The 144,179-nt window shown below is 40.7% G+C and overlaps 1 protein-coding gene across 6 annotated transcripts; it reads right to left on the bottom strand.

Annotated features, from left to right (window-relative positions):
* Window positions 1-9,650: 9,650 nt before the first annotated feature.
* Window positions 9,651-119,816, bottom strand: esrrga (estrogen-related receptor gamma a). Of its 6 annotated transcripts, none has more exons than XM_061765870.1 (9): window positions 119,439-119,816; window positions 110,019-110,177; window positions 85,165-85,589; window positions 73,968-74,084; window positions 57,653-57,763; window positions 53,761-53,922; window positions 20,583-20,689; window positions 20,325-20,487; window positions 9,651-15,164 (listed from the first exon to the last, which is right to left on the bottom strand). In XM_061765870.1, the coding sequence occupies exons 1-9, from the start codon at window positions 119,492-119,494 to the stop codon at window positions 14,920-14,922; spliced, it is 1,545 nt and encodes a 514-aa protein (XP_061621854.1). In that variant the 5' UTR covers window positions 119,495-119,816; the 3' UTR covers window positions 9,651-14,919. The 6 variants fall into 6 exon arrangements, with proteins under 6 accessions (XP_061621854.1, XP_061621852.1, XP_061621853.1 ...); XM_061765868.1 differs by having other exon boundaries at window positions 53,761-53,943; XM_061765869.1 differs by having other exon boundaries at window positions 73,956-74,084.
* Window positions 119,817-144,179: the final 24,363 nt, after the last annotated feature.

A 144,179-nucleotide genomic window follows, 5' to 3' on the forward strand; every position in this document is an offset into this window, starting at 1 on the left:
TGTGATAAGGTGAGCAGTACTTCATGTGCATGAGACAGGGCCGCCCCCTCACGAGAGGTTAATTTAGATTCTTCAATTCAGTTAAATTTAATTATTGATCTTTGGGTATTTTGATGAAAACATGTCACAGAAATGTTATTAAGACACACTGGAACGGTTTTAATTTGTGAAAATATCATAAATAGGATGACTACACCACCCTTCACACGTACCGTAATTTCTTGTGTATAATGCGCATTTCCCCCCCCCCCCCCCCAAAAAAAAATCACTGGTGCGCATTATTAACTCTAATATATGCGGCCATCTAGAGGTTATGAAAAAGCGGTACACATTCATTTCAATATTCCACCACCACCTAGAGGTTATGATAAAGGTGTACACTTTCATTTTAATATGCCAGCACCACCTAGAGGTTATGAAAAAGGTGTAGCCTACACTTTAATTTCAATATGATAGTGGTACGTATGACTGCATAATATGTACAGTTGTGCTCATAAGTTTACATACCCTGGCAGAATTTGCGAAATATTGTTTTTTTTAAATACGCCTGATGACTGAACAACAACCATCATTAATTTCTATATGGTTATGTTTTGTTTGATGATAATGCTTTTCTGAAATGTTTGACAGTTTACGTTGAATCCTATTAAAATAAAACTAAATGTGTTTCGCGTGGCCCTTCATGTTTTCTTTAAAGAATTGTACCCATCTTACAAAGTCTCCCCGGGTAATGTAACATATGAGCACAATTTGGTTTTCTCATTTACTAAATAAAGGTAGGGCTGTGAATTTCAAAAGAAGAGCAAGTAAATAAAAATAAAGTATTACGTGTTCAAATGAAGTGCTTAACTTCAGAATAATTATTTGAAAAAAATAACAAAATACAGAGAATACTTAATGTTTTGATCATATGGGTAGAAGCAAAATCATGCATTGTAGAAATGCATTATAAATAGGTAGAAGGGTTTTCCAGAATTTTGAGGTCCACTTTGGGGGTGCGTATTATACATGGGTGCGCATTATACACAAGAAATTACAGTAAGTTCAAAGTAATGAACAAGGACTGGGCGATATTGCCTGATCAAAATAAATCTGTGCAATACCTGAATGTAAAGAATCGTACAAATACCACATCATAAAATGGTAATTCTCCTAAATGTGAACAACTGTCTGCTCTGCAAATGTCAATTGATAATGGTGTGCTTTCTTTTCTTACCTCAACGCTGCCAATTCTGAGATGCCGAACCGATTTTCATTGTTCCTGAGAAAATAAAGTTCGACAATTCTATTCTATTGTATTCTATTGTATTCTACTGTGCGGCATGGTGGGCGACTGGTTAGAGCGTCTGCCTCACAGTTCTGAGGAACGGGGTTCAATGTTCTCTAAATATTGATTTTTTCACCCCCCCCCCTTTCTGTTGCTTTAGTATTCAGCTAACCGTGTTTCCTCACTGTTGCTTTAGTATGCAGGCTATTCCATTTGTTCTCCATGTTGACAGATAATACACTACATTCAAAGTCTGAAAAAACAAGCTTGATTTGTCTCATACAAACATGACGAGAGTAAAAACATTCAATCAGAAATACTAAATGCAATTGTGCACAGTTTGTAGGCTGATGTAAATGTTTGCTAACGTCTATTCAACATCTAGCATCTACAAACCCAATTCTAATGAAGTTGGGATGTTGTGTTAAACAGATTTGCAAATCATCCATCCATCCATTTTCTGAGCCGCTGGTTAGAGCGTCTGCCTCACAGTTCTGAAGACCAGGGTTCGATCCCCGGCCCCGCCTGTGTGGAGTTTGCATGTTCTCCCCGTGCCTGCGTGGGTTTTCTGCGGGCACTCCGGTTTCCTCCCACATCCCAAAAACATGCATGGTAGGTTAATTGACAACTTTAAATTGCCCGTAGGTGTGAATGTGAGTGCAAATGGTTGTTTGTATGTGCCCTGCGATTGGCTGGCAAGCAGTTCAGGGTGTATCCTGCCTCCTGCCCGATGATAGCTGGGATAGGCTCCAGCAGGCCCGCGACCCTAGTGAGGAGAAGCGTCTCAGAAAATGGATGGATGGATCTATTCTATTCTATTCTAATCTATTCTATTCGATGTGAAAGTAACTCATGGAAACTGGTATGAATGTTTGTTGCAATACTGTCCAGCTTCTTCTGTCCTTAAACCCTTCAGACCTTACATAATACCATTTATCCTTTCCTCTATTCTACTTCCCCCTCACCATGACCTCAGTCCCTCACTATTTTCTTAAAGTGCACCAGTTTCTTGTCCCTGCTTTATGCATCATTTTCTTGACATAAATGAATATATTCTAATCCATGTTTATCATTTATACACCTCAACTCTAAATGAAATGCGCCAGAAACTAGATATAAAAACAATTTGGCTTTTCCTGGGCTTTCAATACCCTCAAGTCACACTGTCCATATTGTGTGTGCAAACCGGTGTGCCCCTTATTGGGGCTGGGGCCAGTGGCACCCTCAGGGCTGTGCTGTCCAATCCCCTCCATGCTGTGTGTCTATAGGATTGAATTAACCTCCTGCCTCTCTTGATGACGCACATGCACGTAATCATCCCTTCTCTCACATATGTGCAGACACACACACACACACACACACGCACACACACACGCAAACGCACACACACACAAACGCACATACACACTTCATTATGCCAGTTACCTTTCCCCTGTCAAGACTGGTATTTTAGAGCCAATTTTACACCTAGAACCCCAATTCCAATGAAGTTGGGACGTTGTGTTAAACAAAAATAAAAACAGAATACAATGATTTGCAAATCATATTCAACCTATATTTAATTGAATACACTAAAAAAGACAAGATATTTAATGTTCAAACTGATAAACTTTATTGTTTATAGTAAATAATCATTAACTGACAATTTTATGGCTGCAACACGTTCCAAAAAAGCTGGGACAGGTGTCAAAAAAGACTAAGAAAGTTGAGGAATACTCATCCCACAAGTGAACAGGCTAATTGGGAACAGGTGGGTGCCGTAAAGGGAGCTTCCCTGAATTGCTCAGTCATTCACAAGCAAAGATGGGGCGAGGTTCACCTCTTTGTGAACAAGTGCATGAGAAAATAGTCGAACAGTTTAAGGACAATGTTCCTCAACGTACAATTGCAAGGAATTTAGGGATTTCATCATCTACGGTCCATAATATCATCAAAAGGTTCAGAGAATCTGGATAAATCACTGCTTATAAGCGGCAAGGCCGAAAACCAACATTGTATGGCCGTGACCTTCGATCCCTCACTGCATCAAAAACCGACATCAATGTGTAAAGGATATCACCACATGGGCTCAGGAACACTTCGGAAAACCAATGTCAGTAAATACAGCTCGGTGCTACTTCCGTAAGTGCAATTTGAAACTCTACTGTGCAAAGCAAATGCCATTTATCAACAACACCCAGAAATGCCACCGGCTTCTTTGGGCCAGAGCTCATCTAAGATGGAGTGATGCAAAGTGTAAAAGTGTTCTGTGGTCCTATCAGTCCACAAATTGTTTTTGGAAATTGTGGATGTCGTGTCCTCTGGGCCAAAGAGGAAATGATCCATCCGGACTGCTATGGACGCAAAGTTCAAAAGCCAGTATCTATGATGGTATGGGGCTGTGTTAGTCCCAATGGCATGGGTAACTTACACATCTGTGAAGGCACCATTGATGCTGAAAGATACATACAGGTTTTGGAGAAACATACGCTGCCAGCCAAGCAAAGTTTTTTTCATGGACGCCCCTGCTTATTTCAGCAATACAATGCCAAACCACATTCTGCACGTTACAACAGCATGGCTTCGTAGTAAAAGAGTGCGGGTACTAGACTGGAATGCCTGCAGTCCAGACCTGTCTCCCATTGAAAACGTGTGGCGCATTATGAAGCGTAAAATACGACAACGGAGACCCCGGACTGTTGAACAGCTGAAGCTGTACATCAAGCAAGAATGGGAAAGAATTCCACCGACAAAGCTTCAACAATTAGTGTCTTCAGTTCCCAAACGTTTATTGAATGTTGTTAAAAAAGGTAATGTAACACAGTGGTAAACATGACCCTGTCCCAGCTTTTTTGGAACGTGTTGCAACCATAAAATTCTAAGTTAATGATTATTTCCTAAAAACAATCAAGTTTATTATTTTGAATATTAAATATCTTGTCTTTGTAGTGTCCATCCATCCATTTTCTGAGCCGCTTCTCCTCACAAGGGTCACGGGAGTGCTGGAGCCTATCCCAGCTATCATCGGGCAGGAGGCGGGGTACACCCTGAACTGGTTGCCAGCCAATCGCATGGCACAAATAAACAAACAACCATTCACACTCACAGTCACACCTACAGGCAATTTAGAGTTTTCAATCAACCTACCACGCATGTTTTTGGGCTGTGGCAGGAAACCAGAGTGCCCGGAGAAAACCCACGCAGGCACGGGGTGAACATGCAAACTCCACACAGGCGGGGCCGGGGATCGAACCTTGGTCTTCAGAACTGTGAGGCAGACGCTCTAACCAGCGGCTCAGAAAATGGATTTACATCAGCCTACAAACTGTGCACAATTGCATTTAGTATTTCTGATTGAATGTTTTTACTCTCGTCATGTTTGTATGAGACAAATCAAGCTTGTTTTTTCAGACTTTGAATGTAGTGTATTATCTGTCAACATGGAGAACAAATGGAATAGCCTGCATACTAAAGCAACAGTGAGGAAACACGGTTAGCTGAATACTAAAGCAACAGAAAGGGGGGGGGGGGGGTGTGAAAAAATCAATATTTAGAATTTTTTTGTGGCAGCATGGCACCCTATTGTGGCTAGCTTGTCTGCTTTACAATTTGGAGGTATTGTCGGTTTTCTCTGGGTACTCCGGGTTCTCCCAAATTCCAAAAACATGCATGGTAGGTTTACTGAAGTATAAATTGTACATAAGCGTGAGTGTGAGTGTAAATGGTTGTTTGTCTATAAGTGCCCACAGCTCACAGCTCATCTGTGACCCTCATCAAGACAAGCCATAGAAAATGGATGGGTGACTTGATTATTGATTTCTTTTTCTCATGGGATCCTCAATATTGCTGTATCGCCTCAGACTCTATTTTTTCATAGACGGCAGAGCGCAAAACTGGTGTATCTTGATTTTCGTGCAAGCGCAGGGCTTGCTGCACGTGTTTGCCAATTTGGCAGACCTGTCTAAATGTCCTAAATTTCCTTGATCAGCAATGATGAAGCTGAATGATCCATGAAAGATTTTTTTTTTTTACATGAGTGTCTCTTTCAATGTTCTGAACTCCTGTTTCCATGCCAGAGTCATATTTAACAGAATAATTAAAAGTTTCAGTAGCTCAACTTCTACTAGCTTCGACTAGCATCACATTGTTTTTCTTTAAACAGCAAACTGACGTGCGAGGATGTGATCCCTGCACTTGAGAAATGTTAGGTGTTGTATAAAAGTACTTAAAAACCTGTTGAAACATAAATGTCTACTGTAACATGCTGAGACATAACACAACATTATGTTTGGTGATGGAATTGTGTTATTAATAACATACATGCCATCTCCAGTAAGCTCTAATTGGTTCACTGAGTAAAAGTGGTCGCTGCATATCAAACACTCTGGCTATCTCTGGGCCGCTAGCGGGGGATTTAAAGTGCCACTAATTCACTGGCCAGTGACACGTCAGCCTATTTATTAAAGTACACTAACTTAATGAATGGCCCATAGAATGGAGAGTTAAAACATTTAGTGTCCTTCGAGAGAGATCGAGCGCAATAGACACACAAGGTGGGTGCGTGGCGGGAGGGAGGGAGGTAAAGAGGGAGGAGAGTGTGAGAATAAATGGCCCATCGTATAGAGTTAAGACGTTAAAAGTGCAAATAGACATCTGACCCTCTTATAGCTCGTAAATGCAGTTCAGATACGCACAGCCACTGATGCCACTTCACACCCCGGGAGATGGAGGGATGGGGAGGCTGGAATGCGGAACAGGATAGGGAATGGTGGAAAATGAAGTGATAGAAAAAGAGAAGGGGGGCTGTCATTGGAAATCCAAGTGGATGGAGGCAGAAGCGAGCAAAGATAATTTATAGCCATGATGAATAGAACAGAAAAGAGTGAACAGGAAGTGTCAAAAATGGCAGATAAAGGAAGGGAGCAAAGAGCACATCAATCATTGAAGGTTTGTGCAAACGTGTGGACATTAATTGCTAGATAGCATGTAAGCTAATTGAGGAAGGGTGTGGCTGACTATACATCATGGGGGCTCTGTAAGTACATTCAAAATAAGAGCACCCAATAGAGCGCAGACCTCCGCCGAGGCCAAATAACACAGAGCCGTGCTGGAAATATGCACGTTAGTTAAGCTGCGGTTGACATTTTAGATGGGAGAAATGTGAATTACAAAGCGGCGCTCAAAGCAATCGAAAGTGAAGACTGGCCATTAGGATCTGTGAGATCTGAACCAATCTGTTATGGGTTTTTTCTTTGGCCCCATGGCACACGCCTCTGAAAAATGTGTGTAGCACTTTTTGAGTTAACATATGAACAAAGGGGTAAATAAATAAATAGAATAAAATGAGTGGTTTTTTTTTTACGATTTTCAAACATTTTAAATTAGACCAAATAAGGCCTTGTCCAATGTACAGTATACTAAGGCATTGCAACTGCAACATTTTAGAAAAAAAAATTATACTTTGGGTTATGAAAAAAAGACCAAAAAACCCATCTCATTATCATCTATCTATGCACACTTACTCCGAACCAATCAGAACACAATTATTGGAAGAAGTGGATTGTAAAGACAAAAATGTTGATTTATCATTTCAATTCATTTTAAATAGAAACACTACCTGTGTGTTCAGATCTACGTATTTGCTTTATTTCTGTGTCCATATGTCTACTGTGCAAATCTTCATTTGTGTGTGTCTGTGTGTGTGTGCGTGCGTGTGTGTCAGGTGGGGATTTGAAAGGCCATTACCACCATCAGGCCATGTCACTCGGCCTGTGAAACCCATGGGAACCACCCTATGGATACAAGGCCCCACGCCCCCCCCCCCTCCACACACACACAAAAAGGTTACACTGGTCTCACTTGTGCAAAGTTACACATTAATACTTCCCAGGACCTCAAACAAAGATGGTTACCTTTAGAGACTCTCTACCAAAACCCAGATTGGTGGAGACACCTTTTATTTTGTTGCGGTTCATGCATACTCCATAAAATGCTAATTTAAAACAAATGTGGCTTGGTTTCTATATAAACAATGAGTGAAGAAAATGAGGACAATTTAGAGTCTTCAATGAACCTAACATGGATGTTTTTGGAATGCGGGACGTGGAACGTGGAGAACATGCATGGCACTTCTTCAACACCCTGCAGCAGCACATACACATTGAATCGGTTGGTGGACAAAGCACTGCGCTTCTTCTAGTTTCCCCAAAATTATACCCAAATAGGCAAATTTGCAAATTTAAAAAAAGCGCAAACATACGAAGCATTTTTAAATACACTGAATTGATGAAAAATTTGAGAAAATCAGTGAGAATTCTCAGAGGCCAGTAGAGCATTGAGCGGATATCAGACAGACAGATAAGAAAGTGAGAGATGCTCGCAGGAGATGCAGATTGAAGGAGAGATGTAGATGAAGCCAGAAGGTGGAGGAGGAGGAGGAGGAGTTAAATCGGCCATTAGCAATGCGGCGTGCGGCGCCCACTCTTACACGCGTTCCACAAGGTTAACGATAAGGGCCCCTCGGCAGCTGAAATGCTCAAGTAGCTTTTATCGTATCATAATAATGAATCAAAGATAAAATAAAATAAATGAACTCCAAAAGGCAAGCAAGTAAAATGAGACATATGCGCACAGGGGTGAGCAGGCAGACACCTACGTGGTGGGGAAAAAAGTGTGACTATAATCTGAGGAGGCTGGAACGGGATAAAAAAAAAAAATAATAAAAAAAAAAGGAATACAATCTTGTTCACGTTGGGTGAAATCTTCTTATGTCATCTGCTTGAAAAATATTTGCCTGCAGGTCAGACCCCCACCCTCAAACCCCCCTGTCAGAAGAAGGTTTCTTAAAAGGCTGCATGGCTCTCTGCTACATTAAATCTTTGGCCTCTGCAACCCATTTACTGCTGCTGGCTATTAGAGGGGGGAACAGGAAGAGAATAAAAAGGGGAGGGGACAACAGACATGGCTGAATGTTATCGTCTGTTTAGTGCTGCACACAGCATGTCTTACATCCCTGAGTGTGTGTGTGTGTGTGTGTGTGTGGTGCCCTTGGCAAGAGGAGGAGATCTAGCTTTTTCCAAATGGACAGTAGTTAGCCACCCACTGGAGCAAGCTGTTCACACTTCCTCTCACCTCTTCCCGCCTTCCCCCAAACTCCATCCCGGTGCTCCGTACGTGAGGGCAAACCAACGTTTACCTCAAACTTCTATCTGAATGCTTGTCTTCCATGCAGCAGGCTACTCTACAAATGCTCAATACTGCTTATCCTGATCAGGGTCCCATAGCCTATCCCGACTGCCTTTATAGGGTGAAAGGCGGACGACACCCTTGATTGGTCACCACTCACACAGCGATAAAAAGGCAATTGACTCTTTTTCTATCTATCTATCTATCTATCTATCTATCTATCTATCTATCTATCTATCTATCTATCTATCTATCTATCTATCTATCTATCTATCTATCACATCATCCACATGTAGGGGTGCATCTTTTGAGACATGGGGGCCAACCATGTACACGGCTCCACTGTGACCACGCATGCTAATTAATTTTTAATTAATGTGACAACATTACGTTGTTTGATGCCGTCTACTCATTGAGCCTCTTACTGTATTGTAACAGCACAGGGCAAGAAATATATTCACAGAATTATGAAAACAAAGAAAAGTATATAGCTAAATAATAATAAATACAAATATGAAACATTTTTGGAGAGGAGATACCAAGGGGGAAACTAATTTAACATTTGAGCGTAGTTGCTGATAAGTTGGTGACTTCGTTGCTCACCAAGTGATTGAGAATCGCACATCTACCGATGCGCTGCAACGGAAAAACTGCAATCTTGTATCAGGTTGTGAGGCTCCACATACAATATACTGTGTTATGTATATATTTTTTGTTCACTGTAAAAACATGGCACAATTGTCAAGTAAGCTGCAGATGAACCCGAAGAAGGTGAAACGGGTGAGAATAAGGGGAGAGTGTGAATATTTTGAGAGAATGTTGACAATGATCACTCTCCACGGTTTGCTTTCTAGCTAAGTGTTACTGTTAAAACAGAATTTGTACTGTATATACTGTATTGTACTGTCGTTCACCGGCGATTCAAATGTTGAATTGCAGCAAAAATATTGGCCAATGCTCAGCCATTCATGGAAACTTGTGGCAGAACTCTGCACATTGCGCTACAGTTCAGTCGCGTCCGCTCGTCGGCCGCGTAGCTTGGTCTGTCGCAGGTCTTTGTGGTATGGATCCATTGTCGATTTTAGAGTTTGTATGTTTCTTTTAATAACTGCAGTAATAAAGTTATGTCAACCTCATAAGTTTCACTTAGCATTTATGTGGTACATGGTAATGGCACTAGAAAAAATGTGGTGTTGTCTAAAAGAAGAAGAGAACAAGATTCAAAACTGGAAGCCTGGTTTTAATCGATATTGCTCTACTGTAATAATCCTGAAAGGCATAGTCTGGAGTAACACGTAATGTTTCAAACAATAGTCGTTTAACTTACAGAATCATAGGTCTCTCTTTTTGCATTGAACAATATATACAGTGTGAAATACATTTACACAAATGGACATTATCATTGGAGCACACTTGTATGATACACATCACAAAAATATACAGGTAGTTTTTTTTTTTCCTTTTTCATTTTCTGATGTGAAGCACATCTAAAATCTACGAACATGTTTTTAATAACAATACAGGGTCTCTCTCCCTTCACCCAGAACTCTTCACAAGGCAAGGGTCTTTTTTTTTTTTTTTTTTCCCCCCTCCAAATGTTTTAATCCAAACTCTCTCTCTCGCCCATGAATGCAGCACAGGTGGCTGCTAGATTTAAATACAACTAAATGACTGTTGAGCTGGGATGGACAATCCTTTGCTGCTTCAGCTACACAAGTCATAGTTGGCTTACATACAATATTTGCAGCTCATGGGTCTTAGTAACAGATGAAAAAAATCCAACATGCTGCTTACGGTGCAAGCAGGTCAAAACAACTCCACTCCTTTTCCCATTGCACCTCATGGAAAATACCACTTTGTCCACATTTATGGGCTCAATACTCAAATAATTCATCACAAGTGCAACTTGTCAAGAATTCAGTCAACAAAATATTGCTTCTAAAAATGAAATGTCAAAACATCCTGCATATTGATGCATTTAACTGTGATGTCTTAAAACTTTGCAATCAACTGAACTGGCCGATGATACAAGTATGTGCCGTTTTAGATTTTTAGATATTGCTGCTTTTAAACAACTGAATCAAGTCAAATCAAGTGCACGTGTTTACTTTGACATGCGACAATTTAACATTAAACTCATTATATTTAAAAGCACCTTTTGTCTTATCGTATAAGAAAAATCAGTAGTGTACTTTTACATTACATGTTGAACTTTATAGACATTAGAGACATAATGTCTCTAACAACAATAATTGAAAGAGTTTAGGCCTTTTTAATTAATAAAAAAATCCGAAAATGATTTCAAGAAAATGGACAAAATGATTGAGCTGTTGTCAAGCTGCGTGGAAGGTACAGCGAGCTTATCAAAAGGTTCTGAAACGTCGCCCCTGTCATTCAGTCTTATTCAAACTTAAACGATATACAGAATATTGGTTGTTCTACAGGAAAGTTACACAAATGACCCTCCCCTTTAAATACTTGTGTTTATCATTTAGATACTAAATAATTCATTAAGTATGTGTAGTCGGGTAGAGATGAGTGCTGCGATTTAACCCTAGAAGAGATCTTTGCCTCAGCGTACTGATCCAGAAGCCAGACCACATGGCCTCTAGTCTCTACTGTGTGCTGGCTAAAGAGGTGGGAAGCACACGGCACAAGGACAGTAGTCGGCACAAGGAAAGCACACAGGCACGCCTCCGAGTGCTTAGCGCAAGAGGGGCGGAGCCAAAAAATAAGGAAGACTTGGGGAATCAAAAGCAAAGTTTTTTCCTCCGTAGAAAAAATGGTGAACATGAAACTTACATCGAGGTTGAGCTACATTTTTCTTGTGTTTTTAAAATCTTTTGTTTCCAATAAAATGTCTTATGTTAGAATTGTAATCTGTCTTTATTTACAATATACAATGCTAACGAAGGCTGAGAAAATAGCCCCTAATGATGTTTCATGATGTTTGCGAGCGATGTTAGAGATGGACTACACTTAACTCCTCAGTTGCCAGCTTCTAGTAGGTTGGATAAACATTTGGCATTCTTATGCAGCTTTACAAATTACATACATCATTATATATATATTATCATTTTTTTGAAATTCCCAACTGTTAAAGCTATGATGAGTGATCAAACCTTGCTGTGGGTTAAGGTTGTATGTGAAGAAAATACAACTTTGCAAATACAAAGTGAATGAAAGTGTTTTTTCATTTTAGTCAGTCAGACTGATTGCACTTAAAACAGGAAGTGGGATAACAAACCAGGCAAAATCAGTGTGTGTGTTTAAGTATGATGATGCGCCAATTTCCATAGCTCAAGTATGCATTTGTAGGCATTTATGCCTCATTTCCATCAGGCGCTACAGTTCTGTCAGTTTCATACAGAAATTCTGCAAAACCACTCTATCAGAAAATCCAGCATCAAGATGCCGTTGCTTTTTATTCAGAACCCAGCGAAAACAGGATATCGCCGCAGTTGTGTGTGATATTAAAAGCATTCTGACGAGACCGGCTGCTTTGAGTAAGAGAAGCATGTGCAGGACTCCCACTAATGAACTACAATTAGCCTAACGGTGAGTGGTATTTATATTAATTTGTCTTGATTTCTTTCTATCCCTGTTCGTCGAAACGTATCTTTACGTGAAACTGCTCCGTGGCACCAAAAAGGTTGGGGACCGTCGTATTGTGCCGAACAAATATCAAAGACGAAACAACTTCAACTAAGATTCCTCACACTATGGTCGACTTCCGAAAATCTTTAGAGGTTCAAACCCTAATACAGAGTAGATATCCCGAAGAAAGGCAGAGAAATCCAGACTTGCCAGTTCCAAACTGAAGTGAAGTGTAGCACATGGTGGAAACATGGCTTTCATGGTCCCTATGCTCGTCTACTTGGCTTTGGAGAAAATGTTGCTTTTGCGAGAAAAACCCCCTAAATGTTGCGCTTGGTCACATGACAAGGTGCAAACATCAGTAGTGTATGTTTTATGTTGCTAAGTTTGACTTCGGCTTGTGTTGATGTTCATCGTGATTCTCCTCCAATGCTACAATTGTATGTCTGCTACATTTGATTAATAACAAAAAGACAACAAAGCTACATATTCTCCCTACACTCCATCCTTGCACCCTCCTTGTGAATGCACTCTTGCTTGGTAGCTCCTAAGATAAACTTTGATTTGTTAATACATGATAAGTTGTTAAATTTATACATACATGATAACCACTGAGAGTGGTCAAGCTGGTACAGGAAAGTGTTGTTTTGGGTTTAAGGAGACAAAGAAAAACAAAGCTGCTGTTATACATCATATACAGGATGACTGTTATTTACAAGTCAAATATTGGTACCTTAGCTACAATTATTTCGAGATAGATGCCAAGAAATTAAAATCAAGCAACACTTCAGTCACCTTCGGTCTTGATAGCGGCCCGTCACGTGCGTGGAACGTCTGCTCTGAGGGCATCTTGTTAAGATGATCTTGTGGAGCTTGTGAAGGAAGCTGAGCAAGGAGGGAAGCACTGAGGTGCCTCTCGGATATCTCAATGGCACATTCAAAGAGTGACGTGTGGGCGAGGTGTTGAGCTGCACAGCGCTGAAAATACGGCAGCCTGACAAACACAAGTGGACAACATGAAGCGTTGTCGGACTTTTGGAGATTTTTGCACAGCATGGTACCAACTCAGCTCGCACGCCTCTACTCGCTATTGATGCTCAATATTCGATTAGTCTACCGATTTTCCCATCAATTAATCGGGTAGAAATTGCTTATGCATTGTTAAACAACAAAATGTGCATGTGAGGTCCAGGCATGATTGTTGTCCACTTGGGTTCACCATCCTCGTGATCCACACTATAATTAATATCTGTGACCTGCGGGGCCTGACCTGGAGTGACGTGCGAGTCAGCGGATGAGCGTGTACAGTGAGCTGATGTGAGCTCAGGTTAGCGACTGTCTGTTAACTGGCTAACTGCTAGCCAGTCTGCGCGTTAAATGCCAGTGTCAATTGTGGTCATAGCAGCTCATATATGAAAATGCTTATTATGTGTTTTCTTTTGTTAGTGTTTGTTAGATCAAGCGATTGAAAAGGCATGGGTGGCTGTGTCGATCCATGACCACTTGTGGGGACATTACAATACACGGTGATATGTTATATTAATTTAGCTAACATCAATAGCTTGTGTTAGCACTAGATGTGCTGTTGTGCTACGTTAGTCTGCACGGCAGTGGACACGTCGCATTAGATCTCTTTTTTTAAGTGTAAAATGATCACAAACTTTTTGGACTCTTTCCTCCTAGCTTACTGCCAAATTATTTCTGCATAGAGTGCTGCGTGGAATCTACAGTAACAATCTGTGTGGAAAAATTATTACTGCAAAGCTTGGAAGCAGAGATTTCGCTTCAACTTTTTTGTAATTGAATTTTTGTTTTATTCAATTCATCCCTAATCTCGACTTTGCTGTCGCACTCCATTTTCTTGCTGCCCTCAGTCTCCACTTGAATACGATTTGTCTCCTTTTTGTTACCTTGTCTCGTTTCGACTGAAGGCTTCAGTGCATGTTTAACGCATCATATAACAAGGCATGGTTTTCATTGCTGAAAGCTTAACTTGAAACGGTAAAAACAGAGCTGAGCCGATACTGTGCAGTGGAAAAATGACATTTTGATAACATTAAACTCCTCAATTGCAGCAAAAGCCTGACAATATCTTCAGCTTCAGAAAGTTTCCAAAAAGTGCCACAAGTAGATGGCTTTTTGGGAAAACCAGGTCCTAAATTTAGTAAATGTTTACAGCAACCAATTCCAACTTCAATTCTTAGACATGTCTGCTCCCTGCTGGAACTTTTGAATCATTAATAGAAGAGAACACCAGTCCAGGGCCTTGGATTAAAGAAAGGAAAAAAAAAAGCTAGAGAATTTGGGGTAATGGCATAAAGTTGCTGGCATCTGCTGAATGGAAGTGCTCCATCTTTAGGCAGGCAAATCTCATCCTCATCATCTTCTTCTTTGTCCATCCAGATGTCAATGTACACATAACGTGATAATAAATGTCTTCAATACTTTAGCTTTTTTCCCCTTTATCTTCTTAAACACTTACAAAATTATATGGTGGGGCAAGGGGGAAAAGTCTCATCGGTCCTTTGAACTTTTTTCTTTTGAACGTGTCCTCATTTGAGCATGTTCTTATTAATAATGTCATCATTAAATGCATATGTGAGTGTCACTGTCAGTGTTTTTGCACACACAATAACAACAGGAGTCAGTGTCTTCTTCTTTCCCCTTTAGAGGGGGCGGGGTCATATCAGTCAGCTCCACCTCGCCTATCAAAAAGGTCAACTGAGCCTTTTCGTTCAAATCTTAGACAGCATAGGTTTAAGGTAAGAGGAGTAGCTTACTTGTTGAGTCATAGTGGCGTACTTAAGGGGCATATTATTGTGTGTGTTTGGGTGCGTGTGTGTGTGTGTATTGGCGTGTAAAAGACGGAGAGTTGTCTCGACTTTCCGCCTTCACACTTTGGCCTCCAGCAGCTCCAGGAACAGTTTGTGCATGGGCACTTTTCCGTCCTGCTTGATGCTGTAGAAGTGCTGCACGGCCTTGGTGGAGGTCTGACGGAGAAGGGGCAGGGTCATGAGAAGCTTGCCCGTCCGCCGGGGGTCCTCCTGGTGCTGGGAAGCCTCGTAGTCCTGCAGGGCCTCGTGGAGCACGTCTTGGAGCTTCTGCACTGCATCCACATCCTCAATGTGCATTGAGTCTGAGGGTGACAAGACAATTATTGTTTTGCTCTATCATCAGACTTCTTTGAACTTGAGCAGATTTATTGGACTCAATATACTACATTGTAAAGTTACACTACCAGGACACACTTTCTCATGCATGAGAAACCATTTCCAAGGTTATGACTGGTAGTGTACATTGCACATGTAATATACTGTACATTCATCCAATTGCTATACTATTTGTTTTTTATTAGTGTCAGGCGTGAGTTAGAGTCCAGACAGGAGGGCCTGAGCTGAGATTCGATTGCAGAACCTCTCGACTGTGAGAACGACATGCTAACAGCTTGTTCACCGTGCTGCCCGGTATATATATTAAATAAAATACAATATTATATCTATCAAGCCATCCATTTTCTGTCCATCTTATCCTCACTAGGATTGTGGGTGAGCTGGCCCAGCTGACTTCAGGCGAGAGGCCGATTACACTCTTAGCTGGTCACCAGGCAGTCGCAGACAATATTACATCAAAAAATATGTACAGTATTTATATGACCAAAAAAAAATGAAACTCTTATGCAGGAATAAAAACATGCAATAAAAAAAACCTCCTGGTCAATGTTTTTAACATGTTTTTATATTAGTGTTGTAATTCAGTGCCTCAGAGGGAAGAGGTGTGAAAGACTTGGCTCAAAATCCTACCAGTAACTCACTCTTACATGCCAGGCTGTGGTTTCATTTGGATTTAAAGCATCCATTGGATATATACAGTGCCATTTTTTAAAATTACTTCATTTTCTTGACACATTATCCAGCATCTTAACCTAAAAAAAAACAGTGTTGGCACTTTAGATTCAGAGCTTGTTCCAGTCTGTGTCTTTAAAGTGTGGAGCAGTGGGTGTGATGAATGAACAGACACACAGACCAGTGGGCGGAGTTAAAAAAGATGGAGTTGTAGGATGATGGAGAGATTCGGGAACACCTAAAGTGCGCAAGTGTGTGTGTTTGCTCGCATGTGCACGCACGCACATGCACATGCACACAATCCCTCTTGTTGGTAGCATGTAGTGTTTAAGCACATGTGGCAGTATGCAGGCTGAGAATGTCCCTCAATAATAATGCTCCATATTGGCCCCTGGGGAGGCCAAGTCTTAATGTGAGCTGGCCTTTAGCTCCCAACCTCTGATCAATGGCTCTGATCAATGGGTACATGCATGTTAAATAATAATCACAAGACAACTAGTGATCCATACACCCACACTACAACACACACCTGAATGCACACGCTTAGTAGGAATGTTGGTAGTTAGTGTGGCTGGGAAAACACCCCAACAGATTAAATTCACCAGGTCAATATATGGGATCCCTATAGTAAAACAAATGTTACAAAGATGAATACAAAGTTGATACTGTCCGAGAGGAACAATATTATTAAGGTCGTAGTGTAAAAGTGCGTGTTGTTTGTCTCAGCCTTTAGTGTACAATACAGTCATGGATGGATAACAGTAAAGAGAGAGACAGCCACAGACGTCATATGTACACAAGGCTGGATCTATAGAGTGTAATGCATGTATCAGTATGCAGGAGCAGAGCACTTGGGTTTTGTCCTATAAGGATCAATACAAAACTCAGTTTGTATCACGTCAAACTGCTTCAGTTTAGAAAAGACTGAGTTGTCCAATCTCATATTTGATTTACTAGATCATATGCTGCTTTATTAGCGTGATACGATAAACAAGATTTACCAAACATATTGTTTCCCTACTTTTTAGTTGAGCATGAAATAAAATTACGAAATTACGAAATCTAAAACACAAACAAATGCAGCTACATTAACTCGATACAGGTTTAATGAATGCTGTGTGTTTAGAGTTTTGCCTTCTAGACATGGCGGCTGCCAATGCTGTGACCTGCAGTACTCACAAGCTCAACAGCACAACGTAATGACCACGAGCTGTTAAACCACAACATGGAACACAATGCAACACATACACACGTCTCCTGTTTCCCAGGGCTAGTTGATGTGCCATTACATGTGGAGCACGTTTGCTAACATTTCTTAAGGCTTGGCTTCATTAATGCGGATGATTAGCATCCCCTGAATTAATTAGTGTCAGTGCCCTTCAAAATGCTAATGCTAGCGTTCTGTTGTCTTGGTGTGCACTTAGAAAGATGGGCGCACGATGGAAAGTTGTCGTCATTCTCAATTTTTATTTTTAACAATGATGGACATCTTTACTGTAATAAAATACAGCACATGATTCCAGAAAATGACATTTACCGTAATTTCTCATGTATAATGCACATTTCCCCCCCCCCCCAAAAATTGTCAAAAGTCAATAGTGTGCATTATACATGAGTATAGTGGCAAATGGAAAAAACTTTTACATTTTATAAATGTATGCTGTCATCAAGTGGTTATCAAAAAGCTGTAGACTTTCATTCCAAAATGCCACAGCCACCTCGAGGTTATGAGAAAGGTGTACACTTTCATTCTAATATGCCACCGCCACCTAGTGGTTATAAAACAGGTGTAGCCTACGCTTTCATTCCAATATGACAGGGGTACGTATGACTGCATATATGTACAGTTGTGCTCATAAGTTTACATACCCTGGCACAATTTGTGAATTTTTTTTAAAAAAATTTAAAATATGACTGATGACTGAACAATAACCATCATTAGTTTCTTTATGGTTATGTTTTGTTTAATGATAATGCTTTTCTGAAATGCTTGACCGTTTAATTTGAATCACATTAAAATTGTTTTGCCTGGTCCTTCATGTTTTCTTTAAAGAATTGTACCCATCTTACAAATTTTGCCTGTGTAATCAAATATATGAGCAAAACTGTGTGTTTTCTAATTTACTAAATAAAAGTAGGGCTGTGAATTTCAAAATAAGAGCAAATAAATTAAAAAAGTATTACATGTTAAAATAAAGTGCTTAACTTCAGAATCATTCTTTAAAAAAAACTAACAAAATACAGATCATACTTCATGTTTTGATCATATGGGTAGAAGCAAAATCATGCATTGTAAGAATGCATTATACATTTTTCCAGAATTTCGAGGTCAAATTTGGGGGTACGTATTATACATGGGTGCACATTATATACAACAAATTATGGTCTTTGTTGAAACTATTCTGACATTGCAGTCATATTTGTGTGTAGTGGCTAATATTTTCTACGTATATTAAAATAATACACCCTGGGAAACACCAAGAGTTGTGTTTTGTAATCATATGTGAAGAGAAGAGCCTGGATACAACAGGTTGAAGCTGCAGTACACACGGTCTTCCGAGCAGCAGTGAAGGCACTTTAAATGGGACTTGTCATCTTAACATACAATTGTTTACAGTTTACATGAGCCAACGACAAACACATTTGTTCTGGTAAATTTCCATTACACTTGCTTCTTTTGTAGGACAACAGTAAATAATATAATGACAACATTTTAAAGTGAGCTTGTATCTGGTTTTGTCACATTTATGTATACAGTTCCAATGGTACCTTGAGATACGGGTTTTTTGACCATGCTTGTAACTCCAAACACTCATTTCTCAAATTATCTTTTTCCCATTGAAATGAATGGAAATGCCATTAATCCGTTCCAGACTCTCCCAAAAAACAACAAAAATGTAATGTCTTTTTCATTAAGGAAAAATGCACTCTATAATATTGTACTTTATAAAACATACAGTAGTGACAATATTAAATAGAATATAAAGCTATTAAACAGTTTTGCTGCATTTATTTTGCTTCAATTCAATGGACTTCGGCCGCTCCTTCTGGTGTACATGCCTTAGCCACCTGGGGGCAGTATAATACATATAAAATAAATACACGAAGAAGACAGTCAAAATAGCTCAGTAAGCTAATAAAAAATAATATTTGCCTCTGAGTATTTTTATATTGATTTTCTAGATGTTGCTGCACCGTTTGTGTTCACATATCCGTCGCTTAAAGGGTAATAACTACCGCAAAATTGATGCTAGTTTTGCTAGCCCATCTACAGTGTTTTGCATTTTGTGTTAGCATAAAGCTAGTGGATTTCTATGAGGAATGTGGCTTGGTGAAATACACAATGTGTAATTCTCTTTGTTATTATGTTCACATTTCAGTTGGCAATGCCAATAAACAGCTTGGCTTCACTTGGTAGCTTTTGAAAATATTTTTTAACAAACTTTTGCTTGTAACTTAAAACACAAATAAATCATCCGAGCTTCAGCTCTTTTCTTGAAAACTTGTAAGTTGGGTCACTTTTTAAGTCTTGGTACAGTTTTATTCTACCTCACTCTTCATCATCACAAACCAATGAGATGTTTCTACACACACATAAATGCAACCACACACACAGCCAACACATTGATTGTCACATAAACCAACCTGGAAATAATGTCAATATTTCTGCATGATAGTATGAACTCTTGACACGTGCCTGAACATTTGCAATGATTCTAATCTCAAATTTCAGTTACATTCTACTCGTATCTTTTTGTGCGTCACAGTGATTAAATTGGGATGTTCAAAAAGTGTGCATGTGAGTGGCAGAGTTGGAGTGTCAGTGCATTGATGGTGTCAGGATTAGAACAAAAGGCCCCTCCCCAGCCCGACATTCAGTGCTCCCTCCATTGCATCTCCCATTTAAACACATTGTATTGACAGTTCCCGCTTGTAATTAAAGAGTACTGAAGAGCTGGCTGCCATCCAAGACAAAGTTCAAAAGACGGGTCATGGGAGGGGAGGGACGAAGTGCGCATGCATGCGCTTGTGTGTGTGTGAGTGTGTGCGTGTGTGTCAGTCAGGTGTCGATGCAGCCGGACACATCAGAGAGGGGCCTTTATCGACAGGCTTTGGGCTCTAATGATTTCACCTTATTTAACAGGCATCTGAAGAGACGACTATGCTAATTATAAAAAGCATGGACACTTTGTACAAGGTGGGCTATAAGTGAGTGTGTACTGTACACAGCGTGTGTGTGAAATGATTTGACTCCTAGGTGTGTGTGAAAGTACGAGTCATGTCTGTTTGGATAGAAAGTATTGAAATGAGCTCTTTGATGGCTGTGTTTAAATGAGTCCCTCAGGAGTGGAGAATCCTGGGATTAACACTTTCTTGACTCCACAAACACAAAGGCATCAAACACACATGCACACAAACACAAACGCACACACGCACACAAGCTTTTAACCTACCTGAGTTAGCCAAAGCGATGGCCTTCAGAGTGACAAATTCCTCCTTGTCCAGCTTCATTGTTTTATACTTCTTGACCAGCTGCAGGATGGCATTGTTCAGGTCGAGGAGTCCGGCCAGTTTTGACTGGTCCTCGTCCATGATATAATCCTCAGCGTACACCAGCTAGTGACAAAAACACAAATCGCCAGGTTGACAACAATCAGAAACCTTTTCCTCAATATTTTAAACAGAGCCAAAATTAATAGAACAATACAAACCTTGTCTTCGAAGGAAAGCGAGCGGTACACAACACGTAGGATCAAGATCTCCATCCATGCGCTCTGCAGTAGACTCATCTGGTCTGCTAGAGACAGTGTGGAGAAACCTGCCAAGGAATAGAATCAATTCAACATTGGCTCATTAAAAGATAATGAGCAGAAACATACAATGAATGATCATCGGTGGGACAATATCTATAGTATATACATTAATGTTGTTACTAAAATGCACGCAGGATTTTTATGTAAAATATAAGTGTGAGGCAGCATCGTGCATTTGTGGCAATTATGTTTGCCTCACAGTTGACAGGTTCTGGGTTTAATTATAGACTTTGCATGTTCTCCCGTGCTTGCATAAATTTTCCCCAGGTACTTTGTCTTCCTCCCACATTTCAAAAACATGTTAGGTTTATTGAAGACTCGAGATTGTCAATTGAAATTCTCGAGAATGGACGGATGTACAGTACCGTGATGCTTTGTAACATGTACAACTAGTATTTACAGTCCAAAAGTACAAATTTAAAGCAATCAAACATTCAATGTGTAATTTCCAGTGATTTAGTTAATGTTGTGTTCCTCTTTTACTATTAGAGAGAAACATTTAGTTTTGTATTCCGTTATTTCATTCAGTTTTTTGTATGCTTAATGTGCAATAAGACCATTTGTTTAAGGTTTCCCTTTCACTACATAGCAATCGTTATTGTATCGTAGATGTTTTTATTACTCCCCAGTACAGTATATCAATTATGGCATCTCTACTGTGATATGAAAATATTGTGGCGTGAGTTCCCACCACTACTAGCGGTGCTGCTTCTGTCTTTTTAACAAGGGGGTGTTCACTTTCAATATTCACTGTATACCTAGTCCAGATGAAAATGTCTTCAGATAAAATTATTAGTATCAGGGCTATATAAATGAAATTGAACTACAATATTGTAGAATGTAGTTTTGTATAAAAGCAACACTTTCTGACATATGATATGCAATTTAAAAGTGAAAGTTGAAGGTACAAATGTTTTGGTGGACAGGATGAAAAAAAATGGCCTCTCCTCACTATCCACTTTCCTCCCTGCATCCATCCGGCTGTCCATAGGATTCCTTTTCCGCCTCTTCTTCCTCCTGCTGTCCTCCCTCCTCCGTCCCTCCCTCCCCTGTGCCCAGGGCTGTACTCTGGGGACAGGTAAGCCTTATCTCCCCCTGACACAACCCGCATGGATCAATGTTGCCCATCGCTGCTACACCACTCCAAAATCATGGTCTCTAATTTCAGCCATCACTTCAAATTTTTTCTTTTCTTCAATGACAACCCATTCAATTTGTAATTGCCTATTCACTATGTTGACATATACGTATTGGGACACCTGGCCATTACACTTACAGGGAGTAAAAATCCAACTATTTTCCAGAGTGGGTGAGCTTATCCCGGCTATCTTTGGGCAAGAGGTGGGGTACACCCTGCACTGGTTGCCAGTCAATCACAGGGCACATATAGACAAACAACCATTCACACTCACATTCACACCTGTGGACAGTTTAGTTGGTCCAATGGAACATTTTACTTCCCTCTCTCTTCCCCTTTAATGGAACACATGCCCACTCGCATTTTCCTCACAGCTGTCCTCTCCTCACACACCTGTCCGTTCACACCTGCGCCCATGTGTGTACACTGCACGTGTGTGTGCGCAAGTCTTCATAAGAGAGGTGGCCCATGTGAGCGCACCTGTCAGACTGCACCACAGCACTCCGCTATGTGTGTGTGTTTTGGATGCACATCCTGCCAGGAGGAGCGCACAGATGAGAAGGAAGATATTTCCTCAACATCTGCTGCCGTGCGCCTCCTCTTGTGACGAGGGAGTGCGTGCCAGTGTATGTGTGTGTGTTTGTGCATGTGTCTATGTCTGTTCAGGGGTTCTTATCTATCAGTGTGTTGATGGGTAATGGCAGGCGTCTCATTATGTCCAGTTTGCAGGCTATTGTTGTTTGAAACGTGTTCCAGTTCATTCCATCAACAGCTACTGACACCGACAGCTCACATACACACACTGTTGCACACACATATACATCCACATAAATGTACCGGAATGCATACACAATGTGATACAGTGATACAGTAAAAGGGGGGTAGTCTCATTGCAAAGAGTAGTGTCTTATACTTATGACATAATCAAATACAACCCCAATTCCAATGAATTTGGGACGTTGTGTTAAACATAAATAAAAACAGAATACAATCATTTTCAAATCACGTTCAACCTATATTTAATTGAATACACTACAAAGACAAGATATTTAATGTTCAAACTGATAAACTTTATTGTTTTTAGAAAAGAATCATTAACTTAGAATTTTATGGCTGCAAGACGTTCCAAAAAAGCTGGGACAGGTGGCAAAAAAGACTAAGAAAGTTGAGGAATGCTCATCAAACACGTGTTTAGAACATCCCACAGGTGAACAGGCTAATTGGGAACAGGTGGGTGCCATGATTGGGAATAAAAGGAGTTTCCCTGAATTGCTCAGTCATTCACAAGCAAAGCTCTTTTTGAGAAAATAGTCCAACAGTTTAAGGACAATGTTCCTCAACGTACAATTGTAAGGAATTTGGGGATTTCATCATCTACGGTCCATAATATCATCAAAAGGTTCAGAGAATCTGGAGAAATCACTGCTTATCACCGGCAAGGCCGAAAACCAACATTGTATGACTGTGACCTTCCATCCCTCAGGTCGCACTGCATCACAAACCGACATCAATGTGTAAAGGATATCACCACATGGGCTCAGGAACACTTCGGAAAACCAATGTCAGTAAATACAGTTCGGCGCTACATCCGTAAGTGCAACTTAAAACTCTACTACGCAAAGAAAAAGCCATTTATCACCAACACCCAGAAACGGCACCGGCTTCTCTGGACCCGAGCTCATCTAAGACGGACTGATGGAAAGTGGAAAAGTGTCCTGTGGTTCGACGAGTCCACATTTCAAATTGTTTTTGGAAATTATGGACATCGTGTCCTCCAGGCCAAAGAGGAAAAGAACCATCCGGACTGTTATGGACGCAAAGTTCAAAAGTCAGCATCTGTGTAACTCACGGGTAACTTACACATCTGTGAAGGCACCATTAATGCTGAAAGGTACATACAGGTTTTGGAGAAACATATGCTGTCATCCAAAGAACGTCTTTTTCATGGACGCCTCTGCTTATTTCAGCAAGAAAATGCCACACCACATTCTGCACATGTTACAACAGAGTGGCTTCATAGTAAAAGAGTGCGGGTACTAGACTGGCCTGCCTGCAGTCCAAACCTGTCTCCCATTGAAAATGTTTGGCGCATTATGAAGCGTAAAATACGACAACGGAGACCCCGGACTGTTGAACAGCTGAAGCTGTACATTAAGCAAGAATGGGAAAGAATTCCACCTACAAAGCTCCAACAATTAGTGTCCTCAGTTCCCAAACGTTTACTGAATGTTGTTAAAAGAAAAGGTGATGTAACACAGTGGTAAAAATGACCCTGTTTTGGAACGTGTTGCGGCCTGAAAATTCTAAGTTAATGATTATTTGCTAAAAACAATAAAGTTTATCAGTTTGAACATTAAATATCTCGTCTTTGTAGTGTAAATATAGGTCGAACATGATTTGAAAATCCTAGTATTCTGTTTTTATTTATGTTTAACACAACGTTCCAACTTCATTGGAATTGGGGTTGTAGTACTATATACAGGTTCATTAGTGCGTCCTTACACAAATGCACAATTTGTGTCTTGAGGGAGTCCTTTTGGACTTCATCACTCATGGTGGATGGAGGAAATGAGTTGTGGCATTGTTAATATTAACACACTCAAACAATGTTCTCAGAGCTACGATACTTTTTCCAAGGTCAACGCGGAGATACAAATACAAGCTTTCCCAGCAACTTTCAATTGTCCCTTTTTTGTAAATATACACTTACATGTAAATCTATATACAGATTATAATAACTATTTGACACTGTTTTCTAATAGCAGAGGGAGAAAAAAATTAAGGGAAACACACATTTTATGTACAGGTTTATGCAGTCGTTAATTTTGTTCAGCAAGCTAACAACTAACTATCATCTTTTTGATGCTAAATTAGTTTTCTTTTCAAGCACGTTATCCCAAATTTAAGCACTAGTCCAACCCTTAAAACCCAATTCCAGCATTTTTTAACAGTTTTAAGTAATATGGAATATCTGTGTTGAAAGCCCAGGATCTGGTGCAAAAGGAAGAGGAAGTTTTATTTATCATAAATCACTTTTTCCCAGTTCTTCAGGGGTCACCATTTTAGATAAGCCTTCTGCAAATCCTTTCGTCTACTTCTTTCTCTTTCCATATGTGTACGACACTCCCTGTCTATTTATCCAGTCCTGAAACTGGCGCTTAGATGGCCTTGCACCACAAAGGCTAGTTTAATTCATGAATTAATAAATGGGGCCAAAACTATAGATTCCAGAGTTACTAAAATACATGACAGGACTTTGTAGCTGTATCTCCCCATATAATCCATAAACAGGACAGTGTGGAACTGAATTCAACGAAGAAGAAAATAAACACAAATGTCTTTAAATCTTCTGTTTGTAATCATCCACAGCCTTTAAAGGTAAATAAACTTTTTGGGAGAGGGCTTAATTTCTTTGGACCAAATAATCCTTGAGAGATGGTTTGAAAACGATCCTTAATAAAGCATACGGCAAACAAACCACACATTGCCGTGCAGCAAGTGGAAACAGGCTATATCTGACAGTACAAAGTACGTACGATCGACTTTGGAGAGCTCAATCTTGTCTCATTTTTACTATTTTTACTTTGCCACAGACCTTGTATACTTTGCCACTTTCAGGCCTTACAAAAACATTCATACTAGGCCTCCTCTCAAATCGACCCCTCCTTCAAATAAACGTTTAGCTTCTCTTTTGCCATTTGTCTGGGATAACTTATGCTTTAATGCCTCATAGTAAAATTGGACTGAAGTCACAAAATATGATTTCTTGCACGACAAAGGGTTAATGGTTTACTTTGTCTGGTGTATATGTTAAATTGATCCCAAACACACACTTACGCCACTATAGAGGGGAAACAGCAATAATTAAAAGCCTCATGATTAATTTATCGAGGCCAAGTGCAGCGTTTCTTCTCAAAGTGCATCAATGATTTTTATCTGGGAGAGGCACTTCCTGCACTTGTTCCTATGCAACAATACACGTGCCGCTGAGAATGTGCGTAACGGGTTGTCTCATCAGCATGTTTTCAATCTGTGCGCAACGCACGCCGTACACAGTGAATGTGTGAGTGTGTGTTGTGGTGTGCAAATGTGAGCCCAACACAAGAGCCTCCCCCCTGCTCCCCCATCCTCTCCTCACTAGCCTGTCTGCGCCATTCAGCCATCCAATGCCTCTTATCTGTCTGATTAATAGGTGGCCAGCTTCAGGACAAATTAATTAACAGATAACGCCATCTCGCACCCCTGCCCCTTCCTTCCTACCCCCCCGCCTCCTTCTCATGAAGCGATCGATACGGCAGAAGAAAAGAAACATCAATGGAAATTTAGTGCTGATGATGGAGAGAAAGAGAGAGAGATATATATATATAGAGAGAGAGAGAACCGTATTGATGGAGAGAGAGCGCCGGATGAGTGAAGGAAGCGAAAGTAAAACTAGGGGGGAGGGAGGCGGGATGAAGAGTGGAGACCCTTTTCTTTCATACCTGTGACTTCACTGGACAAAAGGGGCTTCCTTCTTTGGCTCTAATTCCATTTGGTTTCTGCTCATTGTTGATAAGACATCTCGTGCTGTGTTTGTATACGTGCTTGTAACGTAAAGACACACAATCTGTCTTTTAATTAACCATTTGCAATGATGTCATAGCCCGTTTATATTATATGTTGACTTGGCAACAACATTAGACAGAATTCATATCTGGTTCCATTCCATAATCACTTATTTCGCTGCCGTCGGGTATCTCCAAAACCATCACTTTTCAACAAACAAACAAACAAAACAAAACAAAACAAAAAAAAGACATTTATTGAGCCATTAAAGAGGCGCTAACCAGCTATCTATGTTTTGTTTCGAAATAATGTTTATAATAATGTTTGAAGTTCTGAAAAGATATGCAAAGACAATATAGTGTTGAATTGTTGAGATATACAGTATCCTAAGCATTTTTTCACTGTTGGAATTTTCCTGATTTTGTGGGCGGGGCTAAAACACAGCCCAGTGACATCACAGGGTTGGGGCGAATACTTTTTAGCGCGAGTTCCCTCCCGCACAGTAAGTACAACGTGACATCATTTCGCTTGGCTATGCTGCTCAGTTGTGAGTTAGCTGTGCTTAGCTTCCATAACAAGCCCCATTTACCATTCCGGTGTGCAGTTAGCAAGCTAACAATGGCTACACCCCAAAAATGTGTTTTCGTTGAATGCCTGAATTTACAGAACACCTCGGTGACATTTTTTTAAGCTCCCAAAAAATTAGGAAATAAAAAAGCGATGGATTGATATTTTGAAGACACACAGATGGCGAGCTGAACATCAACACTACCACCAGCCAACTCTGCAGTGCACATTTTACGAATTATAGTTTTGCAAACTTTCACCAGAGACAACATGGCTTTGTGGGTAACTTCATACTAGTGATTGGGGCAATGCCAGGTCACTGATGGTGTAGTGGTAAACCCGCCTGACTTTGGTGCAGCCAGCGTGCGTTCAGTTCCCACTCATGACGGTGTGAATGTGAGTGCGAATGATTGTCTGTGTCTACATGTGACCTGCGACTGACTGGCAACCAGTTCAGGGTGTAGTCCGCCTTTCGCCTGAAGTCAGCTGGGATAGGCTCCAGTGCCCCGCGACCCTATCCAGGATAAGCAGTGTTGAAAATGGATGGATGGATGGATGGATGGGGCAATGCCGACTGTCTAACTACCTGGGCTTCCTCCTACCGTCCCGCTGTCTTGTTCGGTTGTGACATTATGTCGCCAACAACGAGGACTTATTTTTGTGATTATAGCCCCCAATAACCATTCAATTTTGAAGTTGCGCCTCCAAACGTGATTTCACATCATATAAGCTATCACCTCCTCAGTATGTTTGATTCGTTTTGGCACATCCATTCGACACGCCCACAGCGTCTGAGAACTGAGAGGTGGCCCTTATTATTCAAGTTTTGAAACCAGATTTTATATACTTAGCAATTTTTTTAATTCATTCAAATTTGGTAGGCTTGTTAACATTACTCTTCTCTGTGGTGTGTCGAATGTACATGCCATATTTTGGGCTTGTTTCAACCCATTTTCAACAATTTTCATGCTGACCTGCTACTTTGGGCTTCAGGAGCTTTGTAGAAACTATGGCGGACTATCCACCTCTGGAAAAAAAAGTCCATTCCTTGTTTGCCAGCAACTGCGCATAAGACTTGCAAAGAAAAGCAGAGCGAAGGGACGCCAGGCAAGTGAGAGGCTTCGGAAGCAACACGGAATGAGCAAACCATCCTGCTTGACAGGTTTGTTTATTACCTTTTTTTAAAAAAATAGATTATACATTCCCAAAAATAAAACTTCAAACTATACCACTTGCTTGTTATAGTAACACTCGTAGCAACGTAGCAGCTGTGGCTAACGTTGGCTTGTTTACAGCGCTAATGCTAGCTTAGTTTTGCTAGTGCTGCACAATTTTGTTGAAGTTGGATATGCGTGACTATCACAACTTCGCATTTTCATAATCATGCCATTATGAATGGCAAATGTTTGAGAATCACGCTTGTGCATGTAAGTGACGGACTACTAGGATTAGTGAAGTGAGGCTCCGTTCAAATCTTACTTGCATTCCTAACACTGTAAACTCCCCTTTAATGTTGAATCTGTCGATGTTACAATAGTTTACAATGTTGTTTTTTTTTAGGAATAAAACCTCTGCTTTGTTTGTGATTAACAGTTAGGCCTACTAGACAACTGTATTTTAATGTCGGTCATTAAGGTGGTACTTAGAAAGCAAGAACCACTTGGTGTACATCTGCACAATCTAATCAGAGTGTAATAGGAGAATCCAACACACTATTTTTGTTGCCTTTACAAAAGTTATCATGCTCAGTTTTGATTGACACCCTCAGAGAGCTATTAGCTTAACAATATGGTTATTATTGCAAATGTAGCTTGTACAACTGACTGCATCTTATCCTGAGATATCTATATATCTATATACTGTATATCTATTGATCTATCTATATATGTAATATTTTGTTCTCAGAGCTAAATATAGTCCCCAACATATTAGAAACCCCTCTCTTTTTTAAGGTGTGTCAGCTGTGTGGGTAAAAAGTGGGAGTGTGCATGTGTGTATACTGTATGCATGTGTGTGTATGTGTGTGTTTGATGGGGTGACAGAAAGAGGCTGAAGTGCAACCACGCGGACTTAACCTCCACCAATCGCTCTGACAAGCTCTCTCTCTCTCTTTCTTTCTTTCTCCTCTCTTTCCTCTATCAAATACAAACACAAACCGCCCCCCCCCCCCCCCACACACACACAAAGACAAACATACAAACACAAGTAGATTCCCCAGCCAGCCTGCGGCCTGTTTGTCTGCCAAATGAGTCCTGACTGCACGTTTACACTCGAGACCGCACAACAGCCTGGCACACAAACATGTGTATACACACACGTATACACAGACAGGATAGCCCTCTCTCATGCCCCAGTTGCCACACAAATTCACGAACATTTGTTTTCTTGTGGTTTCAGGGCAAATGAGAACCAGTGAGGACTTCGTGTGATGCTTCTAAGTACCTGTGTGTGTGTTCACTTGTGTGCTATGTGTTAATGTGTGCGTTTTTGTGATGTTGTGTGTGCGCATTTGTGCATGGGCATCCAAGAAGGCGATGGTGTGAGCGTGCAGTAATGTGACAGGTGTGAAAACAGCCTGCAATGGTGATCTGGTCCCAGTTATTAACACGCCTTACTGTTACAGAATTTGACACTTGGAGGACATTTGAATGTATTTGTAGAACCCAGAAGAGACTAAAAAATATTTTGTGTCAATCACAATTTATATATTCAAAACGTGAATGCCACAGACCTCCATCAGACCAAACTGGAACTGGACATTTTCTTTATAAATTATATTATTTGCTTTAATAATATAGCTTTAGTTGATTAATGCATTAGAATAGATGCAGCCATTTTTATTTTAAATCTTTTATCTCTTCCAGCGTGGTGTAAAATTAATGTTTTGCTATTAAAAAAAAGTGCAGGTCCTGGTTTCCATGTGAACAAAAATAGGTAACAAATATTAATATGAATATGAAGAGATCCTGCCTTGGAGCAGCTTCCCTGTGTTAACAATGACACTGAGCTCTGTCCTATTAGAGTGCAGCCTCAGGATATAATAACACAAAAGTCCATCACACTGTCTGAACAATTTGGCAGCGGAGATTCACAAACTTATCAGCAGAGTAGAAATGAGGTTCACACATTGTGACACAAATTGAACACAAGCGAACCAAAGGGAATTCACACTAATGCCTATATCAGACTACAGGATTTTAGCCCTGATATTGGCCCGATTAGCTATTGTGGGCTATTTTCCAGATCAGGCCGACATATTTTCTTGGGAACAACAAAACTTTTTGTATTGTGACATATTCCATGACCAAGGATTTGGCCCTATAATAGCCCTACGACGCCAAAATGAAAAGTCTAGCGTGTTTGATTTTTTGGGGGAAATCTTCCATGTAGTGTGACATATCAATGACAACTCTCCGACAGCGCACCTTGACGTTGACCATTAGGATTGGGTATCGTGACCGGCGCATCAGCTCCCGTGCTTGCAGTTGTCAACATACTTGGTTGGTGTTGTCAACTATTCACGCGCACAAACCAATGTTTACCGAAGCTTAAGAGCATGATTTGACAGAACGTCGGCATGTTTGCTTACAAGCGTTAGTGCTAGCACTAGATTGCTAGGCTACATAACATTTTGTTACCTGCTTGCGAGCTGTACCGCATTATAAGTACGTGAAGATACCTCAAGCTCAACCTCATACCCTTCTTGAATTGGAAGACATCCTCTCCCCAGCATGATTTTTTCCTCTTTTTTCCCAACATTACTGGGGCGATCCATTGTTTAACAACAACTTGTTGCCATGGAAATGGTTCTGTCCGGTTGCAGCAAAAGGGGGCACGTTTTCTGGTCACGTCTCCTCGACAGTTTAATTTGAGTTTGAGTTTTTGAAGATAAATCGTATAAGACCAAATTTGTTTTGTAGTCTGATCCAGGCATAAGCACTATAAGGGTAAAGAGGCCAATATAGGAGCAACGTTTCAATAGTTTAATCAAGTGCTACAGCTAGAGTGGTTTAACATAATATCCCGACAATTTAGTAGACATTTGTTAAAAAAAGTAAATAATATTATGCAATAGTAATAATCAATGAGACAATGAGGCACACAGCTGTGATAGCAGCCTGCAGATGAAACATCCCATCAGCATGCTTATAAGGTGTACTCAGATCGAACACAAAGAAAATGTAGAAGGTTTATGGTGCGTTATTGTCATAAATTAGAGCGCTGGAGTGTGGCTGGGTGCGTTTATGGAGGACGCTATGTGAGGACCAGGGATTCTGACCCGACTGGACCTCATCAAAATTACTACTTCACATACATTACTATCCAACCATTCATTTTCTGTTGCGCTTATCCTGTTCAGGGTAACAGGGAGCTGGAGTCTGTCCCGGCTAACTCGTTGAAAGGCACTCTACACCCTGGACTGGTCACAGGGCACATATAGAGACAGATAACCATTCACCTCACATTCACTCTGTCACTGAGTGGAAACTGAAGCTATGCTGCCTCTACTGAAGACAGGTGAATGGACCACTCCACAATCAGTGACTTGGATATATTAAATGTGCAATGTGTTAAAAAAGACTGGTGGAAGTACATCAAGTTGTGACATACATTAACCAATGTATATTTTTAATTGAAAAATTGTTACGTTTTAAGATAAAGTGTATGTTTTAAGTAAGATAGAGTTTCAATGTGGTTCCTCAAGTCCATGCGTTGTGTTCTGCAGGGGACAGCATTTAAGTCCACGAGCCCACTGAGCTCGAGATTGCATTAGGACTTGTGAAGTGCCCAACAGTCAGCAGCACATTGTCACCCTGCATGCATGCGTCTGCATGTGCACAATGTTGCGCTGCTCCATTTCACTCTCTCATGTTACTTGCTGTAGGTGTTTGTGTTTAAATTTGCTTTAGCGGCTTATTGTTGCGTGCTGCGTAAAGAAAGCGAATTTTCCCTTAGTGCTCAGTTATTTTAGGGCGTGTGTGTGTGTTTGTGTGTGTGTGCGCCTCAAACTGTTTGGTACCATACGGCCAGACGCCGGCCCAAATGAACACGGACCCCCTGTGATGACTTTGGCCAAGCCCAAACAAACAAACTACACACACATAAAAACACACACACATGCGCACACACCACTCACCAGCTGACCCAATTATAAAGAGATGCGCAACGAGATGGAAACAAATCTTCCCAGAGAACCAGTTAATTTAGAGGGGTGTAAAGTAACACACACACGCACACGCGGCCCTCAGGTTGTACAATTTGGAATTTGACCCAACAATATGATTTCAAAGTGGCACAAAACTTGATGTTTTCACATGCTAGCTGCATAGAAAGCATTAAATCATTATTCCTGGATGTATTTTGCTTTTTCTTTGGCTTTTTGTGGCTTTTATTTCAAAAGAAGGCGCACCCTCAACAAGGAGAGAAGAATATGAGTAGGGAAAAGTAAGCAAGCAAGTCGACTCACATCTAATGCATTAAGAGTACACAGATTTGCTGTTTTCATGTTTTACATTGGTTAACTTCTTTGTACATTCCTGAGACAGTTGAGAAAGTTGAAAAATAAGATGTGTGAAGTGCACCCGCAATGCAAATCACCTTCGGATCAAGCTTGCTAAGACCGTGTGATATTATTGTTTTCTCCCAGACGAGCCCCCAATTTAGTTATGCCCCAGTCTTGGGTGTGGCGGACGCAACATAAAACGAGGCGACATGGTTTTTTGTGATCAAAAAGTGGTTTATTACCACTCACACACTGGCAAATAGAGCAGAACAATATAACAGTTCACACAAGTAAAATAAAGGGTAAGGGTCAGGGTAAAACCAAGGTCCAAATAACAAACGAAAACATATCTATTGTTCCCCAAAACCACTATCTAAAACCCGAGGAGAAATCAAAATTGATTCACTAAACCTAACTTGCTCAGTGGTTCCGCTCTTCAGTAGTTGGATTTGCCAACAATTTGCAAACATTAGAAGGCCTAACAATTTCATATTCCTTAGGGCAGGGGTGTCACACTTATTTTTCTCGTGGGTGACATCGTAGTTGCGGTTTCTCTCAGAGGGTCGTTATGACGGTGAACTACGGATGGGCGAGTACTGATACGAGGTATGGGGCCGACACCAGCATTATTTCACAGTGTCGGGTACTGCCGATACAAGTAAAAAAAAATTAAAAATCTGACATCGAGTAAGTCCTCCTCACCAGTAGTTGGTGCTACATTGCAGCGCTTTGATACATTGGCAAATCATCATGTGGGGCAGAACGAAAGAAAGGTCTTTGTTCACAATTCTCTCTCAGTGTGGTAATTTATTGAAAAAAGTACTAGCGGGATCGGTATCGGTGAGTACTCAAGAATCAATACTTATAGGTATCAGTCTGAGAAACGTGGTCACTAACATCCCGACTGTGAACCCATATAAATGTAGGATCACCTTGTATTATTACATAAGCGCAACAAATTGATGGATAACTAGTTTTAAAATCAGAAGCCAGTGAAAAAATTGTTTGTTCGACTATTATTCAATTTATTTTAAAAGGCGGATTGGTACCAAAAGAGTTTTTGCAATATCTAAATGTTATTAAAAGTGAAGACAATCTGCAATTTTGGTATTTTAGCAAGAGACATGACGTGGATGCACAGGATTTACTTTTGTGGACCACATAAAATGCTTTGGCGGGCCTAATCTGGCCCTCGGACCATGAGCTTGACACCTGTGCTTAGGGTGCTTAGGGCAGCACCATATTGGAAAAAAAACATTGACGTTTCAAATTTTTTTTTTTAAACCTGCGATGTGAAATAATACAGGATCAGTGATGGAAAGTTCATTTTCTACACAAACTAGTACAAAGTTTAGTCATTCCAAAAATTAACCACCGTAATTTCTCGTGTATAATGAGCTCCCATATATAATACGAACCCGCAAAGTTGGGCTCGAAATTATGGAAAACCCTTCTACCTATGTATAATGCATTTTTACAATACATGATTTTGCTTCTACCCATATGATCAAAACATGAAGTATTATCTGTATTTTCTAAGTTTAAAAAAAATATTTATTCTTAAGTTAAGCACTTTATTTGAACACATAACACCTTCTTTTTTTTTACTTGCTCTTATTTAGAAATTCACAGCCCTACTTTTATTTCGTAAATGATAAAACACAGTTGTGCTCTTATGTTTAATTACCCAGGCAGAATTTGTAAAACGGGTACAATTCTTAAAAGAAAACATGACGGGCTTGGCAAGACACATTTCATTTTATTTTAATAGGATTCAAATTAAACTGTCATCCATTTCAGAAAAGCATTATCATTAAACAAAAAATAACCATAAAGAAATTAATGATGGTTGTTGTTCAGTCATCAGTCGTATTTAAAAAAAAAAACATTTCGCAAATTCTGCCAGGGTATGTAAACTTATGAGCACAACTGTACATATATGCAGTTATACGTACCCCTGTCATATTGGACCGAAAGTGTAGGCTACACCTTTTTCATAAGCTCTAGGTGGCGGTGTCATATTGGAATGAAAGTGTACAGCTTTTCCATAACCTCCAGATGGGGGCATACACATTTTTTTCATTTTCCCCTATACCTATGTATGATGGACACTATTGAATTTTGACTATTTTTTTGGGGAAAAAAATTGCATTATGCACGAGATATTACGGTAATTCAGTTCAGAGCTCATAATTCAAAATTTTGAACTAAGTTCAACCGTCCAAAAAACTAACTCGTTCATAGTTCTTTTTTCCCAGCTTGTTGCTGAAAGTCTATTACCTTTAAAATACTGGCATTTCATTTCCTCCATGTTGCCACTCATTCAGTCCACACTAGTACCCAGCTGCAGCTTTCACCCTACAATCTCAAAAACATGAGGAAAAACGTGTTGCTTGAATGCTGTTTTTGTTTGTTTGTTTTTAAAATGAGAAATTAAATCAAAAACAGGACTTTTTTGCTTAATGTCGAAACAAATACACGCAACAGTATGACAGGAACAATGGTGAAAGGACATTTGAATTCCTCACAGCTCTGGCTGACTATATTAACAAAATAATGTATCAGCAGGTGTATATTCTTTCCCGTGTCCTCATTCATAGTTATCAGACAAGGAGATAAGTATAAAACACTCTGGGGTGCTCCTTGTATTGTTTGAAGCATTATAATTTACCATAACATGGGTGCTAATTTTATTAGCGTCTCCAAACAGGTCACTCTGCTGGTCACTTTTAATATTACAGTTTATTCACTGTATATTACAGTACACCAACATCGCAGCAGACCCTGCGACATGACTATTGTGCACACCTACATCGCAATGACGATGGTCAACAAAATATTGTGCAGCCCTTGTGCTAACATGCTGTCATCTTGAACCCCCCTTCCCAAAAAGTCAGTGGTTAAAAAGAAGAACAGGTGAGGTTCTGGTGACAGTCTACTCTGATGATAAAATTACTTCTGGGTGAACATTGAGAGAAAAGTGACACGACATCAGTCACTTTTATGGCTTAGGAACACATTCATTATGTACATAATCGCCTTCACCACCTCTCACATTGTTGGCTAAAATATCTTTTCTCCATTTCCTTGGCCTCCCAACCCCCTCCAGCATCTCTCCTTGGACCGCACCCCCCCCCTTTCTGTGTGTGTGCGGCCTCAGGGACAGTGGAGCAGTCATAGAGCTGCGCTTGCCTCTAATCAGTGTGAACAGCCAGCTAATTACCAAACCCTCAGCCCTGGCTGACTGTTAATTGCATACATTAGACACCATCAGCAGCACTGGAAGATTAACACTTAAAATCTTCCCATTGCTTTAGTGGATATGAGTGTGTGTGAAACAGAGAAAACCTTTGTGTGTATGTGTGGGTGTCAAGTGCGCTGCCTCTGTGGTTGCGGCTTCTCATATTTAATACTTAATTAGAGCCAAATTGGAGACGCGGCCATACCGAGGTGGCTGTGGGGTGTTGGTGGGCCCGGGTCGCCGCGGAGGGGGCAGTATGGATGGTCGGGGGCGAGCCCGGGGTCTCTGTGGAGACGCCAGATGGAGTGACATTAAGAGCACTGCAGTGGAGCCATTTCAAATAATAAAATATCAATATTTACATTTTAATTACCCACTTCCAGCTCCACAAGGGCTGTTTCAAATAATGTGTATGTGTGTGTGTGTGTGTGTGTGTGTGTAGGCATGTGCCACTTGGGTCTTCTTAACTCAATACAGATTTGTGAGCTCCACCTAACTGACAATCATGCACTCTGCGTGGGAATGAACGGAATAAATACTTTAAAAAAATATTTTATTCTTCTTCCATCTTCCTTTCACTCCTGCTTCCTGTTCTTCCCTTCATGATTCAATGCTGAGGCAGGCAGGAATGACCAATGTGTGTGTGTTAGCTTAGATGCGTTAAGTCTCTGTTGGTCTCACACACACTGACACTGCTGACAGACGGTTTTGCAGGAAAAAGAGAGAACAGAAAATTGGGGGAATATTAGCTTGCCAGAATTCAGGGGACATAGTACAAAATAAATGGATTGTACAAATATTTCAAGTAAATAAAATGATGTGGACTTGCATTTAAACCCAAAATGAATCATACTCAGGCCACATTTTGAGTTACAGTGGATTTTTATGTGCTACTGTATATCTTAGCTGGATATGACACAATGAAGACTGGAAGACCATATTTTTGAAAGAAGACAAAAACATGCTTAAAAGCATTCATATGCTTTCTCAATTCAATTTTCTAAAGTTACACTTGATTAGAATTCTCCAAATTATCATTATGATATCAAGCTACCAGGATCCTTCAAAGTGCTGCAAAATATTATGGTTACACTAAACTGACATAAAAACCAGGGATAGGACCATGGAAATGATAAATATTCAAAAGCAATGTCTCTGAACTGTTTGGCAACACTATATAAAATATCAGATTTTGCAGACTTAGTTTGTAGTATCTTTCGGCTAGCTCTGGCTTGCTCAAAATATTTATTCGTCTCAGGCCGCTCCTGTTTTTCCATCACAAGCTGCGAGCGAGCGTGGAAGCTTGTGGTCGTTTCTAGCACAACGTTTGGGTACAAAGGTGCCGCCTACTACCAAACACCGTGGCTGCAGAGCAGCTGCATGAAGCCAGCAAAAAAGTCGATCATTTTCAACCGATACCGATGAGCTGAACATGATGTGATATGCCCGATTTCCGATCACATGATCGGATCAGGACAACTCAAATTATTCATTAGATATCATAGCATGTTCATAAGGAAACACTATGACAAAGACTGATTGCCTCTCTCTCGGGCCTCAATAGCAGAAATTGTCTGACATCAAATATTGGGTAATAACTATAATCGGAACGGTTGTTTGTTGATACAGTGCAACACAATGCAATTATGGGAAGAATTCCATGAAGAGTCATTCAAACAAGAGATGAGGCTTCCGAGAGGATTTAAGATCAGGCAGGGGTTTTAAAGCGACTCATCTATCCATGTATCAATCTTATCTGTAATGAATTCACATTTCCCAGTTTGTTCAATTAACTGTGTTGTGGCTGTCTATTGATCGCTTGCTGGATTACATGGTCAGAACAATTTCCTGTAATAACGTATTTTCCTGAAGAGGCCAAATCCCACAAGTATCAGAAAAATGTTTGACTGGCCAATTATATATTATTCTGCAGTCTTGATATTTGGTTTAACTCTCATGTTGTTTCAGTTTGTGCTCAGTAATATAGCAAAGAATGGATGAATAGATAGCGAGACGGTTGGATAAACTCCTTGAAAACAGTTACCCAGAACAGTAAAAAATATATATTTATATACAGTATGTACTGTATTTAGAGATGGTTAATTCAACCTTCTACAATCAGTGCAATTTGAGAGTTACTATACATTATACATACATTATATGAGGATGTGTTCACCTCATACATGGCGGTAAATTACATGGAGAATGATATGGAAAATGACATAGAACATTGTTTACGGCAATGCTGCCAAATTCAGAGAGAAATATCTGATTTGGTGGCCTCAATTGGTTTGGGCAGTTTTATGATTGGTTTAATTTGACTTACTCAGTTCCTTAAAAGCAATTTGCACATGTAATTATTGTATGTTGTTTGTTGTAATTATGTTTGACTTCTATAAAAGTGTGTCATTACTCAGTCGAGAAGCCCTGGTCACCCCATTTTGGGTGTGTGAATGAAAATCTTTTGATTGTTAAAATAAATTCCAATGGCTGCCTCTGTACTGGCATGGTGTCCATATTTGATCCTATGAAGTCGTGTTGATTCTATCTTCCTAATACCCTGTAGCTTCCCATAGAGCCACAAGCACACAAACTCCACAGGGATTAATTTAGCATTCACAGATTAGAGATATGATCTCCAACCGTCGTGATGATCATCCTCATCATCATCATTCAGGACAAGCATGGAAGAGGAAATTCTCAACAAGAAAGAATTGAAGACAGACAAAATGAGGGAAGAGATGAAAACCGATACTCATGGAGCTTCTAAGCGCGCCGTAATGTCCTAGCTTGGAGACAAGAACATTAGGACCTCATTCCACATCCTCATCTGGGCATGGAAAAAAATAAAAACGCACCGGCTGAAAATCTTAATTAATTGTCCAATAGTGCTGCAGGGTCATTATGCATTGCAATAAAGAAGCGTGTAATTATGAGATTTAACAGCCATTACCACGGCCAGGAACTCATATGTCATCATCAGCAAGCAAGCCAATGCTTTGCTTCGGCTGAGTGTGTGGCTTGATGGACAGCACACACATACACATGCACATGCACACACACTTATGTATGGATTCTTCATGTTGGCATGTTGTGTTCAGATAAACAAATGGGTCTGCTCCCGAATAGAATAGTATTTACATGAACACAATTGGACAAAGGAGACACCGAAAAGTACACCGACACACACACGCACCCTCGCGCTGGCTGTGTCGCCCTCCGTTTGCGACAGACAATGAGGCACACAGCTGCGATAGCAGCCTGCAGATGAAACATCCCATCAGCATGCTTATAAGGTGTACTCAGATCGAACACAAAGAAAATGTAGAAGGTTTATGGTGCGTTATTGTCATAAATTAGAGCGCTGGAGTGTGGCTGGGTGCGTTTATGGAGGACGCTATGTGAGGACCAGGGATTCTGACCCGACTGGACCTCATCAAATACAGCATGTACTGTATTTGCCAATTTGCCCAAGCTATCTCATAATAATGACTTAGTGTTTTAAAATTACGACTTAGTATCTCATTATAACGAGATAGTATCTTGTGATTATGACTCAGTATTAGGGATGCACGCTAACTATCGAACCGATATTGGGTAAAAATGACATCACAATCATTGGTCCTATAACAAGAAACTTGACAAATAAGACGAGCAGTATCATTCCAGTATCATCTGGCTGCGCACTGGTCACCACTCGCCAGCCTTTTGCATTGGCGCTGTACAGTCATGGATTTTATAACCAAAATTCTTCACCTACGACACCAAAAATAGTCATTATCCACTGTAAATTTGCTAATGATCACCAGCACTTTGAGTTCGTAACTACGACGCTCGCGGCAAGACCCAGTGGCCTACGACGCGGCGGGCTAGCTTAGCATCTCAAGGCGACAGAGGAACAGCGGGGGCGGCTTGGCTGCATGCGGAAGCACGGTTGTCGCGGTGGGCTAGCAGCTAAGGTAACAACAACTATCAGCTAGCATTATTCAAGTTTGAGAAGAAAAAAAACACCAAAAAAAACAAAGTTAATTGAGTTATAAATACTATACTATTAATTGCAGTACAGTTCTACATTGCATTTCATTCACTCTCATTGAATATAAACAGGGATTGGTTTAGTCTTATTACATTACATGTTATATACATATGATATATGACAATACATGATAGTCACTGATGGTGTAGTGGTACACTCGCCTGACTTTGGTGCAGGCAGCGTGGGTTCAGTTCCCACTCAGTGACGGCGTGAATGTGAGTGCGAATGGTTGTCCGTGTCTATATGTGCCCTGTGACTGACTGGCGACCAGTTCAGGGTGTAGTCCGCCTTTCGCCCGAAGTCAGCTGGGATAGGCTCCAGCGTCCCGCGACCCTAACCAGGATAAGCGGTGTTGAAACTGGATGGATGGATAATACATGATGAGATGGTATTACTGTTACTATTATACTATTTTAATTTTAATTATATTTTATATGAATAAAAAGCCATTCTATTATATGACCAGTTTGATATAAAATACAATTATATACAATATACATAAATAGGAGGCTCCAGCTTTCCATCAGTCTGGGGGTCCCCGGCCTGGAAATTGTTGAAGGCCCTTGATATAAACCATTATCGGCTTGAAGAAGCAGTAGGTTATCGGTTATCAGTGGGAAAAAAAACAGTTATCGTGCATCCCTACTTAGTATTTTAAAATTATGTTGATTTATTTTAAATTAGAATTATGTTGATTATTTTACTGATCCTAGTCGCTGTTTGTTACTGGCAGCCAGTATTATTTTTTTTGAAAGTTTTCATATTAATTGGGGCTTAATGGTCGAAATGTAATGTCTCATAATTATGAACCACCAATAACGAAGCTTGTGCTCCGTGTAGATGTTGCGCTCCATGGGAATTAATAAGTGAGCTTTATGAAAGTGTACTTCCTAGTGTACTTATTTGTGTACTTACATGATAAAATGTGAATTGTCCCATTTCTGACATTATTTTTTTCCCCAGGTGGAAACGAGCTTCCATAGAGCATAGATAAATCGATGAAGTTTTGACGATGGAGCCAGATAATGATGTAAGTCGACAATGTTTTTTTTCAAATGTATTATGACAAGCATTCTTCTACATTTACCTTCATTTCTCAATAAAATTGAACAAATTCAGACATATACATGAGGTAAATATCTAAGAAGATGTCCAGTTGGCTAATGCAAATTAGGATTTTTCGGCCTTGGGAGAGGTCTGGGCTTTACCGAGTCCCATTCTACATGGTCGCTGTCCAACTGAAAACCTTGTGTTTCGACTTCATGAAATTTTTTTAAAACCATAAAATGATCAGTGTTATTCTGTTAAAATGTATGTCGATAAACAACCAATGTTTTGAAAAACTATTAACCTTCCTTGGCTGCCAGAATTGTCCCTCTTCAAATTACACCACTGCCGTTCACTTTGTAGTAGTGAAGGCAAAATTAGTCATTAAACTGTGAATTATGCTGACGTAAAGCATATCAATACTGCTTTGATATGCTTTGCGGGAACAATTTCCATTGTTATAGGCTGGGAAGAACCGAACTCTCAGTTCATCGTCAGAAGACCATATCACATACAGAATGTCCTTGTTTGGACTTGGACATTACAGACCAAGTGTGCACCTAAATAACTGCTAAATTTGAGGCTGAAGCTGATTTTTGTGGTCTGCTTTTATGAAAAATTTTGGAAATGAAAATGTGACAAATAGTTGTTATCAGACAGTGGTGATAAACAATAATGGAGACATAAATTGGTCAACTGAAGGATTGCAACTATCAATACCATTAGGGAGACACACCCGCACACACTCGCATACAATTATCCAAACTGTTGCCTATCAGCAGCTGTGTCTCCATAAGGTACATCTTGTGTTTGTACATCTATGATATTTAGATGATTAGCCTGTATGTGTGTGTGTGTGCTGTATGTGTACAAGCCATACGTCCTCCTCAGCTGCTGACAGGAGCCCCCTAATCCTATTTTACCACCTGCTTATCCCCTGATGGAATGGATGATTCCTCCAGACTCTTATTTAAGAACAATGGATGGAAATAGGGGAAAGGACACAGCGAAGAGAAAGAATATGGACAATGAGGAGAACACAAAATGAGGCAGAGGTAAACAATGAGGAGACGTAAACAGATAAAGAAAGAAAAAGAGGGAGGGCAGAACTATTTCATGGCTGTCTGTGAACTTTGAATGACCCGACAGAAATAATGTGATGTCATGACAACCCCTTCCCTTCTTCCACTACATTTGCTGTATGCATGAGCATTACACCTACTGTATATATGAACATTTTATGTGGCCTTTGGTGTGTGTGTGTTTATACATGTGCATGCCGGCAGCAGACAGAATAGGATGAGGATTATTTGAAATGGAGTTTGGCCTGTGCGTAATTATGATCATCTATCTTTATGCCCCTGCTATCATATCATATCATATTACATCACATCTTCTATCCCTCCCTCTGGCACATACACACAAATGCACGCGCACACACTCATACACACACACCAAAACAAATTGAAAGTAGCAAAAGCTGACTGTTTGCAAGTGACAGCTACGATGATGATGATGGGCTCGGTTGCTGATTTATTTGTCACTACTGATCTCGTGTCACATATTATATTGTGAAACTGTAAATGCTGCCCATGTTTGTATGTCTACGTATACAGCTCCACACTAGATGTGTGACGGACATTATTCGATGCAGATTAGCCCACACTGCAGGCTTGGCCACGAAAGGCTGACAGATAAATGGATTTGATTTGCTAATGTAATCAAGATAAAACAGCAATGGGCTGTTGAGTGCAAATCTTCTGTATTGGTTTTTACACACCTACTGACAGTGTTCCTGACTTCTACAAACTAAAACCTCAATTACACTCAGCAATATTAATGGGAACCTAATTTGTCACTCCAACACTGCTACTTAAGGGTGCGCTGAATATGTGGTAACGCATTTTGCGGTAACGCAATTTCGGTAACGGATTTTGATGATGTAATCGTATCTGCCTTAATCTGAAAATGGCTTCAAGCAGGTCTGACCAGTGAGCTGTTTTTTTTTTTTTTTTTAACCAATCTTTTTTTTTTTTTTTTAAATCAATCAATTTAACAATCACTCATCCTCCCTGTTTTGGGTGCTCTGGAAGTACCGAGAGAATGCTAGGTGCTAAGCTTAGGATTTATTTTATAAGCTTTATTAAAAAATAAACACTGAAATATCACACAGCCATAAGTATTCAGACCCTTTGCTCAGTATTTAGTAGAAGCACCCTTTTGAGCTAATACAGCCATGAGTCTTTTTGGGAATGGTGCAAAGTTTTTCACACCTGGATTTGGGGATCATCTGCCATTCCTCCTTGCAAATCCTCTCCAGTTCTGTCAGGTTGGATGGTGAACATTGGTGGGCAGCCATTTTCAGGTCTTTCCAGAGATGCTCAATTGGGTTTAAGTCAGGGCTCTGTCTGGGCCATTCAAAAACAGTCACGGAGTTGTTCTGAAGCCACTCCTTCGGTATTTTAGCTGTGTGCTTCGGGTCATTGTCTTTTTTGAAGGTGAACCTTCGACCCAGTCTGAGGTTCTGAGTACTCTGGAGAAGGTTTTTGTCAAGGATATCCATGTACTTGGCCGTACTCCCTGTCCCTGCAGCTGAAAAACACCCCCACAGCATGATGCTGCCACCACCATGCTTCACTGTTGGGACTGTATTGGATAGGTGATGAGCAGTGCCTGGTTTTCTCCACACATACAACATCTAAGTAAGGCCAAAAAGTTCCATCTTGGTCTCATCAGACCAGAGAATCTTATTTCTCACCATCTTGGAGTCCTTCAGGTGTTTTTTAGCAAACTCCATGTGGGCTTTCATGTGTCTTGCACTGAGGAGAGACTTCCGTCGGGCCACTCTGCCATAAAGCCCCGACTGGTGGAGGGTTGCAGTGATGGTTGACTTTCTAGAACTTTCTCCCATCTCTCAACTGCATCTCTGTAGCTCAGCCACAGTGATCTTTGGGTTCTTTACATCTCTCACCAAGGCTCTTCTCCCCCGATTGCTCAGTTTGGCCGGACGGCCAGCTCTAGGAAGGGTTCTGGTCGTCCCAAAGCTTCCATTTAAGGATTATGGAGGCCACTGTGCTCTTAGGAACTTTAAGTGCAGCAGAATTTTTTTGTAACCTTGGCCAGATCTGTGCCTTGCCACAATTCTGTCTCTGAGCTCTTCAGGCACTTCCTTTGACCTCATGATTATCATTTGCTCTGACATGCACTGTGAGCTGTAAGGTCTTATATATACAAGGGTGTGGCTTCCCTAATCAAGTACAATCAGTATAATCAAACACAGCTGGTCTCCAATGAAGGTGTAGAACCATTTTAAGGATGAGTATATATGAGTGTCACAGCAAAGGGTCTGAATGCTTATGGCTGTGTGATATTTAAATTTTTCTTTTTTAATAAATCAGCAAAAAGTTCAACAATTACAGGGGGTTTCTGTCAATATGGGGTGTACATTAATGAGGAAAAAAAAAAAGAACTAAAATGATTTGAACAATTGGCTGCAATATAACAAAGAATGAAAAATTTAAGGTTGTCTGAAAACTTTCCGTACCCACTGTAATATCAGAAATGCTATTTTTGCACCTTTATGCTATTTGGCACCATAGCATGTTACGTTTCAATCCTGAGTTTTGAGATATGCACAATACATGTTTTCAAAATTACATTCTATCTTTGTTTTTGTTATTGTTTTTTATGTTTTTTTATTCATTTAGATTTGATAAGGGATTATAGAACCTATTAAGAAATACTTAAAATGATATATTTTCACTTGACTTGATGCCGCGATATATACAGTTATCGTAAAGGGATTAAATTTACCTTGACATGAATTTTAGCCCACATCGTCAAGCTCTACTGGTACTGTTCAGGTGACTTTTGTGTGGTTTTCAGCGTTAAAAGGTGCTCTAACATGCTGTGACTCACGTGAATACAGTCATTGTGGCAGCTGGTAGCATGTGTGAAACTAAAAGTCATGTGTGCATATGCGTGTCTGTGTGATGTGTCAGCCCGCGCTGCTGTAGCGGCGTTAAGGTGCGTCACCATCAACGTGTGACCTGATGAAGGTAAGTGTCACTCTGACGTTATCTGTGTATGTGTTTTATGAAAGTTAGTTCCTCCATGAGACACACGGGAGAGGCAGACTGGGCACAATATTTTTTTCAACTTGTCTAAAAGTATGCACACATTTCTGCACATGCAGTGCCATTGTACAGAATTACAACTACAACTTGCACTTTCCAATAATAAATCAAAAAATAATATATCTTTGTAAAGTCCGATTTTGACTCTTGCATGCGATCTAAATCAATTTCACAAGTACTATATACGTACCTAATGTTGCAGGACATCAATACATGTAGAACAACGTATTTAAAAACAGATGAAAACACAAATTAAACATTCAATAAGGAAATACTAAAAAATGCATAATAATAGAAGGAAAAAAACGTTGTTTCTATCCTTTGTGGTCTCATATTGATGACGTGCTTCAATACCTGCAAGCTTGAACCCAATAAAGCTAGCCCCATTTAATCCAAACATAAGATCACGCTAATTTGATTTCACCAATATTTGTTTTCATCGGCATACGAGCATGCATTTGTTTGTATATGGAAGATGGGGATGGGAATAAGATAAAAAGATGGACCACAAAAGGCGCACATGCAAATAGACACGCACACATTTAGAACGGCGGCACTGGTGTCTAAACGTGTTACGCTGCGCAGGGAGGAACAGTGATGGAAATCAAACACGCCCAACAGAGCTATGGGAAAATCAACAGTAAATGGAGATACATTCATGGTGATAAGCAGTGAAGAACACGGCAGAGACTAAATACAATTTGAAATTCAAATTTGATACATTAAAGACAAATTTGGTTGAATATGAAAAACTATCCAGCTTTCATTTTGGTATCCTAGATATTACTGTTTTGTAAAGTGCTCAGTCTAGACTCATTTTCTAGTTAGCTTTCCCCCAACACACAATAACAGCGCACACATACAGTAGTGTACCATACGTGGTATGTGTCAAGGTGAGCATTTGCGTGTGCGAGGAGGCACCGAGCATGCTGTGATTGTCAAGGTGAACTAGTCTTAGCAGACAGAATGGGGCCAAAGCTGCCACAGACTTTATAGTATGTGCATGTTGTGTACACACCTGACGTTTTATTGCAGAGACGTAATGGCACTGAGACGACAGCACCAGACGCTCACAGATGAAATGTGCGTAAGTGCAGCTTGGACCAAAGAGGCAGACATTAACAAAAACATACAAAATAAATAAAGTACCGGATAGTAATTTCATAAAAAAGTGTCGCACGCCAACAGTTTAAAAGGATATATACGGTATGTGCGCTTGTCCATGTTCATTGTTGGTTGTGTCCTTGCCTTTCTTAACTTGGTCGTATAATTTGGATACTCATAAGTAGCACATTACCTTTGAACAGTTTATCGTATTCAAGTTTTAAAATTTAACTAATTTTCTCCACTTATTTTTTTCTGCATTGCTTGTGAACGTAAAGGGAGCCTATGGCTGTTCTTCTCTTCCTCCTAAGGGAAATCTGACCACAACTTTATACAACTTGAGACCACTACAGGCTGCCGGTGGAACAGCAGGTGGCCAACATAAGGACTGTGACAGGATGTTGTCTTATAACTTGCCTTATTTTTACACCTAAAAAGCATGACAACTAGACTCGCCTTCAGCCAGCTGCGTGTTTCACATTTGTACACGCTAAGCTTTAACATCAAGGGTAAGCATTTTATTGAATTTTTGCTTTATTACACAGTGCTTAACTTCTTTTTACACTTGACTGTTTACTTGTTACAACAAAAATGCCTGCACTTTAAAGTTCCTTTGTACTCATAAATTTCACAGTGATCAAATGTATAAATATGGTTTAGTTTTCCACCTTTAACCTATTTACCAATTGAGATGACTGAGCGATTGATGATATCATCAGCATCATCAGACTTCCTGGGGAAGACTGAGGAGCAACATCACTACCACACACATTCACGCAATGAAGTGTCATAATGAGTGTCAGACTTAATTTAGGGGGCTGCTGTGTCACAGTCAAGTGTAGTCAAGGATGAGAATGTCTGTGTGTGTGTGTGTGTGTGTGTGTGTGTGTCTGCTGAGACCCAACATTTGATTTGCTAAAAGGAGCAGGACACTTCTATGAATCAATATTTGCTGAGTGTGTGATTGTGTGTGTGTGTGTGTGTGTGTGTGTGAGAGAGAGAGAGATTGACTGACTGGCTGTGGAGTCACTTGACTGATTGACTGGCTAACCAATAAATCGGTTGCTAGCAAGTGAGGCTAACAGGATGTAACCTTGACATAACGGAAAACCACCTTAATGGGAAGGAGTTCCATACACAAATCCACAGACACGTGGATTTATTGCTGCATGTGGATAGATCCAAAGGGGTTAGAAAATGGGAATGGCTGAGCAGTGAGTTTGGCTTGTTATTAAAAAAGCCACAGCGGCCAGAGGGTGAAAGGTCAGATCAGGGTGGGAGAAGGAGAGAGCGAGGAAGGTCACATGAGAGTTTGAAGGGTTAGCTACTTAGCCATCAGGTCGGCATGGGATGGTGTTAAAGGCTCTTTGGGGCAATCGGTGATAATGTATGTGACCCCCCACTTTTCATTCACCCCTTTACGTCTCTCCATTCAATCATACACGCATTCATACAGTATGAACGTCTACTTCAATTTGCAATTCCCTTTTCTCCCTTTTCCATCTACCTCTTTTAAGTGGCATATTGTGTATGAGCACAGCAGTGTAAGAAAATACACTCAACGCATATCTTGTACAGCAGTATTATGGTGGGAAATGATGCAAATCTGTTTTATAACTAAAAAGGCACAATGAAAAAACTGAAAAAGTACATTGAAATGTGAAAAAAAGATTCAAATTGTGGGCCGTTACACATGATTTTTTTTTTATTTGTCATTTGCAGCCCTGCGGTGGACCAGTCCAGGTTGTACCCCACCTCTCGCCCAAAAGTTATGAGGTGGGCTGAATGTGACATGGCCGAACACACTGGACAATAGCTACAATCGGCAACTCATACCTACACACCTTGCAATTGACCCTTGCACGCATATCGACCGACTGCAATGGAAAAACTGCGACCCCCTGGTGTTCTTATTGGGAAACCATGTTTTGAGGCGCCACATATTACCATTTTCGTGTACCAAAAAAATACATGTTGCAATTGTCAAGGAAGAAGTGCATTTCTCTATACAAAGAAAGAATATTGGGGAGAAGAAAGGAGTGCGTGTGGATATTTCAGAAGCTGTTGAAAATACCACAAATGTGCATTGCTCAATCCAAAATGAATTGCTGTTTTTAAACAATGAAGAAAACTGATGACTGAAGTTCAGAGCTGTGGAGGCTCGGGACATGGAATCCAGGAGATGATAGGACGACATACCAAATGTATTGAGGATGGTAAAATACTTCTCCAGCCAGTGGAACTTATTCTACACCAACCTCCCCTCAAACTAAGGCTAAAATTGCTTGCAAATCCAGCGGCCACATACTAACATCCACTAAGCCGCCATTGCGTCAACAAAAGATAACCTTGGAGATATGAATACTGGATTGATCAAACTACGCACGATCGACAAACTTCGCAATGATCAATAATCGGTTAAGATGAAAGGAAAGATAGTAGAGGGAAGCGAGAGACTCACTTTAAAGTTTAGAGTTCTCAAATCTTCGTGCCGGCCGATTAAAAGAATGAACCCCCTCTGCTTTCCCTTCAACGGTTTTTACAGCTCAATCAAAATGAATCACGGCCGACGCACTAAAGTCCACTTATCCAGAGTCTCAAAATTGAAATGGAATGAAAGAAAGTATCAGGAGATAGTGATGCAGGGAAATGGGGGCGGGTATAATTTCTTTTTTGAAATAAAGAAAAAAAAAAGCACTTACGTTGAAGGCCTCAGGTTTTAGTAAAACACTGCGCTAGAGCGTCTTCATTTATTCGTTTCCTTGCTCCTTCGTCAAGTCAAGTGCTCGCCTTGCCTGCCTGTCTTGGCCTTTTGTGTGGCCATGTCTAGATAAGAGCTACCAGCATGACTGGCTGCTCGTCATTTAGCTATTATGTAGAGGACGAGAGACAGTGGATGAAAAGACCAATTCTCCAGGCAGACAAATGGCCTTTTCTTTTCATTCACACCCTTATTGGCTCCTGTTTAAATATTTGCCGGGCCTTCTCTCTCACCTGACTGCTCCTCATTCCTCCTCCATTCACACGCACACTTGACTGTGACATGCGGCCTAATACGTAACTGCAGTCGTCTCCTGGAGAGCTATTAAAATGAGATCTTCTCTGCACTAATCCATATTATTGGACACCACAGGACTTTCACGCCCTGGGAATAATAACGCTGATGATATTTCCTCAAGTAGTGGCTTCTGTTCTAATTAATCAGCGCTGCCCACATGAATAAACGCCACACCTCAGATACTGTAGATGCTTCGTTTTTTTTCTTCTTCTCAATGAAAAATAACAGGTGGTTTCACAAGCTGGATGTAATTTCCTTTACTATACCACCATGTAGGCGGCACGGTGAACGACTGGTTAGAGCGTCTGCCTCACAGTTCTGAGGACCGGGGTTCAATCCCCGGCCCCGCCAGTGTGGAGTTTGCATGTTCTCCCTGTGCCTGCGTGGGTTTTCTCCGGGCACTCCGGTTTCTTCCCACATCCCCCAAAACATGCATGAATTGGAGACTCTAAATTGCTCGTAGGTGTGAATGCGAGTGCAAATGGTTGTTTGTATGTGCCCTGCGATTGGCTGGCAACCAGTTCACGGTGTACCCCGCCTCCTGCCCGAAGATAGCTGGGATAGGCTCCAGCACTCCCGCGACCCTTGTGAGGATAAGCGGCTCAGAAAATAAATGAATGGATGGATGGATGGATGTCTGGATACCACCATGTATGCGTCTTCACCATGACACACATTACCTGCAAAGCACACATGGCATCTGTAAAGCTGAAGTTATCTTCTACAGCACTTGTAAACTGGAGCGTATCCCATTTGACTTTGGACTGGTCGCCAGCCAATCGTGGGGCACATATAGGCAAACAGCCATTTGCACTTACATTTACACAAACGGTTAATTAGAGCAAGGGTGTCCAAACTACGGCCCAGGGGCATAAACAAACATATTTGTGGCATATTTGTGGCATAAACTAAAAATAACATTTGATATGGCCCACAACTCATTTTTATTTTTGTTTAAATTTTTTAAGGGTAGAGGGGCAACATGAAAATGTGTGTGCGATGGCCCTGATAACTATTGTACTACTGCTACTAAAACAGTTTTATATAAAGGAGATATGCAAAGACACAAATAAACTATTGACAACTAAATAGTAACACGTTTCTCTTCATAACGCCCTTGTGAATACAGAAAATTAAGTGTTAGAAGCATAAAAGGGGATGCTCCACTGGATGCTCCGATTTGTGAACATGTCACATTGAAGATCCTTAAGTACCTGATTTCAAATTTGTTATCTTACTACAGTTTGCTCTTGTTTTGGTTCTGAAATCAGCTGCTGCTCAGTGCTGGGTTGGCTCTACTCTAGTGGATAGATGGCAGCGGGCTATCCCATTATCCTTGAAAATCCGAAACGATTTGCCTGTCACCTTTAACAGAAAGCTGTCACCTAGAAGTTTCTGATAATATATAATTGTTTGATGGACCAGTTTTAGAGTATTTAATAAATTAAAGTAGAAGAATGTCAAAATAGCCTTGTGTCCTCTGATTTTTCTGTATATGGCCCACGGAGGAAAAAATTCGGACACGCCTGTTTTCGAGTCTTAAATAACCCTAACATGCATGTTTTTGGAATGTGGGGGTAGTATATGGAGAAAACCTAAGCCGCCACGGGGAAAACATACAAACTCCACAGAGGAGGCCCGAGGATTCAATCCCGGGAACCTCAGAGCTGTGAGGCAGATGTGCTAACCACTAGAGCACCGTGATGCCAAGCGGAAGTTATGCACTTACAGTACCTTTGTGGCTGTCGTGTTTCCTTCTGCACCAAAACAAAACAGCTATCCATTATTAACAAAACAGGCTTACTCAAATATAGCTAACCTACCTATATTCCCTTGTTATTGTCTTAACAAAATCCAGACTTTCAATCTTGACGTGACACAAAGCCACACGGGTCTGCGGCTTGAGGGAGAGACCGAGTTTTATGACACTTCTCCCACATTGAAGTGTCCAAGAGAGTTAACAGATTTGCTCTCAAGCTATTTTCAACACTTTTAATTGGTTGCAAATGCGTGGGGACAGAGCAACAGTATGGTTTTGTGAAAAACCAGGAATTGACCATATTTGGACATACAGGGTTTCTGCCCGACAGTATGTAACACATTTCTTTTTTCATTATCATTATTGTTTAATTGTATTAAAGATGCTCGTCTCTTCTAAATGCCTTACGATAAAACATGCCTGCCAATTTCTGAAGTGGAGTAAATAAACATTCCCAACAACTAAATGAGGAAATACAGTATGTCCTCAATAGCTGTGAGCGTTTGTCTACTAATATGATACAACCTGGCTGCATATGCGTGTATGTAAATCCTCAACGACGATTGCAGTTTTTTTTCCCCCCATTTTTATTTCCCATTACGTTTCTCTCCTCACTCTCTCATGCACTTGCGTGTCCTTTAATATTCTTTGTGGGATATCAAGAGACACACACTAGCTGAAACCTCATTTTCCTCCTCTAATGACATATCAAATGTTTGCATATAGGCCATATCAGTATGGAAATGTGCGCAGGCATACAAGCCAAGCCTTGGAATAAAAGAAGCAATCAAAGGGATGTGTGCGTGCATGCGTGCGTGCGTGCGTGTTGTCACCAGGTTGGACAAGCCTGTGTGTCAAACATGACTTGCGGCGCACATAAACACACACGCACGTGTGTACACACACGGCCCGGCCTTGTTATCCGGGGGCCTGTCTTGCAGGCAGCCTCTCTAACGCTGAGTGATGTTTAAATTAGTTTACAATTTAGCCTCCTCGCTATCTGCAGACGGCTCTTAACTCAGTGTGCGCGTGTGTCGTGTTGTTGTGTGCGGGCCTTTGTGCATGTGTGAGCGTAACAAATTGTTGCCAGTACGGCAGACATCTAATGACTTCAAATTAGCTGCCTGGCGCTCGCCTTGACACGTTGTTACCACTGTTCCCAGCCTCTGTGTGTGTGTCACTGTGTGTGTGTGTGTGTGTGTGTAAGCAGCGCAGCGCAACCATATCATGAAGCATAAATTGGCTTCACCTCTCCTCACTCTGCCTGTGTCTTTTTTCTCTTTGTCTCTCTCCATCAATTTGATTAAAAAAATTACTGTAGCATAGCAAGAAAAGATGTGCGCGCATGTGTGTATGTGCGTGCGTGTTCACAAGAAAACCTGACACGAACACACACATATATACACACACGCAAATGAAAAGAATACAGTAGCATTTATTCTATTGAAAAGAAAAGAATAGACCTGTTAACCCTCTTATCTTACGTGAAAGAGGATAACAAATTTTGAAGTCCGGCATTTCACTCTGACAATCTTTTCCACTCAACACTAGATCACTTTAAAAGCATGTGTGTGCGTGTGTGAGTATTAGATCAGTGTTCAGTGTTGTACACAGAGCTGTGGATTGCCTTTCTCGCTCGTCTAATCACGCCATCTTCTCTCCACCGCTGAGCAATCGTTGCTCTGCACGCGCGCACACACACGCACACTCGAGCCTGTGGATAACCAGGTTAACTCAGCTTCATCTCATAAAAGGAAAGGCTGAAGCAAAAAGGCAAAGGTGGATGCCAACAGGACATGAATTGGTGGGAAAAGAATGAAAATCTTATGCTTTGAAATGAAAAAAAAAACCCCAAAAAAACCAACAACTTTAAAATGGGCTAAACCTGGCATGTGGATCAATGAGCTGCACGTCTGCTCACTGTCTGCACATAAATCAATACAGACCCATCTCTGTCTCCCTTCCTCTATTCATTTTTTTTCAATTTTCACATTTATTGATAAAAACAATGCACATCATTCCAAGAGCGTAGTAGGGAAGGCCATTGACTGTATATCATTGATTTAGATAGTTTAGCATTTATTCTGATCTGTGATCTGTGCAGTATGCTGTTTGAACAGTCATTTGATTCTTTCCTTTTTCTATTCTAACTACAATCAGACTAACAATAGAACTCATCTGTGTTAATTTGAGACACAGATCTTCCATCCTTACTGCTGTCACAAAACAACATTATCATTGTCATTATCTCTCTTTTCCTACTGCTAGTCACTGCCCCCCCCCCATATTTGCACAGATATACGCATATGCATTTATACAGTACATGACATAGAATACATCATATCCTCAAAAATATCAATATCAGCATTAACTTCTTCCTCCAGGTGTAAAATTATTTTGAAATACATTATTACAATTGTTGCCACATTAAAGCATCCTCTGAACCTGCATTAAATCATGGATGAAACTAAACTTTATGAAAGACCACCTCTCGCCCCAAAGTTGCAGGAAAGATGGAGTCTACCAACCTACCTACCTACCTACCTACCTACGTACCCACCCATCCATCTTTATTACCTTTGTGAAGGCAGACTTCTGGATCACATTAAAACATTTACATTTAACATTTTTGTGGGTGTACCTAATGAAGTGGCTGTACAGCTTCACACGCTCAAGGTGATTTGATTCATTGGTTGAAAACACAATCATTTCCTTGCATGTGTATGTATGTTGTGAGAGAATTTGGTTGGCCATTTGGAGGTGTCAAGAGTTCAAACTGTCTGGGTGTGGAGATTAGGATGAAAGGTCACGTCGTAAGTATAAGCACATCAGCATGCATGTTTAAGTGTAAATAGTAAGCATTAGCAATGTGTGTGTGTGTGTGTGTGTGTGTGTGTGTGCTGTATCGCATCATGCACGGAAGGTTATCAGGCTTCCCCTACCCGGGATGTGCTTGGCCCAGCCGATGTTGACCACCAGCTCTCTGTCGGCCAGGTCGCAGAGCGTAGTCAGGGCCTTGATGTCGCTGTCTGGTACTGTCGGGTCGGGCATGGCGTAGATCTTCTCTGGCTCGGCCACCAGTAGGTGAGAGACGATTTTGTTATCTGCAAGGCAGCCAAAGGCAACTGACATGACCACCAGACGAGGAGAAGAGACACAGAGACAGAGAGAGAGTGAATATATTTGTTTTTTGTTTTTTTGCACCAGAGCAAGCTGTTTCATACCAGTGTGGGCTAACAAATCATCAATACAAGAAAAAGTCACATATAAAGTATTCAAAGGCATGACATGATCATTGGACATTGAACATTTACAATACTGCATCAAACACAAAATTCCACATGCAAATCACAATGTGTAATGATAGAGCCTATGATTGCAAGAGCATCTGATTAGCCATGAAATGTTCAAGCAAAACACTCATTATTTGCTCAAGTCATTTTTATAGACAGTGTAAAATAGACTAATGAGTTGCAATGATGTGAATTGAATGGAGAACATATGTAATATAAAGAACAAAGGCAGAAGAAGAAAATATGAGAACACTCTTGTTTTATATCCTGTGAAAAGATGATTTAGTTTATTCTAGTACATTTTAGAGCAGTGGTGGGCCAATGTTTGTGATCAAGGGCACAGTAGATGAGGTCAAATGTGTGTATGTCAAATAGTTTATTTTACAAATAGTGTATGTTATTTTATTATCTACAATAAATGTATTAATAAATTATTTAATAAGATAAATGAATACAAATGAATCATTTTAGGACAAAAATGCAAAATGGATGCAACAAATAGTACGGGACTCTTGAGAATGCAAATGTTTGGAGTGCCGGATCAAAGAATAAGTTGCCCACTGCTGTTTTAGGCTGGAGATGGACAAAAAAAAAAACAAAAGAAAACAAAAAACAAAACAGGTTTCTTTAAAACCCTGGGAATCCTCAACATAAACTGATTAATTATTAATTTCATACTTCACAATTATTTAATGCAAATTCCATGAGTAATCCATTGTTTTGATTTTCTAGTCTGGGTGTGAACGGTATTATTGCCTGCTTTTTCATTTGCACCACTCAAAAGTAGAATTTCATTTATTTTTGCTCTACCACTATTTGCGCGATGACAATAGAGTTTTAATCCATGTTATCAATCACCACATAAAAAGGGCATCATTATTTCAGCGATGCTCCAAATGTGTTGTCTCTCGTTTCCCACCTCAAAGAAGCCCATCAATACACATGTGAGGAGGGGATAATAGTAAAAGCTAAACAGCTCAGCCGGTAATAGTGACATGTGGTGATGAGATCTCTATGTCCCATTAGCAACACACTGATATCCTGCTCCCAAATTAATCCACTGACTAATAAAGCACGGGAATAACAACAGAGGAGAGAAGAGCTAAGAGGAGTTAAAACAAATATGCTGTATAAGATGATGAGTGTTACAAACGGTTTATAAATATCATTTCATATACACACAGTTGTTCTTGTATCGAGCTCGGGCTGGAAAGGTAGATACACGCACACATAGACACATCCACTCACACAGCTGCATCTGTAGCTAAATCTTATTTAATGTGTCCCTAATTAGAATCAATGGAAGTCCATTTCCAAACCCTGAGCTATTGTCCTATTCGTGTGCAATCAATGAGGACGCTGTGGCTTTGGCTACAAGTAGCTAGGCCACAGAGATTATATATACGGTATACTAGAGCTTGAGTTATACAGGGGAAGTATTTTATTGTGTGGGAGAGAAAATTAAAGACGTATAGCATTTCTTGTTTTGTTTTTTTACAGTATACTTATGGGGTTATCACTGTGTATGCAACTTTTATTAAAAAAAAAAAAATAAATTAAAAAAACAATTCAGAAAAGTCCAAAGAAAAAAAAATACTACAAATGCATGGTGATACATGATGACAATGTATCCTTCTGCATGTCATTTAATTGTTTATGCGTTTCTTTTTAAGGTGGGTCATTAATCTGACTCGGGAAATTTAGGAGTACAGTGACGCCTCGACTTAAGAGTGACTCGATTTATGTTTTTTTTTAGATACGTGCTGTTGATCGGCCAGTTTTTCGTCTCGAGTTGCAAGCGCTAAATGGTGGCAGGGAAGTTCATAAAAAGCAGCAGGTAGTGAACAATTCTTCAAAAAAGAGGCCAAGTGGTTGCTTCAAGCTTTTTATTGCCGTTCCTGGTTGTAGTTAAAAGATAAAGCAAATATAATTAAATGTTGTGTATTAAATCAAACCACATAACACCATAGATGGGCTAATTATGCATCGATGTTGCAGTAGTTATAACCCTTTAGACAATGGATATTTGAACACAAATGGTGCAGCAACACATGCAAACATAAAATACAACAATACTCACAGGCATATTTTATTTATCCTTTGCTAAAAATGACTAATACTGCACCTTACTGAGTGTACTGAGTGTACGCCTTACTGTCTGCATTACTGTATTTCTCTGTATTATATAGCCCCCTGGTGGCCAAGGCGTGCACACCAGAAGGAGCACAAAATCAATGGGCCTTGAAGCATAGAATCATGGTACACCAATTAAATTCTTTACATTCTATGTAATTATGTTATTACGAGCTGTTTTTACTGTCGAGTGCTATTTTTTCTTACAGGCATGGTCACGGAATGAATTAAACTCGAAAGACAAGACACGACTATAAAGAATATTGTTTTCATATCAAACTTTGCCTCCGTGCTCGTCCAAGGTGTTGCGACAAAAACTCAAAAGCTTGAAGTTTTCGACTCCCCAGCTAGTCAAGGTAACTCAATCTTGGAAAGGATCTGAGGACTCCGCTGGGAAGAGAGTTCATTTAAGTACAAGCTCTAGAATTCATTAATAATAGCCCAGAAAAGTCAATCTAATTAATATTAATCAGCGTGTCAATAGCAGTTAGTATTTGTTGTGGGAAGTTGGTCGTTGGTTTAGTGGAAGCTCTCTCAAACAGTGTGTGCGTGTGTTTGTGCAAACAATAATGTGGCCACAATTGCATTATCCCGTCATTCCAATGATTAGTGGTGCAGAAATTGTCCTAAACTGTCATGCAGCCATTCAGCATATTGGACTAAATCAGAATATGCTCCAGCTTTAAGAAAAATGGGCTTTAGGGAGAAAGCTGCTAAACACAGCTCAATCTGCACTGCATGTGTGTGTGTGTGTGTGTGTGTGTGTGTGTGTGTGCGTGTGTGTGTGTGACCAGACGGTTAGCTAGAGAGCTAACTCTAGTTTGATGTGGTTGCCAGATTGTATTTAATCCGGATTAAAGTTCTGGCTGGTCCCTCCCTACCTAACGTGCCTCCTCCTCCTCCTCTTCTCGATCTGTGAGAAAGCCCACCATTTAGGTTCACCTCCCATCCTTCACTCTCACTCCCTCTTGCTGTTGTTCATTTTCCAATCATCAGGTTTTGGCCAGGAGTGGACTTGACAGTAAAAAAAACAGCAAATCCGGCCAGAGCTAAATGAATATCTTTAGAATAAAATATGACACGTATAAAATGTTATGACCCTAAACTGGTAGCAGTAGAAAGAGGGAAATAAACTAAGTCCCAAACAGATGGGCTTCTCACCACCCTGCGCCCATTAGTGTGTGTGTGTGTGTGTTTGTGTACGCGAGTGTGTAGCTTTGTTTTTAACGGTCCAACTGTTGTCTGCATGAACACGGCATGTACACAATCATGCAATATTAGTGAAGAAATAGTTGACTCCTGCAGGTGTGAAGCTTCCTGCCCTTGAGAGGCAACCCTCAACGAGTCCCTGCGAGTTTGTGTGTGTGTGTGTGTGTGTGTGTGTGTGTGTGTGCGCGTGTGCTCTTACATGGCTTCTTGGCGGGCAGAGCCAGCTGAGGGTTCAGGTAAGGACTGTTGTCTGCATCTATCCGGCGTTTATACTTCTGTCTTCCACCGCGAACCCTGTCCAAACGAACACCTGAAAACAACGCAGACATAATAACGTGTGTGTCAATCACACCCCTATCCCAATGTTAAACATTAAACAGTCAGTGAGCACAAGTAAAAAAGTTCAATTCATTCATTCAGATCATGTTTAAGTGTGACTTAATGCGAAGCCTGTGTATGGTTCTAGATTAAATATGTTTTCACAAGTGGCAGAATGGTGGGGTACTAGTTAGCACATCTTCCTCACAGTTCTGAGATCCAGGGTTCAGATCTCAGCGCTGGCCTTCCTGTGTGGAGTTTGCATGTTCTTGCTGGTGCCTCCCACACTCCAAAAATATGCTCGGCAGGTTCAGTAAAGACTAAATTGTCCATAAGTTTAAGTGTGAATGTTTTTTTTTTAATCTACAGTATATGTGCCAACTCAGTGGAGATAAACCTATAATAACCATATATAATTAACTAAAAGACAATCTGTCGAGAGCAGTCCTCCGCCAAGGAGGAACTGTCAACATAAGGGAAGAAAACTTGGCGGTAAGGAGGCTTCCATTGATGCCGTAATGACCAAAATTCATCGATCCACTTTCGAATGTTAGAAGAAAATACAGTATATACAACCCAAATTCCAATGAAGTTGGGACGTTGTGTTAAACAGAATACAATGATTTGTAAATCTATATTTAATTGAATACACTACAAATACAAGCTATTTCATGTTCAAAGTGATAAAATGTCTTGTTTTTCGCAAATAATCATTAACTTAGAATTTTATGGCTGCAACACGTTCCAAAAAAGCTGGGACAGGTGGCAAAAAAGACTGAGATAGTTGAGGAATGCTCATCAAACACCTGTTTGGAACATTCCACAGGTGAAAAGGCTAATTGGGAACAGGTGGGTGCCATGATTGGGTATAAAAGGAGCTTCCCTGAATTGCTCAGTCATTCACAAGCAAAGATGGGGCGAGGTTCACCTCTTTGTGAACAAGTGCGTGAGAAAATAGTCAAACAGTTTAAGGACAATGTTCCTCAACGTACAATTGCAAGGAATTTAGGGATTTCACCATCTACGGTCCATAATATCATCAAAAGGTTCAGAGAATCTGGAGAAATCACTGCATGTCAGCGGCAAGGCCGAAAACCAACATTGAATGCTCGTGACCTTCGATCCCCTCAGGCGGCACTGCATCAAAAACCGACATCAATGTGTAAAGGATATCACCACATGGGCTCAGGAACACTTCAGAAAACCAATGTCAGTAAATACAGTTCGGTGCTACATCCGTAAGTGCAACTTAAAACTCTACTATGAAAAGCAAAAGCCATTTATCACCAACACCCAGAAACGGCGCCCGAGCTCATCTTAGATGGACTGATGCAAAGTGGAAAAGTGTCCTGTGGTTCGACGAGTCCACATTTCAAATTGTTTTTGGAAATTATGGACATCGTGTCCTCCAGGCCAAAGAGGAAAAGAACCATCCGGACTGTTATGGACGCAAAGTTCAAAAGTCAGCATCTGTGTAACTCACGGGTAACTTACACATCTGTGAAGGCACCATTAATGCTGAAAGGTACATACAGGTTTTGGAGAAACATATGCTGTTCTGTGGTCCGACGAGTCCACATTTCAAATTGTTTTGGGAAATTGTGGATGTCGTGTCCACAAAAAGAACCATCCGGACTGTTATGGACACAAAGTTCAAAAGCCATCATCTGTGATGGTATGGGGCTGTGTTAGTGCCAATGGCATGGGTAGCTTACACGTCTGTGAAGGCACCATTAATGCTGAAAGGTACATACAGGTTTTGGAGAAACATATGCTGCCATCCAAGCAACGTCTTTTTCATGGACGCCCCTGCTTATTTCAGCAAGACAATGCCAAACCACATTCTGCACGTGTTACAACAGCGTGGCTTCGTAGTAAAAGAGTGTGGGTACTAGACTGGCCTGCCTGCAGTCCAGACCTGTCTCCCATTGAAAATGTGTGGCGCATTATGAAGCGTAAAATACGACAACGGTGACCCCGGACTGTTGAACAGCTGAAGCTGTAAATAAAGCAAGAATGGGAAAGAATTCCACCTACAAAGCTCCAACAATTAGTGTCCTCAGTTCCCAAACGTTTATTGAATGTTAAAAGAAAAGGTGATGTAACACAGTGGTAAACATGACCCTGTCCCAGCTTTTTTGCAACGTGTTGCAGCTTAAAAATTCTAAATTAATGATTATTTGCTAAAAACAATAAAGTTTATCAGTTTGAACATTAGATATCTTGTCTTTGTAGTGTATTCAATTAAATATAGGTTGAATATGATTTTCAAATCATTGTATTCTGTTTAACACAACGTCCCAACTTCATTGGAATTGGGGTTGTATCTCAAAGCCAGATTTTAACCAAAATGAAAAAGGTTCTTTCTTGGCCCATTATCAGTGTTTTGTGGGAATTGGTTTTGCAATATTCGCATGATATGATACCTGTATCTTACTTTTGTACCACATTACAGTCAATTAAAAACAGATCATGTACCTCTGATGCCTAAAAGACAACAAAACACGACATAAAGCAAGGATGGATTGTAATGGAAAGAGTGCACGTCATTCAGTTTCCAAGTGTAAAAACAAACAGCAACAGTTGAAGTTTTCATATGGTGATTGTAGTTTTTTGATGGAAAGTAAGTAAGTAAGTAAGTAATACAACAAATTCTCTCCTACTACATTGGATGGTGTGATCTGCTCTTAAAATTACATACTGTATATACACATACAGAAATCAATGTGAAACAAAATGAACTCAACACATCTTTGCTAAATGGCCTCACTTGCTCACTACTTCTGTTTCTCAGGCCAATTGCTATCTCGGCCTTTCTCCCTCTGTCACCTTAATTAATTGACACAAAGGAGCCCTAATTTAATTAGGCTTGTCTCTCAGGGTACTGGATGTTACCGTGGTTACCACTTAAAGATGACTAAGGAAGACATAGGTGTCATGTGCCCTGGAGTAAAAGAGGACTCCATTTATGATAATATGATGGGATTAAAAACAATATTTTTGCAAGCACTATTTAGGAATGTAGTCTATGAGGTTTTTCTTTGACTGAAACACCTAAGCCTTTTGCTCTGTGATGTAAAACACTGGATACCTGTAGTCATTATTACAGTGGTGCCTTGAGATACGAGGTACCCGACTTACATCTTTTTCTTAAAACAAGCCATCATTCGGTCGATTTTTTTACTTTGACTTGCAAGCAAAAATTTGAGATATGAATGTTGTATGGCAGTGTATAACAGTGAGCTCAACTCAGCTTCAAAATAAGTAGCAGTTTGGCAGATAGTGAACAATTCTTCTAAAAACAGGCTTCAAGCTGTTGATTGTCACTCCGAATTGACTACTCTCAAACTAAACATAAACCAAAGAGAATACACCCTGTGTATTAAAAACAACCACTGCTTCAAGTCCGCTTGTCTTAATGCTAACAAACAATGCAAAACGCCATAGATGGGCTTTCAAATAGCATCAGCGTCAGAATGTAAAAACCCTCTAAGCGACGGGTATTTGAATACAAGCGGAGGAGCAACATGCCGAGACAGAAAATATTCTTTATCCTCTGTGAAGAACAACTAATATTACTGTGGCTTCCTGAGGACCTGAGACAGCTCCATGCGTATTTGTATATATGTATTATACTGCCCCCAGGTGGCCAAGGTACACACACCAGAATGAGCAGCACAATGTCCATTAAATTGAAGCAAAAAAGTAGCGAAAACGTTTACAATTAATTACGTCATAATTGTATGTTTTTATAAAATAACGTATTGTAGAAGGCGGCACGGTGGGGACTGGTTAGCATATCCGCCTCACAGTTCTGAGGACCCGGGTTCAAATCTGGCCTCGCCTGTGTGGAGTTTGCATATTCTCCCCGTGCCTGTGTGGGTTTTCTCTGGGTCCTCCGGTTTCCTCCCACATCCCAAAAACATGCATGGTAGGTTGATTGAGGACTCTAAGGAATGGTTGTTTGTTTATATGTGCCCTGCGATTGGGTGGCGACCAGTTCTGGGTGTACCCTGCCTATCGCCGAAAGATAGCTGGGATAGGCTTCGGCACGCCCGCAACCCTAGTGAGGATAAGCGGTATGGAAAATGAATGAGTGCTACAGCATTTTTCTTATTAAAAACACATTAGAAAAATTTTTGCTCGGTATTTTGGAAGGCTGGAACAGATGAATGGCATTTCCATTTCAATCCATCCATCCATTTTCTGAGCCGCTTCTCCTCACTAGGGTCGCGGGCGTGCTGGAGCCTATCCCAGCTGTCATCGGGCAGGAGGCGGGGTACACCCTGAACTGGTTGCCAGCCAATCGCAGGGCACATAGAAACAAACAACCACTCGCACTCACAGTCATGCCTACGGGCAATTTAGAGTCACCAATTAATGCATGTTTTTGGGATGTGGGAGGAAACCGGAGTGCCCGGAGAAAACCCACGCAGGCACGGGGAGAACATGCAAACTCCACACAGGCGGGGACGGGGATTGAACCCTGCACCTCAGAACTGTGAGGCTGACGCTCTAACCAGTCGGCCACCGTGCCGCCACATTTCCATTTCAATGGTGAAAAATGAAAGATGAGTGCTTGGAGTTAGTAGCATGGTCATGGAACAAATTAAATTTGTATCTCAAGGCACTACTGTATTTGCTCATGTTATTGTTAAGACAAATATAAACACTGTAGCTCTGTTTTCTGGTGTGTTTGTGTCGTGTGTCTGTTTCTAAGACACAATTTTGGAAAGCCAAAGCATCACAGATTTCGGTCTACCGGGATAACAAAACAAGATGTAACCATATTAAAAAAGACACACACGCATTTGTTTAATTAAGACAGTACTTTATGTGTGCGTGTGTTTGTAAAAAAAAAAGTAAGGAGGCGGTACGAAGAGAAAAGGCATTTTAAGGATAATCCTGTGACGATTACTTTCTTAGCTTAACAAGCAAAACTAATCTGTGTAAAAGCTGCATTTGCTAGCTTGCAAACACACCGCCACATACACGCACACACGGAATGTGAATTAGTGGTTTGGTGGCACAAAAGAGGGAGAACAAGAGATAGAGAAATTAGAAAGGTCTAATGAGCCAACACCTTAATATTAAATAGAATTAGGAGTGCAAGACGTACAGTAAATACAATAAAAAAGCTCACTCAAAATGTTTATTGTGAATTACTTTTTGTACAAAATCCTGCTAAATTGTTGTAATGCATCACAAAACTAACCCAAGAATTAAACCCTTAAAACTGACCTTGCAGTGCATCAGCGTTACAGTACTGTTATGTTTGTCAGTCTGTGTGAGTGGGTGTGTGAGAGAGAGAGGGAGAGAGAGAAAGAGAGGAGAGAGATAGAGATAGAGAGAGAGAGAGAGCGAGAGAGAGAGAGAGCGATAGAGAGAGAGCGCTAGGTAGACAGAAGGTCTGACAGTCAAGCTGCAGTGGGGGAGCAGTGTCAGCAAACGGTCAAGAAACTCTTAACAGCAGGAGGTAAAAAAACACTTCTCCATCAGATGTACATGCGCTAAGTGTCTACAGTGACCCGTAACACACGACCTGCCACAGCCTGCTCAGCCCTGCATGGTCTCATCTTGGAATAATGCTTCGTTGATGCTCGCAAAGTCTCAAAGAATTAAGACACTTTCTCCCAGACTAACTGTGATATGCAGAAACGCTTTCCCTTGCAACTTAAAAGAGCCAACAGTCACTTCATAAAGCGCCCTCTCTAACTACCTCATCTATTTTCCACCAAATTAACTCTCCTTCGGTGCTGATTAATGATCAAATCTAAATGAATCAAATTAAAAATTGAAAATTATATTTCCAAAGCCTACAAAAAAGAGACAGGAAGAGTGGAAGTGCTTTAGCTCATCCTAACAAATGGGCCTTCAAATCACAAAGAACGGGCTAGGGAAGGCGAGGGCAAAGAAAATGTAAGCTAAAAGATGTAACGACGGAGGGTAAAAAGGCACAAGGGAGAGCACAATAAATGAGTTTATGGGAGAGAAATGGAAATCAAATGTTGATAAAAGCTGATAAAGAAGAACACAGAGAAGATTGTGATGGAAGAAATGAAAAAGAGAGTTTAGCAGAGGAGAGAAAAACACAGTTTGGGGGAGGGTTATAATGGATGGTTCAGTAAAAGGGAGTAAGAATTTTAAAAGATGGAGAAAGAAAGTGGCCACGTTAGTGCTAATAAATGAAATAGGTGGAGAATAATGAGAGAGAATGGAGACTTGATATAAGAAGACAGGACAAGTCCTCAGATGGACAAAGCACAGTCGACAGTGTCTACTTCCCAGATATCAGAAGTACGGCTTCAACGACTACAGATGTTTTGTCGTCCACTATAATGTGTCAAAGTCGATTAATCAAGGACACCATGGATATTTTTTCATCCTTGTGCCATGGATCGGTTTCATGTAAAGACATATTTTGATGGACTGGCATAGAAACAAATAAAAACAAATATGCTGAATGTAGTAAGTAAGTATGTTGTAACGGGTGGGAACTGCACGCATGTTTTTCCTTTCAACAGGCCGACCAGTCTCATCTTGTGTTGCAAGGCAGAACATTGTAGCCCTTCTCCAAAAAGTTAAGCTGTTGTTTGTTTCACAATTGTCTGTCCTCAAGTTGTGTTTCTGTTCACAAGTGTCGCAATGTTGGTGAGTGTTGTTATATGAATAAAGTCCTCGTTATCACACACTATTATTGGACGTAACATTTTGGCGATGAAAATAGGGCTTCACTTCGGTATGAATCTTATTCTACTCCCATCGGCTAGGGGTGATCAGAATCGCCGAAGCTAACGAGGCTTGCGGCTATTCTCGTCCATCACTAGCTTATTTGCGTACTCTCTGACCCGTGCAGACGTATGAAGACGTATGTCGCCTTGTTGGCCGGACATTTCGTATCTCCACAGAGCGTTACAATCTTGTGACGGCGGCAGATGCGCAAGTCAAAACCTTTCTGTAAATTGGCTGACTGGAAGGCAAGATTCTAAAAACACGTGACGAGCGATTAGGAGACTTCAAGCTCAATGCGGAATAGTAAAGTCGCCAAGTAGACTAATCGGTTCAACGCCTAAGAAGAAGCAACATGGCTTTAAAAACAAACTTTATAATTTGAAACTTTTTGTGAAGGCTGATGTGCCACTAAAAAAAATGCTGAACTGAAGACGAGAAGAAGACGGCACGGTGGATTGATTTCAATGGGCTGATGATGTAAGAAGAGTAGTGTTGGGATTGGAGTTGGGGTGAGGGCAAATCTCACGGATTGAGGGGTGACAAAAGCTCAATGAGGATGTGCTGACAGAGTCAGAGAGAGAAGAAGTAGTCAGGGTGAGAGAGGACCTTAGCTAATGCCGTAACAGAAAAAAGAAAGCTTTTGACTTTGTTAAAAAGAAAAAAAAATATCTGCTCACACTGCAACCGAGTGTTATGGAAAAAAAATACTTCTGCTGAGGACATTCAAGAGTACAGCATTTGCATGTTCTTTATTACTGCTGTAGTTTGACTCAAGGTAAAGGAAGGCTTGAATTAAAAGATAAAAATAAAGAACGGATATTGAAATATTGAGGTTATGGCAGGGAGAGGAGTGTGTGTGTAAGTGCCATGCAGTGACTTTTTCATTTATTTATCTTTTCCTAAAGATCAGAACAAACATGACCAGCCGCCCGTGCCTGCGGCGGCGGGCAGGTGGCTGTGGTCACTCTTGGGTGAAAATGTGTGTGTGCGTGTGTCAAAAGATGGCCATGTGTGTGAGTTCAGTGTCAGGTCCCTTAAAAGAAACATTTCCCTTTTCCCCATTCGATGTTTCTCCCTTTCTAGGACCCACTTGGTGCAGTACGGTGACTTAACATTTTACTATTAAAAGCAAGATTTAAGATTAATAACATCTATTGTGGAACCTCTAAAGTTAAACCTGCATTAATGACATGATTAAATAGAATGTGAAGAATTAAAAAAAATGTTGCCCCATTTTTTGCTTCGATTTAATGGACATTGGGCTTCTCTGTCTGGTGTGTGCGCCTTGGTCACCTGGGGGCAGTATAATACAGAGACATATGAAGAACTGTTTTACAATGGACTCAGTAATCTGATGTAATATTCGTCATTTTTCACAGAAGAATAAAGACGATAAGCCTGTCAGTGTTGCTATTTGGCCTCTCTACGAGTGTTGCTCCACCATTTGGGCTCACATACTCGTTGCTTGAAGGGTTATAACTCACCAACACCTATTCTAGCTTCGTTAGACCGTCTATGGCATTTTGCATTGTTTGTCAGCATTATGCTAAACAGACTTAATTAAGGATTTTCTTTTTGTGGTTGTTTTAAATACACATGTAATTATTTTTGTTTTATGTTTAATTTGAAAGTAAACTCACTCTGAGGGTCGCAATAAACAGCTTGAAGCCTCTTTTTTGGAAGAATTGTTCACTATCTGCCAAACTGCTGTTTGTTGTGAACTGAGTTGAGTTCACTGCCACCATCCATCCATCCATCCATTTTCTGAGCCGCTTCTCCTCACTAGGGTCGCTGACGTGCTGGAGCCTATCCCAGCTATCATCGGGCAGGAGGCGGGGTACACCCTGAACTGGTTGCCAGCCAATCGCAGGGCACATACAAACAAACAACCATTTGCACTCGCATTCACACCTACGGGCAATTTAGAGTCTCCAATTCATGCATGTTTTTGGGGATGTGGGAGGAAACCGGAGTGCCCGGAGAAAACCCACGCAGGCACGGGGAGAACATGCAAACTCCACACAGGCGGGGCCGGGGATTGGAACCCGGTCCTCAGAACTGTGAGGCTGACGCTCTAACCAGTCGGCCACCGTGCCGCCTCACTGCCACCATACTGCGCATATTTCAAAACTTTGTTCAAAAGTCAAAGCAAAAAATCATCCGAATGACGGCTCGTATCTTGAAAAACTCGGGTAAGTTGGGTGACTTGTATCTCAAGGCAGCACTGTATTAGACGTCCTTAGTGTAGTTCAATTTTAGAGGTTCTACTAATGTGCAGTATCTCCTTTTGAAATATCCTTCTTCTTCCACTATCAATATAGAATGGCGATCATTTACAAAATATCTAGAGAACATAGTCTTGCATAGAGAGGATGTTATTTCTCCACCCTGCCATCCCATCCACTCAGTGAAGTGTCTGCTTGTGGTTTCACCCTGCAAGCTCCCTCCAAAATAAAATCAAATGTATGTGGGGACAGAGTGGACCATTTAGTCTGAGCTCTCGTCACAGCGTTATCACTCCTTTCTGGATGGGCTGCAACCAGATACCGCACATACGCAACATACACGTACACACGCATACACACCTACACACACACTTAGTGAGGGGAGACACTACAGGCCAGATTTAGCTACATGATTCCCATGAGGAAGCGCCAGACGCCACTGGTTGTCTGGCGCTTCTCTCCTCCTCAATTTCCTCATCTCCTCTTGTGTCTATCAACATCACTCTGCTCTACTTTTCCCTTCATTCTTTACACTCTTCTATTCTCCTTCAATCATTTCCCCCAAATAAACTGGTCTGTTAATTAAATCATTGAGGAAAGTTTTTTTCATTTTTTATTTTTAAACATTTATTGGAAACAATGAATATGTAAAAAAAAATGTTGTACTAATATTATTTTCAAAACACATTTAAATTATATTGTAAACTTCTTTATAATGGGAGTATACTGTGAATCAAGCATTTGATATATTGTCCATTTTTATTTATTGTGACTGTATTTTTCTGATGGTCATATAATCAGCTTTAATAAAAACAGTGATTGATACCAAACTATTATCCTTTCATTTTTGCAAAAAGACCTAACCCTAGAAAAACAACAATGTGATAATGACGCCTATTAGAAGAGAATAACTGTTATTTACTCAATTTGTGCCTTCCTCCTTTAACGATTTTAGAGTTCTCTTCTCTAATGGTGGTAGCCAGCTATGACATTTTCAAAGTCCCCAAGGTTGGTAATTTTGGGATGTTTGCATTATGGACAAATATTACGCAATTTCATGAACAAAATTAAAACAGCTTGTTAAACATTAGGCCTCACATCAGCACTGCCGTACAGCATTGTGTCAAACTCAAGGCCCAGGGGCCAGATCCAGTCCGTCACATCATTTAATGTGGCCTGCGAAAGCAAATCATGCATGTCACATGATCTGTACCAAAATTTCAAATTGTCATGTGTAATAAATAACGTTGAGATATTGCAAGCATTATTTTCTTACCAAACTCCTATTTACAGTAACTTGAACAATGAACAAACCTCCATCCTTGACTTTTGATGGTCAATACAAGTTATTCATCAATTTGTTGTGTCCACTATATGTATGCAATGATATGATGATGTGATTAAACATTCATATGGTTGCACGGCCATAACGGCGCTCTGAGGGATACTGTAACAGCAATGTGGCCTGTGACAAAATTTTTTTGACAGCTCTGCGGCATACAGGATCGACAAATATAGTGACGCTAAACTTTAGGGCCTAAAGGACCAAATGAGGCTCAATACGGAACATCACACGCTGCTTTGGTTTAGTTCAGGACACTGAGACTGTGTCTCTGTGACTTGTGGAAGGATTCAGGATCGAATTGGAGAGTTATGACACACACGACCAGCCGCATATGGACAACAAACACACACACACGCACGCAAATATGCACACGCACGCATACACAGAAAGAGTCACAGACTGTGGCATTCCAACCAATCTCCCTCATTAGGTCTTGGGGAGCATGGCCAAAGTTGGCACAAGCTGCAGTGTGTGTGTGTGTGTGTGTGTGTGTGTATGAGGCCACATGCCATGGTTTATATGAGCGGCGCGTGGTCTTGTGTCCCTGCTAGTGGACCATCTGAATCCAGCTGGTCGTTTACGACTTGATAGAGATGGAGGCTTTGGTCCCGGCCCGGACATGTTGGGTCTCTTTAAAGCAGGACGCGTGTGACGTGCCGTCATCAAAGCGCCACTGTTGTCAATGGGAGCATATGCACGGTACACATGCACCCAGCGGTACTGCCAAAAGCTTTCATGTTCAATTGTCTGATGTGCGTTTTGTATTCACATCACGACACTTTATTTCTGATGTGTGATGCCAGTCCTTTTTTGGGGGCCAAATGCGCATAAAGTGCATTTAAAAGGGAGCAAATCAAACCGCTAACACAGACTCCCCAGATGATCATTTAGCCCTCGTCTGCTTCATCATTTTCAGCCAATCTTTTACCTGCAATTATACCCCCCACTCTCGCAACATGCAAATGCTTCTCTCTAAGCCCCGCCCCTGCGACCTTTCGGGCTTCAGCTGACGCATCATTATGACCTCATTAAAAATGGACAGACAGTTATTGCCAGAGGGGAAGTTCTCATAATAAAGTCAGGCATTTTTTAATTGCCTCGCTCCAGAAATTAGCTGCTACATATTGGTGGGTGGGCGTCCCCATGTTCCTTCACTCACTGCCTTCGCATGTTGTTTACTCCTCTTCCTCGTCCACTCCTTGTAGGGCTGAACGTGTTTGGAATTTGAATGATATTGCTGTTTAAGAGCTTAAACACTCAGGTCACTGATGGTGTACTGGGTCACTCGCCTGACTTCTGTGAAGGCAGCGTGGGTTCAGTTCTCACTGAGTGAAGGTGTGAATGTAAGTATGAATGGTTGTCTGTCACTATATGCGCTCTGCTTATTAACTGGTAACCAGTTCAGAGTGTAGTCTTTTGTCCAAAGTCAGCTGGGATAGGCTCCAGCTCACCTATGACCCTAATGAGGATAAGCGGCATAGAAAATGGATGGCTGGATGGATCTCAAACACTAAGGGTTGATATATATAGAGAACACGATATTGATACGGTAGCTCATGGTAATGTGGTACAATTGCGCATTAAAGGGAGGTTTGCACAGTTTTTTTTTTAAGAAACCACTGCACCTGATGAAAAATAACAGAGACAGAAGGCATGACCGACAAAGTCTAAATCATTTGTCGTGCACTCGTGGGCACACTCATAGTTTTCCAGTGACACACCCCTGCAGCCTTACGCTGGCCAAGTAGCTTGGGCTTGAGCAGCTTCGCTGAAATTATTTTAGAATGTCCACCTCTTGGCGGGTGAGGGTGGGGGGGGAAATGCCCATCCCTTGTTTGCTAAAAAATGGGCATAAGACGAGATCACTGAAGCAGAACGAAGGGGTGCGGCTTTGGTCAGAGACTCTAAGGGTGGGCGGGGTTAAGTGAAATGCGGCTACATTCAAATCTGCTTGCCAGCAGCTTGTTATATCTAACCAACCAATGAAAACAGGTTTTAATGTTACATTTTTAACACACCTCTACTTGCTAAAAGTCATCAGACTACGATTGCAGAAATATTATGAAATATTTTACATGTACTTATAGTTGATTTTGAATCACAATTTTAATTTTTTCATTTGTATATACTTTATGGGCAAGAAGACTTTTTACAAGTTATGTGTCATGGATAGTTTTCTTTCAATATATTGATTATTGCGTAATCACTGGTATGTGATATCGTTAGCTAAATATTGCGACTGCATTACAAATTACTAATTACAATTCCCATCCCTCTTAAACACACACAGTTAGGGTACACAGCAGTTTGCAGTAGTCTCTTGCAGAGAACAAAAACCTAAAGAAAATACTGCATAGGATCTTTGATAGAATAAAGCAAAGATGACGGACCATGCTTGCTTCCTTTAAATTACTATTCATCTCCTCTTATTCTGCTTTAGTTGGGGAAATATAAAAAAACTTAAATGAACCATGTTGCTATGTAGAATGGGACCCGTGTATTAAATTCACACCTAACAATACAAATGGGATGGCTGCGGTCTGTCAGATTGATATATACTGTATATATGTATGCCTACTTGTGTGTGTACGTGTGTGTGTGAATGATGTTATGTGCAGCCACTAAAGGCAGCTGTTTGTTTTCCTCTTTATGAACACATGCAAACACTATACAATGAAAGCATTTAATAATGAATTGTAAACCTCTCGAGATGAGTTTGTCACATCTCCTCAGACAAATAATATGCGTTGTGGCCCAAGTGAACACTTAGGCAAGTAAAAGCTGCCAATAATACACAAGCTTATATTGTACACGTGTATTGGTCCACTGCATGTGCATAAAAGCAGACTTACGGGACACAACTGGAAATGAAACATGGCTTCTGCCAATGTCAGACTGACTGGGAGAACAAACGGCAGCAGCTTGTTGGGAGGGAATAAAGTCTGGAGGAACTAAAGAAGAGATGAGTTGGCATTTATAGGGGAGGGAAAGGTTTCGTTGCACTCCTAGGGAAAAAAAATACAGTATCCTTTGCTTATTTACAACACCATCTACAAGTTGTTTGCTAAGGTTTTGTACTCATGAGTGCAGTATGTCATGCCAAAGAGACAATACAAAAAGCTGAATCGGAAAATTATCAGAGAGGTACTCATTTAACATTATTATGGTTGTAGTGTGCAGTGTACTGCATCTTACTGAAAGGTATGTTTAATATTTAGTTGCCTTATTTTGCTAAATTAAAGGGTCAAGGTATTAGAAAAAGCAGCCTTCAGTATGATCCAGTGGAGCTCTACACCACTGCAAACTACAGCACAATTACAATAAATGAACACATGAAGAGTTCAAATATAATACAAAAGCAGAAATCTAAATTTTTGGGGGAATTCAGTAAAATGTTTATTTGTATTATTTTTTTTTATTCCTGGTTTCTATTTGGGGTATTAAGCAATTAAGGGGGTATTAAGCAATTAAGAGGGTTTAAAAAAAGGAACTTTTTTTGAAAAGGTCTTCCGAAGAGATCTTCATCATTTAATCACAAAACCAGACAAAGTCCAAGAAAATAATTTAATTTCAAAAACAGAATTTAAAATTTTTTTAAATGTAAAACTAAAATTACACTAAAATTGAAATTAAATAAAAGTGGTATGCTTTTTGAATAAAAATAACAGGCGAGTGTACTCAAACAACAAACTCTTGAACTAAGCCTTAACCTGAATTTAAATGAACCCTTAACTTGAACCCTTCAAAGGGAGAGGAAAGTCACATCAATTGCACATTGTCAGTTATCTTCTTCGTTGGAGGTACCAAAATCTCAAATTATCATCGGTACTAAATAACAATGTTGAAACATTTGTAAGCATTTTTTTGTTACCAAAACCCTTTTCACAGTTCTTGAACAATAGTTGAACTATCATCCTTCACTTCTGATTTAGAAACTAGTTATCCATCAATTTGTTGTGTACATACAGTACAACAATATGATGAGTCAACATCGTAACGGCCATCTGACGGAAACCATAACTACAATATGGTCTGCAATAAAAATGAGTTTGACACCCCTGCTTAAGATCCTTGCGACCAACATCGGCGAAGGCTTTTTCGTAGAATCTACAGACCTGATCACTAACACCAATCTCAACGAATGATCACATTTTCTTTGACTTTATAGCACAATTGAAGCTATATCAGCAGCGAGTTAATAAGAAGCAATGGGCGCAGCCATGCTTGAGAAGCTCTTGTATCAGGTGTCGCTATATTTTGCAGGTGTATTGTACCTAATGAAGTGTCCAGCGAGTGTACATCACCCCACTGGGATGGAGGGGAGCCCAAATGCAGAGGTGAGTGGATGGATGAAGTGGTAGCACAAGCCTGAGTGGGTGAAGAGGAGGGCGGCAAAAAGACAAGAATGGATGGCGAGGAGGCTGCCGTGCATCGGCCTGAGCCACATTCCCTGACCATGGCCGGGAAAAGGGAGGGCGGGGGGCGTCGTCCCGGTCTCCCATCAATTACAACCTTGACCCTCCTTCTCCCTCTGCTTTCTCTCACACACACTTTCGCCTTCATTTGCCCACCTTGCCCCCCCCCCCCCCCCCCCCCCCCCCCCCACCTTGCCTCTCATCCTCCCCCGGCCCCCTCTCCTCATCGCCTATAAATCAATCTCTTCTCCAAAGCCTGCATCCCGCCCTCCCTCCTCGGCCGTTATTCCTGTTTCTTAGACTTTCTCTATCGGCCGTCTTCTCCCTCCTTGCGTGGCAGAAAGTGTGGTGGGAGTGGAAAGGTCAGAGGTGGGAAGACCAAAGGGAGAGAAAGAGGTAGCGGTACCAAGGGAGTGTGAAAAAGAGAAATGAGTGTATTTAATCAAAGTGGTGAGAGGGCAGTCATATCAGTTGTTCTTTTTCAGCACTGCTGGAGCAACTAATGTTACCTCATTTAGACATAACAAAGGCATGTATATGTTTGTACTTGTATATGTGTGTGTAGAAAGTGAGTGTAATGCATATAGAAAGACAGTCTGTGCAACAAGTGAATGAAAGTAATGAAGCAGGAAATAAAGCGTTACATATAAAATTCTTCATAATTAGTAAATATTTGCAGCATATTCTCACAAGAATTTAGTAAAAATTGTACAAATTGTTATGCAATTTGTTTTTAGTACATTTTTTGGGTAGGGTTCATTCTTTTGTTCTATAACTACTGAGTTTGATGAAAATAGTAAAACCCTAAACACTTAAATAGAACACTTGAACACATCAGGATTTAATCTTTAAAAAGTAAAATATGGTCCTAAAGCATTGTACAAGAATCCAGAACTCAAAATCATTTCATTTTCCCTCACTTCTCAGCCTATACACGACAGTGGTTTAAAGTAATTTTTTATATTTTCTGTGCCTTTCTTTGTGTGCATACAGTATACCTTTTCACAACAGGACATCTGTAATAATGACAACACATTTTTTTAGTGCAGAAAGTGGTACTCACCAAAGATGTTTTTTTGCACATTTAATCATTTTTAAGTTTTACAATAACAGTCACTGGATAGGTTTTCTTTTTTTCAAACTTAAGTTACGATTGAGTACACTAAAATGTTACTTCAAACATCACCCGTACGGTATTTAAAACTTCTATGATGGCGAAATTTGACATCTCGAACGGATTCAATCTATTAACATTCAAATAGATACAAACAAATTGAAGATTGAAAAAGAAGCACAATTAACATATTTTGATACAATTTCCTACTAAATTCTTGTGGTAACATATTGATCCTCTCCATGCATAAGTTGTTTCTTCTTCTTCTGTATTTGAAAGCAATGTCACTCGTCATTACTGCCACTGGAATGTTGCGTTCACTCACAGCTAACGGAGAAAGATTAGGAAGAGACCTTTTCCCTTACCCTCCCTCAGCATGCCCACAGTCAGACACTTCATGAAGCGGCAGGCTTGGCACGACTTGCGTCTCCTCTTGGTGATTTCACACTCGTTGGTGGCTGGACAGCTATATTCGATGTTGCCTGAGGAGGGAAGCAAAAATGAGAGGCTTACAGTCTTGAAATTTAGTTTTGTTGTTGTTGTTGTTGACAGGACAAACTGTAAGAAACACATAGGGAAAAGAATTGGTTTGGAGACTGAGCATCCATTTGATGCAAGTAACGCTGTCTTGATACACAATATTGCTCACTGCTTTTTTACAGGGTTGATATTTTATGTTGTCTCATAGATTGAAAATAAAATTCTAGATACAGAGAAGTATATTATGCTGGAATAAGTAAGCTTTAAACACTAAGGGCACTGACGGTGTACACTTGTAGGTGCAGGTGTCAAAGCTAGGTTGTGTGACCATTTACTAACAATGGCTCAGAGCTGAGGATAAGAATATTAGCAGATGTAAGTCTGTTCAGTGTTTTCACTTGGCCACCAACACAAACACCTGAGACGCTAAGAGGCAAATACTGTACAATTCTTGCCTGAACATATTTTCTTTCCTATTATTTCAGGGGTATATCTGTATTTCTGCTTGAAAGATGACATTCCGCCTTTTTCTATTCTTAAGCCATGTTTTCACTAAGCAGTAGTTTTTTTTCTTCTAGCAAGCCTATCTTGCTGTTTTTTTTTATTTGCAGTAATGGGACAGCATGCAAATGTAATTGTAAATTGTATAATGTCAATAACAATTCTGATTTTGATATTTGTACTCAGTGCATCCATTTTCTGTACTGCTTATCCTCACTAGGGTTTGACATGTATGTTTTTGGAGTGTGGAAGGAAGCTGGACTATCTGGAGAAAATCCACGCAAGTATCAGGAGAACATGCACACTCTAAACAGGAAGGCCAGAGGTGGGATTCGAGCTACCAACCTCAGAATGTTGAGGCGGATGTGCTACCGCTCGACCACCACAATATTTGTGTGAGCGATTATGTGATGGGAAAAGCTCTTTGTGAATGTTCTGAATGCTTGTTTCCATACCAGTGTCATACTGAGCAGAAAAAAGCTGACGGGAGCGGTTGTGCCATAACGAAGGGTCTATGTGGATGTAGCTGTTCTTTAGAGAACAAACTAGTTGAGATTGAATCAACAGCACCTCTGCTGGTTTTAACCGAGTAGTGCACTCTGGCAACAAATTCATCCCATTTCTATATCGCTTGTCCTCGAGCCTGTCCTAGCTGACTTTGGGTGAGAGGCCAGGGGTACCCTGGACTGATCGCCAGACAATCACAGAGCATACTGTACTGTATTGTTACATTCCTCTTCTAAAACTGAATAACTGGCGGGTTACAATGTGTCACACTGCGATGATGTCAAGCTATTTACTGTACGGAGCTGACATACCACATACTCAAAAAACATTGGCATTTTTCAATTTTTTTCTTTGATATTTCATTTTCTTTCTTCTTTAGCATGCACTTAATACATTTATATCCTTTCTTCTGTCACTTGCTGTTTAGTCCTTATTTTATCATGATTTACAGCTTGCCTGTCAAACCATTTTAATTTGACTTCAGGCCAGTTATGTATGTTAGAGATACATACAAGTTACAAGATATTCTTCTACAGTTATAAGAACGTGATAAGAAAGGTAAAACAAACTACACGCTATTCCTCTTCTTCCAGAAGGTAAGTACATTGCCCCAGTAGCCAAGTAAGATCGGATTGTCTCTCAGTGAAAGACAATAAACAGTGATTACTATTGACTGCTGCTGTGGGGAGGATGTTTTCTCATTACTCTGCTGATTAAGGGGGCTAGTTAGCTTGGGAAAAGGCTAAATGCACAAACTGGTCTTAATGGCTAACAAGACCCTCGTTAATTGGCCATGTTAGCGAAAGTAACTGGCTAAACACGCTAAACGCTGGGGAAACCTAATAGACGCCACTAATGGGACATGTTCGCTCACAACGTGGAAGATGCTGGTGGAGCACATTAATTCAGCAATTACTTAGCGCTAAGGCTAGATGTGCTAATGACACCAAACCTTAGTCCATAATGGGCCTCGTTAGTGCACACGGACTAGCTAAATGAATAAGTGTGCTAAAGAGGCACTTCTCGCTGGTGATTTGCAGTACCTGGACTCAAAACTGGTTCGCATGAAGGATGCTACATAGTAAACATTGTATTGAGACTATGAAACGTGGGTAACTAGCAGGATGGATGCTCTTTGTATGCACCGACATCCTTCACGGAGAGAGCTTGAAATATAGGGACAAGAACAGCAGGATGTAATAGCGCCGCAGGAGCGCGTGCATCTTTATCTCTGCCTACACGCTTCCTCTCGGACACTGAAGCTGGGCTTAGAGAACCCAATGATTCTTCGAGGAGGCTTCTTTGTATAACATGCAGTCTGTCGTGTCCGTGAGGGGGGATATATGAGGGCCTCAAATCCCCTGCAATCTCCTTTGAGGTGTGTGCATGTGTGTCCACGTGCTGCATGACAATTGACCACCATCGAGGAGGCTGTGTAACATCGTTTGTGTCTACAAATTGTGCTATATACTGTAGGTGATGCGTTGTAATGGGATGACAAGGTGACATGCTTTCAACTATTTGATTCTAAATTTGAAGGATAATTGTACTGGCATTACAAGAATTTTTCAAATACATGTATATCTACTGATATAGCATGAAATAGGATATTGCACTGTACAGTAGGTCAAAGCCGTGATGTTTTCTGGGAGGGCGGTGGTGTTGTTAGCAAGACTAAAACAGAATAAATATATATATATATATATATATATATATATATATATATTTATTTTTAAATACTCGACTGAGTTCTGCAAAAATCTGTACTGTAGTTGGTTTTCAGATGGCTGATTTTTCGTGCATCCTATCAACTTTCAAACAGTTGAAAATGGTTCGTATCAAACTCCTCCGCCTGCCTGCGTGACTCGGCCACTCATTTCCTAGAATCGAGAGCCCACACAAAGCATCCCAAGCGCATGCGCAACTTTGAGTCTTTTCTTGTTGAGTGAGCGACACAGAGCATCAGCCTGCGCACTAATCAGAAGCATTTAGTTTTTTGGTAGTTATTTTTGAAAAGTGAGACTGTTCTCTAGAAAATGTACTTTTTAAAAAATCCTTGTGGTTGCCTGGAACAGATGAATTGGATTTACATTTTTTTTTCCTTTGAAAAATATTCCTTAAGTTTTTTTTGGACCATTTAGTTTTAATCAGATTTTTTGCAACGGATTAATCACGAAAACATAGGAATATTCCATGACATTTAAATCTTTTTTAATTTCCTTCAATTTCTAACAATTAAGGTCTGGAGGTGACTATTGTATTAATCAAATAGTGGACATTTCTTTAATAGGCACCAGTTGCGTGATTTAGTAATAACAAAGAGACAACTATCTTTTGATAGAATTATATCAGTTCAAAGGCATTATCGCTTGCTCATGAAATTAAAAGAGTTTGAACTCTGTTGCAAACCAAAACAGCATCACCTACAGAGGCATCTAAACCACCTCTCAGCGGAATTAAAGGGACGAGTATGGCTGCACAGTTAATAAAGGTGTCATGGTAATATGTCTGGTTTGACCTGATATTTCCTATGGAAGAAATCACATCACTTTTCAAAATCAACTCCCTCATATTGAGTTGCACAGTTTCCATTTTGAACACCCACTTAAGATACTAAAAACTTGGTACAGTATATCAATAACCTGGAATCAATGTGTTTACATGTTGCCTATATCTTTTAGGATTTGATATGTACTTACAATCTAATTCTTAATTTCACTGCCACTTTGACTGACTGAAAGCCACCTTTGGTTTTCTACTTTCTTTTTGTAGCTCTCATCTCATTTTATCCCATCATTCCACACCCACAGTCGGCTTTATGTATCCCCCTCTCTCAATAAGGCGGTGATAGATGCACGTTGTCAGGTGTTGCTGGACTGATGCCACAGAAACAGCAGCTGCCACAGCCACTTCCTCCATGCTGTGATGCGCGCACGCACACATGCAGACATACAAACGCAAACTCACGCACACATACAAACACAAACTCGACATCCACATGCTTGGCCACCTTCCTCCTCCTCCATCATTTCCATTCCAACATTCCTCCGATAAAGGCATTTTTCATTCAAAAGCTTGCTCTCCTCCTCTTTCTTGTCCTCTCTTCTACTTATTTTCCACTCCACACTCTCCTCCCTGTCCAGCTGGAGGTGTTTTTTTGGTGATTACCTGCGGTTTTATTGGCTAATGGCTTGAAACATACCAATATGGCTGCCACTGCCCATCTGAGCCTGGCCCCGCTTCCAGCCAAGGCACACAACTTTGACACACACAACCCATGCATAAACACAGGCAGGTGTGCACACTCGTATTACTGACATGCATGCAAGCCAACCCGTGCAGACAATGTGTGGAGGCGTTTGGCTTGCACGGTGGCCAGTGATAATGTCATGACCCATTTGCTCCAGTAGATCTAAGACAGTATGCAAGCCAAACATATGAACTGTAATGATAGGTAAATCTACAAAAAATGGTAGACATGGGTTAGAAATAGAAATGAGTGGAAATAAGGTGCAGCGGTACCTTGCCTTAATTTAATCCGTTCCCTGACCAAGCTACACTGTAAAAAAAATATTTTGGAGAGTGGGAAATATTATCCATGTAAATCATCTAAAATTTACACTACTATTGTAGATAGGTAAAGTACCCTAAAAATTAGTGTCAATTTTACATACACGACCTATTTGACAACCGTAAAAAAATTTACCAAGAAAGGTTGAGTAAAATCCACCTAAGAGCCTTTGGTACTACAATATACATCACATGATGCATTCATGCCACACTAATTGGCTGACGTGTCATCTGTTCATCAACACAAAATGGCGTCGCCTATCGGTGACAACTGATCACTCTGATTGGTTGGTAGCTAGCGAATCAGCACAAAAGAAAACAAAACGACAAAGAAAAAAGCATTATATGGTAAAATAAGCTTAGCTAAACGTTGATCATTACTTAGATTTGTCTGGTTAAGGTTAGCAGGCTATATGTACATTTCATTTCATAAAACCGTGTCTGGGATTGTATGGAAACAATAATTCCTCGGCCATGCTTACAAAAATGTGGAAGATATCAGTGTAGGCATCTCACCGATTGGCCAGTTGAGTCTTTCTATTAGTTAATTGTCATTACACTTGCTTTGAAAGACTTGAGAACCAGGCTGACCTGCATTAGTGAAATAAATACACTGAGAGAGAACACGGATGTTAAGAAACACAAAGTATACTAGGCCCCACCTCAACTCAGGTGCTGTGGTTGAAATGCAACCACAAATGTGTGGTAAATTTTATCCAAGTTTTGTAAGTATTTTATCACTATTGAATTAAGGGTTTCTTCACCCAAAATATGTGGTTTAAATTTACCCAATTAAAGTGGCTGCAAATTGTTACCCTACATTTATTGGGTAAATTCTATAGGTTGTTTTTTTACAGTGTACAAACTCGATTTACCCACTGCAAGGAATTGAAATTCATTAAGCCATTCCAGACCCCCCAAAAGACACAATTTTTTAAACGTTTTTTAATAATAAATATCACTGTATTGTAAAATATAAATATAAAAACATAATAAGAGGATGTGAAGAATTAAACACATAAAATGTATTATTTGTGTGTTGACGTGCTCATGTTTAAAGGGCGCAGTGAAATGACGAGTGAAATCAGGACCTTTGACTCCATCTCCAGTTAGCCATTTACCACATCGTTAGTTCAGTGTGAGTATGTTCTCCATGCTCTTTGTGAGTCTTTTTATTTTGTATTTGTGTGTTTCACCGTTTGTCCCATTAAATAAACAGCTGAAAGTGCATGAGTGACTTTCACTCAATTTTTTTTTCCACTTCACTTTGTGCGGCGGCGTAGATAACAGAAAAGTAAAAAAGCGACCAAGCGATGGTTCTTAATCTGTGTGAATCTTACTTTAGAAGGTTTAATATAGTTCCTCTATTGGATGTCATTAGAGTGTTCAGGTGTACCTAATGAAGTGTCCTATAATGCTCCAGTATGGTGACCCCTAGCCTGCGTGACCTGCAACATATATCTACAGTAAAGGAGGGGTGGGGATTACAAGTGGAGTGAAAATGATGGAACAAGAGTGAAGCAGACACACAAGGTCACACTCCCAAATAAACTGGGCATCATATCTACACAGTGGCGGCACGCTTGTGTTTAATCTGTAAGCGAGTCCTCACCTATTGAACTTTTAACAAGCTCTCTAAATGAAATGGGCCACGTGGACAGTTTAGACAGGGCAGCAATCGCGGATGAATTAGGGGTCAAAGCAACACATGGCGTGATTACAAGGTCATGTGTATGTGTGTGTGTGCGTGCAGGGTGTGCGTGTGACAGTCTATTTAGGTGGGAGTTTGTGCATTTATCTTGACATGTGTGGGGCCCAATCTCTTTGTCGGGCATGGACCGTGGCCTGATCTCATCCCATAACAAACACATACAGGTCATCTGTGGGGAGTGAGCATCTAGTGGATATAAGACCTCCATCCTCCTGTGTCTTGCCCCCCTCTTTTGGCCCCTCTCTCTAGGGTTTTACTGGGAAAGCTGCTTATCAGAAGCAAAAGAAAGCAGCGACAGATAGATGGATGGATAGATGGAAGGCCAGATAGATGAATCCTGTCTGATATGACTGACTGACTCAATAGATCAATGATGGATGGACCACTGGCTGCTTGGAAACTGAGTTTTCCTCTAGCAAGATGGCTGACAAGTGTGATGACCTGACAACTGACTGACGGGCATATTAGTCCTCACTAACTTGAACTAATAACTAACTCACCGGCCAGCACAATGGATAATCTAATACGATTTAATGAATGAATGTGGTCTTTACTAAGATAATAAGTCTTATTTGCATCCACTGGGAAAACCTGAGAACCTTTATTTTTATGTGCACAAAACACAAGATTATTTGGATCCAGTTTAAATTTAGTGTGTTTGTAACAGTACTTGGCATATAGGCTCAACTGGAGCCTTTTACTGGAAACAGATTATTTTGTCAAACAACTTTTATAGTGTATAAACAGTATATATACAGTCAGGGGCCTCTTGTAAAAATAGTCCGCCAAAGATGGGACATTGTGATTTCCTAGGAATGTTCATTTGACCATTTAAAAAAGGAAACACTTCAGAGATTTACAGAAATAAAGTGTTGCATATTGGTATTTATCTGTTTCCTACCTTGTTAAATCATTGTTGCTAATTATTGTGAAAAATCATTAAGATGATAAATGTCTTCACGTGAATATCATTAATTATGAATGAATGAATGAATTAATAATATTCAGTGGGAGGAGAGAGTATGTGAACCCTTTTTGGAAAAAAAAAAAAACATTAACAGGATATGGAGGAAAACTAAGTGATTTTTTTGGCTTCTCCAGGAGCTAATCAGAGTCAGGTCTGAGCCAACCTGAGTCTGACTGAGTCCAGTCAATGAGAATAAGATTGGAGGTGTGCTTTAAAGCTGTTCTGGGCAATAGGAAACACACACCAGGTTAGAATTGTCTCCTGTCATAAAGCAGACCTATGTTTTCAGAATTGTTGACTTGTATAAAGTATCTGTAAATGTCTTGATGTTCACCAGTCCATGGTTAGACAATATAAAAGGAATAATTTCAGCACTGTTGCTTCTCTTCCAAGGAGTGGCCGTCCTGTTAAGATGAGAGCACGGCGCAGAATGCTCAATGAGGTAAAAAAGAACCCGAAGGTGTCAGCTGAAGACTGACAGAAATCACTGGAATGTGCCAACATCTCTGTTGACAAATACGTGAAACATTAAACAAGAATGGGGTTCATTGGAGAAAACCAATGAGGAAGCTGTTGCTGCACGTTTGAAGTTTGCCAAATAGCATTTAGTTGTTCCACTACTACACTACACTACACTACACTACTGGCAAAATATTCTCTGGACAGATGAAAGCATAGTTAAATTGTTTGGGAGGAAAACGCAGCACCATGTGTGGAGGAAAAATGGTAGAGCACACCAACATCAAAACCTTACCAACTGTGAAGCATGGAGGTAGAATCGTGGAATGGGGGAGATATGCTACAGCTTACTATCACCAATGGGAAAATGAATACGTTCATCATTTTACAGAAAATCTTGAGGGGGTCTGTCAAGAAGTTGAAGCTCAAAAGAGAATGGGTGTAGCAATCAGACAAAGATCCAAAACATAGACACAAATCAATAACAGAATGACTTCAGAAGAAGGAAATATGTGTTCGGAAGTGGCCCAGTCAAAGTCTGACCTCAACTTGATTGAGATGTGGCACCATGACCTCAAGAGAGCTAGTCACACCAGACATCCCAGGAATCTTGCTGAACTACACAAGTTTTAAAAAGAGGAATGTTCCAAAATTCATCCTGATCGTTGCGCATGCCTGATCTGCAACTACAGGAACTGTTTGGTGGAGGTTATTGCTGCCAAAGCAGGGTCAACCAGTTATTCAATCCAAGGGTTCATTTACTGTTCTCTCCCTGAATCTGTGAATGTTTACGTCATGCTCTATAAAAATATAGTTTTGTGGTATTAGTTTAAGCAGACTTTGTTTATTCTTGTGATTTAGATGAAGACCAGACTACATTTTATGACCAATTTGTGCATACGTAAGTTTAAGAAATTCCAAAGGGTTCACATACTTTTTCCTCCCACTGTACAATTAAAGATAATTTGAGCAAATTTGTTATTTCAGAAGTGTGATTCAACTTGGTAGCCCTTCGCATTAATCAATATCCAAAAAGGATGCTGACCCCTGATACGCAGTATTATAAATTATTGCTGGATGCCCATTGTTATAAATTGTGTACAATGGTGCACTCCATTACACTTAAAACTGTTTCTAATACTCTTTTACCTTACAGTACAAACTAAAAAATATTATATTTTATTTAGCACAAGATGATGTGTAAAGTTTTACCACTACAATAATTTAATTTAATCTGCAAATTTTATGAGGCTGAATATGTATGTATGTAAAGATATATGACTTTGTTCTATAGAAATATCTGCCAATGTGCTCTAGATGCTTTGTGAGTTTATTTTTTATTTTAGGCTTTTAAATTGGGAATATGTTGTGCCTACCATCTTAAAATGCCATAGAGCTTTCTGTAATTGCTAAATAACTTGGAAAAAGCATCCATTTAGTTAAGTTGCCAGGGTATAAATTTATGGACATTTGAAAACTATGTCATCAAAGTGGGCGGCACGGTGGACGACTGGTTAGAGCGTCAGCCTCACAGTTCTGAGGACCCGGGTTCAATGCCCGGCCCCGCCTGTGTGGAGTTTGCATGTTCTCCCCGTGCCTGCGTGGGTTTTCTCCGGGCACTCCGGTTTCCTCCCACATCCCAAAAACATGCATGAATTGGAGACTCTAAACAACCATGCCCGTAGGCATGACTGTGAGGGCGAATGGTTGTTTGTTCGTATGTGCCCTACGATTGGCTGGCAACCAGTTCAGGGTGTACCCCGCCTCCTGCCCGATGACAGCTGGGATAGGCTCCAGCACGCCCGCGACCCTAGTGAGGAGAAGCGGCTCAGAAAATGGATGGATGGATGGCATCAAAGTGACCATTATCAATAAACAGATCAATGGTACACTTATTGTGTATAATTGTGGTTTGTGCTCAGAGTTGCATATAATTGAAAGGACAATAGTGTGGTCCAAATACCTGCGAACCCACTTGAAGCCCTAACAAGAGTGGAACAAAGGATTAGCTAGTCTAATTCCCACAACTCCGCTCATCATGTGGATTACTGCTCAATCTCCTCTCTCCTCTCCTCCTAACCTGAACTCCTCACCTCTAGACCTGACCTGTGACCATGGTGTGTGTCTGTATGATCACCTAGACAACAGGTTTAGTGCAAACGGGGTTAGATCTGGCAATCCAAATAGTACCTGGAAATTGCTTTTTGCTCTTAAAATGACAGGTCAAGGTTGAGGGTGCACTGGGGGGCGTGTCTGGCTCCATGCTTGAAGATGGATTGATACTTGTATTACAGTGAGTATGTAGGCAGATGCGTGTTGGAAAGATAAATGATAGAGGAGATAGAAACAAACTGTAGAGGATATCTAAAATTATAGGACTGAATGAAATGCATATGTTACATGTCCTTGATGTACAGCATATCTGGTTTCATATTATTATGACACAAAGATGCCATCCCAGCCCCAGCCCATCAATATACTATGATGATAAGTCTACGTTCAAGTGAGTGTATTTGACCATTTAATTTGGAAGTATAATCATTAATATTTATAGATTTAGAGATATTTGTCAGAAATTCTGTAATATTTTCCATAGAAATTTTGAACCTTTTGTAAACCCCATTTGTATTTTTAAACCATGGCCCTTTCAGAACATTCAATTTGGAATTTGACCAAATTATTCAGGGAAAAAACCCCATCTCTAATGTCACATAAAACGTTAAATTTCTAAGTACCACGTGCATGTCATCACGTGCATATTACACAAAAGACTTCAATTCAGGTTAATGGCTGTGCGTGGTCTGCTTCTTCTTGGGCCTCTTTGCTTATTCATTTATTTACTTACTAGTTGCATGTCACCATGCAAGTTAAGGATCGAGTGCTTTATTCTTACACGTTTAAAAAGTGAGATGTGTGAAGAAAAATAAACTCACTTTACCCAATCAATAAAATTAATGCTGAGCATTTCTTCTATGATTTAGTAATGGTGGTTAACTGATTTTTACACTCGTATGACAGTTTAGAATGTTTAAAAGTAAAAACAAAAAAAATAAAAAAATGCCCAGGAACGTATAGTTACTCCCATTATCTGTAAATAGTCATTGGTGCAGGTTGAAGAGCCTGTAAAAATAGGGGGTGGGGACTGGTTTCTTGAGGGATGCTAGTGTAAAGTCCAAACATTGTTTCTGAGCAAGCGACTGAACTTCAAGACCATTGAGCTGCCCCTTCACTTTCACAATACTCCTCAGAGTGAAAAGAGAATTTCCATTTAGCGATCAATTAAGTGTATAGAATTCTAGTCTAAATAGCAGAAATACATATTGACGAGATTATTGCTTATAGATAAAGAGTAAAAGTGGAGCCCAACCTTGAATGGTGCGTTTGAAGAAGGCCTTGCAGGCCTCGCATGATGCCACACCATAGTGGTAGCCGGAAGCAATGTCCCCACACACCAGACACAGCCTCTTTGGCATGGAATTCAACATGTATTCGCACTTTATCTGCGAATCTTCCCCAATCGTTGACGAACAGTCCTCGTAGCGCTTTGATCCGGGACCGCCGGCGGGACCCAGGGGCCCTGCGCCGGAGCCATAGAGACTTGGGGAGTCCAAACCGTTGGGGTGGCCGTTCATGGTGGACGAATAGGAGCCTGACGCGTCACTGGAGCCGCCGGGGGAGTGGTGGTTTAGACTGTCGGTCAGAGAAGCGGGGCTAGATGGCTCAGTCTTTATATACGAGGACGGACAGTTTGACTCTAGGTGGCGCTCCTTACTGGACATTCTGCAGAGAAGCCTGAGGGAGGGAGACAGAAAAGAACAAGAAGGGGAAAATATTACTAATATGTTGGATGATGGCTCTAGCACAAGCAAAGGTTTGAGGTGTCTGATTGTTATGTTCATAGGAGATGATTAGTCTTTTTCCACTACACGGTACCTATAAGGTGTGCCAAAAAGGTTGCAGGACAGGTGTCACAAAAAGATAGATTTAAAATCTGAACTATGCTGTACCGACTACAAATTTCCCCTTCAAAGTAATCCCCCTGGAGTCTAACACACATTCCCAGCCTTCTCTGCCACACATTCATGCACTCCTGGAAGGATTCTCCTGGGATCTCCCGCAGCTCCGTCATCATGGCCATCTTGATGTTGTGCACGTCTTCAAAACGAGTCCCCTTGAGCTTGTGAAAGCGGGGGAAAAAAAATAAAAAATCACAGTGAGTCGGGTGAGCAGGGAAGTTACTCCAGCACGGTGATGTTCTTCTTGGCCAGGAACTGTCAGATGTTCACGGCATTGTGAGCAGGCACGTTGTCACGGTGAAGCAGCCATGCGTTGTACTGCCACATATCTCGCTTCTTCTCACGCACTGAACTAAACAAATGCAGGATCTCTTTGTGAATGTGCTGGTCGATCGTCTGGCTCAAATTGAAAGAGAAAAACTCATAGTTTGAATTTGAAATACAGTTTATCTTTTGTGACACCAGTCCTGGAACTCTTCTGACTCATCTCGTACTGTGCTCAGCTTGCTATTGACGCTTTTCCATTGGCAAGCCGCAATAATTATCAGGTACTATATACCTTGCTTTGTGCAATACAAACATCCTTTGCCAAATTGTTACCACACAGTTAGAAGAAGGATAGACTTGTCCAACATGTCATTGTTAGATGAAGAGTTAAGATTCAAAGGGGCCTAAGACCAATCCCGGAATTGATTAATTAATTGATTACAGGTCGTGTCTCTCTGCTTATGTATGCTTCCTCACAGGTACAAAGCTCTTAAAAATCCATCCATCGTTACGATTTTTTCCCCCTCATTCACTTGACAAAAAGAACATTGGTTGCAAAAAAAAAAAAAAAAAAAAGAAGGAAAACAGGGAACCACTAGGGACAGCTTGTGTAGGACAGAGCAGCATAGAAGCATGTGCATCTCACACACACGGACGCACAGCAAGAGCTGCTTGGGGCCGGTCGCTCATCCGTCACTCGCCAGTCAATAGGCGCTTGTTCAACATGAAGGTAATCAGTAAGCAGCCTCTTTGCTGCTCCATCATCACAAAGACAGCCACACACACACATACACACACACTCACACACCCACAAGCCCACACCCACGAATACACGCTGGCGGTTGAAGAATTTAGGACCTGCACAGAATACTTGAAAACACAACAATAACATTTCCTTCAGCGATCAAATTGTTTCTGTTTCCTTTCCTCCTCTTCTTTTACATACTCCCTAAGGAGAGTGTTGTTTATGCCAATTGTAATTAACAACTATCTTCTTGCTGTCTATATCTCCCCTTCCCATTCTTTGTCCACTTTACTATCTTTCTGCCTGTCTCCCTATCACCTCCTATTCACTGCCATCTATCTCTTTCTCTTGGTCTTTGCATCGCCATGCTCTTTCTCTCACGTTGCCACTAAACCTCACCCTCCTTTGCCTTCTCTCTCTCTTCATTGTTAAAGGCAGAAAGCACAAAAGGGGTTTTTAATTAAGGCAGGATGCTGCTAAATGAGGGGCTTCTAAAGTCCAGTCAGCCTGTAAAAGATCCCCGTTCTACTGGGACCCATAAAACACAGACAGTGTCTTGGCGGAGAATGGGCTGCTTGGGAGAAGGAAAGCTCAAGTGGGGGTTGGGGACAGGACAGAATGGATATAGACAAGGAAAACAGGTAGGCTGACTGACAACCAAAAAAGGAGATCAGGAATGAAAATTGACTATTTGAGTCATGAACCAATATTTACTTTGTGTAAAATAGAGACAAACCTCCAAGTGAGTGACAGTTTATCACCATTGCTTGTATGACACATAATCAACTCGGAAACCAAACCAGGAAATACTGTAAATCTTCAACGAAAGCATGCTAATGAGCCCCAACAAGTAGCATCATTCTTATTACAATTAATCTTTCCTGCCAATCCTGTCTACATAATTACAACTTTTTAATACTTTTGTCCACATGCAAACTAGGAAACTTGGAAAACTGCAAGACTAACACCCACATTGTTTAGAATGAATGTCTACAGGTACATCTCAATAAATTAGAATATGGTAGAAAAGTCAATTTCTTCAGCATGCATTTATTATATAGACTTTCACATTTCTAATTTAAAAATGATTTCATTGTTTCTTGATTGTTTGTTACAAAATCTATTAGTTCCTAGAGATGTTATATATGCACAAAACTATGCATATATATTGAAAAGATGATGAAATATTTCACTCTGATTGCATTTCTATAAAATGAGATTCCCTTTTTGAATCGAACAAGCGAACTAAATTAAGATGTAGACACGTCTAATTTAGTGAGCTGTGCCTGTAGACAATAAAATCCTCATTTTTCATTTGCCTTGTTTGCTTGGTATGATGTCATAATGCACACCTCATAGGGAAGTTTAAAGGTGATTTGTTCATTTAGCTTATTGTTCTAAATTTATGTGTAATTGAGTAACCAGATGCTCTTGCTGTGGACGGAAAAACATTTAAAAAAGTGGATATACTGTATTGTAACAGCCACAACAAAAGCTATGTGCATAGAAGCACGCAAATGTGTTGTTAGTAATTATAAGTCCCTTTTGCAATGCCTGTAAAAATTGCCATTTTTCTACCTTTATCCTTGTCACTGTTCTGTATAAAGGGCACTGACGTGGAGACAAAGTCGATTTGGCGAAATTCCATCTTTGGAGTTTTTATCAAAGCTATAACAGAGGCCGGGACACTGTCTATAATTCCGCTCTTCTCCCGCCCTGTTGTGTTGAAAGCGATTGTTGCTGCCCGACAAGTCAAGCTGTGTAGCCGTTACGGCTCTGTTGCTGCAATTTTGTGGGATTTCTGTGTATAAGAGGCTTTACTTTGGATCTCATGTTGGGCAGATATTCATTGTTATTTTATACAGTCAGGTGTGTTGTGGTCTCATAACTAAAAAAAGTAATGAAGCTGAGTGACAAAGGTGCACTGGAGGTATAGTCATGAACCTAATCTTCCAGATGAACCAAGATGGCTACAGAATGGTGAGCCGTGCCTTAAAGGACTGATTTTAACCCTCCACTATTTCTTCTGCTCCAGTCCTTCTAATTCAGCAAAGCCCATTAATGGAAGCTTTGTTCTATCCAGCAATGCTCATAAATCCATTTATCTGATGCTCAGGCAGGCCTTTAGTTGAGGACGAGGGGAAAAAGTTTCTGGATGCAAATCAAGACAGAGGAAGAGGACATATACTCTATATATACAGGCAAGGTGTTTGAATGGGTGGCAGAAATGAGTGATGGGATGGAGATGGATCACTCTGATTCATCCGCTGAAGGGAGAGAAAACAGCGATGACAGAAAAAAAGGCAGCAGACCCATTTAAGCAGATGACGTGATGGCGATGATTTAATCTCGCTCTTTATGCACTTTTGTGTCCCTTCCTTTCCGACGTCAATCCCACCGAGTGCCATTAAGTGAAAGAGTTTAAGTGCCAAAAGATCCCATTTTTTCTCTTCTTCTCCTTTCTCCCTCGCTCGCACCTTTTCTCTCTGCTTATAAATGAAAAATAATGGCCCTGGAAGGGGGAGGAATCAAAAAAGAATGGGAGGACATGCGAGGAGGTGGAGGAGTGGCAGAAAGAAGATTAAGAAATCAGTCAGTGCACTGTGCCGAGCGAGAGGTTGAATGCATTTATGTATGTATGTTATCAGTATAATTATGTCGCTATGTAGCGGCGGCTCGCTGCTGAAAGAGCAATCTTATTGTGCCTGTGTGCTCCCTGGATGAGTGTTGAAAGAGGGGGAAAGACTTGGTGCTCATCGGTCCTTTATGTTTTTAAGTGTTGAAAAAGATTTAAATAAAGAGGACAGGTCTGGAGAGGTGCGTTCATGGACACAAGATGAGCGTTTTTGAGACCATTTCTGTTCAGCTTTGTTTTGCTTGTGCCATTTAAAGGTTTTAGCTTACGTAGATCTGTAAGTGATAAATTACTGTATATGACTACACTTACTTATCATCTGCATAACCAAATTAGATGCGATAAAAAATCTGTATCATTAAATTTGGCCTTAAAAATGTTTCATTTGGATTGACTCTTTGAGGGTGTTATTAAATGAATGAGTTAGTTTGAATTTTGAGATGTTCTAATATTCACTTCAAAAAAGTTCAATAAAAAAAATCGACTGAGGCTGTGCATGTAAAAAAAAAAAAAAGGTTAGTTACTGCAGAGCACTCTGTTCTTGGAGCACTTGGAGCATCTGTGCCCAGCAGTTCCTCTCCGAGGCGTGGGTGGTGTCTCTTTTTTCCCACTCTCTCTCCAGCACTAATCACCTCCTCGCCTGCGCACCTGGTTCCAATCAGCACTCATCACAGCCTGCGCTTAAGCCCTCCTCTTCTTGTGTTCCAGCGCCTGAGTATTCTCGCTCCAAAGCGGTACACCGGCCGACGCATTGGTCTTGATAGTAAGAATAGATTCTCTGATACCCGTGGTTGAACTTACGCCCTGTTTTTCCTCCTCCTCCAGTCTCCTGTCACAATGCTCGCTCCAGCCGCATTGCCAAGTTCCCTCACCTGCTCACGCTCTAGTCTCCCGCATGCTCCCTGCTCCTACAGACCACCATCACGCTTTAGAATTCCTGACCTCACGCTTCATCTAAATAAATCCTTTCCAACTGCTTCCTCTGTCTCAGTCTGCTTTTGAGTCCCGTCCAATACCGTTTGGTACAAACCGTGACAGAATACTCTTCCCACTATGGACCCAGCAACTCCGGAAGCATTGAGAGAAGCGCTCTTCCACCAAGGTGCCCACATCGGTCGACAGGATAAGATTCTTCAGCAAATCATCATCTATTAACACCCTTACACAGCAAGTATCCCTCATTTCCGCTCAAAGGCACACCAGTAACCCCCGCCTCACCGAATCCCCTGTCAGTATTCCTCCCGAACCCGATGCCGCCAACCCATCCCCTCCCTTACAAGGAACCTCACGTTCCCTCTCCCAAACCATTCTCTGGGGATTTAGGTTCCTGTAGCTAGTTTTTATTGAACTGCTCAATTGTTTTCGACCTGCAGCCTCCGAGTTACCCCACTCATAAAGCTAAAATTGCTTTTGTTAGAAATCTCTTGCATGGAAGAGCTGTTAGATGGGCTACAACTTTGTGGCATAATTCCTCTCCAGTATTAGTCTCCTTCAAGTCATTCTTCACCGAATTGAAGAAAGTTTTTGACCACCCTGTTAAGGCCAGGGAGGCCTCTCGGCGGCTCCTGGCCCTTACTCAAGGCTCCAAATCTGCTGCTTCATATTCCATTGAGTTTCGGATTCTGGAAGGTGAATGTGGGTAGGATGAGGTGACCCAGATGGGAATTTTTTTCTAAGGGGCTGTCCGAACGACTAAAGGATGAATTAGCGCCGAGAGAGGAGCCCACTTCCTTAGAGGAGCTAATTTCCATAGCCATTAAAATGGACAATTGTCTGTGTGAGAGGGATAGAGAAAAAGAGAGCCAATCCCGCAGTCTAGCACCCTCTGCGGGCACAACCCCCCCAGCAAACCCGCTGTCTACAGAAGGCCCAGCAGACATCTCATCACCCCCTGATGGACTTGAAGAGCCGATGGAATTGGGTAAGACCCGTCTAGACCCTCTGGAGCGTCAGCGCCGCCTTAGTCACAGGTTCTGTATATACTGTGGACAGCCAGGCCATTTCATCGTCTCCTGCCCCCAGAAGCCAAAAGACCGACCGTGCCACGGGCTGAGAGCACCGTGGTGAGCCGAGCCAGTTCCATCCCCAGCTCTTCCTCTTTTATGACCATTCCTGCTTTTATCCTTGGACTAAACCACAACTCCCCGGTAACCGCCCTCATCGACTCCGGAGCAGACGACAGTTTCATTCACGAGGGTTTGGCGTGTCAACTCCGGCTGCTTCTCGAACCCCTCCCTCTCCTCAAGAAGGTTACTGCCCTAGATGGGTTCCTCATATCCTCTGTGACTCACCAGACAGCTCCTATCACCCTCCTCATCTCTGGCAACCACTGTGAAACTCTACAACTGTCCGTCATCCCTCTCCAGAAACCCCATTAGTCCTTGGACTTTCCTGGCTAAGAAAACATAACCCCGCAACAGACTCGACCCACCTGTCAATTACTGGTTGGAGCCATTATTGCCACTCTCATTTTCTTTGCTCTGCAATCCCAGCCTCCAGTGAACCTCAGCCACTAGCATCATCACTCGATCTCTCCTCGGTTTTTTGCAAGGATTTGACCATATCTCTCCCCCCACCGCCCTGCGCTGAGTCTGTCCACTCTCAGGTCCTCCAGTGAGGTCACATCTCTAAACTCACCTGTCATCCTGGAATCACTCGAACCCTCCAATTCCTACAACAACACTTCTGGTGGCCCAGCCTGGCCAAAGATACCCGGGAGTTCGTCCCAGCCTGCTCCATCTGTGCCTGGGGAAAAGCCTCACATCTGCCACCACCTGAGTTGCTGCGCTCCTCACCCATCCTGAGCCGCCCCTGGTCCCACATTGCCTTGGACTTCTTTACCGGCCTACCCCCTTCTGAAGGTAATACTGTCGTTCTTACCGTCCAAGTGTGTCCACTACATACCCCTTCCCGAGTTACCTTCTGCTTTCGAGACCGCTAACCTTCTTGTCCTTCACGTATTCAGACTCCATGGAATTCCCGTAGGCCTTGTCTCGGACAGAGGTCCTCAGTTCTCCTCCCAAGTCAGGGAGTTCTGTAAGGCGGTGGGGGCAGCAGCCAGTCTGTCTTCTGGTTATCATCCACAATCCAACGGCCAGATGTAGCGGGCAAATCAAAATCTGGAGTCCGCTCTTCGCTGCGCTGCCGCACGCAATCCCGTCTCCTGGAGCACCTTTCTCCCGTGGTTTGAATATGCCCACAACTCCCTCAACAGCTCCGCCACAGGTATGTCTCCCTTTATGGCATGCTACGGTTTCCAACTAGGGTTGGGCATCATTTGAATTTGAGCGATTCTGGTTCTTTATTTCGATTCTGATTGCAAACGATTCCTGATTCCGATTCTTTTCGGGGGCTGGGTCAAAAAAGTTTGCATGGTGTAAATAAAGGGTGTCCAAATTATGAACATCCATTTTTTTAGCAGCCCGCAGCATAGACTAAAATGAACATTCAAAGTTCTTTATAACCAGTATCAATATCAAACCTGTGAACTAAAAGGTAATGTGTGTGGAACTAACCCAATTTACTCAATATTCATTAACTAATGATTCGGCTAAAAGTTAAATATAGCATTGTTAAAATCGTTATTTGGTACTGTTTTATCACATCAAATGGCTTATATGTGCAAGTTTTAACTTGACTTCCTGTTTTAAGCTTGTAGCCTTTTATTATGAAGGGTACGCACTGGAAATCAGCATTTTGGCACGAAAAGTAACTTCATTCGGCACCGGTGATTTTTTTATTTTATTTATTTTTTAATGCATGGACCCAAATGCTATAAAACACTGATTTCTTTGCCTACCCACCGATGAGGTACCGATGTTTGTGATACTGTGATACAACGTTTATGTGAATTTTGTCCCAATTCATTGTGATGTAAAGTTGCTATGGTGAAGTTTTAGCCCAATGTTAAGATTGTTTTTTTTTCTGTCATTGGCTCTTAGGTTGGTTTGAAGAATAAAATAAACACTAAAAACCATCAGGGAAAAAGTGCAACCAACCGTTTACCTTGTTAGCTGTCTAAATGTTGGCATAGATGTATTTTATTGACTGAGAGTGGAAGTTCCGCGCGGTGCTCGGAGCGCGTCAGACGCTACACATCGTGAAAACCTACTTTGCACAAAATAACCTTATTTCAAGTGTTGCACTGAGGAGACTGGTCATTAATTTTCACCAAGTTAAGAGACATTTTTGTTCGCCGCCACCACCGTTGGGCACAAGCACGTCTTCGTGCGCGTTCTTCTTCGTTGGTTTTTGCCGCTTCTTCTTCGGGGTGGACGGACTGTAGGCATCAAAACTGGGAACCGAAATTTTAAAATTTGAACGATTCCGGGAGAACCGGAACATTAGTCCCGGTTCCAATTGGTTCTTGATTCTCCAAACTGAATCACGTAAACTCACACCACGCTTCATTGGGCCTTTTCCTATCATCAAAATCATTAACTCCACACCAGTACAGTTAAAACTTCGCCAATCTCTCAAGATCTATCCCACGTTTCTCTGCTCAAGCCGGTCTCCACTAGTGCTCTGTTTTCTTTGTTTGTCTGTTAGTTAATTATCAGGTTTTAGCTGTTAATAGAATATTCAAAATGCATTTTTTTGGTGTACCTGGAAAACAAACATTACACGTTGCAAGGATGTTAGTTTTGGGATTGGAGCTTTCAGTGTTGTACAACTATGTTTTTAATATTTTCAAAATGTTCTTGTTTAGCCGACACGGTGGACGACTGGTTAGCACATCTGCCTCACAGTTCTGGGGACCGGGGTTCAAATCCCGGCCCCGCCTGTGTGGAGTTTGCATGTTCTCCCCGTGCCTGCGTGGGTTTTCTCCGGGCACTCCGGTTTCCTCCCACATCCCAAAAACATGCATTAATTGGAGACTCTAAATTGCCCGTAGGCATGACTGTGAGTGCGAATGGTTGTTTGTTTCGATGTGCCCTGCGATTGGGTGGCAACCAGTTCAGGGTGTACCCCGCCTCCTGCCCGATGACAGCTGGGATAGGCTCCAGCATGCCCGCGACCCTAGTGAGGAGAAGCGGCTCAGAAAATGGATGGATGGATGGGTTCTTGTTTAGCCGACACGGTGGACGACTGGTTAGCACATCTGCCTCACAGTTCTGGGGACCGGGGTTCAAATCCCGGCCCCGCCTGTGTGGAGTTTGCATGTTCTCCCCATGCCTGGGTGGGTTTTCTCCGGCACTCCGGTTTCCTCCCACGTCCCAAAAACATGCGTGGTAGGTTGATTGAGGACTCTCAATTGCCCGTAGGTGTGGATGTGAGTGCGAATGGTTGTTTGTTTCTATGTGCCCTGCGATTGGCTGGTGACCAGTTCAGGGTGTACCCCGCCTCCCACCCGGAGATAGCTGGGATAGGCTCCAGCAGCCCGCGACCCTAGTGAGGATAAGCGGTTTTTAGCAGAATATGTGGGACAAAACATTAGCAACAGTTCTAAGTATGATTAAACACCCCTGCAAACTACAACCACAATTGTTAAATGAATCCCTCTCAGACATTATCAATCAAAAACAATGCCTTCCTTGTGTGAGAAACTTCCATCCTGGACCATTTAACTAACTTTAAATTCACTCTATTTGAGGACTGACAGTTTGCACTGTATATATTTTTGGCTGTGTGCCTAAAGTGTAGCTAAGTGTTGCATTGTTCCTGTGCACATCAAATATCCAGGAAGCCGATTTATCTGTCTCTTAGTGTGAGAATACGCGCGCGCACACACACATCTAGAAAGATTACTGCTTTGCCTCGTCTCCATTCCTTGCTCAATCGCAGTTATTTTCTCCTTCTTGCCTTTCTTCTTGCATTTGTTTATTATCCTCCTCTTCTTGAGAACACAAAAAACTGAGCAACATTTGGAGAAGAGAAAAAAAGCAGAAGAAGGAGGGAACAAGTGTTTTGTCTTGGTGTCGTGGGTGAAGGTGGTCCAGCGTGCCATGACAAGCTGTCATTAAAGTGGCGGCATGTTGCAGTGGCCTGACAACTGGCAAGGCCAAACATACAATCATCGTATTAGAACCACTCTGCCTCACTCTGACAACGTGCTGCTCGCGCTCTATTTTTCTGAGCAAACGCTTTTATTATATGAAGTCTGTGGACTGCCGCCTCAAAAGTGAGATGGAAAACAACTCCTAACTGTTTTCGACACGCCTCTAGGAACTGGGAAAATTCCCTCGAGCAAATCAGAGACCTTACTAAAAGACCATCTTGAGAGCAAATTGCATTTCCTTCAGAAAATGTGAATGCTGAGATTTACAGAAGTTGAGTGGGAATACTAAAGACAAAATGAGTGATGCTGCGGTTAATACATCACATCATATCACATCAATCCCAATATATCATAAAGATGGTAGAGAAATATACTGTAGTAGCTGTGAGCAGCATAGGAGTTCACACCAGAGCAATCTGATTGGATGATTGGTAATGTTACATCACTGATTTTGTCCCCATTTTTTTTTTTTTGGAGAAAAGACTTGAATGTTTCAGAAACCAATAAGTATTGATTAAGTATTAAGAAGGGTGTGTGCCCATCTGCCAGTATTAGTATGAATGCATTCCTCACAGCATAGTAAACAATTCTTCGAAAATGAGGCTTCAAGCTGTTTCATGCCACTCCCAGTTGAAGTTTACTGTCAAACTAAACAAAAACAAACGTATTTAAAACACAAACACATTGCTTTGCCTAATGAAAGTCAGCTTAGCTTGATAATAACAAACAATGCAAAATGCCATAGACCGGCTAAAAGTAGCATTAGTTTCATAGTGTTATAACCCTTTAAGCATTTATACAGGTTATAGGTATTTGAACACAAATAGTGCCGCAACACGTGGACAGACAATATGACAATACTCACAGGCATATAGTCTTTACTCTCTGTGAAAAACGACTACTATTACGGCATCATACTGAGAATTGTGACTGTCTCCTCCGTCTCCATGTACTTTACATTCGTACAGTTGTAATATTCTGCCCCCAGGTGGCCAAGGCGCGCACACCAGAAGGAGGACTACAATCGCAATGAATTAAACATGATGCATAGTGTATAATTCTTTACATTATATTTAATTATGTTATCACCATATGTATTTTGCTAGATTTAGATTTTATTTAGATTTACGAGCATGGTCATGTAAGGAATTAAACTCAAATCTCATGGCATTACTGTATAAATGTTTTAGACGAAGTATCACCTTAGTGATAATTAGTGTTTTTACATGTAATAGTGACAAAAATATTACTTAACAGACAATAGTATTAGTGACAATGTTCATCTCTCAGCATTCACATATGAGGGAAAAACATACAGTGGGTACCCCCTTAAATTTTTCACTCTTTGTTATATTGCAGCCATTTGTTAAAATAATTTAAGTTCATTTTGTTCCTCATTAATGTACACACAGCACCCCATATTGACAGAAAAAAACTTAATTGTTGAAATAAAATATTAAAAAAGAAAAACTGAAATATCACACACCCAGAAGTATTCAGACCCTCTGCTGTGACACTCATATTTAACTTGGGTGCTGTCCATTTCTTCTGATCATCCTTAAAATGGTTCCAGGTGTGTGTGATTGCACTGATTGGACTTGATTAGGAAAGCCACACCCCTGTCTATATAAGACCTTACAGCTCAACAGTGTATGTCAGAGCAAATGAGAATCATGAGGTCAAAGGAACTGCCTGAAGAGCTCAGAGACAGAATTGTGGCAAGGCACAGATCTGGCCAAGGTTCCCAAAAAAATTATGCTGCACTTAAGGTTCCTAAGAGCACAGTGGCCTCCATAATCCTGAAATGGAAGACGTTTGAGATGACCAGAACCCTTCCTAGAGCTGGCCATCTGGCCAAACTGAGCAATTGGGGGAGAAGAGCCTTGGTGAGAGATGTAAAGAACCCAAAGACCACTGTGGCTGAGCTCCAGAGATGCAGTCGGGAGATGGGAGAAAGTTCTAGAAAGTCAACCATCACTGCAGCCCTCCACCAGTCAGGGCTTTATGGCAGAGTGGCTACTCACAGCATTCACTAAAAAATACCCTGGGACATGCAATACTATATAAGAGGATAGTCTCAGCATTCCGAAAAGAGGAATATATTCTGATGCGTAATAACAATAGTGAGAATGTGCACCTCTCAACATCCACACAAAAACTTTGAACAATACAAATGTTAAGAGAACTGAGCTTAAATTGTTCTCCACGGACCCTTTGTTTAAACACAACGGTAAGTCGATGAAACCCACTTGTAGGAAAATACATTTGACAAACATAAGTAGAAAATCCAATCTATACGAAGAAGAAGAGGAAGGGGGAGCGGAGGGGGAGGAGCGAGGGAAAGCAAAAGAGGCTGAAGAAAGCATTAGAGGAAGAGACGGTAGAAGTGCTGACAATGTAGCCACCGCGGGCTGGCTAATACCTTTCCATCACACCGAGCATTGTGCTCACCATGCTGATAAGAACACACAGTCCAATAAGCAAAAAAAAAAAAAAAAAAAATACACAATTCTATCTGTATGATACTGGCAATGCTTTGGAATGGAAAAAAGGGTGGGGAAATGCATTGAATTAAAGAATGGGCTAAGGAGAGGAGTCAAAGAAAGTCTTTTTATATTTCCATAGTCAAATGAATACAACGATTTCATCAATAAGCTGAATTGCTTTTTTGGGTACAGGGTTCAGGGTTGCTGAACTGTTTGTCAGCTGGTTAGTTGAATGAATGAATGTGAGGGGGCCTGCATGCACAAACAACACTGTCTGCACATGTTGGTTCAAGGGGAAGTGTACAGCGTATGTGTATGTCTGCCTGAAAGGTGTCTCAGGCTAAGTTTGTCTTTGGACATGTTCTGATGTTAAAGAGAAGTCTTTATGAGATGAGATTTTGTTGCACAACACCCCCCCCCCCAAAACACTAAAGTTTTGTAAAGTCTCAACCCTGGCCAAAGTTTTACCAAAAGCTTTGTTTTTAAAGATACAAAACACCATTTGTGTTTATACGGAGAGTTTCCAACACCCAGAGGAAGTATGACATAGATATGTCAATTCTCCGTTTAACCAAATAAAGCAAATAAAATTAAAAAAACAACTAAACAATTACATAATTGATTATAAAAAGTTTCAATGTCACTGACTGGTTTTATGTTTGATTTTTATTTATATAAAGCACTTTCTTTCATCTACATTTCTTTTTTGAAGGGCTCTCTCTCTATGCATAAGGTTGAGATGGGATGGGTTGAGAAAGTACAAACTAGTAAATTAGTAGTTGAACTGGTGTTAATAAATCAGAGAATCATTGGTCATCAAATAAAAATGTAAGTCAAGAAAACTGTGAAGTCCTGTTGGGACAAAGTAATCCATCCCAACTTCACAAAGATATAACGCATCGGCATTATCCATCCATCCATCCATCTTCTACAATATATTGCTTATCACCATTAGGATCATGGGTAAGATGGAGCCTATCCCAGCTGACTTTGACAAGAGGTGGGATGCACCCCGGTCAATCAATACTATGTATGGAAATTGGTGCGTTCAAGTACTATTCTCCCAGCATGAAGTTATTTGGTAAAATGATTGTGGTCAACAACAACAAAAAAAGATTATGGACTGCATAAGGTCCAAAGTGTGATATTTCCTACTTCCCAGCAGTCTCGAGTACAGCATTAAAAAAACAAAAAACAAACAAAACAAAAAAAACAAAAAAAAAAGAACAGTAACATTTTGCTGTTGTGTTACTGTGCAAGCTTGCGTTTATTTGTATAGAGTCACAGTGTGGACATGATTATAGTTGTTACATGGGACTAAAGTGAATGGAGCAAAGTAAAATCCAACAGCGAGAGTTGAAAACCACTTTCCCTCCTACCGAGCCCTCTTTCTATCATCTTTTCGGCCCTTTTTTTTTGTCATTTTTACATCTCACACAAACACACACTTGCCACTGCACATCAAACACACACACCAGGGAGCAGATCAATTGTTACAGTGTTAGACGTGCAGGAAACCTGTAATTCTCTTCATTGGCTGCAGAGTAAACCCCTGATTACATACAATCAATGCCATAATGGCCAACACGTGTTCTACCCAAATGGGCTGTCGGCCAGTAAAGACACCACGTGTGATACTTTATTCCTGAGTGATGAATATCAATCTTTACAGGTACATGCAAAAGGCAATATAGATAAAGGTATATTTGAAAGTGAATCTCTGTCCACGTGAGAATGCCTTTGCAGGCTAACAACAGAATAGACAAGGATCAATCAGGTGTCCAATTTAGCCAAACAAAAAGAGGTTGGTAGTAAGCGGCTACATTTATTCCATTACAATTACTTAAGGAACTTTTGGGATAAATTGTACTTGCACTTTTAATGCTAATACTTTTTACTTTTACGTGAGTATTTTCGTTAAGAAGAAACACTACTTTGACTCTATTACAATGAGCTACAATGAATTATCATCTACAGTATCTGTTATTGCTGGCACCATTTCTTTTTCTTTAGTTTGTTAGAGACACTTGACATGTCACGTGACTGTTTTACCAATCCAATGTAACCACGAGGGACATGTGATTCCATTTCACCAATGAAACGGCGGAAATGTAGGGTTACCTTAAACGCTATGAAAAACAACAGCGATGTCATGCACTTAGTTTCCTTGTTCCTGTTTTTCAATGTAATCGCTGCCTGGTAGGGACTTCATGTTATGCTATTTTATAAATATTTAATTCGTTATTGTTGTAGTTAGTAATATTGTTGAGCCATATCTGAATTTGCACATTCCCATTTTAGATTTGTGTTTATTTTGATTTTCAAGCTCTGATTAAAAAAATCATAAATCAGAAGTTAGCGTCTAGTTACTCAGTACTTGAGTATTTTTTTCACTGAGTACATACTCAGTCTTACTCAAGCAATTATTTGGTTTATTACTTTTTACTTTTACTTAAGTCATACTATTCTAAAGTAACAGTACTTCAGTAAAATTTTCGTTTACTCTACCGACCTCTGTCGATTGTGTGGAAGTGGTTGGAGTGCAATACTTGGCTGCAACCAGCAGAGGCGTTGTTGATTCAATCTCAACTAGTTTGCTGTCTACAGAAGCACAACGAGACATCAGCTAAGGGGTACTTTACACCCACACAGACCTCTTCTATGGCACAACTCTTCCAGACATCATTATTAAGCACAATACAACACTGATATCAAAAAATACTGTGTTTCTTTGACCTACAAGTTTAATTCGTTCTATGACCACGCTCGTTAGGCAAAACAATCTTATCTTAAATCATATTTCCTCAATGAAATGAATGGAAATGCCATTAATCTGTTCCAGCCCCACTTTGTGCTCCCTCTGGTGTCTGCGCCTTGGCTACCAGGGGGCAGTATGGCTCCTGCGTTGGGCCCTGTTGGTGGCTGGGACCCCAATGTTCTCCAGGGGTGGCGGCGGCAGTGGGTGGAGGGTATCGGGCGTGTGGGGAGGTGGTCCAGTACCCATGCATTTTCAACAAACTTCAGAATTATTAAAAAAAAAAAAAAAAAAAAAAAGTATTTACACACACACCCCCGTGTGAAAAATATTAGTCCTTTTAGCAGAGGATGAAGACTATTCACCTGTGAGTATTGTTATATTGTCTGTCTACACCTGTTGCGCCATTGTTGGTGTGAAATGATCAGTTGCTTAAAAGGTCTTAACACCGCAACTATTGATGCTATTTATTAGTCAGTCTATGGCGTTTTGCATCGTTTGTTGGCATTTTGCATTGTTTGTTAGGATGAAGCTAGCGGACATTCAAAGTGATGAGGTTGTTTGAAATACACAACTTATAATAATTCTGTTTGTTTTTTGTTTAGTTTTACATTAAACTTGAACTGGGAGTGCCAATAAACAGCTTGAATTCTCTTTTTTAACGATATGTTCACTATCTGCCAAACCGCTGCGTGTTGTGAAGTGAGTTGAGTTTGTTGCCACCATCGAGCTCTTAAATCTAAGATTTTTGCTCGCAAATCAAGGCAAATACGTCTCGTAACAGCTCGTATCAGTAAAAACTTGTAAGTCGGAGCACTCTTAAGTCAAGGCACCACTGTAAAAAGGAATTGGCTCGTTAATTTTCTCCACAGCGGATCAACGTGTACACAAAGCTCATTCATAATGTGGACTGACAGTAAAGTTCATTCTTAATATCACTCTTGAATATAAAGCAATGAATGAACAAAATGGTGGCTCAGGTAAAACAGGAGAGGAAAAACATAAAAAGACGAGGACAATGTGGCCAAAATGCATAGAAATAAATGTTTTCACAGTGTTCCTGTGTGTAACATATAGACATACAACACACAACCCAGCTGTATATAGTACAATAGGCAGCCCGCATACACATGTGTAGACGCCACAAATTGTGGTGTGATGAGGGCTAAGACTTACAAGGGGCCCACAAGCGGGGCTATTAGGATGCATCCTGGGGTTTGTAAAGTTGACACACCCACATTCTCCACAAGTGAATGGATGAGCGGTTGGGGGTGTGCGCACACACGCAGGGCAAGCTCAGCCAAACGCTATTGATTAGGAATTATGAGCTTTCCAAACAGCGGCCGGCGACTGAAGAATTTGGAGTCGTTGTTGCACGGTGCAGATGTTAAAAGCGCTCCCACTCAGGAGACTTTCTTCAACATTGTAAATGGAAACATTCGCCTTCCAAGTGTGTGAGTGTAGTAAAAGATGAGCTGGATTTGACAGTGTGTGTGTGTCAACACATGAGCAGGGGGAGCTTGTTTGGGGTTCAAACGCTGTCAGATGAGAATCGAAATGATTTAGGTCATTTTCGGGTGAGCACGAGCTGATAAATGTGTTGCTGTCTGCTGCTATCTTTGTCACTGTGTACCCCTCCCCTCTCGCCTTCCCCTTTTGCCGCCCCCCACCACAATCCTGACTGTGCAAACCCCTCCTTCTGTCTTCTTTATCAGCTGGGTGTCACTGTGTTCACGAGGGTGGTTGTCCACTGTAAGAACAGTGCTGAAAACCTCAAGAAGAGGAGCAAATGAACACATACACTCACGGGCCACAACATTATGTACAGCAGAATGATCTTAATTCTGCAAAATATTAGAAACAGCTCTCTGTGTGATGCAGTACACAGTACACCACTACGTACTACCACCACAAAAGTTAATATATTGCCAAATGAGTACCTCTCAAAATTGAGCATTATTATCTTTTTGCGTTGGATCTCATTAGATGTTGTCACTTATACGAGAGTATTATTGGCCAATGATATATATTCAAGTACGCAAATGAGGAAAATACATTGGTGCCTTGAGATATGAGTGAGCCGACTTCAGGTCGACATGTTTGGCCAATCTTTTGCCTTGACTTGCGAGTGCAAACTTGAGATACGAGCGCTGTATGGTGGCAGGGTACTCAACTCACTTCATAATAAGCAGCAGTTTGGTAGTTAGTGAGCAGTTCTTCAAAAAGGAGGTTTCATGTTGTTTAACTCCACTCCAAGTTGAATTTTACTGTCAAACGAAACCAAACAACTTTGCCTTAGGGATGCTCCTGCTAGCTTAATCTTCTTCTTCTTCTTCTTTTCCTTTCGGCTTGTCCCGTTAGGGGTCGCCACAGCGTGTCATCCTTTTCCATGAGAGCCTATCTCCTGCATCCTCCTCTCGAACACCAACTGCCATCATGTCTTCCCTCACGACATCCATCAACCTTCTCTTTGGTCTTCCTCTAGCTCTCTTGCCTGGCAGCTCCATCCTCATCATCCTTCTACCAATATACTCACTCTCTCTCCTCTGGACGTGTCCAAACCATTGAAGTCTGCTCTCTCTAACTTTGTCTCCAAAACATCGAACCTTGGCTGTCCCTCTGATGAGCTCATTTCTAATTTTATCCAACCTGGTCACTCCGAGAGTGAACCTCAACATCTTCATTTCCGCCACCTCCAGCTCTGCTTCCTGTTGTCTCTTCAGTGCCACTGTCTCTAATCCGTACATCATGGCTGGCCTCACCACTGTTTTATAAACTTTGCCCTTCATCCTAGCAGAGACTCTTGTGTCACATAACTGCTAGCTTAATGAAAACTCAAAATGGAACACGCCATTGACAGGCTAACGAATACCACTGATAGTTGTGGTGTTATAACCCCTTAAGCCATAGGCCAGATGCGGCCCGTCACATCATTTTATGTGGCCCGCGAAAGCAAATCATGCTCGTCAACCTCCGTGATTTTTGCTAAAATCTGTACCCAAATTCCAAATTGTTATAATAATAAACAATAATGTTGAGATATTGCATTTTTCTGTTACCAATCCCTTATTTTACAGTAACTTAAACAATACTTGAACAAACTATTATCCTTCTCTTCTGATTTAAAAACTAGTTATCCCTCAATTTGTTGTATAATGGTAATAATATGATTTGGTGATTCAACATTTATATTGTTTCACTGTTCCAACCGTCCTCTGAGGGAAATCATAACTACAATGCGGGGCGAGACAAAAATGAGTTTGACACCCCTGCCTTAAGCAAAAGATATTTCAACACAAAAGGTGGCACCACACATGTAGACAGACAATATCGCAACATTCCCAAGCATATATTCTTTATCCTATGGAAAAGATTTACTAATATTATTGTATCTTACTGAATCCCTGAGAGTAGTGGTGACTCGTTTGAGTCTGCTTGACCGCCAAAAGGAGCAATACAATGAACTGAAATGAAGCATTAAATCATGATGCACAAACTGTTTAATTCTTTACATTCTATTTAATCATGTTCTTACTTTGTTTTTTTTTTAAGTGGAATAAGGACAATATTATCGAGTGCTATTTTCACATTACAAGTTACAAGAATGATGAATGAATGAATTATACTTGTATCTCAAGACACCACTGTATAGACACAGCTCATTGATTTCAATGAGTAATGATTTGATCCAATTCAGGCTTAGTCCACGTTTTCAGATGACAGTGGAAGGAAATGTGCATGCATAAAAGGATGGAAACGGGCTGGTTCTTTTAGAAAAGAAAGGTCAGTGATCAAGGTTAGTGTTCAACTCGTGCATGTGCGTGTGTGTGTGTGTGAGCGTGTATTCAAAGTGTTATCATCAAGTATTCACGGTGCAGCAGCCTTTTCCACACGCTGACATTTCCTTTTCCCGCTCCCTGGCAGTAGGACAGATAGAGAGCCGGGCAACAGATGAAATTGCACAGAAGTATAATAAAAATAAGTACTTAAAAAAAAACAAAATATCCCGAATCGGATTAAAAGCAAATTTTTTATTAAGCAGATGGTGAAAGAGGATTTCCACTCTAGTAAATATGACAGGGCTTTCAAATGTGACACGGGAGGGAGCGCGAGGGCAGGATGCGGCGAAGCGACAAGGAGGAAATGTGGAAGGAAAAAGAGAGAGGCCGTAAAAGCCAGCGTGCGCAGTAAAATGGGAGTACATTTGAGGGAATGAGGAGGTGGGGGCCGAGTACATTGGAGGATAAGTACAAATGGAGGCGAGGAGACACAAGTGAGCTGAATTCTTTAAGCAGATCAGATTTGAGAAAATTGGGCTGTCACGACAGGATTGCCATGATTTACACCTATCCATCACCGTGAGGGATGACCAGAGGCGCGAGGGACAATACATGCACACGGGGCCCCAAACTTGAAAATACTCTCTAAATATTATCCCGATCCTTCCGTCCTTCCATTTTCTCCTTTTACTTGTCCTCATTAGGGTATCGAGTAAGCTGCAGCATATCCGGGCTATAGCCTGGACTGTGTTTGTATTTAGTGTGCATGTTAATAGTAAGGGGAGAGGAAAATGTAGGCTATACATGTAAGTCTACCAAGGCAGTGTGTTTCTTTTACTTTTTTGTTATTTGGTCCAGGGAAGAACCTGTAACAGTTTGGTGCAGACGCAACGTATTGAAGCCTGTTAAGGTGTGGTGCTGATCCAAAGTCGGATTGTTCGGTATTGGCCGAGGACTGAGGATTACAAACTGTTTAACATAAATGACTGTTTTTGACATTTTGTGGACTGCCCAGGTTATCATCAGTGGAATAATTTTGAATAGTTTGGAGATTATATAAAATGTATTTGGTGTAAGGTTTATTCTATCCATTTTCCAGAGAGCTGGTCCTGATTAGTGTGGCGGGTGAGCTAGAGCCTATCGCATCTGACTTTGGGCCAGAGGGTAGGGAACACCCTGGACTAGTCGGCAGCAAATCGCAGGGAACATATGGACATATGACCGTTCACACTCACAACAATGCATCATTTGGAGACTGAGCCTACAATTTTTGTCAGGGACCTAAAAAAATGGCTTAAGCTGCACACATGAAAATGTAGATGCTTAGTGTGGAAACTACTTGCCATGATACTGATTTAACAATGGATTAATTGACTTGTCTATACGCTATCTACAATCCTGTCTTTTATTTACTTTGTATTATATGTACGGTATATATGTTATATTGCACGCCTCCTGTGGACAAGAGTTGAGAATCAGCATTCGTGCTAAAACTTCCAGAAATGCTTCTGGTTTGTCCAATGTTCTTGTGATGTTCATATCAAATAAATGAAACAAAAGGGTTCACATTTTCCCCTTGACACAGAATTTAGAGTCTTCAATAAACTTAACATGCATGTTTTTGGACTGTGGGAGGAAGCCGGAGTACCTGGAGAAAACCCACCTAACTACTGTAAGGGGGATGTGAGAGCCACTAGTTGACCACGCTGCAACCTTCTTTATTACAAAAAAAAAAAGTTGTTATTTTGAAGGCCTAGCCTTTTATAGGTAAGTATTATAGTTGAACTGCCACGCCTCACTACAGTATAAGGAAGTAGAACCATGTTGTTTCTTCTTGGTAATCAAATATAATGAAATCAAACTATATTTTACTGGTTTATTATTATTATATGATCTCCTCATGCTTGTGCGGGCGTTCTCCTGGTACTCCGGCGGCATCCCACATTGCCCAAAACATGCATATTAGGTTCATTGAAGACTAAATTGTCCGTAGGTGTCAATAGTTGTTTGTGTGTACATGTCTTGTAATTAGCTGGCAACTAGTCCAGGGTGTACCCCATCTCTTGCCCAAAGTCAGCTGGGATAGGCTCCAGCGCACCTGCAACCCTAATGAGGAAAAGCTACATAGAAAATGAATGGATTTATGGACTGAGGTAAGTAAAGGCTAAATCAAAATGGACTTTACCTATTGACGCGAAATATTGTGAAGGGATGGTGCGAGGAAGAACGTTATGTTCAATTTCTTTGTTGTTAAATTGTAGACAATGTGGGAGAGGGACATTTCTCTCAATGTATTCGTGAATAATGCATGAATGCTAAGTGACAAAATTCAGACATATCTACCAAGGTTTACAATTCAGCGCTGATCTAAATTAGGACTGTCAGAGGCCTGTGCTCTACTCAGTGCCATTTTAGCTATTCATCTTATTAATGAAGGTGACTGTAAGGAGAAAAAAAAAAAAATCAATTGTTCACCAGTAACCAACATCCAGTATATGATGGTCATATGCTGCTGACATTCCTCCTGTCTGCCCATCATCTCGCTGCTTTTACCTCCCTTGCCCCCTCCCTCCTCTCACTTTGGCCCATGCACCTTCGAGCTTGGTGTCCAGACCATCTGTTAAGGAATCTAATTCACATCCACTCATAATCAGGTTTGTTGGAGGGCCCGCTGCCTCCGCCACTGGCGTTTGCATCCGCGCTCGCTCTCAACGCTTTGCAAGGAGGAATATACGTTGGCATGTGACCTCCACTGTGTATATTTGTGTCTGTATAAGTGTGCATGTGTGTGTGTGAGCGAGGGTGAAGGGGGTGGAAGTTAATGAGAGGTGAGTCTCTGAAAGTCTGTCTCTCTTTCTCCCTCTCGCTCTCTCTCTGCTCTGCCAGTAATCCTCTTCTATAAATCTGCAATCCAATCAGCATTGTCCACAGACACACACACAAACACATACACGCACGCACGCGCACATGCATGCTCGCAGAGCTGTTGTGAGGTCCATCTGTGTGTTAAGGCAATCTGCTTTATCATTATGATCACATTGGGCTCAGTTTACAGCAATGTGTGTGTGTGTGTGCGTGTGCATGTGCCAGCGGTGCGTGGCTGGCTGACATTAATCACATTCCCATGGGTTGATGGCCTAAATAAAATGGGGAATAATATTGTTGCCATCCAATGAAAGCAGCAGAAATCCAACACAAATTAAACATATCCCCCGAATTACCTTGCAACTTTATAGCACCATGTAAAAACATGTAAAATAGTAGAAAATATGTAATTTAAGAAAATAACAACAGCAAATGTGTAAGTCTTAAAACATTTTATGTTGGATTTTTTTTTAAAGCTTGATAACATTAAATGGAATGCACTTCTCATCGGAATAGAATCTGCAATTTTAAGGCGTATCAAATATTTCAAATAACTTTTTAACGTTGACCTTTAGGAACGGCAATTACAGTGTGCACGTGTGTGCGTGTGTCGTAAACAGTGCAAATAAATCTTATCAACACAGTAGGAGGTCGTGATCCGATGCTGGCCTTCTGCTTGGGTGTGAATATGGAAAATGATCAAATTATTTTTTAATAAAAGTTCGTTTTTTTTATGGCACAGATGTATTTCATATGGGGAATAAATACACCATTTACTTAATCTTCAGTTTTAGGGTCTAGGCACTGCAGTTTCTAATAATTTGGTTACCATACTTTGCTACATGAGAGGGGCAAAATATTAGCAACCAATACATTTCAAAATTAATGCAGCATTTCTTTCTAACGCAATGGTGTGACACACACACATATGCACACAGACACACATAGAGGGTGCATGTAATGCTCCCTTCAGTGATTGGCTGAGAGACTGCGTGAGAAAGGTTTGCCAGACCTCTAATTGGCTTGACCCAGACTAACCCTGAAATCCTATTGGCCTAAGACTTCCAGTCTGCATACAAACACAAACACACACACACACACACACACGCGTGCGCTGACACATACTTATAACTGAAGGGCTTTGAAAGTTGCACCGCGACAATGCACTCGCTCGTCGATAACGTGGCAACAGGTTGTAAATTAATTCAAAACTAACAAATGGGTTTTCATTTGAAGGGGAAAAAAATCCAAATCACTGCCCATTAGGGCCACGAGGTTTTTGTTAGACTTATATATCAATATACCCAACAAGCTGCAATGACGTGTAACACGTATGCAGAAATGCCACAACACAATAAAACAAAAGACTGCCAATTAGGAGCAAATCTTACCTACTTACAATGAGAATATTGCGTCTCTATGGCTTCTCCAGGCAAACTCAGACTGATTAAAAGACTGAACAAGAGAGAGACGTCAGGCAACGAGAAAGGAAGAGGAATGTGCTCGCTGTGTTTGGACATGAAACAAGTGGCGTATTTACAGTTCTGGTTCTAAATATGGAAGCCCACAGTTTCATTTTACTTGGTTGGAGTTAGTTCAAGTTTGTTTTAAGGCTTATTTGTAATATTGAGTGTGAAAATTAAGACCACTTTCTTGCGATGTACCACATATAAAGTAAAAATATACCAGTATAAGAATAATGTTGGGAATAATGAAGCTGTGTTCACTGGTTTTGTCCAGGCTTTCTTTGAGTGATAATGTTACATTATCCACTGGAGAGGATTTTACAGTACTTGGGCCAGCATTTTTGGAAATGCCCTAATGACCGTACAAAACTAGTCTGCAGCCCTCCACCAAGGTCAAACCAAAGAGAATAAATACTTCCTGGTTCAGTAAGGATAGTAAACAAAATGGCAGTGCCATTATGATTCTGGCAAGCTGACTGATCTACAAATTGTGGAAATAAATTCCCAAATCCGCAGCTTGATCGCGATTGTCACCAAAATGCCATTTCTTGTTGGAATTTTTTTCCCCTTCCTTACAAAGTGTGTCATAAAAAAAATCTAGAACTGGTGTCATTAAAGATATACTGTATTTCAAATCCAAAGTCCGAGTTTTCCTCTGCAATATGGGCCAGACGATCAACCAGCATGTCTACAAAGAGATCCTGTATCTTTTGCTTTGTTCAGTCCGCTTATTGCTGCTTCGCCATGACAACACACCTGCTCACGATGCTGTGAGCATCCGACACTTCCTTACCAAAAAAAAAGACCAGTTGCTTGAGCAACCGCCTTCCTCACCCGACCTGCCTCTGTGTGATTTTCTTTCGAGGGGGTCATCAAGGGGACCCGTTTTGAAGTCGTGGACTATATCAATATGGCTGTGATGACGGAGATGGGGAATCCTTCCGGGCGTGCATGAATGCGTGGCAGGGAAGGCTGGGAAAGTGTGTTAGACTCCAGGGGGACTTCAAAGGGGAACACTTGTAGTTTGTTGTATAAATCTTTTGTGACACCAGTCCTGGATGTTTTCTGACACAGCTCATATCTGTCCTTTACTATGCCAAAATGACAGCAATGAAAACGTCATTAAAACAAGAAAGCTATTGGTGGCCTCATACTTTTGCACATTACCGTAAAATGTGTAAATGAAGACTGTCTTTCAGCGGGTGTTACCTTGGGTTGTAGAGGGCATGTGGGTCTCTCATGTGGTTGGCCTCGAGGGGCTCGTAGCTCTGGTGCATCCTCCAGGCGCCAGCGCCGCATTTAACGTACGTCGACTTGGAGCTGTCGTCAGTGCTGCTGTTCACCAGTGGGCCCTTCGATAAGTTCATTCTGGAAGACAGCAGTGAAAATGCTCATCAACACGTATAACTGGGGGGGGGGGAGATTTGTTGTTTGGCTATATATAACCAAAAAGATGCAGATATTAAGTGGTAAGAAAGTACATCTTGTTTAGTAAGGTCAAAAATCTACTTTTACATGAATTAGTAGCTTAAAAGCATAATTGCCCGTCATTTTTAACTGACTGTCACAATGTCAATAAAATACAAAATATCATGTTTGCTAAAAATTGTGTTTGTTCATCCATTTCTGTGTAGATTGCCAGTCATCCAGGTCAAGGAATACAAAAAGGTGGAATTGGGACTCGTTTGTTGTTTTCTAAAAAAGATTTCGAAATTACTAAGGCAATTATCCTATTAGGCTAACTATATGGCTCAGCAATAAACAACATTAAAATAGATTTCAGTATGAAAATGCATGCAGTAGAAGCTATGTGAACAGACAAATGGAAGCCAAATGTTGAATGACAGACAAGAGCGCATATTCACATGAGTTTCCAGCATGTGTGGCTAAAACAAAAATTCATTTTGTGGAGGTAAACATTGAACATTTCATTAAAAAATACACAATGACCAAGAAGGACAATTTAAACACGCGACTTTGCTCCCTAAATGTGTCAATATGTGCTTTCGCCAACCAGGCTGCCTAGTCGGGGCTTTTCTGACTGTGAATAAGGCCATCCGACGGAGGGAATAAAAAGCAAAAAGCCCTGGAGGGTGACGCACGATGTGTGAAATCAAAGGCAGCGCGGTGTCAGGGGAGAGGTTGTCGCTGGAATGATAAGGTCACCGCAGTCAATGCAATCAAAATTATCCTTTGCTAAAAACTTAATTGATTATAACAGACGGGCTGCGAGAGAGGAAAAGGAGACTTTTGCTGAGGTCAAAGCCAATTTTGCACCCTGTCGTGTCGCTAGATAAGATAAACAAAATAAAAAAAAAACAATTCTATAACACTGCATACTACAACAATAATAAACGTTGAAATTAATGAATCTTATTACTTATTACTGTGGGTGTGACTAATATTGTGACCTGTAACTGTGTGTGTAAGGAGGCGAGGATCAGACCAATCCAGAAGCCCCCTCCCTCCCTCTCTGGCTCCATGTAGAGAGAGGTGGAGGGTGGGGTTGTGTAATTTGTTGGTTTTAGTTCCACTCTGGTGAATAGGACCAATCGATAGTTTGCTGCTCCACACTCTTATTGGCTTTGGTTGCCATGTCACAATGCTATATAGACAGAAAACACTTCATAGTGCAGTTTTTTTTGTTCCCCCCCTCCACCCCCCCTCCATTGGAAAGTGTCCTGGTGTCATCGCCAACGGACGCGCTTCCAGTACAGTAGTGTTGCTGGTTTGAATCCCTTTACCCGCCTGTTAAATATGTACTCCACTATGCGATGAGGCAGCAGAGATTACAGAAGAGGCAAATTAGTTAACAATTTCCTGATTAAAATACAAAGGAAAATATGCTCTTTATATATATATTTTTTAAATGACATTTCCAGTTATTTAACTAAATTCCTCCATAATAATTGTTATGAGATGTGTATGGCATTCAATCCCAGAGATTCAATTCCACCTAAAATATGTTTTTGAACATAAGAGATTGTATTATAAGCAGTCTGACAGAATGACACTACAGTATTTTTTTTTTAAAACAGATGCAAAATGTGGAACATTTTGGTGATGATTTGGAATATTTTAATCTGTTCTGCATTCAAAAGAGTCAAGTTGAAAATATCAATTGCTAAACATTAAATTGTTGAACTGTGATTCTACTCAACCTATTCCAAACTGCGTGCGTGCGCGAGCACACGTGTGTGAGTCTTGGTGACGCGCTCATGTGTCACTGGCCCATCTGTGCATAGAATGACCATGCCAGTGTGTGTGTGTGTGTGTGTGTGTGACATGCAGATGTAGTGATTGATGAGACAGTTGCCATTCTTACTAATGCAAAAGGCACCTACCCCTGAAGGAAACAAATGCCACTACACACTCGCATACATCAACACACACACACACACACACACACCTAGACACACACACACACACACACACACGCATGCATGCATGCACACACACGACTGTACCCTAATTACCCTGTTAGACAGTGTGACGTCACCACAACAAATGCAACAGAAAATTACTGCAGACAAATACAAATATTTGGGTTATTTTACTATTATTAACACTGCTAATATAGGCTTGCTCAAATTAACTGCAAATTCTATGTATTAGAAGATGGTCAGGGGAAATAAAAAATGTAATTTATCAGGTGAAATCTCTGCTGAAAGGTTGGCAACCAGGAACAGAAACAACACTGACCTCATTTTGCACTTCTGATGGGTGATAACCGACAAGTTAAAACGGGACGTCAAGAATGTATTACAAATAATCAATCAAAAGACTCTAATGCTGTTCTGCAGGGATAAAAGCTTTGTTTTATTGATTATTTTAGAAAATATTGAATGTGTATCATTAATCGATTCAAGGATTCGAACACAGATTTTTTTTGCACACATGTTAAAGAAGGATGTGTTTTAGGGAGTTCACAAAAAGTTCATTAGTCAAAATGTGAGGTATTTTAGCATTACTTGAAAATGATTAGTTTTTTTTAATGACTTTTATAGAAAAACAAAAGTGTTGCAGTGGTGTGCGTACACACACACATACATACACACAAGAAGTGCGCAGTAATAGTGGACAACCGTTTTGTATTAGGGAGTTCATACAAAACACTTTAATTAGCTGAAAAATGTTGGTGAACTGGAAAACGCTTTTTCTTTATTTATAAATGCGATGAAAATATTGTGCCATAAAAAGATTGCTTTAGGGGGTTTATACAAGAAGTGCACAGTAATCAGACATATCAAAACAGAAATATTTTGGGGTTACATTTCTTTAATGAATTACTTAAAATAGTTAAATCCCAAAACAGTCGAATGCCAATACTTCTGCAAATGTATGTTTTAGGGACTTCATACAGAAACAACTGTAATGAGTTGAAAACTCTTAGCAAGCTTTGAAAATCTTTTTTTAAATTTATAAATCCAATGAAAATAATATGCCTTAGCGTTTATCCCGGGACTGCATCATGTCCGCCATGTTAGCAGCGTGCGTTGAGGCAGGGCTGTTTTTAAAGTGCGTCACTGCAGTGGTTTATGTATGCGCTCCTTCTAAAGTGTTGCCGGACAGCAGCGCGGCTGCAAAATAATAATTCCGTGCTAAACTTTTTGTAAATTATTATGCATGCCAATCACAATGGATTACAAATTCATATATAAAGGTGTGTGACTACATTGCTCTCATGTTGGCATACAGGGCAGATGGGGCTCAATACAGTATCCTGTGTGTGTGTGTGTGTGTGTGTGTGAGCGCGCGCGGATGCACTTGTGCGTACATGTTAGCGTTAGCGACGGGAGCTGTTAGCGGGGCAGGCGGCAGATGGGCTGTCGCTCTTAATAGGGACTGAGCGGGTGCCGAAAGGTGACAGCTCCGCACGGGAGGGGCCTGGACGGGGGAGGGTCGAGAAGGTGCGAGTGTTGGGAGGTAAATGGTGGAGGAAGAACGGGATGAAGCAGAGATAAATTATCCGCAGTGAAGAAGAAGAAGAGTGAGGATCGCCTGCGATGAACCCTCCTGAGGGCACGATGTGCTAACAATTTCCGCTTGTGTTTGCATGGATATACAGTGCGACATGTTTTCAAGGGCTTATTTTTTGCTGTAATTTAAGAAAATTAGAGTTTTGTGAAAGGCAGATGGCAATTTATATAGAGCAAAAATATTTGACTTGTGTGACGCGCATTCGTAATGCTTATTAGGCTTATTTTTGTTGCTCATACGGTCAGTTCAAACCAAATTCATTCTCTGTGAAGACCTTTATCCTCAATTAATCTTCCATAAATCTTGTACAAATCAGCTACATTCACAACCATGTCACCCACTTCTAGGGGAAAATATATGTGGATTGTTAGTTGTCTGTAGTTAAAAAAAAAAAAAGATTTTCAACTACTCCTAAACGTAAGAACGGCCTCATTTATATTCACACATAAAATAGAATCTAACTTCAGTTCAAGATTTAAGGTTTTAGTAGTTTTTCATTAAATGTATGAAGAATGCAAGTCAAATTTTCCAACGTAATTTCGCATTGAAAGTTCCTCTTATTTTCCCCATTTGGATTTATTCAATTGACATTACAAAACATTCAATGAGTTAAGCAAGAACATTTTCTTTACAATACCAACTGACTAACTGACCATGATCATGCGTTTCAACTCAATGGAGAAAAAACATCAACGTGAAAACAATTTGCGCGGGAAGGAAATGAATGTAAAGTGAGACGTGCATCTGCCACATGAAGCATGATGGCAGGACGAGTGCTGGAATATTTCACTGTCAGTCTGCAGGTGGCATGGTCATCCATTTCTTTCCACTCTCCTCCCCTTTCCAATATTCCTTTCCCTTCTGCCCCCCACCCCGCTTTATGCACGCAGCCCGACAACCGAATTATACGAGGCGGGACTTTGAACGTCTCCTTTTCCTCTGTCTCACCTGCATTCCCTCACGCACGCCACCTCTCCGTCTAAATTTGCTCTATTGTGACCTGGTCTGTGCTGTCTCCTCCCATTAGGGCCAACGTTACAAGCCGCGAGCACCACGTGATACACAAACACACCTGCTCATATGCTCATCGCTTGATTTAAAAAATAAAAATAAAAATTCATCCGCATATTTTCCACCTGGGACAGCATTTGGTACATCTTCATAGATACCCCATTACACTACCAAATCCAGTACAATATAATGTAAATAATGACATCATACTACTTCTATGTCACAATATTTACACACTCCCAAACTGTGAATGGTTTTTTTTATATTTGTGTTTCTGATCTTTTCCTAATATTTTACCTTCTATGCTGCTTAACTGATGTTCATTGTTCCTATAACAGTGACAATAAAGTTCTATTTTATTCTATTCTGTTTTGTTCTTTACCCTGCATATGATTCATGTATTTGCGACCCAAGAAATTTGAATCCCTGAGGGACAATTCAATTGTCCGTCTGGTCTATCTTTATGTTGTTGTGTGTGCATTACACCACACAGAGACGCAAGGAGAGATATCAGTGACTGCAGTTGACTCTGGGGGCAAGGGAATGGGTGCCTTGCTTAAGGGCACCTGGACAAGAGGAAGTAGACGAGGCTGCTGTCCATAAAAGGAATTGCAGTTTCGGAATGAATAGGTAAATAACCAAATAATGAAAATGGCCAGTCCTGCTTAGATAAGTGAAAAATTCGACTTCTTCCATCTCTTGGAAACTGAAATGGGAGGGTGGGGGGGGGGGGGGGGGGGGGGGTGACATTTTAATAGTGCAACCTTTATTCTCATAAAGTTACAACTTTTTTTCACGTTCAGACTTTATTCATGGAATATTGTACTTTTTTTTCCTCATATCGCAACTTTACTCAAAAACTTTTTCTCATAATATTGCAACTTTGCTGCTTGACGGAAGTACTTCGAACTCCAGCTGCAGTAATTTCAAATGTACCACTAGGACGATGGGGTGAAGAAAAAACCCTTTTCTCGCGCATTACTTGAACCTGCCAAATGAAGAAATTAAGTCTAAATCTCATTTAAAGCAGTCAATACATGGAAGGTAAGCAGAATCCTTCTCAGCGGAGTCGCAAATGACTTGATAGATAGCGATATTAGCGATAATAATGAATGCACATTGTGATGTATGGATCGCCTGGACGAATGGATGCGGACTGGATCAGATGTGGAAAGGAGGGAAGGGGAGCGGGATACAAGGGGGTTGGGATGGGGGGGGGGGGGGGGTCGGATGAGCGGGATTGCCCCTCACTATACATCACTCTCTTGCTCTCTCTCGCTCTGTGTTCTTTCAATCAGCTCTTTGGCATTCAATCACACAAAACACGCGCGCGCACACACACACACACACACGTTTGGCTTGGCTGCGGTCTCATGGCTAATTGCTGTGAGTGTGTGTCACAGCTGGTACAGTCCCCTCGCACTGCTCTTTCAACACATCAAGGCCGCCATTGAGCCACGACACACACACACACTGATTGATTGAGGGTAACAGTCAAATTCGCATCATCAAGGCTTGTCTTGTCGTTTGAGTGTCTTGACAGACAAACAAAGTAAGACTTTTTCATTGGCGAGCATGTTCTAGAATGTGTATGCGTGTTTGTGTGTGCGTGCGTGTGTGTGTGTGGAGCCATGTGTGCGTTCGTGCATTCGGCAGACCACTCGCCGAAGAGCAGGGGTGTCAGACAAAAGCAACCACCCCCACTCTCTCTTCTTCTTCCTTCTACCCACCTATCCCTCCATGTGTCTGACTCCTTTGCATCCGTCCGTCTCTCTTTACGGGGACCAAATTACTGCCGGAATGCTCAGACCCTTCACACGAGAGCGAGGCCGCCGCTTGTGTGTAGGTACGTGTTTGTGTGTGTGTGTGTGTGTGTGTGTGTGTGCGTATGTGTCGGTGAGTGGACATGAGGACAAACCTGACAGATAACAAATGCCATCGGGACAGAGGGACGGGCGAATGAACATGTGAAAAAAAGGGAGGAACACTTCCTCACACAGGCCAGCTATGGGTCACACACATGCACACACAAACACAGCCAACAAATCAGCGCTGCACATATTGACATGCCCTGACAGATGAATTAAGTAAATGATTTTATAAGGAGATTAAAAGGATTTTAATTTACGCAATCTCTCTTTGGTCGACCCCCCTCCTCCTTTTTCCTTCCCACCAGTCAGATTCTCTCTCTCTATTGCTCTCGCTACTGCTCGCTTTCCCTCACTCAAGAATTATTAAACAAAATATATATATAAAAGCCCATTGCACAACAATTCTATATTTTTTGTTGAATTAAGTCAAATGTTTTTTTAAATGACACTTGAAAAAGAGCAAAGGCACACCATTTCCATCTTTTTAAGCATGCTTGCACAGTTCTAAATCTTTACTCGTTATTACAAATGTTAAATATTCTAAATAGCTAAGCATTCAAGTGGAATTCCTCAAATAAAGATTTGTATGTTTTTTTTTAAAAAGGTTAAATTTTAAATAAATTGTAATCTAAAAATATAGGTTCAATATTTGCCTGCTAAACATATTAGTTGAAAAAAACAAACAAAAAAACTGCATACTTGGTGAAACTCACCATCATCATCATTTGATTGGTTCATATAATTCTGATGTTCACACCACGTGTAGTAAGTGGATTTACTTTGTCTGAAACAGTTCATGTTTTTATAAAGAAAATCCCACACGAAGAACAATCTAGAAATAATTCCGATGCAAAAATCCTGAGAGGAAAATCAGTGTGATGGAGCTCATTTTATCTTGCGATGGTCGCCTTCATGATGTGCATGCACGGCCGCCGCGATGACGCTTTTTCATCCCGCTTGCCGATGAAAAAGAGCAAATTCGACAGTCACTGAAGAAACTACACTTTAATGATATGCTAATGTATGTATATGATGGGGGGCGGGGGGTGGTGTGGCGGGGGGGCTGTGGGAGGGAAGGGGGGGTAATTAGTTAATAGCTTAAGCGGCACTTGTTGTTGATGTTATTTTTGTTATTATTCTTATCAGTATCATCACCATTCCTAATACTTTAATTAGTGTTGGAAAGCAGTGCCTGAGAGCACAGCAGGGGAGCGGAATCCGCCTGGATGATAGGAAAGCTTTGCTCAAATTGTCACGACGTACATTTTAAACTGCTTATGTCTTTGTTAAATTTCTTGTTTTACATTATACATACTTTAAAATGTCACAACACTACTTTTTTTGCACAAGTCGATTCACCTGAACATTGAGCGAAACATGACGGAAAGTGCTGAAACTGCAATTATACTGTGTGCGCCTCGCAAACTGGTTGCGCTGGTTTGGCGCTGAAAGATCAGCAGACACACACATAGTGTTTTCTTTTTTCTTTTTTTTCTTTTTGTAGGTGATTGTTTTTTTGTTTCACGGCGGAATATAAAATGGTTTTAAGACTTCAATTCCCTAAGCCTATATTCAAGATTGAGATTTTAAATGATTGGGGAAAAAAGTGATGTGATTTTATACTATTAATTATAAGTCCACAAAGGAGTTCACATTCACAGCTGAAATGTGATGTGGAAAAAAATGAATTGAAAAATGATCAAGTCCAAGCATTGTTCTGAAGAAACCAAATCATTCAAATCACACAACACATTTCAATTAAATCTAAAAAATACACATCAGTAAATCCAACATTGACCTCTGATTTGATTTGGTTTTTCCTTTTCACATTTACACATGAAACTTTCTATTGCAAAGACTTTTAAATGGCTTTTAAGTGCTGTGGCGTAACTGACCTTTTTCCTGACAAACCTTGACACACATGGATATAGAACAAACGTGCAACTTTTTCCTCATACGTTAAATTCCTGGCCTGGTGCTGATGATTCCAGTGCCTGCAAATGTTGATGCAAACACAACTGTCACCTTGCGCATCTCACTCATCACTCCAGTTCAGTCAACAACACATCATGACTGCTTTTGCATGGAAACCACAGAATGGATTCCAAAGAGTGTACGACGCATTTGAATCTACTTTTAATGTTATGAACGCACACATTGCTGTCCAGTTAGTAGTGCATAGCGGTCTTCTACACACACCTAAAAGAGCAAAGTGCTTAATGAAAGGAGCAACGTGCTTGTTGGAGCGTATGAGTCTAATGTATGTGTTGGTGTCTAATTCGTGCGCGGGGGCCACACGCTGAGTCAGCCGCCCGTAATTTTCCCTCCTCTGGCATTCAAGAGCGCACTTCCCCTCTTTTCATCCTCGTCTTCTCTACTCTTACGGCCCTCGTCCTGCCGTTTCAGAGTGCGACGCGTGTGACCTCTGCGCCGCGCTACCTTGTTCATGATCTGCTTGGATGAATACACACTTAAAACATTCACGCACACGCATGCAGACAGAGAGCTGGGGAAGACTTCAAGGACAATACGTCAAACTTGGTGTGTTTAGAAAGTGTCACGAGAGAGAGTGTGTGTTCTGTGTGTCATGCGCTCAGGTGTGAGGTGAGCATTCCACCACAATAAGAGCTGCACACATGCGCACACACACACTTTGAATGCAGAAACAACCTTCACAGCAACTCTTAACACACCGACAGCCGGTGGAAGACAATGACAAGCTGAGTGATGAGTGGACCAATTAGAACAAAAGGTAAAATTTACCTACTCTTGTTCAGAGTGCATGAAAAAACACTCGGAAAGCGGGTGTCCTACCAAATCCATCGGCGAAAGCGGGTCATTGTCATGTCAACCTCCTCCAGAGAAAAAAAAGCAATGTTTTTTGAAAAGATCTTAAAAAGTTTCAAAATGTGTCCCCTTCTTCTTCTTCTTCTTCTTTCTCCAATCTCTTTTGGTCCTTGCTTCCACTTGGAGGGAGCGACACAGTTTAGCGGTCTGAGCGCTGCCTGAACTGATCTGCTGTGGGTGTGTGTTGATGGCAGAAAGCGTGTGTGCGTGCGTGCGTGTGTGTGTGTGTGTGTGTGTGTGTATGGCCGGTGAGAGGGGGGCTATAGGCGCACACACAGTCAGCCAGCCAGGCGGGCAGTTGGGACGGAAAGCTGTGCCGCTGTCCTAATCAACGACTTAAAGCCCCAAAAGCAACTCATGAATATTAAGCGACGCTTTTGCATATGCAGTCCCTCAAGGCTGCCGCTCCGGTCGCCATTGGCGGACCCTCGGCCAATGGCTGCGGGGAGGGGCGGAGACAGGGGCGGGGATGGCGAGGAGGCTGAGCGAGCGAGGGAGGGAGGAGAGCAGGTGGAGAGGGAGGGGCCGGACAAAGAGGGATGCGGGGAAAGACAGAGGAGGAAGAGACAGGTGAGGAGAAAGATTTAAGGCAAGACAGCTCTTTCTTTTTCCTTTCTGTCTCTTTATTATCAGACAAGCGTTCTCTGCTGCACTACACTGGACACGGTGATGTACGGTAGCATGTTAACAAGCTGCTGTCTTTTGTTTTAAATGATGAGCTGAAGTGAGTCAATCACATCCGAGGAATGAGCAGGAAAAGTGTAAGCTTGAATCAAACTGTAAATTTAAAGAAATCAAACACAACAGCAATAAAATGTGGGATGATGGTCATTTTGAGGCCCTTTGTTGTGGAATGATGCCACCATGATTTGCTGCTTTTTAGGTCTTGTTTTTCCCCACCTTCCTGCCCTTTTCTACACCACTACTCCATATTTCAAGACACTTTGGAAGTGCAACTCTCCAGGAGAATTATCCCACCGGTCCCTCAGAGAAGGAAGTGTGCACGAAGAGACGTTTTCCACCTTGAAGGGTACAAATGAAAACGATAGGGCGTCATTTACTGAACAACACACTCACTCAGTTTTCTGCCCGTCTTTTCCAGTTTTCTTTCTAAAAATCAGACATCACTGCTCGCCAGACACCCTCCACTCCAGAAAAGGGAAGGAGGAAGCATGAGAATGGTGAGGGGAGGAAAAAGAGGGGAGGCAAAGATGAAAGAATGTGGTTGTGATTAGCAGCTTTGGAGGAGCGCTGATAATAAAACATTTCCTGAAACCAATCTCTGCTTTGATGTTAATGTGTGTGTGTGTGTGTGTGTGTGTGTGTCTGTGTGTGTGTGCGTGTTGCCTGATATTTCCCTGTTTTGAAAAACGGAAATATAGAGTTAAATGTTTCACACATTAGCATGATTTTAAAAGTAACTTGCTCATGTGTTTGCGGTTTCAAAGTGATACTACATGAAGATAATAGCATAATTGCCCAAGTCCTTTTTAACTTACGGTCATAATATCAATCAAAAATAGCAATGTGCTTGCTAAAAATTGTCTGAGTCATCCAGGTTATGGTAATCTGCAAAGGCTGAACCGAGGCAACTTGACTCTTCTTGCTTGTTGAATTAGTTTTTTTTCCCCCCCCTCCTTGTTTTCCAAAAACATTTAAAAATGACTAAAAATGGCAATTTCGCTTGTAGGATAACGATATAGAATGTAAACACAACATTGTTAAAATGCAGGTTTTCAAGTGTAAGACTACTATAAATAAAGTCAATTTCTAAACTTTATCAAAAAAGACTATGACCTCTCGGTAGTGGGTAGAATAATTTTGACATTTTTCTTTAGATAAAAAAATATATGGATAATATGGATATGGATGGATGGATAGAAAATAACCAGGTTGTGTAGGTGTGCACGCCCTGTTTTCATGACATCATCATTTCGTGTTTTGGGGTTGGAATTTTATCAACAAGAATCATCTTGAGTATAATATTGACCGATTCTTCCTTACAAAAGTTTCCAAATCTTTCAGAATGTAAGGACATCTCTTGTGTACAGTCTACTTCATGTCAATCTGCATATTTTGAGATGGATTTAGGTCTGGGCTCTGGGTGAGACAGTCCACAAATGTAATTTTCTTCTATTAAAGCCATTGTTTTGTTGATTTGGTCTCATTGTCCTGGTGCAAGATGAGTTGACCTCTTCCTCTTAGCGGATACATTTCTTTTTAATAGACTTGTACAACTTATAGTCTGTCAACATACATGCAGACATATATGATGATAATCGCCGACGAACTTAATGATGAGACCCCATGATGACTAACTGCATCTGCAACATCTAGAGTCAAAATTCTCACTTTGCAACCACAACCTTAACAACCCTTTACAAAGAGCCGCACGTTCCATAAACAAACACACACTCAGATGTGTTGCCTGCTGCACTCACAAAGGTGTACGCAGTCGGACGCACTCACACACACACACAGTTATGATGTATCCAGGGACTTATAAGCATCGACAAAGATGAGTGTGAATCAATGCTGCCGTCACTACTGGGCAAACAAATGCTTTACCAAAAACCTCTGTCTGTTAAACACACACACACGGACACAAAAACATATAGACACTCATACACGTTTTGCTGAAAACAAAACATGGAAGAATGTCAACTCGAGCTGTGAGGAATTTTTTTTTAGCTGTTCGGGTCTAGGGCAGATCACCTTTTAACCTGAAAATACACTGATTTGTTTCATTATTGTGATTCTAAAATAGGAATCAGTGACAATTAGAAAGAACAAACTCAAATTACTGCAGCAACTACATTATTTTTCCAATGTTCACATCATGGAACTGTACTGACGTAAAAACATAAAGTCTGAAAGCCAATTGTTTAAAGTAGTTTAGTAGTTTTGTCAAGTTATATGCACTATTCAAATTCACCTAATTCCGATCATCCGCCAATTGAAAATGTATTGTTTGTTTTGAAGCCAATATCAAACAACCTGGACTCCTTGTGTCTTTTCCCCCCTGGCTGCTCTATCCCCTCAGTGACCCCCATCTTCACCTCTCCTCCCCCCCCCCCCACCCCGACTATTGATCGACTCTCAGTCAGTGTGCATGTTGACAGTGACCCCTTTAGGCCACTTCTCTCTCTCCCTGGACAAAATGGCATGGAGCGGTTAAACACAAGCATAGCACAATAAAATCAAGGAAATGAATGTATGCTGTGTGTGGGTACATGCGTTTTCTAGCTCTCTGTGATTCGTGCAACACTGTATAAGAAATCTATACCAATAGAAACGCAATATAGAGTTACATAAAAATGAAGAGCTGTATAAAAGAATAGGAAGTTGAATTGTTGTGTCTTTTATGAATGATTAAGTCCACTTTAAAAGAAAAGACGTCTCACTCTTCTTCTGTTGTTGTGTGCATGCATGTGTGTGCGTGCAGAAGAATTATCCATTGCAAGTCGTAGTGTCATCAATCACACCACTCAATAGGCCACAGAAAGTTCACGGGGGTGTGATCAGGTCAGAACAGTATTGTAGAAATTCAAGGAGCTGCTCACTTAAGTACCTGACCACAGGCCATGCATTGATAAATGTCTGGCACTCATAAAAACAACATTACATCTTGATGCTGGCTTGTTTTATAATATAACACAAAATTAAACCAATGCGAGGGGAGGAAGGGGGAAGGTGAGCGAGAGCGGGACTGCAATTCGCAACAGGCCAACAGAGGGCGCTATGGATTATGGCCACTTCACCGCCGGCAGATCTGTTACACACTGAAGGTGTATGCATACTGAGTAGGGAAATGTATGGATGTACTGCGCATTTGAATTCTATTACATGATAGTTATATTATATTCAAGATTTTTTTTTAAATAAATAAAAAATCAGAAGGGTTTCCAGTTTTTGTTTTAAATACAGGTGACGTTTCAAGTCTGAGGTCTGAAGTCTGAGTGAGTTGATCCACAAAAGCGAAGACCGATTTAGTTTCATTGTATGTAAATGAAGGTGACCATCCTTTTTGTAAAGAGTCAACAAAAGTGTTTTGAGGATGTGGCACTGACTTTTAAAAAAGTTGACATGAGAATTGAATCTCTTATCCTTGATTGGTTAGAGTTCACACAGGAAACATTTCCAGAGTTCCAATGTGCATCTCCTTTTGGTCACAATAATGTAAACAGTAAGACAGTTTCTGTACAGTCTCGCGGGTGATAAGTGAATAAAGCAGCACAAACACACACACACAAAGACAAAGAAAATGTAACAAAACTGATGTTTGTTGATCATGTGAAAAATGATCTGGACAATCTAGCAGGCTACAACGCACCAGCAAATATCCTTGAGCACTTCAAAAGCACAATTTGAGGACAGTATGCATGTTTGCGTGGTGAAAAGAAGGTGAGTTGTGCTCATCAGACGTCTAAACAAAATAAGGTAGCATGTACAGTATGTATGTGGGTGGTAACTGCAAACATGCTTACGCAACTCAATTTTATTCATAAAGCAGTCCAAGAACAACCACTGCTAAAGCAAAGTGCTGTACATAAATACAAATTGAAAGTAATATAATTTAGACTCAATAAATTTAAAACAATAAAAACAAATAATACACTTAGTATAATATAATAGCAGGTAACCAGTGGCGGAGGAGTTATGCTTCCTCTTACATGTTCCAGTTAAGAGGCGAGCAGCAGCATTTAGAACCAACTGAAGACATTTGAGGGAGGATTGGCTGACTCCAAAGTAAAGTGGATTACCATTTCAAAGTGCTGCTATTGTTTGCAAGCTGCCTGAGCTGCTTAAGGAAACATGTCTCCATTATTTCGAAAATGTTAACCTTACACCTGTACAGGTAGTTATGTCACATTGATGATTTTCACGTCAGTAATATGTCACCACTGTTGTTGCGTGACTATGCACATGCACGGATAAGAGTCGGTTACAGAGTTGTTTGCGTTACAATTGAATGCGCTCATAAGAAGATGATATCACATTGACGTCAAATGGGTTTCACATACAGCTCTGCAGTGAGTTTGGGAGTTTGGGAAGTGGCCTGATAACCTACATCTGCACACAAACACAAGCTACTTTGATAATAAAGTGTTACCTGCTAGATCACAGTTCACCACCGTTCATACCCCCGCTAGATCGAAGATTTGTTTGTAGATCGTACATTTGTTTGTCGGAAAAATTCCCGCAACTGTATATTGCAGAAATCTTTGGCTTATCGCGATCGTTATTTTTATGGGTTTTTACAGTACACTTAGTGTAACGCCCTCACATGTACCTGTAAGAAAAGACAGCTATAGTCCCCGATGCACTTTAAGCCATTTATTAATGCCAGGAGACATAATGGGCACACTGCTGTCAGCCACAGCTCACAGCCAAACACTCACACGCAGACCTGCCGACGTCACACGCCACACCACCGGGCCCCGCCTCCTAAAGGCACATACAATATCTAGTCCACAAACACAACAGTATGTCCAGTATGTTCTATACAGTTTGTTTGCATTTTTTTTTCAAAAGTTCAAATATATTTACTGTGTGTTTAAAAAGGTGTTATTATAAGACTCAATGTGTTTTAAGGGTGATGGAGGGGTAAAACTATAAAACACTACCCTCTGCTGAATGCCGTTCTAATTTAGTCACTGTGACAATCTGACACCTCCATATTGTGTGACATGTTATTTGTTCAGCTAGCAAAACTACATAAGTCCAGCTCACATCCATCAGCAGAACAGCAAGTAAACAGTGACACACATAGCCATCTTGATTGCCTTCATCTAAGGTGAATGGCTCAATGAAATGAAATAAGGTTTTTCTCATTTCCTGGACAGTAACAGTGCTGGACACAACATGTTTTAGCCTTACACCAATTCTTACATATACGGCTTACCTTACATTGACTCAACACAGCAGAAAATATTTTTGGGTCAAATCCAGCAAAACCCATCCACCCACTTGAGGTCAATTGTGATCTAAATCCTGTCAGTGGTCAGACTGAAGGCTGGCTTTATGGAGGAGTGACCTCATCAAAAGTGGACACTGTTGAGCGGTAAGGCGTTTTATTCAAATATGTTATTATTGTACTTTTTCACAAAGTACATTGTAAAACGTACATTTTCTTACTAAAAAACAAGTTAGCAAACATTGTGTTGGTGTTTCTGGGGTGCTGGAAGGGATTAATGGCATTTCCATTCATTTCAATAGGAAGGATGATTTGCGTTACTAGCATGGTCACAAAGCAAATTCAACTCGTGAGTCGAGTCACCACTGTATTTACTTGAAACATTACGTTCAACATTGCAGATTGTTGGCACGTGATGTTATTAAAACAAAGTGAAATGGCGATCTCCTGGTGGCATGGTGCTTTGTGGACAAATACGTGTTTGATGGAGTCGTACTACACGACAGCAAAACATTGTGACAGAACGTGGTGACGAAAAGACACTTAAGCAGTCAAAATTGTAGAATTACGTCACAGCGAAGATTTGATTCTATGATGATTCTATGGCGGACATTCAACAGTTTTGTGTCATCTACTATACTGACTTGCAGTTGTACAAGATAGTGAAAAGTAGTTCATTTGTAATTCCAGTTGTCTAATGGTAATACATGCGTGTGGGTAAAGAGCAGTTTGCAAGACACACAGAACATAAAAAACACTCCACTTCATCTGTTTTAGTGTCTAATGACGTGTGTGAGTAATTACTTTTGAGCCAATGTGTGTGTGTGTGTGTGAGGGCGTTGACGTGCATGCGGTGCAAATGCTTATGTCTTCATGTGGGCTTTTGTCTACGTGTTTGCCGACAATGAGTGGGTTTAATGGGGTGTGTGGAAATAATCACTTAATGGTCACACCACTTCTTCTATTGAACGTGCATTTCTTGGCGTGATGATTTTACTGCAAAATAAGTAGTAAGATGTTATAAGCGAAGAGGTTGGAAACCATTTCATCAATTGAAATTACAAGAGAGAAACTGTGAGGAAAACAAGCAGAAAGGGATAGCTCTCTCCTTTATCTCATCTCTAATTCTCCACAATAACCCCTCCTTTCAATGTTGCTCTCCAGACCGTCAGCCTGTGAATTTATCGTTGCCCCAATGATTGCTTCTTGGGCCATGATGGCTGTAAATTGCTTTGCCATTTGGTAAATGCTGGCAGTTAGAAGGTATACAAGTAATTATTTCCGCCTGTGCTGATTGAGACATAATTCCAAGATGAAGCCAAGGAAAAAAATGACAGCATTTCAAAACAACTATGTTTTAATTTCCCAGCATTCCTAATTAGAATCTGTAAGAACACGGCATGCTTTTATACGATTTCCTCCGATGGGGCCAGAAATAATTAAACTGTCAAGAGGAAATAAATACGTATAAACAAGGTGTAATTTTTACAGTGCACAGCACCTTGTCTGGCCGTGACTTTTTCAGAAGAAAAACAATGTGTGGGGAACAATGCAGGCACTTTTTTCAGCACACAAACACACACACACACACTTACACACACTTACACTCAGCCTGAGACCACGTCTCAGTCCTGGTGCAAGGTAGACCCCTGGATTTTGGTGAATTTGATTGGGGCGCACCTCAGATACTGAGGTCCGCAGATATACTGTATTTAAGTCACCAGCGGTTATCACCAGCGCATTCTGTATTTAATAAGGGTACCCGCTCACATTGTCTCTTGACAAACCATGGGCAGACCAGTAACAATGCTGCACTCACACACAGATGGCTGTGATTACGAATCGTCCTCTTCACACAAACAGATGGTGCCCTGTCTCCATGTGAGACTGACTGTGCCATGTTTAAAGGGAATGAGAGGAGCCGCTTTGATTGGCGGCGACGGAAGTCGGCTGTATACATTCATCCCGCCCACTCTCGGATCTGTCGCAACGGAATTACCAACACCGGTCTAACTCACCCCTGACGCACAGTTGCGCCGCCCACCATGCCGGATTTACACTGTTCATGAAAATATGGCCAACACTGATATTGGTTTGAAATTTTACTTTTTGTGAGGCTGCGGTGTTGTGCCAGCAATGTCTGTATCTGCAAATGTGTGACAAATGATTGACACCTTGTAAGTCAGGGCTTGGTTTGGTTGTTTAGTTGTTTTTCCCCAGGCTTGGTGGTTTCTTACACTGCATATCATATTAGAGGCACACGATGGGGCTCACGACGGATTATTTTTTAGTTACAGATCATATTTATCATACACTACTGTCATGTTATAATAACTGTTTTAACAAATATGACAAACAAACTGATTTTTCTTTTGAAAATTGCAAACTCCCTCTAAATAAAAAAAATAGTCATTATTTCGACTTTGGGATTCGAAAATGAAACAAATCAGAGGTTGGCCTCTCTCTTTCATGTATGCATGTTACATTCTTCCTCATATAGGTAACTGTTACAAAAGAAGGAGCTATAATTTCAAGCATGCCATTCAGAATTCAAGATTTCTGGCATTCACTTGTGATAATCACGTGGAAAATGACTTGCTTTGAGATAAAAACTGAAAAGTATGAAATGAGAAGTTATATATTTCTGTATGTTATCCAAAATGTAAGCATTTTCATCCATCCCAGGCACTAGTAAGAACTCTGATCTGTTGATAAGACTGTATGCCAACACTTACTTACTTGTGGCAGGATTGCGGCACTGTAGAACATCACAATTTAATAAGCTCCATATCAAAATGACTAAGAGAAGTGTGTGTTTCAAAAGAGAAAGATGGAAGTCCTTCTGCCATTCCTGGCGCGTTATTAACGCCTGGTGGATTAGAGGCTGCTATCCACTGAGCGCGCTCACATTGTTAGGAAGCGCTGATGGAGATGCATCCGAACTGGGCTTACTCAATTGCAATCTGACAACAGCTTGTAGAGCCCAGCTTTGCCTGAGTACACACACACACACACACACTTAAATGAAAGGCGTAACACAGCAGATATCGCAGACTTTATCAGGCTCTCAATGAAAGTGGTATCAGAGACAAAGTGTTTGAGTATTACCTGGTAATTCCATTTACTAGGAAACATTTAGCTGACATTTTTATCGAGCATGGAAAGCAATGAATTGGGGCTGCAAATTGCTTTCAAAAAACATTTGGCCACCATAAAAGCAACCAGCTCTAATTTGAAGAAAATAATAAAAACGTTTTTTTTTTTTGGTCAGTTTGCCTGAAGATAATTCTGATAATAGCACATCTCAATATTATTAGTGAGCTCAGAAAAACAGACCTATTGGGTGTGTTTAAAACACTCGTATTTGAACAGTTAAGGATTTAAATAAATATTAATAAAATGACTGCAGGCCAGGCACGCACGAATATTAGCAATGGACATGCTTTCACCACCAAAAAGGTCAACGGTGCAGTCAAATACAAACAATTCTCATTTAATATTAATCTGATATGCCAAAGGGTAACACACTTCTGAGTGTGTACACGTGTATTTGATTCCTGAACCGGGAGACGAAGGCCACAGGGATAGAAGTAAAATTCAAGATTCTGCAATGATACATATGGATATCATATTAGAGGTAGACAAATGTACAGGCGTGCTGAGATCACAAGCCACTAGAAGCCATTTGCACACATCTGTAACATTAAGTTAATGACGAACACATTCGACTTGCATTGCACGGAATTTGACCTCTGCAATTAACCCATTGCAGTGGTGAGGAAAGCAAGTACCCACCATTAGTGGGCAGTTTTACACTGCTAGAAGTGAGCTATTAGGGCAGTGAGGTGCCTTGCTCAAGGACACTTGAGTCATTAAAAGGGAGATTCTTTTTTTTTTTTTTTTAAATCTCATTGTTGGTTGGCAATCCCACAATACAGTTCTTCAGTCACATCCTCAAAAAACTGCCCCAAAGAGTCTGCAGTCAAGCAGTTGAAATTAGGAATCCTAAGTATGAGAACAATAAGAATAGGAAAGTGTGGGTTTGGTTTTTATGTGTGCACCATTATAAAAAAACAACAACAACAAAATTTTGGGATTGTTACTCTGTACAACAATGTGAATCTGCAGAGTTGGGGAAACAGAAGATTTGAGTCACTGTTAAAAACGTTTGGGCACAACTGTACAAGCTACGGGCGGCACGGTGGCCGACTGGTTAGAGCGTCAGCCTCACAGCTCTGAGGACCCGGGTTCAATCCCCGGCCCCGCCTGTGTGGAGTTTGCATGTTCTTCCCGTGCCTGCGTGGGTTTTCTCCGGGCACTCCGGTTTCCTCCCACATCCCAAAAACATGCATTAATTGGAGACTCTAAATTGCCCGTAGGTGTGAATGTGAGTGTGAATGGTTGTTTGTTTCTATGTGCCCTGCAACTGGCTGGCAACCAGTTCAGGGTGTACCCCGCCTCCTGCCCGATGACAGCTGGGATAGGCTCCAGCACGCCCGCGACCCTAGTGAGGAAAAGCGGCTCAGAAAATGGATGGATGGATGGATGGATGTACAAGCTACGAATGAAAGTCAGGTTCATCAATAAAAACACATTGTGTGCTCCTACTTCCATATATTATTTACACTTTTTTCCCTAAACAAAGAGACTTAATTTGTAGGTGACCTAAATGAATTAGAATGTTGTAGAAAAAAGTATTTCTTTCAGTAATTTAAAAAAGTGAAACTTCATACATAAATAGAATAATTAAAAACAGGAACATATTTTTCAGAATGGCAATCCCTCCTAATTTATATACCACCTAAAAAATATATATAGTTTTTTACATAATACTAATTTCTTGAGATGGTGAATTTTGCGTTTTCGTTAGCTGTAAGCTATAATCATCAAAACCATAATCATAACCATAATTATAACCATAATAATTGTATGTCTTCCATAGTAAACAATAAAGACATTTACATCGTTATTGTATGTGTGTATGTGTAAATGTATAAGTCAAAGCAACTGCGTATTTGGCGGGTTAGTGCTGGACTCCATTTATCTACAAATGACACTATTGATGAATTGCCTCGTCAAATGCAACAAGAGAGTCACAAGTTCGTAATTCCCACTCAAAGCAAAATGTTTCCACATCTCACTCAATGCTTTTTTTCCCTTAACGAGCTGCGGACAAGCGCGAAAGCTCGGCTGTGATTTTCGATCATGCGATCAGTTCGAGACACCTCAAATATAGTTGCACGTTTGAAAAAAAATACATTATCCATGATATTCTAATTTACTGAGATGCACATGTACATGGGATCCAACTGTCTATTATTACACATGACCTGGGGATACAAAGCTATTTAGTGAATAAACACGGACTTTTGATGGTGAGACATGAGGTTCAAAAGAAAGACGTCTGAACTATCTATAAATGTATTGATAAACATTTGTACAGTATCTTTGCTGACTATCTTTTGCCAGTATGTTTGTTTGTGTGTGTGTTGGAGTCACTCGTTCCAAGAAAAACAAACAACCAGCATGTGCTCTAACAACAGTGCTTGGTAGACATCAATATTTCAGTCGTGTGTGTCGAGAGAAGGAGGGAAAAGGAGGAAAAGAATAGAGGACTTCGAGCATTTGTAAGACATTCCCAAGACTGATGGAGAGTATAGCTGTGTCTGCCAGTGTGTGTGTGTGTGTGTGTGCGTGCGTGCCATTGTCCCCTCACATCTCTACACCTCTGTCACCTCTCCTCTAATCAGGAGTTCAGATCAACGACGTTGTCCAAAACTATAATTGCCACCCCTTAAACTGCTTCTCTGGCAATATGCTTTCACCAAGAAACGTTTGGGCAGCAGAAATGCGCCTCTCTGCCTGCGTCGGCGTATGTGCGTGTGTGAGGTGGATTAAGAGTATTTTCTCATTACGACTGTGTCTGAATGCGAAGAAAGTGCTTCACACATTGTTTTACAGCATTCTGAAAGCTCAAAGCTCAGCACGAAGCAGCCTAATGCTCAGCAGGCCCACACAGAGACCTGAGGGGTCACAAATGGCTCATGAGCAAAACTCATCAGTGTCATTTTTCAAGCTACTTTGGCGAAATGGCTCCTAATTAGTGGCACTTGCACCTTGAAGTGGAGATGCTCTGTCTTTTTTTCTGTTTAAAACTGCTGTTCTGATATAATAAATTCTTTTAGTGAGTCTAATGGGTACATATAAATGAGTCAAATATTAGTTAAGAATGATAAGAGATGCAAAACAGTGTCTAAGCAATCGGAACAGCAAGAAAAAAAATATTTATCAGTTTTGAGCCCTTCATAGAGCAAGGAACCATATTTGGTGACTTCAATTTAAGTCAAAATGGATCCCTAATCCACCTAATAATGACAAAAAAAACTGTGAAAAGAAAAGTACATTATGTTAACACATCATAAAAAGAATTATAATGATTACAATTACAAATTATAAAAGTTAATTAAGTCAGCTTCACAGATGCCATGTCACGATACCAAAATAAAAAGAATTTTGATTGTTTGTCATGTCATAGTATATTGTACGTTTTTGTTAGCTGTAGGCAAGAGTCATCATCATTGTAAAACTATAAAATCATGCAATATTCCCCTGTGTCTGGTGGATCTCGGATTTTGAAATGAACTTCTAAAAAAATGTTTTACACAATATTCAAATGTATTGAGATGCATCTGTGTGCCAGCAAGAAGGAAAGAAAAGGGTTAAAAAAAGGAATAAAATGAACAGACAGTTGAAAAGAGATGTAGGGAAAGAGAGAATGTGCAAGACAGTGACAGAGGAAGCGAGCGCGAGAGCTGAAAGAGAGATGAAAATGGAGATGGAAGGAGAGATGTCTGGTTAACAAGGTGTTGAGCACGACAAGCCCTCGGGAGCGCACGCTCCCTTACCCTCTAAGATTAGACCTCTCTCTGCTGTGGCAACGCGGGGGGGAACATGCCACCATCACAAGAGGACACCTCGGGACCCTCTCTCGCTCGCCTCACACAAACTACATCTATTTCCTCCTCTTCTTTCTACAAATGGTAACGAGAATGGTCATCATAGTCAGGTTATGCTAATAAGTTGGGCTGTGTAACTAATAAAGTTGATTGCACTGCTACATTTTGGTTCCGCCCCTCTCTCTCTCTCTCTCTCTCTCTCTCTCTCTCTCTCAGCTGAAGTTGTTTGACACCTCTCTCCCACCTGAGCATCTCAATGTGTCAGGACAAATTAGCTGAGACTCACATCTGTCTCGCTCCCTCCGTCTGCTCGCCACTCAAGCGCAGAAAGCGCAAGGCAGTGAAAGGAGGGGTGGGGCGGGTGGGGGGGGGGAGGAAGATTGATAATGTGTGTACAGCGGGGGGTTGGAGGAACAATACGCATCAGGGGAGACATTGGGGCAGTGAGGGAGGGGGTGGGTGAGTAAAAGTAGAGTGAAATGCAATTAGAGAAGAGGAAAACACTAACACGCTGAAGATATCATCATAAACCTATTAATTTTGGGAGAAATGTATAAAGAAAATGGTTTAAACATAATATGCTAGAGGAATCTTCAATATTCAGCCCCATGTGAACAGGTTCAGATATTAATACCCCTGGGATGAGACCAAGAAAGAGTTAAGTGTGTTTAAATTACGCAGGGAATAGAGACCGAGCGCTGCCCGAACAGCGAGTAATTGATACCCCCTTAAAGAGGTTTAGAATTACCTATAGATGTCACAAGATGCTACTAGGACTACTTTTATATTAGGCGGGACAATGGCCAGTCTAAATGAAGCACATCACTTCAACATACTTCCTTGGCAGCAAAATGCCACAAGATGGCGCAAGAGCAACACAGGGGTGCCTCAAGATATGAGTGCCTTGACTTCAGATATGCCGATTTTTTGGTCTTGCGATTCAAGCAAATATTCGAGCTACGAGTGTGCTTCAGACCCCTACTACTAGATGGTGGCAGCACATTTCATGAGATGAAGTGACAATGCGCAACTCCTGCGCGGAGTTTACGTTTTTATTTGGCTTTTTATGCGGAACGTAATCCAAAAGAAGGAGCGGCCTCAAGAAGGAAACCAATTCACATTGGTTTTCTTGCTGTGGAAGGACAATATCAGTTGGCGGCAGTGAGGCGCAATTAAGCTGGTTTGTCAACCGCCCATAGACTCCACAGAAGAACAAGGAAGGGCAATTCATTAAGTAGTCATGGTTTATTTATGTTTGCAGGTTATGTGGAGAGTAAATGTTATTACTGTGTGATTTGTTATAGCAAAATAATGTTCAATGCATGTTAAGAGGAACAAACGGTGTTTTTTTACGTGTGGGAGGCGTGGAACAGATTCATTGCTTTTCCACTCATTTCACTAGAGAGAGATGATATTAGATATGAGTGCGAGCGTGGTCAATGAAGGAATTAAACTCATTTCAAGGCACCACTGTACTTTTACATTAGACAAGGCTTTAACTTGAGTGCAAAAACAATTAAGGGGTTAATTTTATAACAAATAACAGAGGATAGGTTTCAAAACTTCTCTAAATGAATCCACAAGTAGCGGATTGTGAATGTCTTGGGGAATACTGTACAGTTCATGGTCATAGCATACAGTGGAAACGTAACATTGATGGACCTCAGAATTTTTCCACAAAATGGAAAAGTGTATGAGTCTTTTTTTGGGCCAAACTCAAACATCCCAAAAACTTTATTAACTGTACAGGTAATGTTTGTAGTAATATTATGAAGGTTATTACCTGTTACACAACTGATAAATGTAAACCTCTGGACGATAAAACTAAAATAAAATTAAGCTAACGTTTTGTGCCCTTTTTGAAAAACGTATGATGCTGTAATATGGTGCCAAAACCCTGTCCAATACAAAAGTAGCACATTGGTGCCAAGGAAGTACTGTATTTCTTTGTTCATTTCTGTATGCAAGCGATGTTTAGTGTCGGGCAGAAGAATTACATGCTCTCCCCATTAGATGGCAAAAGGGACAATAAACCTGTGTATCCATCACTTCCTGTGAGTAAATCATCTTTGAGTTCAATTAAACAGGCCCAGATTTCAGACGGACTAAGTCAATTTGGGAGTAAATTGAGACGAGATCATCTACATTTCAGTACTCATACTTTTCGTGACGTAACTTTCAGGTATGATCTAAAAAAAAAAAAAGACTGATGCCAGTGTATCTACCGTGTTTCCTTGGCCGAAAAGCACAAGGCAAGCTGAAAATCTGCTAAAGTGAGTTTCTTTTTTTTTTTTCCCCAACTACAGAATCAGTGTTCAGCGTTATGGACATCCGAAATCAATAAGTTGTTTAACTGCTGCCAGTGGGCCACTTGTATGAGCACGACTCTTACTGTATGTTAAGCAGTAATAAAGTGCTGTTTAAATTTTTGTAAAAGTTGAATACTGTAGAGTGAGGTTTCTTTATATTTACCACACAAACACATGGATATTAGCAGAGCATGTTTTGCCATTTGAAAACTTTGACATACGCTATCACATATTCACACTTCTATCACACACACACCCACGCACACACACACACACAAACACCTACACTCAAAGGCCTATAGCAATGCGACAAAGAGATCAGAGAAACGGGCAGAAAATAATAGAATCTTCATCCCAAGTAATCCATATTCATTCTTCTCATCCCTCCCTCGCTGCACGTCACGCTTCCCTCTATCTGACATTCAAATGAGTTGTCTTTTCTCCCTTGTTAGACACACACACACACTCACTCGCCATGTCTCTCATGCGCACACACACAGACACTCTTTCTTGGATACTTTCTGCCCCGTTGCACCCGTGATGGCAAATTGAGCGCCGCCCGTCTCTCTCTTTCCCTCACGCAACCATCTCTGGTGACTCCTCTCGTCTTTCCTCCACCACCCCCTTCCTTTCTCACCACTCTATCTATCTATCTATCTATCTATCTATCTATCTATCTATCTATCTATCTATCTATCTATCTATCTATCTATCTATCTATCTATCTATCTATCTATCTATCTATCTATCTATCTATCTATCTATCTATCTATCTATCTATCTATCTATCTATCTATCTATCTATCTGTTAGATAAATCCAACACTATCTATCTATCTATCTATCTATCTATCTATCTATCTATCTATCTATCTATCTATCTATCTATCTATCTATCTATCTATCTATCTATCTATCTATCTATCTATCTATCTATCGATCTCATCGTTCTTCATCCGTTTCTCTCTGGTTGTCTGTCGCGATCCTATTAGTGGAAGATGGAGGTGTGATCATGGTTCCTGTGTGCTAACAGGGTACGTGCTGCCATGGATGACAAATATGGCACACGCACGCACGCACACACGCGCGCACAAGCACACACTCACACGCAGCCAAGCAGGGACAAAAACCACTTGGTAGATTTCATCACTGCTCGTAATTATGATCCTGTCAAGTCCACAACGTGGCAATCCATAACAAGACACACACACGCACACGCATATTGTGTTCCATAGCCTCGCTCATATACTCAAATAGTAAACGAATTAAAAAATATATCTCTTGACAATGTCAAAAAGTCACATGCAAGTCACTGGTAAAATAGAAGTGGTAAAAGATGACAAAGTAAATATTCCTTAGCTGTCTTTGATTCTACTTTTGTTACAGTGTGTATAAACTCACATTGATCATATTTTCTTTATAAAACTGCACTTAATTTGCTTCGTATTTGTGTATTATTGGCTAAAATAGCATCTTTTCTGTATTTCATGAAATCTGGACACAATATACAGTACAGTATGTAGTGGAAGTGCATGCACGTGTTTGTGTACGTGCGTGTGCACTAATGTGTGTGTGCTACATCACATCTCTGTCCCCAGTGTTGACACATCGTGTGTCAAGGGAACCTATTAGAGACCCTCACAATGTTACCCCACACCTGACCTCCACCCTGATGGGCCTGTGTGTGTGTGTTTTTTGTTTTGTTTTTTTTCTTCTGGGCAATCTAACATCTAAAGCATCTCATAATGTCCCTCTTGTAATCTCATATCAACTTCATAAGTTAAGGCATCAAAAGTGACATGATTCACATGTAATGATTTCTATTTACTGTCTTTGTGTGTGTGTGTGTGTTGCCCTGTGTTTGTTTTAGCCCCACAACTCCCAAGTGAACCATGGGGTCAGACCTCAGGATACCCCTCGATATCTGACCCCATGACACCACTGGCTCTTATAAATCTACTGGGCCATGCTGTGCGTGTGTGTGTGTGTGTGTGTTTCACAGAGAGAGGAACTAAAAACATGATGCCAAATGTGTTTTCCATGGGTTGGTATTGTAGACAAAATTACCGTTACCGTTCCAAAAACATGCATGTTTGTTTACTTGAAGAGTGCATTGTCAATGGGTGTGACAGTTAGTGTACAGGTAAATGGTTGTTTGTCTAAATGTGTCCTGGGATGGATAGAAAATAGACGGATAAAAAGAATGTGGCATACCATGGAACTGCCGAAGTCAAAAGCCTCCGACCTTTTTGCAGGAAAAACATGCTTTGAATGTCAAACAAAACTTGGAGTTCAAATCATCATCATGCCAGACATAGGCAAATGTGTAAGCAAACATCAAAGGGTTTAATTAATTAATCCAAGTATTTATTTTTGTTTGTCGTTTTTTTTTTTTTTTGTGACGCCACCACAGAAGGGTACGGGTGCAAATTTGTGATAACCAGAACCGGAAATGGAACGCACTGCACCACTGAAAAGCAACTGGCTGCTCAGTGCAATAATTAATGAAATGTCAATTCCATACACAAACTCATTTTAAATGTGACTATAGCGTAAGTTAATAAAGCTTTGATGATGGTGATAATTTAACCCAAAAACAGATTACATCGGTGCCTTGAGATACGGGTGCATTGATTTACAAGTTTGAGTTAACAAACAAAACATTGAGATATGAACTGTGCTTCATACTCCCCACTGCTACATGGTGCCAGCAAACTTCACAACATCTGACTACGATCAATTCACATCGGTTTCCTCGAAGTAGAGGGAAAATACCAGTCGGTGGCAGTAATGCGCCATTAAGATGAGTAGCCAACCACCAATAAACCCCACAAAAGAAGAACAAGACAGACATTACATTTGGTACAGTCGTGTTTTGTGCTCCAAGAAAATGTTGTTACTGTTTGTTAGACAGTACAATATTTCCTTATTAAAAAACACATTAAAAAATATTGAGATACGAGCATGGTCGCAGAGCAATTTAAACTCATATCTCAAGGCACCACTGTATTTCTATTAATAATGCATACTTGTTTCGAAATTCCAAAAATTTAGAAGTCACAAAATGGATTGTGTTTGACTTTGGAGGTTCGACTTTGTATTGTACATTAATCCCTCGTTTATCCACAGCCACAATAGGTGAAATCCGTGAAGTAGCATCCACCTATTTTGTGGATATTTATACATACTGTATTCTAAAGCTGTATGAACCTCCCTAGACTCTGATTCATCTGCCCCAAGCTCCTATTATCCTCTAATCTCTGAAACATACAGTAATGCAAAGTACAACTGTACATTATGTACATTTTATTCCTTGTTATATGTCAAATTTGTCTTTTTTGTTTTGTTTTTGTTTGTTGTTTCATCTTTGAGTCTAGGAAGCATTTATTTTACACTGTATATATTTTGAAGTTAATCCTGTTTTTGCCCACTGAACTTAATTCTTGAATCTTGAAGAAACATTTGTGATGGCATGTTTTTCGACGGTTCAAACTTGCATGTTATAAGGCTTTAGAGGCCAGTTTCACCAAAACATTTAGGTCACCCCGTTTGTACACCTTTACCGGCATTTGACTTGTGATGTCATCAACCAAAATCTCCTCACAACTTGGTCATCTTTCGCCCTCCTTCCTTTCTTTCTGTTCTTTTACCAGTCTTCATTCAGCATGGTTGTGAATCGACCCTCTCCCCCCACATTCCCACATCACAGCCCTCTAGGAACAAACTCATCCCACCACTTGCTAAGCTTAATTTCCTCTTCCAAACTATCTGCCTCTCTTGTTGCACACCCCTGCTCGCGCCCCTTGTTGCTTCTTCCTCAGTCCTCGCACACACACACATGCACATACACACGCAAACACACATCTCCCTCTTTCCCTGCCTTGTCTCTCCAAAGTCGCTCAAGCACAACTAAGCCAAGGGTTTGAGTCCCAATGAGAGTGGTTAGGGCAATCAGTGCTTTTCACACCCTCTGATGTTCTTAAAAGGTGGAGGGATCAGACGCCCCTGTTGTACCACTGCATCTCACTCACTCACACACATTCACACGCACACACACACACGCGCGCTTCGACAAACCGACTCACACAAAAACAAATTGCGCTTTTACGCACTTGCTCCTCACATGCTTCGATACACTCACAAATTTGCACTTTTCTTGAATGCCCACATCCAACACATACACCAGCCCTTTCGCTCCGTCCTGCTGCCCTGCAATGAGTTGAATATTTGAAGTCAAAGCAACATAGATGACAGAAGTAGAAAGAAAGAAATTATGGAAATTGTAAGTGAAATTTATGCACAAAAGAATAACCAGAATAAATTAACCCTCAGTCACAGGCATGTTTGCCACAGCACTCAGGAGTGTGTTTTATAAAGAACACAACAAAATGAGCACCCATGTATCCATTTTCTATATTGCTTGTCAGCAGTTGAGCTTCAGCCTGTTCCAGTTGACTTTTGGCGAGAAGTGGAGTACACCCTGGGTAGGTCGCCAGTCAATTACAGGGCACATACTGTATAGACAGACATGACATAACCAGTCACGCTCACATTTGCACTATGGACAATTTCGTCTTTATTTACCCTAACGATATTATGGAAGCCAGAGTACCGGGAGAAAACCCACCAAGCACAGGGATTAAATGCAAACTCCAGTGTCAAGCGCCAAGATTCGAACACTGAGGCAGAAGTGCTAACCACGACAACATCATGCTTTACATAATAATTAAGTTTTACATAATAATTTTGTCAGATTTATTTTTCCAATTTAGGTTTATTATTATTATTATTTTTAGCACTTTTATGTAAAGTGTACAATCAGATGTGTTTCTAACAATGTGTGCCAACGCATAAGTGGTAAAGAGGAAACGTGCAGAAAACTCGTAATGTTGAGCTCCGCACTCGCTGTAATGCAGCAAAGAGCAGCAACGCTATCAATTTACACCATCACGCCCAACACAGTCACTTTCAAAGATGCCAACACGCACACACACACACACACACACACACACACACTCACACACACACACACACACAAAGTTCGAGGGGATTAACTCACTGCATCATGCCATCAAAAGTACCTCGCCCTTCATTGTCAGAAGGCAAATAAGCATTTGAAAAGTGAATAACATTTTACCTTCTTCACATTTTCTTTGCCTGGCATAACTTACTTCCACTCTCCTATTATCTCTTCATCAAGCTATCCTCTCACTCACTGCAGCCTCAGCCAGCGGGCCGTGATGAGCCGAGGCTCTTAGTCACATTGAGGTCAGCGTGCGCACACACGCAGAAGGAAAGGGTCATCCTGGCAGGGTTACGCCGTACAAAGTCAGCTCCCCATAATGTGGCTGCTGTCGCCTGCATCACACCCTCATGATCCAATTAGGAGCCTCCCTTCCTCCAATCAGCTGCCGTGGCAACCAGCGGGCAGGCGGGCAGCGCCAATCTCATAAGTGCTTTTAAGGGATTAGAAGGTGGAGGAACATGGGGTAGTGGAAAAGAGGGAAGGAGGGAAGGAGGGGGACACCTCTCTCTCTCTCTCCATCCTTGCCGCCTCAAATGATTGTCGGACTTCCAAATACAAGTGGGAGGAGAACGGAGCAGGGGGAGGTTGGAAATTAGCCGCAGATTGAAATGGAAAGAAGAGACGATGGGACGGGTTGGTCAATTAAGCGAAAATACATTCACTAACTCTTTAACTCTGCAACTTGATGAGAGAACTAGATGAGGTACAAAAGAGTGAAAACTTCTCAAGGAGCAGCTAAATGGCAGAAAATGAACTTTAAACTATCACAGTTACAAGTTTGTATTTGTTTTAAGTGTCATAGAAAGGTGTCTCACACAGACAAATAATACAAATTCATTTTACAGTAGTTTATAACGCAGTGAGTGGGGGTGGTTAGCACATCTGCCTCACAGTTCTGAGTTCTGAATCTCTGCTCAAGTCTTCCTGTGTGGAGTTTGCATGTTCTCCAGTGCTTGCGTGTTTTTTTCCGGGTACTGCAGCTTCCTCCCATATTCCCAAAAACATTCTTGTTAGCTTCATTGAGGACTCTAAACTGCCGATGGGTGTGAATGTGAGGGTGATTGGTTGTTTGTCTATATGTGTCCTACGATTGGCCGGCAATTAGTCAGAATCAGAAGGCCAAGTATGTTACAAGACACACATGGAATTTGTCTCCGGTAGCAGTCCAGGGTGTCCCCTGCCTCTCGCCCAAAGCCAGCTTGGAGAGTGTGCGGTGAGGATATGCCGTATAAAAAAAATGGATGGACAGATGGATGTTAGTTTACATTAGGGTTCAACAACATGGTGCCCAAATAATTTTATAATGAAATCACATCAACGATGTCCTTGAAAGGCTTTCAATCAAAGTTAGGTATTTTTTTCCCCAAATTAGACTCTTACAGTAATTGCTTAATTCATATTAACTTAGAATACCCTTAATTAAAAATGATTAGCTTTAACCAGAAATAATAATAATAATAATATAATAAGAATAAGATAATAAAACATTTTACTACATTTACAAACAATTGAAATGTCTGCTTTTGTGTTTGATCTCTTCTTTTTATCTTTGAAAGACTCTTTCCAATATATCTTAGATTTTTCCAAATTAATTGTTTAATTTTTATGAACTTAGAATACCATTAGCTTTAACTTTGGAATCAGAAAAGGATACAACACAAAAAAAAAACATTTTGGTAGAAATTCACCAAAAAATTTAGCTTTTTTGACTTTTTGAATATACATTACCTTTTTCCAGATTAGCTTCTTAATTATTTAATTTATATGAATTTAGAATACTGCGATTGGCTGGCAACCAGTTCAGGGTGTACCCCGCTTCCTGCCCAATGACAGCTGGGATAGGCTCCAGCACGCTCGCGACCCTAGTGAGGAGAAGCGGCTCAGAAAATGGATGGATGGATGAATTTAGAATACCCTAAAAACAAAAAAAATAGCTTTAACCTGGGAGCCAGAAAAAACCAAAACATTTTACTAAATAAAAAAAATAGTCTTCATTCGATCTTTGAAAGACTTTTTCAATTTTTATTAGATTGTTCAAGAGTAGCTTTTTAATTATTTAATTTGTATGAATTTAGAATACGCTAATATATATATATATATAAACAACATTAACATGACTTTTTGAATACACATTACCTTTTTCCAGATTAGTTTCTTAATTATTTAATTTATATGAATTTAGAATACAGAAATTTAGAAACAAAAAATAGCTTTAACCTGGGAGCCAGAAAAAAAGAAAACATTTGATTAAATTCACAAAAAAAATAGAGCGTGGCATTTGAAATCCTTATTTTATCTTTGAAAGACTTTTTCAATTTTTATTAGATTTGTCAAGATTAGCTTCTTAATTGCCTAAGTTATATGAACTTAGAATAGCCTAAAGAAGAATTATTGGCTTTAACCTGGAAACCAGAAAAAAACCAAACAAACAAACAAAAAAACATTTTAATGGAGATGTCTGCTTGGCATTTGAACTCTTCATTATTACCCATTACATCACTACTGGGTGCGCTCACCCCAAAACAACTTTTATTCATTCACTTGTGTGTATGATATAGCCAGATTGATATATTAGTGTGTCCTTTTGTGTGTGTGTGGTTAGCTACTCTCTCCGAAGCATTTCGCTTGAGGCATCGGGACCTCAATTAAAGACACACACACTCGCCGCACCTCTAAAGTATGAATATTTCACTATATCCAAGTCCTTTTACCTTGGAATGACCTGATTGTCCCACCGTGTGTGTGTCTGTGCGTGTGTGTGCGCACGCGCGTGCCACTTCATTACCATAGAGGTGTGTGGAAGTGCATTCAATCTAGTGCTCGGGTAAAGACATGGACACTAATACAGGCACAGAGGACTTAGTCCAATGACACAGAATATTCAGAACATTAACGCCCTTGTTGGCCTTAGAAAGGCATCTCGAGGTCTCAGTGATATAGTTTGTCCTACATTCTCAATGAGACAAAATGAACACGCAACTCATAAAACTAATCACAGTGTATTGCAGTGGTTAGGGGTTTACAGTCCACGTGTTTTCTGACTCTCCATAAAATGACAAACAAAGTTTGTTGTGTCTTTTTTTGTGCTCACACACACACACACACACACACACAAATCCTATCTGCCAGTTACAATCTTTTTCAAAGTTTCAGTTATTTCATTAATTTTTTTTAATAACTCTGTAAAAATGGAGTTCAAAATTGAAAAAAAAAATTGAGATGCTTTATAAATGAATAAAATCATGGACAACGAACAACGGAATGTTGATTGACTAATGGACATTAGCTTTGCTTTTTATTCAGCTTTTGGAGATTTTTTCCTTGTGCATCTGCAAAGGAGTCCCAGTGAAAAGCTCAGTACAATATGCCTACAGTGACAATATCCATCATGTTGGGGGGAAAAAATATATATATTTTTACACTTGTGTAACAATTGATTATATTACAATGTAACTTAAAACATTTTGAAGAGTAAATACTGTACGTGTTAAGATTACAGTTTGACTGTAATACATTATTAAACACTACGTATCTTTTAACTATATTCACCAAACTAACCTTAACAATTCCTCAAAAGAATTTTTCTACACCATCGCTGCTTCTCATGAGAAAAGAGTCATCATTGACTGGGGGGAACAGTAGACTGAAAAGAATGAATAAATGAGTCAAGAACTCCCGTTTAGTAATTTGGTTATTGAACAACTAAGCTTTTCTCATACAATTTACCATTTTTAATGGATTAACAATACTTGACAAAAGGTGACTAAGTAGAAAGAGCACTGTTGCTAATAAGGAACCCATTCAAAGTCCAAAGTATATCTGTTCCAAGTGTGTGTGTGTTTTGGGAAATGGAGCAGATGCGATTGATTATGGAATATAATAATGTGAGTGAATGGAATTTATTTTAAGTTATTGCCCAGCCAAAACAAAACAAAACAAAACAAAACAAAACAAAACAACACAACACAACACAACACAACACAACACAACACAAAACAAAACAAAACAAAACAAAACAAAACAAAACAAAACAAAACGTAAAAGAGTGTCTAATTCAGTAGTTTCCATACACACGCATACACACATATATACACACATGGGCAGTGGTGGGAAGGGAAGGGAAACCCGAGCAGGACCAGAGTGGGATAACAGGAGTCCAGGAATAGTTGCAATCGATGGATGGATATGGATAGACCGGGGGGTTGAAGGGAGAGATGAGTGGTCTCCTGGGTGGTGCGGTGATAGTCTTGCTGTGGGTATGCGAGACCGAATCCTTTCCAAAACCAGGGAAGGAGGGGGAGATGCGAGTACAGGAAACAGAAAAGTGAACAGAGACACCTAAAAGAGTCATGATGTACACCATATGAAGTGAAGGAGGCTTGATGAAGAATGAAAAGTGAGTGAGGTGTTTGTCTATGAGCAAGTGGATACGTCATTTTATTTTTGAAAGTGAC

Source organism: Phyllopteryx taeniolatus, chromosome 2, assembly GCF_024500385.1.
Source record: "Phyllopteryx taeniolatus isolate TA_2022b chromosome 2, UOR_Ptae_1.2, whole genome shotgun sequence".
Taxonomy (NCBI): Eukaryota; Metazoa; Chordata; class Actinopteri; order Syngnathiformes; family Syngnathidae; genus Phyllopteryx; species Phyllopteryx taeniolatus.

Coding starts and splice junctions, on each gene's coding strand:
- esrrga (XM_061765866.1), bottom strand. CDS start 119,494: ATGGATTTGGTAGGACACCCGCTTTCCGAGTGTTTTTTCATGCACTCT. Junction 53,944..57,652: donor TCTGCCCGCCAAGAAGCCAT/GTAAGAGCACAC, acceptor TGGTCATGTCAG/TTGCCTTTGGCTGCCTTGCA. Junction 20,690..53,760: donor CTGGGCCAAGCACATCCCGG/GTAGGGGAAGCC, acceptor ATTCCTTGGCAG/GTTTCTCCACACTGTCTCTA.